We start from the raw sequence: 144179 nt of genomic DNA, 5'->3' as shown, positions 1-144179 counted from the left end.
CTGGGAGTCTACAAAGCTTATCTACTATAGGGGTGAAAGTGCACTTCACATGCCCATATGATTGAAGGTATGCCCTAAACTTTTTTCCCGGTTCGTTATTATTTGATCTTTGATAGTTTTTGCATTTGTAAGTGTTTGCATCAGGTCAACCTGCAATTCTAATTTATGGGACTGCCAGGTTAAGGCATTTGTAGCTGCAAGAAGGGTTGAGTTAATTGATAGCAAGGTGGCCTCGATGATCTCAATTGGTGTTTGTCCAGTTAATCCTGGTTCCTTCCAAAATTAGCCATTCTGTGTAAAGTTTGCTGAGAGTCTTGAAAGCACATCCAGTTAATTGGTTTGTGGTTCATGTTTGTGGTTCTTCTAACTCGTGCCTTGTGTGACTGCGTGTAGCTGGGCCCGGTACAAGCTTCAACCCTGGTAGGCCCAGGAGCGCGCTCGCCTAGTGTGCCGCCCAGTGCCGGTAAGAGTGGGGGTGCTGGCAAAAGGCCACGATGAACAGGCGACAGCGAGCGGGGGTCAGGGGACGTATAGCAACACCACCGAGGGAGAATAAAGATAGGACAAAATGTACCTTTCGCTTGCGGTTTAAAAAGTGACACGCGGGGCAACCCGTACCCTCCCCCGCTTCCTAGCTACGGCACTGGCTGTCACCTTCATTGAATGAGCTGGTAAAAATCAGTGAAAGATTGTTTGCTTTTATTAGGTCTCGCTTGAGACAGCGCATGCTGTCTCTTCGAGACATTTAGTTAGTGGAAAAGTGCCACCAGAGGCTTCTGATGGCCTAAAGCTTGCGTGCACGTAAGCATGCACTCGCACAGCCGCCATTTGCCTTTCTGTCATGGCTCATTAAGCCTTCCAGTGCCCTTGCACGCTTTATGGCCACCTTATCTTTTAGTATTGTATGCTGCGGCCAGACTTCAGTGTCAGAGCAAGCTTTAACCCTCTACACCCCAGCACAAAGTCATCGAGAGCGAGCAACAAATGACGCCAACACACAGTCCCTTGTTGTTAAAAGGCAACCATTAGTTGAGATGCCTAGGTTGACATGGAAGGGAAGGACTCTGATGCTGTGAATCCGATGGAGAGACAGACAGCCGAACTGTAAAACAAGCCTTCGTGCCAGAGTGCCCCTTCCTGGAAGAAATGTAAATGTTTGCAGTTGGTTAATCAGTCAATGTAAAGGTTGATTGGAAGCCAGCATTGGCTTTAATTTATGGAGTCTCTTGAAGCTTTGTAAGAGGAAGATGTTTTTCTTCTTGCAATTTATAGTAAGTGTGTTCCCAGCAGAGTTCTTTTAATGGACACCAATACAAAATGTTTGCACTCGGTACAGCCTGTTTGCATGTTACTAAATTCCATATTGTAAAACATGTTTTTGTCTTCAACTTAAATATTTCTGTACATTTTGTGGTAGCCTATCTTATACTGTGTTTAAAACAAGTTCAGAATAATGATGTACATATTCACAGTGCTTTTAGTCACTTTCTGGGACCTTGTAGCACTATTATTACACGTCACTATTTCCCATGGCAACAACTGGTAGCCATTACCAGCACAGGTTAGTTAAGGGCTCCTGGAGGTTTCTGCATTTCCCACTGATTAATTTAACTAGCATTTATTTTTCATTTGAGGTGGGTGTGTTATTTTATACACAGTTATCTGAAAGTGAAAGACCAAAAACTAGTTACCGAACATTTTGTTCTTTTTAGCCAATCCTCTGATCCCGCCCCCCACGATCACAGACCTGATCCTATTCCCTTCAGGATCACAGTTCCCATACTTTTTTATGCTCTTCGACTGCTGTCTTGTTAGCAGAGGAGAGTACAAGGTATAGTGTTAGATGGGAGTGGACGCCGATGGCCAGAAGTAGGAGATGAGGGACCTCACTAGATTTTTTTGCAACAGATATCCACAAAAAACAGTGTCTGCCTGCCTTCTGGTGGTTGTTTACAGTGTTTGCGTGAAGTATAGGAGTGGAGTTTGCCATTCTAAAAGCCACAGTGTACCCTGAAGAGCCGGGCAGCACAACCTAGAGAAAACACATCACACTTAAAGCTCCTGGACCCATTCAAGGACTCTAGGCCGAGTCCTGACCATGATCGGTCATAAGAGTTAAGCAAGGGTTTTTTTTTTTGTTGTTTTTTTTAAAAAACCTTTATTCGGAGAAATAAGGAGATACATGCGCAGGCCCACAACCATCATGGCCGGCCGCAAAGACAGTCAATTAAAAACAGGAGAAATGCAAACCAATCGGCAAATAGGATATGTTAAAGTACATCAGACGCGGTAGTGGGGACTGTAACAAAGGATATGAGGTTTTCATTTTTAAATTTTGAAGAAGAGTAGGGGCTGCCGCGACAAGGACATAGCACCTCACAGAAAGACCAGAAGAGACAAGGGGGACATACCCCATTGGCAAGCGGAGGCAGGCAATGACTGTCGCAACTAAATAATCAAGGCAACCATGGCGGTAATACTAAACAACAGGCCATAATACAATAAACAACATCCCTAAATAAAACCCCAGAAATCCCACCCCAAAGAAGTGAGAAACAGGGGCTTGTGGAGACGCCCGAAAAGGAAATAAGGTGCAAGACCAAGAGACAGCCAACCCCACTAAAGAGGGAGAACCCTCCCAAAGCTAGAAAAGAGCGATAGGGACCACAGAACAAAACAAACTAAAATAACAAACCCCCCCCCACACCCGCCACCCTGCACCCCTGTAATGGCTACGGCCTAACCCATTAACAGCGTGCCTGTCGCCCCGGAACTGCCCCAAAGAAGGGAAAAAGTACAAAAAGTACAAGAAATGGAGGAGGAGAGAAATAAACAACAAAGGTGGTAAGGATCAGCAGAGGAGGAGGACAATCAACAGATATATTCCCGGCCGCCCGCTCCCGGACCCCGCAACCGATATGATACCAATGGTCGATTCAGTCAATGTCCCGCTCATCCCACACAGTCACAGCAATGCAAGGAATAGTGATCCAAAAAACGGCCTCAACCTTGCCCCCTGCGATCAAGTTGGTAAATGGAGTCCAACAGTCCGGCCGGCGCCGTGGATGAGAGAGGCGCCCGGGACGGCCAACACAGAATGGGGGGTCGTCCACAAAAGTCCACGAAAACCACTGTTGCGAGTCCGAGAGTGATACAAAAAGGAGCAAGGCAGCGCAACAATCCATCGGAAGCAGCAGGCCAGAGCGACAACAACAGTTCCAGGAAGGGACGAAAAGTCACGCAACCAGAACACAAAGGAGATGGCAAACATGGCGCCCGGGGACGATACACCAACCAATGCATGAAACCACGAACTCCAGACCTCTTCCGAACCACTGCAATCAGCACCTCAGCAGAATCAGAACCGGGAGCCGCCAACACCTCCATAGGCACCTCGGCAAGGAGTTCACTGCGATCTGGTGTAGAGTGTGGCGCAGTGTGCAGCACTTGGGGGCAACCACGGCCCACAGGAGAAATAGCATCAAGCCGGCTCTCCAGATCTCGGGCGTTGACACGAAGAGCAACTTTTACAGCCCCCAGAGCGAACAAGACTGCACCGATCCCCAGCGGTGTCTCAGGAAGAGAGGATGCAGCAGTGTCCTCTACTCCAGGCTCACGGACATGTGGCCGCTCCGGAAGCCGGTCGCCATTGTCACTCGCCACCCACAGACCACTCCGCCGACGTTCCGCCAAGTACAACTGGGCCAGAGACAAGGGGGCAACTGATGGCATCGCAGTACCGGCCGATGCGCTTTCAACAAGCGTCTGGACCCCCAAGCGCTCTCCGAGGATTCCACCGCAGGTGCTGAAGTGCGGTGCATAAAATGGCTTCCGTTACAGGCAGGAGTAACAAAGAAACTGTTCAGACCACTTCCAAGCCGGGCAATGATACAGAATATTTCCAGCAGGCACAATGTATCCAGGCGTGCAAAATCGCTGGGCGGAATGAAGCGCTGCGCCGACGAGCACAACGCGACAGCCTCTCACCAGCCGATCGGCTCCTCCTCCTCCGCGATGGCCGCTGCTGTTGTGGCCGTACCCGGCCGACCCCCACAGACAAAGACCCGGTCCCACTGCCGCGTAGGGCCGGGAAAGGAGCGAGGACGGTTCACCACCGAAATTGCCCGGAATGCGCAGGGAGACACGCCGTTATGTTCAGGATCGTTTCCCCATTCCACTCGCTGGGTGTAAAAGCAGGATAAAAGACAGGATGATGGGGGAAAGCGCGAGGGTCGGCGGAGCCGAGAATCTAGGCGGCCATCAAGGTTGCAGGCTAGGCTCCTCCCCAAGCAAGGGTTTTTAAAACGTATTTTTATTATAGTACGGTGTTATTTGACGTAACAATTTGCACATTACACAGTTTACAATTCTCATGATCCACCCATTGTGTTGTCAACAGGGATACATTTCGACGTGCGTCATATTTGTGTGCTACATCCGTCGTTACCCTCAGAATTCGGGTATTGCAGAAAAATAGAACTATTTCAACAAAAAAGATTACTCAACAATAATTCGCAGCAGTGACAAGTGACTGTATTTGTCTGCAAAGTATGATTACCATGTCTTTAGCGCATTTATTGGGAGCCGGAGTTTGGGCACATTCCATAGTGAAGCAAGGTTTAGGTGGTCTAACACATACACATTTTCACCACAGCTGCAGAGAGGCCCCAATCTTTATATGCTGCCGCGCATTGCGTTAGTCAGACTGGTTCGGCCATCAGTCCTAAGACCCCCGGCTAATGCTTGGTGTAAAGGCCACCACCACTAGAGGGAGGTAGGAGCTGTAACTGGCTACCTCTAGCCGAGGGAGGTGATGGGAATCGCAGTTCCTAGCATCTGCATGACCTGGTCTAGAACCACCCTGGAAGCCAACCGCAGCAGTAATCCAGGCCAGCAGGTAGAGCATGAGGCCTGGTTGGGGTTGCCTGTTAGCTCTGAACTGGCCTCTGGTGTTAGATGGTCTTCACATCACCACATTTTTCCAACGCAGAGGGGGATCATCACAGTTTAGAGTCAGATTGTCTCCTAACCTCAATGTACATCACTAAATGACTATAATGTGCCTTTAGGGGGTTAGGCCTCTTATGCAGCACCTAACTAGGCCTGGGTGAAATTTAAAGTACACCGAAACAATTCACGTAATTTTGAGAATTTCATGTTACACTTGTTTAAAGGGTGGGTGGAATCCGTGGAGTGCTGTGAAATTCCACAAAGTTTCACCAACGGGCTGAAAATATGCAGCTCATGCTTCAATTTAGAGCTGTTAGCGTAAGTAGCACTGAAAAATCAGCACGAATGGCACCATGCATTGCAAGCAGCCATTCAAGTTGATTTTGATGCTGCTCAAGTAGAAAATCTACTAACGTAATCGCGCTTGGGGTGGCCAAATCTCAAACACACTTGCCAGCTCGCACTTTGTGGAGCCTCACGGGAAAAAATTCCACCATGCAGCGACTGGCGGAATTTGGTCATAACTGTGCGTTTAAGAGTAACTCTGGTAGAATTAAACATTCCACCAACCCCTACTTATTTGGCGAAATACAATAGTATTATGTTATTACTTATTTATTAATAACGCACCATTCACAGTAAAAATGTGCAGAGAACGTACCATTCGCAGTAAAAGTTACAACATACAAGCAGGCGAAACAGAATGTGCGCAGCTGTTACTTATGGTGCTTTTTTGCACATTATAGCACAAAACGCATCCTCGTATAAAAAAATACATACTACAATATAGTGCAAAATGACGGATTTGCATTTGGCATAATTAAGCATAATGCTGCCAACATTTCACTTAATGATGCAAAAGCAATTGACGTGAACTGCATGTACCAGCACACCCCTCTATGCCTGCAAAAGAGAGACAATAGAGTACCGATCACATTGAGTTCCGTCCACACTTTGAGGCACTGTGACATCCTCTCAAAAGCCTTCTGATACAACTTACTGGAGTAAGAGTTTTCTGCATTCCTTTCCACTAAAAGGGTGGGCCCAAGTGAACTAAGGGTGTGAGAAGTTATGACCTGAATGTCTCCAAGTTTCATATAATATTTATTTATAAGTCACAAGCCCAGGCCTCGTCATCTGTCAACCTCTCCCCCGCCCCGCCTCACCCGCTCTTACCTGTGCCGGCCGCGCCTGCAAAAGCCTCACACAGTGTGAAGCTACCAAAGTTTATAAAAACAATGGGGGTAGTGAATAATGGGCCATGCCCAATATTAGGAATGGTCACACTGCTGCTAAGATGCACAAACTTTTCACTCAGCAATCACTTTCTATCTACTTGAATCTTGATCCATGTGGATCTCATTCCACTATAATGGAAATCTAAGGGCGGGACTTCGAGCAACAGGGAAGGAAATTGGCACTGCTGCCGAGCAGGCATTATTGTGTTTTCCCATTGCTGCAGAGAGCTAAGAGCAGCTCTGAGTGTCATCAGAAAAGACGATTCCCTGCTTCCTGTAGCCCCATCCATGTTGGGCAAAGTATCCAGCTGCCATTGAAGCTAAAGTTTACATTAGGCAAAGTCAGCCGAAGTCAAGAAGCTGCCCACCTTCACAAAGAACAGAAGATTCTAATTTTGCCAACCGTTACAATGTGCTAAATTTAGCGGAACTCAAAGAGGGACCCTACTACCATATACTTCAACCCACAGGGATTTATCATTAATCTGGACAAGGCTCCCAGAAACATTCAGGGTGTGCCAGAGAGAACGTCCACATTGTTACACAGTAGCTAATGTGCTTACACTACACTATCCAGTAGCCCTTGCTGGTGGCTTATGGCTCCATCACACCCTTTGCTCTTTCATTCCTATTCAGACGTGGAATCCTGCTGGAGTAACCCTTCTACTGCATCTTCTTCCTCGCCTGCCAAGTCCTGCACACTTGAAACGTTTCTCTTTTCATCGCTGTGGTTTGATGGACCTTCTATCTGCAACATCTCTGTGTTCTCCCCTAGCCTCCTGGTTGTATCTTTGCTGGGCTGACAACTAGGCTGCTTCCCTGACCCTGCTAAATCATCCACAGACTCAAAACTGATGTTGTGAATTATACAAATTAGCTCAAATATTCTTAATTTCTCGCAATTCTTGCACACGTTACTTTACTGTAACATCTGCCCTTCCACAGCATGCATGATTTCTCCATTTCATTTAATCTGTTGTGTAATTCTGATTCTTTTGGCTTGCCCATACATGTGTACATTGTTATGACAGGTGTCTTCAAATTCCTTGCCTCAGCTATTCCATCTCGGTAAAGGAATATTTTCTTTAGTTTTACCTTGTGTCACTTTCAAGAAGCCTCAAGACAGAAGCCTTGAACTATGCTTATCTTCAGATATGTTGTAAGAATTGTCCAATTTGTCCCACTTCTATCATTGCAGGCCCAAGGGTGACCCCTATTTGCTAACCTAGTGAGGGATGGGCCATCAACCTTTGAGGACCTCTGTATTTCAAAGTTAGTTATGAATGGTGCTGTTGGAATTGTGACTAGAGAGGCTCCCCTCCTCTCCATGATTTAGGATAAACAAGCATTGGCATAGCCAATAGGTCTCGCTTTTGGGACCTTATAAGTATTTTTTTATGCAGCACAATATCCTTGGTGCAACAACATCAACTGTTGCACGGCTAAACACTTATAAGGTCCCAAGGCGAGACCTATGGGCTATACCAATGCTTGTTATTGGTTCCTAGGAGATGGGTGCAGATACGGCTGAGTTTGACAAAAGTGCAATAGTAGAGGTGTTGCAAATGTCCTGTCCAGAATGCTGGCCGCATACCCGGCACCAGATAGATAAGGAGGAGGAACTCGCTTTGAGTGCAGTGGAGCGTTCTACAGGATGGATTGGAGCAAGCGCTAATAGTTTATTGCTGTGTTGATAGTAATGCTTGATTGAAAATGGTCTTTCTTTGGTCTTCGCTTGGGTGTTAGTTGAAGTAGCTTCTTGTTGAGCTACCTCCTGTGTGCCCCTTCTGCCTTTGTTTGTTTCACTCCGTGCCTATCGCCTGCTGGCATTTGCTATTCTATCACCTTTGCATGCTTAATGTTTGTGCCTTATACTAAAGTTGCTGGTTGAAAGTCTGTATGACAGTCTCCACTCTTGTGAAAATGTATGAACGAGCTTGTGAGTGATCTTACGATGCCAGTAGGCCTGGGAAGATCTTGAGTGCCTTGTCTACATTGGGGCATAGCTGATTTTGGCATACATTGTTGAAAAATGAGGCGATTATACATTGTGTCAATACCTGACCTCAGTTGGAGTCGCTGCTGCCCAGCCTCTAGGCGCATTCCGGTATATTAGAGCTCACTACAGCAATGACTGTAGCAGATGGAGGCCAATGTAGGAGCAGGTGGGGCAGAGCAAGTAAAAGCACTATAGAGCGATGATGGACACAAAGAAGAAGGGTACGGCGTGGAGAGTTCAGTATTGGCTTAAGCATTTGCTCATGCCTGCTGGCGACCACGTGACCCAGGTGTATGCCACACCAGCCTGGCTGCCTCCGCCCTCTAGGGTCACGGCTGCCATGCCTAGTACCCTGCGGGTTTCTACTTGCTTACCTCGCATCCAACTACTGCTCCTGCTGCTACCACTGCACCCTCACCATCTAGATTGGTGCCACCTCCAGCACCTCTCCCCTCCCCCCATGTGACAGCTGCGCAGGAGCGGAGAATGTTGGATATTGAGAGTCCCTTCACCTTGCTGGTCTCTGGCTCCGCCTGGCAATAATCTAAAATGGGGGTCCCGGACTCTGTTCACACTTCTGCCCAACCTGCAAGTATTCTACAGGATCCCGGCTGCATCTGTTCTTTTACGTTTGCTGTAAAGTCAACAGATGTTTCCTTAACAAGTAAAAGAGGACACCCAGGTAAATCTTGTGGGTAACCAATTAAAACCAAGTTCAAGACTTTTTCAGCCCCATCCATCTGCCTCTCATGACCAACTTCAACAAAGAACACTTTGCGATCTGCATCAGGATTAACAATGTTTCAAACAGTTCTTTGCCTTGGGTCCCTGCTCAGACAATTGATTAACGCCACCAGCTATGCTTCTGCAACACAGAAAATGGCTACCAGCGAGACCACAGCAGAGCTTTATATTCAACATTTCTAGAAACGTTCTGTATGAGTAGGTGGGGAAACTAGCTGGTCTACAGTGCACCACACTTAGGTTGTAACCGGTCTCAGAATGCATTGGTCACAAAGGGTTCAAAGGACACTGATGATTAATTTTGAGAGCTGGCCTACAGACCACTTATGTTGTTTTACCAGCTTCATATAAAAAAGTTTTTTTAATCTAATAATGCGTATATCTGATAGACTACTAGCCGCAGATTCCTTCACGTAGAATTATCCACAGGCGTGAGACTGGATCCGGACACTTTTTGCCACAGCATTCCTGCAAGCTGGGACGGCACTACGTGACTCCGCCCAGGCGTCGTCCGCGTACGTGATGTCAGCGAGGTCACATAAGCCCCATCCCGGCGCCCTCACGTCAGTTTTTTCCTTTTCCGCGTGCAACGCAGATCCGGTCTTGCTGCGGGCCTGTTTTGGGCCCCCCTTTTTTTTCCATCATTGACTTTTCTCTTGGTGGTACAGTGTGCGAATGCCTTTGGGCTTCAAAACTTGCATGTCGTGTGGGCGTCTCATGTCGGCGACGGACCCTCACCTTATTTGTATGTGGTGTTTAGGGGAGGATCACGGCACCACTGATTGTGAGGCGTGCCAACAGCTGAAGCCGATGTCGTGGCGGGAGCGCTGGATGAAACTACTCTCGGCGCGTCTCTCCAGGTCGACTTCCTCCCCTCGATCAGCCTTTGCAGACGGCTTCAGATACGGCCATGGTCATCGTCTTCGCCCTTCTCCGATGTCGCGAGAGCGTCGCTCCCAGGTGGGTAAGTGTCGCAGTTTGTCCCTGGGGGGCGGTGTTCGGCCTACAGGAGGCGTGGACTCTCCGCAGGTGATGCAGCCCCGTGTGTCGGCCTCCTTTCCACCGTTTCCCGGTGCTGGGGCGTCGAGATTCCAGATCGAGACATACGCAGCGGCTTTGCAGGTCTCGCTGGCGTCTCCTCCTCCTTCCCCTCCTGGGGCATCAGCGCACCCCTCGCCTTGTGCGGGGCCCTCCGCGGCGCCGCAGGCGGCTCCGGCCCTGGAGCCGACTGGTTCGGAACCAGGCCTGGAGGATGTGGTGCTGTTGGGGTGCAGCCCCTCGAGGGTCCCCCCTTCAGGCCACGGCGCCTCTGCCTTGCCGCAAACTCTCGCAGGAGTCCCTGTGGTGTCGCAGGAGGTCGCCGGGGCTCGGGTCGCATCCCCGAGCCCTGTTTGGCCCTATGGGCAGGCAAATGCCTCATCCATGGCTGAGCTGATGCCGCCATGGCACCAGCACCTGCTGGTCCAGACGGCGCCACAGGGGTCGGTGGGCCCTCCTCGTCCAACTTTGGGTCGAGGTAGGGCAGGGACCCCACATCCCCCTTCAGGTCCCTCTCATCCCCCTTCAGGTCCCTCTCATCCCCCTTCAGGTCCCTCTCATCCCTCCCCGCGGGTGGCTGCCTTGTCAGAGGTCGAGTCGGAGGTTGGATCGTCCCTTGCGCCGCCGCATGGGTTGCCGGACCACCACTGCCACATTCTGAGCCAAGGCTGGGGTAGGGCTTCTTGTCACTCCCCTGGTACCTCTAGTTCCTCCACGTAGGCGGCTGCCTTGGCGGAGGTCGAGTAGGCGTTGTTCTGGCGCCACCCCTTGGCCACTTCGGTTCCGGCCCCACTCTGTTTCCCGGCGCGGTGTGACTTGGAGGAGCCCTATCCGGACTCTCCTTCGGCGCTGGATGGTGCTGGTGTCCTGCCTCAGGGTGCGGACTCTACGGCCCCACACAGAGGTCGTGCCGAGGATTAGTCTTCAGACGCTCCCTCTTCTCCGGAGGCTGGTTGCATCTTGGTGTCCTCTTCTCCGGAGACTGGCCACCGGGTGGTGTCTTTTTCACCGGCGTCGTCGGAAGGTGGCTTCCGGCCTTTGCTGTGGCCGAGGTGTTCGTTGGAGGAACGGCAAGTCCCCCATTCTTCGGTGCCTTCTGGCTTCCAGGTCTGGCCTTTGCCAGTCCCGCTTGGCTCCAGGGACGGCCGCCTTGGTTTGCAGCCTTTGCCCACGGAGGAGCTGCTTTCTTCTCCGGCTCTACAGAGGCGGGTGCGGCCTTCGCTCATGCAGTGTCCACGGCTGTGGGCATTCTGCATATGGATGACCCAATTGCTCATTTCCCGGCGGACCATCTCTTGGAGGTTCTCCACCAGGGCTCTGGTGGGAGGGAGATCTTGCTTCCCTTTGAGGGTTAGCTCCTTTCTTCCCTAAAGGGGGCTTGGAGGTGTCCTGCCTCAGGGGATCCGGTGCCTCAACACCTTCTGCACCGACACCTTCCTGCACCGTGTGACCCAGCATGCCTTTCCCTCCACCCCTCTGCTGCCAGTCCACTTTTGCGGACCGCTTTTCCCTCCCTGCTGCCACTCTTGACTCTGCCGTCCCGAGAGGTCCGCTGGCTGGACTCTTGGGGACACAACATGTTCGCCTCGACCAGCACTGCCCTGCGTGCCCTTAACACTTTGTGTGTATTGGTTAGGGCCTCCTCTTGTTTATGGGACTCAGCTGAGTCTCTGGGATCCGCAGATTCCCAGGAGACTGTTCAGGTGGACTTGCGGCATCATGCTTTGGATGGTGGGAAGCTAGCAGTGTTTATTCTCCGCTTCGCTCTGGACATCTCGGAGGTGCTGGGCCAGGCCATGGCTTCCTCAGTCTTTCTCCTTCCCCTCTTCAGTGACTGCTGAGTGGAGCTGGTTTTAGGCCTTTTTGGGCAGCTGCCCTCGCTATAGATTGTGTTTTCTGGCCATTGAGTCCTCCTTGCTGGGACTTTGGCATTGTTGGCTGCTGGACGGCCCTTTGTTGACTGTGTATGGTTTTGCTGGAATTGTTACACAGACTTGGCCCTGAGATTAGGCCTTCTGTGTTTCTTTGGGCTGGTGTAAAGCCTTACGCTGGGCTGTATTTGCCCCATGGCTCTTGTTTTCTTCTCTGCTGCAGAAGTTTTTCCAAAGAGGGTTCCCACATCTTGGGACTTACCGTACCCTATGTGGGGTAGTGACAGCTGTTATATAGCTAAGCTCTGCTGGGGAGTGCTGGTTCTCTTCAGGTGCCTGTCTCCATGGCGTTTCTGTATGCTGCTATTGCTTCTTGAGGTGGTGTGCGCGACCCTTAGTAGTCGTGGGTCCGGGTACTTCCTCTCCTTCCTGTTCTTGTCTGAGAGCTGGGATGCTTCTGTGTTCTTCTTGCTTATGGCAGCTTATGGCTATAGATGCCATTCTAGATGGCCTGTTGCCTTCCCTCTGGGTGGGCTTGCCTCTTTCCCTTGTTTCCTTGGGCCCTCTGGGCTTCTTCTTGTTCCTCAGCCTGTCCTGGCTTTGGATGGAAGTTCTGTGCCTAGGGGGTGGAGTGCTTCGGCGCCTCCGGCCTTGCCCTTGGTTCCTCTGTTGTGAGTGTACAGGCCTCTTCCCCCTTCCTTCTTCCTCCTACATCCCTCTTGGGGTTGCTGGTGTTCGACTTGTGGAGATCCTCTTGCCTGGAAGGGACGAGGTTACTTCCCTGGTCAGCAGGTCTGGTCCCCTGTGGGCCCTCTGTCCTGTCCTGGCTGGTGGGGTCCTTTTGCAGACCCTCCTTCCACGTGGGTATTGCTAGGGTATCTATTCTACGTGAAGGAATCTGCGGCTAGTAGTCTCTCTCAGATGTACGAGTTACTTACCTTCGGTAACGATGTATCTGGTAGAGACGATTCTAGCCTCAGATTCCTTCACGGCTCGCCCTTCCTTCCCGTTCTGCGAGGACCCCTGGGCTGGTCTTTGGTACTCGCCTCCCGGTGAGGGGCTCTGTCTCCTGTGAGTACCTCCTTCTGCTCTTGACGGTGGCTCCGTCTTGTTGCTGTTCGTTCCTCCTCTTTGGTTCTTTGGAAGATGGGGTTACGGTGCTCCTATGCCCCACTGCTCTGGCTGCTCCAGGTTGGGGGGGTTGCCTTACATCTCTGCCCTCCCTTCTCTTCCTCTTACTGCTAGGCGTCCTGGCCCCTCTGCCAGCTATGGGGGACCACACAGACCATCAGGCTACGGGTGTAGCCATGCCCTTGGAGGCGGAGCCTATTCATCAGGTGTGGTGCCGTTAAATCGCTGTGTTTCCCCCCCTTAATCTTCCTGCCTTTGAAGAAGTGGTATCAACCACGAAACGCGTCGGCCTTTGGACTTATACTTGGGGAGGCATGGCTGTTTTTCCTGACTCTTGAAAACCCCTATTAAAGAATGTTGGCAATTGAACATCCTGTTGTGAGGCTCCTCATTGAAAAGGCAACCGTGTTGGATGTATTTGCAGGGTGCCTTGGCCGCTGAGTGAGCCCCGGTGCTCGTGAGCACTCCTGCAATGACGCTATCAGGCGCCGCGGCGAATGGGACAGGAGCCTTTTGATGGGGGCAAAGTGTATCAGTGAGGACTGGAGCTGTGTCCCACCGCCCACTGTGGTATGTTATTGAACTGAGCTGGGGACATTTCACGGTAACTCACTTGAGTAATACTTGGGACCACAAAGACCATCAGGCTACGGGTGTAGCCACGCCCTTGGAGGCAGAGCCTATTCATCAGGTGTGGTGCCGTTAAATCGCCGTGTGTTTCCCCCTTAGTCTTCCTGCCTTTGAAGAAGTGGTATCAACTACGAAACGCATTGGCCTTTGGACTTTTTACTTGGGGAGGCATGGCTGTTTTTCCTCACTCTTGAAAACCCCCATTAAAGAATGTTGGCGATATATATATATATATATTGTATGCCATGTTGAAACTCGTCAGCCATTTTCTGAATGTTACTATTTAAAAGAGAATGAAATGAAACAAGTCGGCTTTAAAAATGTAATTATATTTATGATTGGAATCCTTATACTGCTGGTGGGAAGAATGTACCCTCTTTACAGGTATTGCTGTGTCAATCAATCAGTCAATCGGGGTTTGTGGAGCTCGGCTAATCACCTGTGAGGGTATCCAGGCACTAGATGTAGGTAAATGATATTTACCGATTCATAAATACCGAATTTTACCGATTCGGTATTTATGAATCAGTAAATATGAAGGGGGGAGATGTAGGTATTTCCAGATGTGGAAATACCGATTCGTTACAATTCGGTATTTACGGTAAATACCAAATCGGTATTTCATATTGATTCCTATGGGCTGTGAAGCCCATAGGAATCAATGGGAAATACTGATTCGGTAATTACCGAATCGGTAAATACGGATTCCAGCAAGGGTGCAGGGGGTGTCACTTTGACACCCTCTGGCACCCCAAAAATAGGCATGTGCGGCATGTGGCACACAGACATGCCCTAAGGGCATGTCTGTCTGTCACATGGCTAGGTGTGCATGCAAAGGGTTAAGTAGGGTGAACCTACTTGTAGTGTGCACTGTTCCTATGGGAAAAGAAGCCCTTTTCCAACAATTCTATTCCAATCAAATAATAATTAACATAAAACTATATGAAATTTCACTCAGTTTTTTTATTTTAATTCATGTGTTTGTTGTTCAACATATTGTATAACAATTCCTTATTGTTTTTACAGAAAAACATCAAAGATATGAGACATAACAGTGGTTTGTAATCTCAAATTTAAATAAGTTGCAAATCAGATATACTATTTGGTCATATCTTTGTTGGATAGAAAACCGTGATCCATAGTAACTATAGTTCCATAGACACAATTTTCTGAAGACATGGTGCCCAATGCATTTCGGGACCTGAAGGTACCCTTCTTCAGGGGCAAAATCCGATATATAAACTATAATATAAACAAATATAAATATATATAAACATGTAATCAGTACTTACAAATACAATATAATGTATACAGCATATTATCATTGAAATCACATAACAGACTAAAAACTATTGTTATAAGACACTTGAGGGGGAAAAAAACAGTACATATAATGGTGACATCATATTGTTTCAATCCAATCATACGTAAAAAAGACATACATAGCATAAATCCTCAAACAGAATGCTTCTGCGTGGTGTGTTCCTGATCATTCATGAGTGACAAGTGAAAACCCTGAATACACATAAGTACTAAACAGTGCTAACCAGCAGTTTTCTACGCATAAACACCAGTAACTTCAAACCATATCCCTGTAGTTTTCACTGATATCCCTAGTGCGATAAACACATACCTTGGCTACTGTGTATAACTTGTGAGGTGAAATCCTATACTTAGGTTTAGAAAACTTTACTTTCTCCAAGAAACGTGATGTCTACGTAACTGAAAAGGAAGCAAAACGATTCTATTAGCTAGATATTCCAGGTTACGGGAAAAGATACATATGGGAAAAAAGGTGAAGTGAAATTACCTAAGTCGTTGTGAATTCAAACGGTGGAGATAAACTTCTGAAATTTACCGATTCTGTAAAATTATGCCCCTACGTGCCGATTCTTAAATACCGGTCGGTAACGGCCGAAATCGGCCATTACCGACCGGTATTTAGGCTCCTACATCTGGCCCTAGGTCTTGAGTCCCTTTCTGAATTCCGTGAGATAAGGTGCTATTCATAGGGGGGGGAGTGGAATATCGTCCCAGGACTTGGCCTCGAAGAAGAAGAAAATTCCTCCACTGTCGCTTCAGCTGATGTGGGGAGTGAGGGCAAGGGAGGCGGTGGGCAGGTGTCTTGTGGGTTGGTGGAAGTTCAGGCGGTGGTTGGTGTATGCTGGTCCTAGGTCATGGAAAGTAGGTGTGTTTGCATCCTGAAGTGGAATCTATTCTGGATGGGGAGCCAGTGGAGGTATCTGAGGTGGGTGGGTGATGTGGGTCTGTTTGGGGAGGTTTACGATGAGTCTGGCAGCCGAGTTCTGTATCGTCTAGAGTCCCTTCAGTAGTTGGGTAATGATTACCGCATAGAGCACGTTTCCGTAGTCTAGTCAGCTTGTGTGCCAGGTTTCCTAGTGTTGGCAGGGTGACATCTGAAGCTCTTACGGAATATGCAAAGAGTGTGGAAGCAGGTGGAGGGGAGGGGAGTCCGAGCTCAGCGGGCCACCATGTGTCATTCCACAGGAAGGCGTTGTTTCCTAAAATCATCACTTTCATCTTGTCCGTGTTGCACTTCAGACAGTTGGTCTTCATCCAGTCGGCCAAGCTCATCAGGCAGTTGTGCAAGTTGGTCCTGGTGGTGTAGGGGTCTTCTGAGAGAATGAGCTGGGTGTCATTTGTGTAGGAAATGATGTTGAAACCATGTGTTCTGACGATGTCAGCCTGGTACATCTTGTAGATGTTGAACAGCTTAGGGCTGAACTTTGCGGGATGCCGCAGATGATGCTCTTGGGTTCTGGCGTGAAGGGAGGTAGGCAGATTCTCTGGGTTCATTCCATGTGAAAGGGTGTGATCTATTTGAGGGCATCCCCCTGGATCCTGATGTGGCAGAGTCTCTTGATGAGAGTGTGGTGGGATACGGTGTTGAACGCTGCTGAGAGGTCGAGGAGGATCAGGTCAGCTGTATCTCCACAGTCAGGAAGGATCCTGATGCCATTGGTGGCAGCGATCAGGACGGTCTCAGCACTATGGTTGACAATAAAACCAGTCTGGGAGGTATCCAGCAGGAGGTTGTTCTCCATGTGATTAGTAGGTTGTTGGCCTTCTCGCGGACTTTGGATGGGAAGGGGAGCAGTGAGAGGGGGTGGTAGTTCTTGAGTTTGCTGGGGTTAGCAGATGGTTTATTGAGGAGGGGTCTGACCTCTGCGTTTTTCCATTGATTGGGGAAAGTGGCCGTGGTTATGGATGCGTTAAAGATGGAAGTGAGTTTGCTGTTGATTTCCTTGCTCGCTAGGTCTATAAAGTGGTGGGGTCAGGGGTCTGTGGGTGCTCCGGGTGGATGGAGTTTATGATGGCCGTAGTATTCTGTGTGGTTAGCTGCTCCTAAGCGGTGAGTGGCAGATTGTGGGTGGCGTTCGTCGACTTGAGGAGGCTGTAGAAGTCTGTGGGTTGGGGTTCGAAGTTACTGTAGATGATGGAAATCTTGTGGTAATGGTCTGCCAGGTATAGCTGTGTGTATATGTCTCAGGGGTGTGTTCATCTCCCTGTTAAACACACTTTTAGTTTGCATGCTCGCTGCCTGCACACGAGATGTCGCTATGACGACGATCTATTGTTTAAGAATAAAAAATATACATATATATATTTTAGCCCACCTATTCGTTGGCATCAATATCACTCCTCTTTGCTGCCTTCTAATTCGGCAGCGTGTCCCAGAGTACAGAATGATTGCTCTTAATTTTTGTCCATTCGCTGATCCCGCTCTGATTCAGGTACTATTTCACTACCCACACCTGGCTTCATCTCCTTTCTCCTCAACCCACGTTGTGTGTTCTAATGCTTTGTTAACGTGTCAATGCTTTTTAAGAAAAACATTTTTATTGGCTCGTTGTTTTGAATATACAAATACAAGGAAATGTTTTAAATGTAATGATCACTGCGAACTCTACCCAAAAGTATTGGAGCGCTTTACAGGTACACTAGTTACATTACACAGACCCTCCAGAATTTCGCTGGTTGGCCGCGGAATCTGCACTTTTGTAAAAATGCCGCAATTTTTACAAAAATGCCGGCAAAATCACTTGTGTGAGGTGGCGGCAGAATCCGATTTACTGCTTTATGATCCTTTTTGAAAACAAAATGAAGCAGTCTCCTCTGTTCTTTTGAAATTGGTCCTCTCATTGCTCGCGCCTCTGTATGTATCCTTCTGCGATCTATGCTGAAAAGTCGTGTCACCTTCACTCATGCAGAAACTTGTTGGTGAATGTGCTCACTGTTTGATTTTTTGATCTGCAGTAGTGAATGCCATGATGCTTTTTTCTCAATCTGTTGCTGCTGCATCTGGTCTGATGTCTGACACCAGTTAACCGGACATAGAACTACAATGCATAGAAAACGAGGGCGGACAGGGCTGAGTAAATGGTAATTTGGGAGTGAACAAGGGGTATGAAGCCGAGCAGTGTATAGATATTAAGTGATTAAATGATGTAATAACCGCAGTCCTGATTGGTGAGTGATTGTAATAGCCTCTTGAGAATTTTGTGACCGCCCGTGGGCTCTAGCCATCCTTGGGGGACCCGGTTTAGTAAATCGAACTGGAAAGTTTTAGCAGAGTATATAGCCAATCCTTTGTTTGGTGCAATAAACTGAATATTGTTCCTGTTTCTTTGATGGGCTGCATTTGTGACCGAATATCTTTTTATTGACTGTATATGTCGCATGGGACACCCTGCAGGAGTTTTCTCATTTCATGACCGAGCAGAAAGTCAAGGAACACGATGACATTTTCGACAAACTGAAGCAAGCTGTCAAGGAAGAAAGCATAAAACGTCACAAGTGGAACGAACAAGCTGAAGACAGCCTGGTAAAGACAAGTTTGTGGGGTTTCTGACCTCTCCAGTTCCATGTCTTAAGTTAGAGCTAATTACTTGCTGGTGCCATCGGCGCTCTACGGTTAACGTTTGATACATGGCACTGAATCAGCCAGAACTTACCCTCCAATTAGAAGTTCAACCAACGTCAGAGTACCGTGTTCAGTAAGAGGTAGAGGTCGCCTAACTGTGTTACCCAGTTAGGCATGCGCAGTTCTGGAGTAGTGTGGGTAGTGCATGACTTTCCCCTTCCTGTGTATCATGTAAAGGTGTGATTTCTTGCTCACTGGGATTTATATACGAGCTCGACCTCAACCTCAACTTCATCTCGCAAGATCAGGTTGTATCTTGGCACATACTCGGACTCCCTCTCATTACCCTTTGTTTTTCTAGATGAGAATTCACAACACTTTCTTTGAATATTACTCTTGTTTTGCTTTCTTGGTGTCACATAAATGGACGTCTTTTTGTCGTCCCTTTATTTCTTGCTGCACGAAGTGCTATTTTTTTTTAAATGTATGTGTTTAGTCTTCAAATTTTAATTTTTAAAGAAAAATGTATAGCAAGATTTTACAATCTGTCTCATGTCTGAATAAGTTCCAAGTTTACTAAGTCCACTGTGTGGAAGATGTGCCTTTCATCGCCAGGCAAACAAAGAGTAAACAGAGAAGCCCTTGTACTGTAGATAGTTTCCTGGGAGGACGGATTCATACATGTAGCGAGACAAACCATTTCCGTTCAGACCTCATACAAGTGGTTTCTACTCCACTTTAACGCTTTGGAAGTTTTTTTTTGTCCCAGCAGTAAGTCAGGCTCCTTTACTCGAATCTTTGCAATTTACCCCTCCATGTATGAAGATTCAGGGGAGGCAGATAACTGTGTCTGATTTTCTAATTGAAGTGGTGGATATCGTCACTGCCACGTGCCCTTCCACGAACTCCACCTATGCAGGGTGAGGGGACACGTTTGTGGCTTGGTGTGGTGCCTGGAAGGCTGACCCTTTGCAAGCCAAGCTTTCATATGTTCTTTCTTTGTTTTGTCTTTGTCCCACTATAATCTTGCAGTGGGCACTATCAGGAGTTATTTGTCAGCCCTTTTGACCTTCATGTGCGTGCTGGACATCCAATTCTTTTTTAATCCACCTTTTGTGATGAAGTTCATAAAGGTTTGACACACGTTTCCTCTTAAACATTTTGTGATACTACAGTTGGATCTTAATTTGGTCTTCATGTGTGTCGTGCGTACCTTGAACTGACGCAGAGCAGCTTGCTGCATCTCTTAACTTTGGAGAGGTGCAGGGGCATTGCTGGTGAAAGCTTTCTGGACCCTGGGAGGTAATCTCACGTGAGGAATCTACGGTTAGATTGAGTATCCACCAGAAAAAGTGTTACCGTGGGTACGTTACTTGTTCATCTGGACTCTTGCTTCTCAGACTGAAAAAGGAGCAGCTCGTGCCAGTTTAGTATGGTAGGTTTTGTGAGCAGGAACCTACTATAGATTGAGAGAAAAGGTGCAGCTGCTGTCATCGGGGTGTTGGCATCCCCTGACTGACCAGACTGATGGTCATCATCATTCGGGCCATCAATGACTATTAATGAGGACATGCAAACCTCAGTCCATCTATTTAAAGGGCTAAACATAGCCCTGGTGCATCCGACAGGCTTGTGGTTGAAGCGTGTCTGATAGTCGCCCTCATCTCCAATCCCTCAGGGTGTAGTGGCCCTTTAGATTTTAGATTAGTCTGGAAAGGGTTGGCATAGGAATTTGAGTTTTTAGAACCCCCGCTAGATTTTTTTTTTATAATTTAGGAACTCATTTTTCACTTTGTTCTGTGTCTCCATACTTGGTCAAAAAGAACATGGGACTGGAATGTAGTGGGTGGCTTCTGAATCAATTTGGGGCAGTTTTCTTTCAAGTGTGCTTCTCAGACAAAACTGCAGGCACACTCTTTGTGTAGGGGACGTTTTATTCCCAGGAAAAAGCATGGTTTGCAATGCATCTTGGGATCCTCAGTCAAACAGCACCAAGCCAGAGCCAGGGGTTTGATGCAGGTACAGGAGCGAACTTTGCTTGCAATAACTGTAAGAAACTGAGGAAGTGCGCTCTCCTTGGGGCAGAGACGGTGATTGGCTGGGATGTAGAGTCAGGGAGTTCCAAGCCCTCGCAGCAAGGTAGCAGAAGGATCTTCCTCCAGCTGTGGTCTTGTGGACCCGTGGGGTGGGTTCAGGGCCAGTTGGGCAGAGCGGAAATGCCTGCTGGGTGTGTGGAAGGGGAGGCGGTGGTTAAGGAGCTTCCTCTGTTCCATATCCCAGGTTACCTATTCAAAGCGGAATACTCTGCTAAAACAGCTTCCATTGATTTAAGGCTGAAAATGAAGGATTATGAGTAAAATAAAGGGCCGCAAAAATGCCGCTAAATTTCCATATTTGTGCCGCTAAATTTGTTAATCCATGCCTCTATATCCTGGGGGGTCTTATTACACAAAGTTTCACCACATTTCCCCCACAATCACTGGGTGCTGAGCCGGCGCGGAGATTCGAGCCTGGTTCCCCAGTTTCAAAGTGGGCATTTGTGGTGTAATACTACCAGAGGCCTAGTGAGTGATGGGTGCTTGTGCAGAAACTGGTTTGCTTACCTTCGTTTGCAAAGGCACAACCACGTTTTAAATAGTTAATGCAGCTTATCAACCTGGTTTTGAAGTGATGTGGTCGCCAGCTCTGGCCACAGTGCCACATCCTCTCCCCATTAGCTGCATTCTCAGCCGCAAGCGTTTACATTCAGTGGCGGCCTTCACAGGTAAGGGTGGTAGGCAGTGGGGCAGGGTAGTCGACAGATGACTGGGTAGGTAAATTGAAACAAAATAAATAAAACCACTTACCTTGCTCTCGTGGCATCGCAGACTTCCCTCCACAACCCGCCACGCCTCACTGCTCTTACCTGTACCGGCCGCCACTACGTTTACTTCCTTCATCTTCCCTCACATAAAATGGCTTTCCAGTCACCACGGGTGGCGACAACACAAGGCTTTTGTTGCTTGGAAAGGAATATGCAACTGGCCAGACCCTAGCCAGCTTGCAAACCTCACCCCGCATTTGTACACTCCTGATCTATTTTATTGTTCTGCAACATTTGTGAAAACTTTGGCACAGCAAAATGATAGTAAAACACACGAAAGGTACTAAGAGTCTGAAGAAAAAAGAAAGAGATGTCCATATAAATCTCTCTGGAACCTAATAGTGTCCCATTTTTTTACCCAGACCACACAGTTGATCTAGAGAGTTAACATTGTTATACCCAAAGACATGAAAGGTAGAGAAGATACAGAGTCTGAGGAAAAAGTACCCATCAGCCCACTCATAAGTGGAATCTCGTCATCTGGGTATGTTTGTGTTGGCAAATGGTGTCCTGTAGGCTCTTCCTCGGAAGTGAATTTCGAGGCTGCCTAATGACGGACCCAAAACATTCCACCAACAGATGGCAGTGTATGAGCGGGAGGGGCTAGAAGTTTGCAGTGCTCAAAAGAAGAAAAGAAAGGAAAATGATCCAAGTGATTCTAAAAATACCTACAGTGATGTCATAGAAAACTTTATTGGGTCTGACCATCAAAGTGGTATGGTTAAAAAACAGTATAATGATAGCATGCAAGGAATTGCTACCCACCAGATATGTTATTCGGTCAACATGTTTCAGCCTAGAAACGGCTTTCGTCAGGACCTCTATGGTGCTACTGCAACACTTACTATTGTGATGTGATGTGTGATCTACACCCGCTTTCCAAAATGAAAATGGTGTATCTTCTCCTGTATATACAATGTGCAAAAAACAAACACAATAAACCAACAACAGAACAGGATTATTAGTATACAGTTTGTGTATCTCTTATCTCTGTAATGTAACCATATTCATTCATTGGTAGGACACTCACCCTAATTGCAGGGAGAGAGAACCTCACCTCACCTGGCCACTGCTCAGGATAGAAGGAGGCCACGCACTGGAAAATAAACAGGTACATTTTTTAAGGTGAATCCAGAAGCAATTGAAAAAAGAGAAAAAAGTTAAAACATCTGTATTGGTGATACACATGGGAGAACAAAATGGCAAGAGCAGATTTGCATTGCATCAGGAAAAAACGCCCAATTAGAAACTGGCATGCGCTGTCCTGCATAGTGAAATAGAGCAGCTATCTAACCAGAATGTCAGCGACAAAAGGCGCCTGCTCCTATGCTATCAAATGGTACTTTCAACAAGCAGAGTACATATAGCATCTATCTGAGTAGACCGCAGTCACTAACCTCTCCGTCGTTGCCTCGGGGTAGAAACTGAGCCGAGGGGGAGGCGATGATGAGAGGTTGTGATCGGTTTAAGTATGCATAGTGGCGGACCTGAAAGGAAGCTGTCGCCACAAACGGATGCGATTGGTTTTCAGCATCCTAGGGGGCCGACCAATGGCCGCCGACCTCGCATTGAGCCACACCATCAACACTGACGGGCCAATCAGAGCCTGCAGCTCGGGCGGTCAATGATGTTTGACAGCGCGTCCATGGCTGTCAAATATTACGAGCAGATCTCGAAGGAAAATGTTCCAAGCAGATCTCGAAGAAAAATGTTTGCGGGAACCATTCAGCATGACAAAAGGTTCTGTGACAATTCTAAAACCCATGTTTGAACTTGTGATTTCAGAAAAACGCAAAACCAGAAAATGTAAGCGGCTGACCTTAGTGAGAACTAATCTCAGGGACGTCACTGTCGGCTCACGCATTGGTTGCAGCGGAACCAATCAGCAGCGTCTTTTAGTTTCCAAACAAGTGTCCGCTTTTTAGAGAAAAACAAGTGTTTTCAGTCGCTGGTGTAGCCTGAAAAACTCGTATTGGGCTCGACAGAGTCTATCTTGGTCTGTCTATAAACCATCAAATGTTTTCGGAATTAACGAGTGATTTCAGAAAAAGCAACCCAAACAGGTGTCAGCGGCGGACCTTGGAAAGAAACCAAATCAGGGACGTCACTGTAGGCTCACACATTGGTTGCGGCGGAGCCAATCAGTCGCGTTTATTAATTTCCATACAAGTGTCCGCTTTTGGAGGAAAACGAGTGTTATTAGTCGCTGGTATAGACCAAGTAACAGCTTGTATTGGACTCAAATGTTTAACCAAAGTATGTCTAGGCGCTTGAACACTATAATGCTTATGGCAAATATGAGTTAACAAAATCTGCACCGTGACCAAATGGTTAAGGGGTAGAGCAGCCTCGGGCCAACAGGTCACACTGTGGTAACGTAATAATCATGCAGAATAAGTGCCACGCGCTCTGATATAACAGAGCCTCTAAAGTACCCAATTGGTCTCTTAGTTGTGGGCCTGAAATGGGGATTAAAGAAACCCGCGACACCCAATGGACTAAAGCAGCACACACTTCAGAAAACACCTGTTGAACAAGAAAAAAACTTTTCTTATCTATTCTTAATTCTCTCATTTGTTAGACAACTTCAGGAGAGAAAATATCACACATTCAGACTAATCGGTTGGCATTATTGATGAGAAGGTGGATTAACCTATTGTTGATGACATGAAATAGGATGTAGTGTAGTGTATACATATAGATATACTCAAGTATACACTCACAGCTGCATCCATGGAATGGCATCGTTCAATCCCTCCGTGTCACTGCAGAGTTTGTAGACCCATCTTTGCTCTTTCCTTAAGAGAAATAGTGAAACATCAGTGACGTGACTTGGTATATACGGTTGTTCCAAGACCAACCACCTAAGGTCGTCAGGATTGTGTCTTTTGTCAAGAAAGTGCGTGGTGAGCCGTGTTGCCTGTTTTTTGCGCCTCATGGTGCTCATATGTTCCTGAATGCGCAATTTCACTTTTCTTGTGGTCATACCTATATACCTTAAACCACAAGGGCAGGTAATCTGGTAAATCACTCTCTCACTATTGCAATTTGTGTGGCGTTTTAGTTGCCATGGTCGGGTAGTGCCAATGTCTACTGCAAGAGTCTTAGTGGTTAATGGACACACTGAGCAATTTCCGCAAGGATGGTGTCCCTGAACTGGTGGTAAATTCCAGAGGGTGAGTGTTGATTCCCCCACTTCTTGTCGAGGTCTTGTGTGAACCAGAGAGTCTCTCAAGTTGTTCCCTCTTTTAAATGAAAAGAGTGGAATGGGAATGTTCTCGCCCGAACTATTCAGGATGCGCCACCTCTTTCTGATCATCTTCTGAATTTTGGAAGATGATGTATTGTACGTGGTCACACATACCAGCCTGTCCATGGGTGGTTTTTTAACAGGGGGTTCCAACAAAGCTTCACGATGGTTGTTCGCAGCGCGTTTCAAAGAAGTGCGGACTAGAGTGTTCGGATAGCGCCGCATTCTCAGCTTAGTGGAGAGATCTTTCGCTTTGAGATGGAAATCTGTCATATTCGAACAATTCCTCCGGACCCTCAGGAACTGCCCGAAAGGGAGGTTCTCACGGAGGGAGCGGGGGTGATGACTGTCGAATCTCAGCAATGAGTTTCGAGCCATCGGTTTGCGATAAAGAGAACTTGCCAGATGTCCATCTTGTGGAAAAATAACAAGATCCAAAAAAGGGAGCTCTGTCCTGCTGTATTCTAGAGTGAACCTTAGGTAGGCATTCTGACCATTCAACCACTCCTGAAAAAGCAAGAGGGATGGTACATCACCGCGCCAGACGACAAGAATGTCGTCAATGTACCTCTTCCACATCATCAATTGATGATGATGTGGGTTGTTGTTACTCAGTACATGGTGGGTTTCAAAATGGTGGACATACAAATTCGCCAGGCTAGGCGCAAATTTGCTGCCCATCGATGTCCCCGATATTTGCAAATACAGGGATTCCTCAAATGCAAAGAAATTCTCGGTCATGGCAATCCGAGCCAGTTCCATGACAAAATGAATGGGTGTTGCCAAGTCAGAAGGAAAGTTCTCCCATAGTTCTTGTACAGTTTGTAATGTTTCAGTTTGAGGTATACAGGTGTACAATGATTCGACATCAAAGCTCGCTAGAATGTCAGTATTGATGTCGAAGAGAACCTCAGGTAGTGTACGAAGAACGTCTTTTGTGTCCTGAAGGTAGGTTGGCATTGTTTTGACAATGGGACTCAAAAAGACATCGACAAAAGAGGACAAGGGTTCGAGCAAAGATCCAATACCCGAAATGATCGGACGACCCGGCGGTGGTCTGGTCGGTTTATGAATCTTTGGAAGGATGTGAAAATAGGGAGTGATAGGACACTTGGTGACTAAAAAGGTTGCCTCTTGTGGAGTGATCCAGCCCTCTGTGCTGGCTTCTTCTACCAGATTTTTGATCTCATTCGTGAGTCTTGCGGTGGGATTTTCAGCTAAGGGGGTGTAGAACTGTGTGTTACCTAGTTGCCTAAGACACTCAGCCCGATAGTCAGTTGTATCTTGAATGACTATGGCACCACCCTTGTCCGCCGGTTTGATCACTATTCTCGTGTCTTTCGAGAGGGTATCAAGGGCTAATCTGTCTTTTTTTGATGTATTCTGATATTTTCCATCCTTGGAGAAATCGATCGATTGGAGATCTTGTAATACTGCTGCCTCGAAAGTACCAACTTTGGACGGTACTTGTTGGAGTAGAGGCATGAAAGTAGATCTAACTTTCAGGCCTGTGCTAGTATCTTCAATCGGTGTGTCTTCTTCTTTATTTTTGAAGAAATAGTGTAACCTGATCGTTCTAAAAAAACGTTCGATTTCCCCTCGTATCAAGAAAGGTTCACCGCTGTTGGTAGGGACAAAGCCCAGGCCTCTGTTCAAGACCTCCTGTTCAGTGGGGGTGATCACCCGACTACTTAGGTTCACTACCAAATCTTCATTATTCTGAGGTCCGGTAATCATTGACCTCGTTTGTTGTGAGTCATTGCGGGGTCCTGGTTGTCTGCCCACTGCACTTGCCCTTGGCTCTGACCTTTCCGTCTGCCTCTGTTCCAACCTCGGCCCTGTCCCAAAAAAGCCTGGTTGTCAAAGTACTGAGGCTGCATGGGGTAGTGAGACATGGGTGGGGGAAATTGGGGATAACCCCACGGGGCTGGTGGCCACCATGACCCTGTTTGATACATGTTACCACATCCATTGTATCTCCGATTTGGTCGATTACCACGGCCTCTACCTCTAGGCTGACTATTGTCTCCACTGTCTGAACCAGAGGAATCAGTGTCTGACGATGTAGCATATGAAGAACCTAGAGTGTGTTTAGGTTTATTGGAGTCGGTGGGAGTGTAATAATCACTGGTGTAAGGATACACCTTCTCATGTGAGAATTTCGCCAAGTCTTTTTTGAATTTTTCTATTTTGGCAAAAAAGATTGGTTCCTTATACTCCTTATTGGCTTTGTTGGAGTCCTCTTGTTGTTTATCAAATTTCTTAGTTGTTAAAGTGGTCTTAATTTGCCCTTCTAGGATTTGAATCTCAACTAGGATGGCATCTGCAATTCTTTTGGCTGTAGTGATGATCAAAATCAGCCAGTCTCTTGTACAGCGCCAGGCTATTAAGGACCAGTCTTTAATGAAGGCCTTATCAGTTAGAAAAAGCCTGGGCGCATTGGTCACTATAAGGCCTGTAGGTGAACATTTCCCATGCAGATATTCCGCCATTATCTGTCCGTGTATGATGGTGCGGGAATGACTCTTTTTAAGATTTAATACTGTTTCCCAGTCTCCCACAATCGCTGGAGCTGGGGTTGGAATCTGGTCTAGCATACTTGGATTCTCAGATAAAATGGATGAGAGAATCTCATCATCAAAACCCAAACCGCCAAAAGCGTCCTACCAATGAATGAATATGGTTACATTACAGAGATAAGAGATACACAAACTGTATACTAATAATCCTGTTCTGTTGTTGGTTTATTGTGTTTTGTGTTTGTTTTTCGCACATTGTATATACAGGAGAAGATACACCATTTTCATTTTGGAAAGCGGGTGTAGATCGCACATCACATCACAATAGTAAGTGTTGCAGTAGCACCATAGAGGTCCTGACGAAAGCCGTTTCTAGGCTGAAACATGTTGACCGAATAACATATCTGGTGGGTAGCAATTCCTTGCATGCTATCATTATACTGTTTTTTAACCATACCACTTTGATGGTCAGACCCAATAAAGTTTTCTATGACATCACTGTAGGTATTTTTAGAATCACTTGGATCATTTTCCTTTCTTTTCTTCTTTTGAGCACTGCAAACTTCTAGCCCCTCCCGCTCATACACTGCCATCTGTTGGTGGAATGTTTTGGGTCCGTCATTAGGCAGCCTCGAAATTCACTTCCGAGGAAGAGCCTACAGGACACCATTTGCCAACACAAACATACCCAGATGACGAGATTCCACTTATGAGTGGGCTGATGGGTACTTTTTCCTCAGACTCTGTATCTTCTCTACCTTTCATGTCTTTGGGTATAACAATGTTAACTCTCTAGATCAACTGTGTGGTCTGGGTAAAAAAATGGGACACTATTAGGTTCCAGAGAGATTTATATGGACATCTCTTTCTTTTTTCTTCAGACTCTTAGTACCTTTCGTGTGTTTTACTGACTAGTTGGGGGACTAGGTACTAGTGGGTCTATAAAAACATCTCCCCTTGGACCCTCCACCACCCTTTTGTCTTTTTGTACAGCAAAATGATACCCATTTCGCACACCAACACAGAATTATTTTTTTTAATCTGGGCCCATTTAAACCATGTTGTTATGCTGTGAAGACAGTAAGAATTAGATGTCTTATCACCTCTGCAGCCTATTGTTAATTTATTTTCTGTTGCTGTGTAAAAACGCTTTTGTTGTTCACCACTCGCTGTGCTGTGGAAATATCTACACAGCAGTGGTACATCATAGTACATTTCATTACTTTGTCATTTACATTCAAACGGATGCAACTTGCGCGTTCATTCACTGTAACAGACAACAAGGAGTTATTTTCTTGAATCAACTTTTCATGCCCTAAGCATCTGTCTTTGACACAGATCCACCCAAGAATTAGTGGACTGTCCTCTGCTCCATCGGTTTGTGAGTGTTTTCAGGGGGTAAATTACCCATCCTGAAATGGACATACCAGCTCTTGGCTAGTTGGGGGTGCAAAGGTATTTAAGAACGGTTCAAAATTAGGACTAATCCTAAACTCAAAGAATTTTGCCTATTCCCCTCATTCTTCATACATAGTTCACGGACATATGCTAAGTCACATGTTTTTAGACCAACAGCCTCGGCCTTACAGATGATCCCAGGGTCATCCTATAAACTCATTAGGACTTACTTTGTGAACAACTTAATGCAAACTTGAGCTAAGGAACTTTCTGAGCGTTAGTCAAGTTCAGCAATTCCCTGAGTATCCCTACTGTCAATCAGCTCTGGCGTGGACTACAAAAGTATCCAATAAGTTAAGGGCTTCAATTGAGTTACATCAGAAATTCTATTGATTCCTATATCAAAGAAAAAGGGAGTAAGGGGGTACTGACCGGAACAGAAATAAGGGATCTAGCAATGTTGTTCTCTGCTAAAGATTGCTTTTGCAGATCAGCATAGCCCCATATTTCAGCTCCAAAAAGAGCAGTGCCATGGCACGACAAAGTTCAAGAGCAAGGGAAACTGAGTGGAAGCGGGTTCTGTTGCTCAATCGTAAGATTGCTTTAGCTCTGTGTTGTACTAACTAACAGCTCGTTAAGTTGAGGCTCCCACTTGAACTTATTGGTTACTTCAACCCCTAAGTAATCAAATCATTGGACCCTTTCCAGGAGTTCCACTCCGACTAAAGAGCCAGGTTTTCAGGGACTTGCGGAATTCCTGTTCAGACTGTATCATGCGCAGATGAGGAGGTATGTTGTTCCAAAATTTGGTGGTGCCAACCTCGAATGCTCTGCCTACCATTCTAGCTTTTGCAAACTGGGGAGTGGAGAGGAAACGTTTGTTGTTAGACCTTAAAGATCTGGATTGTTGATAGGGTCGGAGTCTCCTCCTTAAATAGACTGGCCCTCTTCCTTTATCTGCCCGGTATGCAAATGTCAGGGCCTTGAATTCGATCCGTTTGGCTATTGGCAGCCAGTAAAGTTGTCGAAGGTATGGGGTGGATGCGGTGTTGAAGCGGGACACCGCAGACTAGACGGGCTGCGGCGTTTTTTAATAATCTGGAGTCTACAGATCAGGCCCATCGGAAGATCCATGTATAGGCCATTCGCATAATCAAGGCGAGAGGTGATCATAGCATGTACCACGGTTTTACGGGTTGCATTAGGAATAAAGTTGATCAATTACCTAATAGTTTTAGTTTTGCCAAAGCAGGCTGCCGAGACCGTTTGAACATGCGTCGAGAGGGACAGATCTTTGTTCTTTGTCCCATCTCACACCTACATTTTTGACCGAGTCCCTCGGAGTGGGAGCATTACCCAGTTCAAAAAGGCCACCATACATTAGGCGGGGGAGCGGAGGGTTGATTAAAAAACAAGACCTCGTTCTTATCCGCATTAAGTTTTAGAAAATTGCGATGTTCTTGAGGCATTCTTTTAGCGGGTCAAAGGTAAAGGCTGACACACCACTAAAAGGTGAACAGTAACGGAGTATCATCCGCGTATGTAGTTACTTTAATTCCAGTTTTGGAGATAAGCTTTGCCAGGGGGGTTAGATAGATATTGAAGAGGAGCGGGCTCAGGGCCGAGCCCTGGGGAACGCCCCATTTAAGAGGTTTGGCAGGTGAGGTGAAGGGGTGAGTCCGGATCTGTTGCTTACGGTCATGTAGAAAGGATGATAGGCATCCAGGGAACTGTGTTGAATTGGCCATGTCCTTTAGACAATCTAAAAGGATGGGGTGAGAGACTGAGTTGAATGCTGCAGATAAATCTAACAGCACCAACATAGCCTTAGAGCATCCATCCACAGACGCCTATCGTATGGAGTTAGCCATTTCTATCAAAACAGATTCTGTGCTGAAACCTGGGGGGACGTCAGACTGGGATTCATCGAGGAGGCTGTTAGTCTCAATAAACCCAGCTAGTTGCTGGTGCACTATTTTCTCTAAAATCCTCGCAGGGGCGGGGAGCAGAGAGATAGGTCTGTAGTTGCTAGTGATTTCAGGGTCAGCGTTGGCTTTTTTTTAGTATGGGTAGGAGAAAGGCATGTTTCCAGGCTACAGGCCTGTCTGAGTGAAGAATTCCAGATGGCATTTAGATAGGGGTTAAGACACTCCGCTAGGGCACTATATTGTTTAGCTGGCCAGGGGTCACCAGGGGACCCTGATTTGCACTTCTGCAGTTCCGTCAGGGAGGCTTTGACAGAAATCAGGAGAGTGAACCATCATCGATGCATGCGAGCACGGAACATTGATTTTTACTAGAATTAACAACCCACCAGCAGCCCGCCCAAAGTCCCCTGGGGGTTTGGCATTCGCACTATAAAACGTAAAGCCTTTCATAAGCACCTTGTTCACTGTCCAAATTTCTTGGAACATAAATATGTCAAGATCACCTGTTTAAGAAATCCATTCATCATCCATTAATTTTGATTTAATCTGTGCTAAATTCCAGGGTATAATGGAAACAGCAGCTTGTATACCACATAAGACTTTACACGGAGGGACTACTGCAGATTGCTACCAGGACAGCCTGGACTAAGTACAGTCAAAGTCCCTGGAGACATAGTTTTATCACTTACATTTTTGCCAAGAATACCAGCTTGAGCTGCAACATTGTTTCTAACGCAGTCAACCATCAAAGATGAACTAGCCAGCTTCCCAAGTCAATCGATTGAGTTTACCCACAATGCTTCCAATCCTGCAGTAATACTGTCACAATGAGGTTAGGTTTTTGAAAGGAGCCTCAGATTGTTAAAATTGTATTGGTTGGTCGGAGGATAGAGTCTTAGCCTCGTTTCAGAGTTGGAGGACCCAGCAAATGGGAAGTACGAAATTGATAAGGCCTTTGTTAGGATTGGTGTCTTCAGTTGGCAGTGTTTTGCACCCTGTCCAAGTAGGGACCGTCAGGTAAGGGGGTCAAAGCTAAAACAACCCCTGCTCCCTCCTTGGTAACTTGGCACTAGCAGTCAGGCTCATCTCAAAGGCAATGTGTAAAGCATTTGTGTACACACACACACACACACACTGAAAACACACACTGGAAACACTACAAAAGGAGTCCACACCAATTTAGAAAAATAGCCAATATTCATCTAAATAAACAAGAACAAAACGACAACTATCCAATATACCCAAGTCAAGATATCACTTTTCAAAGATTAGGCAATTTTGGCCTATAGAAATCAATCAATGCATTTCTTTTAACACAAAGTACCTTGGATGCGTCAAAAATCAAAGACGAAGCAGGTGCAGGGGAGGTGAAGTGCCAGAAAAGCAAAGTGATGTGCCGGTTCTTTACTCCACAGGGGAGCTGAGGCATTGGTTCCTTACTGACAAGGGAGGTGACGCGTCGGTTACTTACTGTCAGGGGACATGATGCGTCAGTTCCTTAAGATCACCAGGTTATACATTCAAGGGCCCTGGAACTGGATCTGACACCACTTGTCAAGGCAGGACTCTCAGCAGAAGAGCCCAGGCACTGGTAGGTGAATTATTTGATGGGCCTGAGACTTCAGGAGGCAAGCACGCACAAGCCCTTGGAGAAGCTTGGAAGCAGGATGTAGAAAGCAAAGACCAGTCCTTTCACTGCCAGGACAGAAGCAGAAGGCCAGCACAACAGCAGACTGGCAGTCCCTCCTACAGCACCCAGCTCGTTTTCCTGGAAGAATGTCCTCAGCCCAGAAGTGTTTTGATTCTGGGGTGTCGGAGGTTTAATACTTATACCCCTTTCTGCCTTTGAAGTCGGCAAACTTCAAAGGAAAGTCTTTGTAGTGCACAAAACCCTGCCTTTCTCCGACCTAGCTCCAGACACACGGGGGGTTGGAGACAGCTTTATGTAAGAACAGGCACACCTCAGCTCCCTCTGTGCAACTGTCTAGAGTGAATATAGGAGAGCCCAACTACCAGCCAACCCAGACGTGTATTCTACAGTCAGGCAGAGGGACAGAATGGTTAAGCAAGAAAATGCTCATGTTTTAAATGTGGCATTTTTAAACAAGCAATTTAAAAAACAACTTCACCAAAAGATGTGTTTTTAAATTGTGAATTCAGGGACCCCGAACTCCAAATCTCTATATACTACCAATGGGAAATTACACTTGAAAGATATTTCAAGGCAATCCCCATATTACCCTATGAGAAAGATAGTCTTTGCAATAGTGAAAAACTAAATTAGCGGTATTTCACTATTAGGACATATAAAACACATGACCCAAATACACTGCATCCTGCCCATTGGGCTGCCTTGGGCCTACCTTAGGGGTGACTTGGTGACCAAGGTTTGGGCCTGGCAAATGGGTGTACTTGCCAGGTCAAAATGGCAGTTTAAAACTGCACTCACAGACACTGCAGGGGCCGGCCTGAGACATGTTTGCAGAGCTACTCATGTGGGTGGCACAATCAGTACTGCAGACCCACTAGTAGTATTTTGATATACAGTCCCTGGGCACACCTAGTGCCCTTTACTAGGGACTTACTAGCAAATCATATATGCCAATATTGGATAAACCAATCACCAATACAATTTACATAGGGATTGATTGAACTGTAGCACTGGTTAGCAGTGGTATAGTGCCCATAGTACTAAAACCTGCAAAAATGAAATGCAGCACACAGTCAAAATACAGGTTAGAAGCAAAAAGACAGGGGACATCACATGAAAAGATGCCGGATCTAACAGCCTTTAACCAACATCTTATTGTTTAGTGACACAAGAATACAATCAGGACATGCAGAACCCATATTGCAACATCTGGCGTACTCAATATCAGACCTTACTATGGCTAAGCATTTACACTTGGTCATAAGTCAATGTGTGAGATTATTGATCAGGGACTCTATCTTCATATGCGCCAGAGACGAGTTTGGGTACCGGAGTCAAACAGACCACCCTTCCAGATTTAACACCAGGGAAACAGCCTGCCAATTTCTCCAGGATGGGTGGGTGGTACAGATCTAATTGCATAGTAGTATAGGTCTTTCTTGCCCAAAATAGGACTGGTCGATGTAATGAGCAGCAGAGGGTCTACGACTGTTGAGGCAGTCAATTGGCCTAACACGGATCATAGAAGTATGGACATTAACCAAATGCTTACATATGCACGGGGCTGTTCCCTGGGATTCCAGGGCCAGTGTTGGCTTAGTACCGCAGTGCATCACTTTGCTAGTAGTTGCAGGATTTATGCCATAGGCGTACAGATGTAACAGCATGGAAGGCAAAAGGGCAGTGGATTTACCATCAGTGAGAATTCTTAGGGATGGAAGCTCACCCTGCACCACCACATTCCCCAGCCTGTAGGTACATTCGCAGGAACAGTTGACAGTAATACTGCTTAACATGTTTGTAAGCTATTCACATCTTTCAGTTAGATTTGATATTTGGAACTTCAGATCATCTAGCTTGCGATGTACTGAGAATGGATCACCAGTGTTCGCAGGTGCCAGAGATATAATAGCAGTTGAATCAATAAATTCACTGTTAGCTTGAGTTAAAGGCTGATCTGGAACTGCAGGGGAGAGTCTGAGGAATTACCTCAATGGCAGCGAAAGAAGAGTACCTATTGCAACATGGAATATAGGGGCAAATGTTGATTTTGGGAGACAGAGGCAACCAATTGGGCGTTAGCGGTGAATCACTGATGGGGGCTGCCCTAGATCGAGCTTCTACTTCGGCTACAGCAGCGAGAATTTCAGAGGCAATTGAAGTCCCCAGAGCAGTTTTGCGCAAGCAACTCTCACTGTTGTACTTTTCTCTCTCATGAACGTTTAGGGCACTTCTACAGGACCGATTTTGACTTTGGGACAAAATTGTTTAAACCTCCTCAATTAAGTGATCAATATCATCCAAAGTACAGTTTCTCCTGGCATCGACATTACACATTAGAACCAGCACCAACAGGTTCCCTTGGTTTACTGGAGCTTTTATTGTTTCAGGTGCTTTCTGTTTCCCCATATTGGAAGCTTATTAAACAGCATCCATAAGATCGGGGTACACACGTAAAGGCCTTCCTGGGAAGGGTTAACTGGGTGTGGCATGAGGTATTTTGGCAACAAAAAGAAGAAAGTAGTAGACGCAAAGAAGAGGGGAGAAGAAAATTCACTTATGGGGTTCACACAACTAGTGGGGCTATAAAACCTCAAATATAAGTAGGCCCAACCAGGCCTCTTCTGGGCGGAGACAGGCCTGCTCTTCGCCCCGGGAGAGTCCGGCACTGTAGGAGGGAAGCGGGTCTCATCAAGCACCCGATGGGCCTAGCAATGCCTCTCTCCGCCTCCTCTCCACTCAGGGGCCTGCAGTATACCTCGGTCTCCAATGCTGAAAATGTGTCCCCTGCACTATGGGAGGGAAGCAAACCACTTCAAGCGCCCAATCGGTGCAGCAATGCTCTCCCCACTTCCTCTCAGGGCATTCTGAGGCTTGCAGTGTGTCCCAGTCTCCGATTCTGAAAATGCACAGCTGATTGGTATAAAGAGCACAAAAGGTGTATGTATGTATGTATGTATAACCCACGCTGTGTGGACCGGAACGATCCTCAGAGCGTGGGTAAACCCTGACAGAACCAGACAAATACTATATTTGTGAGGACCTGTGCCTTAGGAGGGCCGGTCCCAGCAGTCTGTTTAGGTACTTTTGAGAGAGTGTATCAAAAAACTAAATGGAGAGGAGGCGGAGGCGGTGTGTGCACAAACTCTATTACCCCCAGCAATTCCCAGCTAGAGCCAACGTTCTCTCAGTATTCCACAAGAAAAGAGACAGTCCAAATTGAATGGAGGGGTTATGTAAAAAGCCTCCAAAACTTCTAGCACAAGAGCTAATAACAGACTGTCTCTGCATAGGTGACAGAAAAAAACCTCTTGCATCCACAATTCAAATGTCATGCTATTAATTTCCTATTCATCAGCTGTCTGCATGATTTGTAATAGGAAATTTAGCAGAAACACCAATTCCTTGGAAGTTATTTTTTTACTCATAACTATACTTTACTTGCATGACAAAAATGACTGCCACACTTGGCATGTTGATTTTAATATTCAGCTAAAGTACCAATTTCTCAAAGCCACCTCCCCCCCCTCTCTGCAATTCGACTTTCAATTACCTCTAAGAAGGTGGCCTATATGCATATAAAGTTTGTCCAATTGCCATGCTGCCAAACATTTCCAACCCATAATCTCCCACATTGGCTTGCACTGAAATAAAAGTGCATTTTTATGGGAAAATGTCTACACTGAATCACCAACTTAGACTAACTACTCCCTATTACCACGAGGAAAAAAAACACCACTACCTGTCAGCAAAATGTTTCCTACCACACTGTTAAATCACTGTACCGAACCTACACCCACATTACAAACATAACCTTTCTGGAATCTCAATTGCATTGGTATTTGTGATTCATACAATATATACAAACCCACTATCAAGCCTTTAAAAAACTGACTCTTTAAGAATAGAGGAGGTTGGAGTACACCATATTTTTTATTTTATTACTTAGCATCAATATTGCAGTTTATTAAACCACTAATTATTGGCATAAAAGCACCAATTTATGATGCACATTTCCCCTCCATTTATGAATTTTCTTTAGGGTCAGAAGCTCGCGGCTGTTTTTTAAAAAATATCGAACCTAGTTACTTCAAGAAAGTTCAATTTAAGACTGTAATTGCAGCATATCGGGCATGGAAAATTATTAAGCGACATTTAGGGATCCCGAAAATTCTTAGATATACCCCCCTGGCATCTAAACATCTATTGCCTGAAATATTTAGAGACCAACCCATGGTAAAATGGAGTAAACAAGGAATTAACCCTATTTATGATCTATGGTATAATGATGAACTTATCCCTTTCTCGAAACTTCAAACTGAATTTAATATTCTCTCTTCAGATTATTTTAAATACTTTCAAATACACAGCTATTTTAATACCTTATCTGTAGAACGCCGCTTAGGGCTCCAGAAAGTACCTTTGATCGAAGCTTTAGATATTAAAAGGAAGATAGGTTGTCTGTATAATCTACTGATTTCATCTTATTCAGATGATCTATCTATAGTTCAGGATCGATGGGCAGAAAAACTTGGAGTGACAAATGTACTGATAGAAGATTCTATTGATCTGGCTAACTCTATCTTACTCACGGGTAGATCTCGTACTCAACATTATATGGTTCTTTATGACCTATATTATACCCCTGAGAAAATTTCTAAATGGGGAGCATCCATAGGCACTACATGCAAGAGATGTACATTAGAAGCTGCGGATGCAGCCCACAGGTTTTTCTCCTGCCCGATGCTCATGTCAGTATTAAATCAGATACAGACTTTCCTATCCTCTGTTTTCAAATGTAACATTATTCTCACAGCCGAGATTGTTATGCTAGGTACCTCTTCTATTAACATCTCTGAAGATCATAAAAAACTACTATTTATTTGTATGTCGGTTTATCGTGCCTGTATTACTCAGTCCAGATCCGTTACAATTTCATATTTGGAGAGCTCGGCTATTAGCAAAATATAATTTAGAACAGGCAATATATGCTGTGAAAGGACGTGCTAAAAAATTAATGGGGGAAAAAAATCTGGGATCCAATATATCAATGGATACAGAAAGAACTGTGAAAGTATCCTTTATATTTTTTTATATCTTCTGATTTTCATTTGATTATTGTATTTATTAAACAGGTTCTTTATTTTTTTCTTCTAAGATATGAGCATATGGTGAAATGTAATATACTTTGCTTTTTGTGTGCTTTAACCCTTATATCCTGATGGCTAAGTTACGATATCTCTTTTTTTTTTTTTTTTTGCAATGTGAAGTATGTATCTGATTTTGCTTGCAATAAAACTTTGAAAGTAAAAAAAAAACACTATCACAGTTTCTCCTTGCGGTCAGCAACATACATCTCTGCAAATAACCCTCACCACCCTTAAAATTCACCTCTACAAAAAGGTCTTTACCCCCCCCCCCCAAAAAAAATCCACCTGCTTCCACAAATGCAATATAAAGGATTTGATTATCATTACCCTCCACCATGGTATGTCTTAACTGCAACACTTCTGTAGCAAAAAAACACCTTTAAAAAAAAAAAAAAAAAAAAAAAAAAAAAAAGAACGCATTGATGGGCCATTCTCTAAACATGCAATCTTGTCACGATTCCACAATTTATGTATAATTGCTAAGGAAACTGCTCAGAAACATTCATTGTGTATGTCTACACTAAAGTTAGAATACAGGAGAAGTATCATCTTTCATAATGTTTATTTGGGAGCATTTTAAAATAAATACAGGTGGTGCGAAAAAAGACAGCAAACATGGTCCGCTTCACATCTGGTCATTGACGCCTCTGTGGTTGAACAGCCCCACTGGTTTCCGGTTTAGCTGGACTTGAAGCTAAAAATAAGAACACATACCAGCACTTAGTTTTTCAAGTTTAATCAGTTCAAAACAGAGTAATGTCTAAATACACATCTGTGTACATGTACAACTACAGAGAGGACACCTGTCTTTTTTTTTTTTACCGAACTAGTTATTAAACAAAACATTATTAACATGGGCTACGAGTGGGAGGAATGCATAATGAAACTGCTCATTCGAAGACAGACTTATGTTGAGGGCATTGCTGTGAAAAAAGAAATAAATGAAAACAAACTGCTAAATGTAACGTTGTCCTAATGGGTGTTGTGTCTCCTGATTGGATGGCCCCAATAACAACAGAACATCGGTGAGCGTGGAGTACCATTTATTCTTCTCCACTCTCTCACTCATACCGCTGCTTCAACAAGTTTCTCTTGCTTGGAGACTTCAACCACTACCCTTCCATTCTCCTCTCCTCCTCTTGCCCAGACTGCCCCATTTCGTCTCCTGGTTGGCAGCCCCTGGGTCTTCGAGAACGACCCACAAATGGTTCAACAGCATCTCTGAAGCCACAATGATCAGATCTTAGCGAAATAGAAGTCACCATTTTCTTTAATAATACCATGAATGCTGTGGCATATTGCTGCAGATTAAAGTCCGTAAAGCACCACAGTAGCCTAACAGTGTGCTGTAATTTAGGAATAAACAGCAGACTTTAGAAATTGGTGACCTGGGCAATAACCCCAGTCAAGGATGGCAATTGTGAGATTCTTTACAAATAATCTAACTATTCCCAAAATAAGTACAAATATTTGGAAACTAATGCAATGATAAATAAGTAAGACTGGACTGTTAATCAAATATGTAAATCCCAATTTTATGTACCCCCCAACCCAACCGTACTCTGTTCCTACCCAGCTAAATATGTGCTATAGAATTAACAATGTATAAATACATTAGTTACAGCAATATCTTAACAACTATTAATATGCATTGGAACATCTGCGCAAGAAAAAATCACTGCATCAATGAGCAGCACACTTGGCATTTAGGTATCACAATAGATGTACACTGGTAAACAGTTATATCGGTTTGACACAAATTTACTAAAGTTTATAAAGCACCTATACAATCAAGATCATAGCCAACTTTCTTTGCTCTTCTAACTCCTTTAAAAATGTATGTCGTATAGTAGAATTAAAATCAAAGAAATTCCTCTAAACTTAATGCAAGAAAGATTGCCTGTTAGCTTTTTACAGCTACATGTATGTGGGTTTCATTGTTATATAGGTCATTACTATTACAAAAGGTTTTATTATCAACCTCATACAAACGGTCCTACTTTTTTACCCATTGAACGCCTTGCCTGCCTGTTAGTGGGCGAGGCTGAAGCTTTTGTTTCTTAAAATTAGCATTTAACTCCTAGAAAATTGTAAACATCGGTTATTTTTGCAGTAATACAGCACCAACTTGAAAAGGTTTGTTCCTCCAGATGCAGAAGGGTTCCCCGTTTGAGTGATGCAGATCGTAAATGGTCAAATTCAACCTTCCTGCAGAATCACAGTTTTGAACCTCTTATTTTACACTAGAAGGATTTATCTTTTAAAAATTTGGGCTGAGTACCTTAATGAATATGTGCAGTGATATTTATCATACCTTTGACCTGTGGATGACCCTATTATGTTTGGAAATTATTGCCACCTGAATGAAGATTTCACTCCAGTCAATACTCAGACATACACTTGCTAGCCCTTCTGATAGCCACATCTGTGACTATCAATTGAATTTAGTCAATAACCAGTTCAGAAACTCAAGAGGAGCGGGTGTGTCACTTACCTTAGATCCTTCGATGATGTGAGACTCCTTCTGTAGAGCATTCTGTAGCCCTTCTTCTGAAGCAAATCGAATCCAGCCAATACCGCGATGGAATCCCGTCTCTTTGTCCTGCAAAAATTCGGACCATAAATAGAGATTATTTCAGAACACAGTGCAGCATTTTTATCCAATCACAGTAGCATGGGCCTTAACATGCCTATGCCGTCCAGTCAATATTGTATCACATTAATTGGCTTCATTTCAACTTCATAAAACGACTCTTCTCCCTCCTATCCACCAATCTCATAGATCTACTGTGGGGATTATTTGTTATCTCATGCTACATTAAAAACATTTTTATAAACATTACAACCAATGTATATGGTCCTGAAGAACTTTTAGATTCTAGGCACCCTTTGAGGTTCTGTTCAGCTTGTATTTAGTTATGTTTTCTCTTATCTGGACGTCAGTCATACTGGACAGTGGCAGGCAAATTTTGTAGTATCTGAAAGAATTGTTCTTTAGTGGAAAACATTGGATAATAACCAGCCAGATTGTTACTGATTTGCGTGGATTATGTGCATGCCTCACACAGAGACTTTTGTTTTAATGTGTATTTGGGACGAATGAATTACAGAAGTGTCTGGTATGACATATCTGTGTGTTTTTCTTTTCTTGTTTTGGCCACAACTGTCCTTTCCCCAGTGAACAACCTCTCCATCTCAATGTCGTGTATATAATCTGGAAAATGGACATCACTTTCTTCCTACTATTTAATTACAATAGGCCACACTCCACCACAGCTTAGTTAGAGTTCGCACCCCAGCTATAAACAGTGGTTAACATTTCCTTAGTTATACCTCGATTCCGCCTTAGTGCTAGTAGTCCTACATCCTCGTAGCAGAGCAGAGTCCTGTGTAAATGATAGGCCTCAGAATAATCTGATTTTGGTCACCTTGTTACCTTCATTTAGAAAAACTTTGGACCTGTACCACAGGCAGGGTGACTGAGAAGGTCAACTTATGTAGATGATATAAGCACAACTCTAACCAAAGAGGGACCCAGACTCTCCAATGCAACAGCAAAAGATGGGTGCTCGGGGGACCAACTCCTCAGAACAGCACGCTCTATAAGTTTGGCCACTGAGTGAAGTTATTCATTCATAAGCTGCTGCTACAAGTGTGGGTTACATTCTAACTTCATTTTTCCATCCATGTCACAATACAATTAGTGAAAATTTGTTTCAAATACTTCTCTTGCCACAGTCCTTCTTAGAAACACTTGAGGCACACAGGAATACAATATCCAGCGAGCGAACCAGGGTTCAACATTTCAAATCCTCAGCAGTGTTCTGAGAGCTGCTGTTCATGATGTGCTGCACGGTGTCAGACTGTAGACAGCTGGAGTCTCTCTAGGCCACCTGAGCACAAACACTAGTACATTCAAATTTCAGCCCCTTTAACCATACAAAATGCCATAAAATAGGCACAGATTAAATTAGAGGATGCTCAGTCTGTATCTACAACACTTCATTTAAGAAGGGTACATGGTATCTTGAATACTCACAAAAGGCAGGAGACATTTCTTTACAGTCCCAAACTGAGAAAAGTACTCCCGTAATTCTTCTGTTGAATGAAAAGGCAAACACAATCAATTAGAAGAGTTACAGCATACAATTTTGGCCGTAGAATGTTATTTTTGTCACAACGTTCACATAACCTATTTTTGAAATAAGCATTATATAGTGCAAGGAATTCTACGGTTACTGCAGTCAAACAGAGCCTGAAGCCAATTTTCGCTGGTCATGAACAGGAATCCTCCCTATTAAGAAACATGTTGAATGACATTTAATCTTGCTATTGCGCACCAAGGTGTGTCCGACATTTTGGTATGATGTGTATTGTGTGCTGCATGTAGTATGATTGTAGAGCGTGTTGGACACTGGCACTATGGTACAATGTTCTGTAGTAACGCATTTTGGAAGATATTATTTGATGTACATATAGTGTCCCATCATAAATTATAGAATGCTGCAACGTGCAGATCCTGCAAGTCATGTCAAGCACTGTGTGGATTTCAGGTTTGACATGGCATGAGATTTCAATATTCCTTGGATAAAAACTAGGGATCTCATTAGGAGTGCTCTGAATCAGTAACTAGTGAGTTAGCATTCCTAGAGTTTACATTACTGGAGTCATGTTAACTTCACTAAGCAGAGTTAGCGTGTATTTGAGCAGAACCCTAAGGTTCCATTTTTAAGTCGGGGACTACCAGGTGCAGACACAACTCTTGGTACAAATCACATGGGAGTTTCCAATTCCTTCCTGCGGTTTCTCATGGATGTTTAGGCTACTGAAAACCTTCTTTGGCGTACTACTGAGAGACTTCTTTCCATTGTTGACATCCAGAGGGGTGGTCATTTATACTTGCACCACTAGTGTCCACTTCACTGACGGGGGCAAGGGACACCCACTACCATATCTCTGCAGGCATAGGTCTTGTAACACTTTCCTGCTTATTTTCAACATAGCGGGGGATCGAAAACTCCTCAGCAGACAGCATGGGAACACCTCTCTGCTCGAGAGATAAATTCTGCAGGAAACGCTGCACTCAATCTTTGAAGCCCATGTCCCACAGAGACTTTGTCATTCAAACGACCAGTTGCTCTAGTGCGTGGGCCAAGGGATTGAATTCCCTCTAGAAAGGCCTGATATTAGAATATAAAGGGGAATTTTTGTATGCTGTTCCTTCATCTTCTCCAATTCAGAGGCTCCTTCAAAAGATCAGAAATAACCAATTGTGCCAGTCTATCCTGGCATATCCCGCTTGGTCTGGGTTTGTTGCCCATGCTTGATCTACTTTGGAAGGAGGATATACACTTTGCTCAGAGATAAGACTCCTGCCCAGGAAGGGAGAGAGCTGTATCACCATCTTCCAGCTTTAGAGAATGATTGGAAAGGAGATAAGCCTCTCTTTGCAGAATTTGCAGGTCCTTGCCCCGCCAAGATATCTTCCAGCAGAAACCAGTATTCTGAGTGCTGCTGGATAAGAAAACGGATTAGCAGAAAAATAATTACAACAAGGGCCATATATTCAGTTATGCAGCAGTGCTTTAATCTACTGCAATGTGGATTTAATAACGTGGTATTAACAGTTCTGTTCAGAATCATGTGTAACATCCATAATCAAAGGAGAGGGCGCTCTACTGGTTCTCCGGGGCCTGCGTACCACCAGTGTCGACACGAAACTCTCAACCAATCTCTACCACTGGTGATGTAAGTGATCACCACTATGGTGTCTTGTTCGGAGGTGTCATCATTGGGTTGCACACCTAGGTACTCGCCTCCCTTGGTGAGTACTGCCACCTTCCGAGGGAAAGTACTGGTGGGATCCATGTGGTGGTGCGTAAAATTATCTCCGGTTTCTAAAAATGTACACTTTAATATGGGTCAAATATACAGTGGTAAGATTAAAAAGTGAAATTGTGATGTTGTTCGAACGTGTTAATTGTCCTTAATATCACTTGTGAAACGTCAACATGTTTCGGCCTCTGGTGCCTATGAGGGTCAGGGCCTTCATCAGGACCAAATTAAATAAATGTAAATGTAAATGTCGGAATTTGTAAAGCGCACAGCTACCGCCACCGGAGGTGTCCCGGCGCTGTCCGTATACCGCTTAGGAACCCTTCCTGGCTTTCCTGGGAAATGTCCACTCCTGGGCACCCCCCAGGTGCAGCCAGGCATCCCAGCGCTTTTGGGGCCGTTGTGGAGACTAAGCAAGCTATTGCCCAGAGTTGCAGCGTGGGACCCATGATCAGAACAGGCACTGAGGCGAGAATATCCAGTCAGGGGAATTAATGAGCCGGAGACCCGCCGAGGCGGGAATCGAACCCTGGTCCCTGGCCAGACCTCTGCATCAAGGTCTGCCTGCTCTAACCATTGAGCCACACTTCTCCACTGAACTTCTACAAGTTCAACGGGTCCCTTATTGTTGAATTCTGTGGACTCATAAGTCTTTACTAACATGTCTTCATTCCGAATAGTTCTGTCAGAAAGACATGACTACTTTCATTGAGCATATGTCTTTTCATGTTCTTTCAATCTGCCTCATAGGTATCGGGAGAGGTGGGGGCGTCAATCCAACTTGTCATGGGTAGGCAGGGTGTTTCCCCTGTGGGCCGCCAGGGTGGGGGCCGGTTTTGGACCCCAGGAGGGCCGTTATTGTAGCATGTCAGCCCCCTGTAACAAAAGTAGCTGCAGCGTTTTCCACGCGTACCCTCCCCATCATCCCCGCCCCCTTGACGGCTGGCCCAAGTCAATTGCCGGGGCCGGTTTGCTGTCCCAGTCTGGCCCTGCTGGTAGGTCCCAGGCCTCTCAACCTACATCGTCCTCATCCGTCCTGATCATGTGTAATACTGTAAGAGGTGTGGATGCACATGCATCACAAGGACACAACAGAGTCTTGAGTTTTCAAGAATATCACTGTGTCTTGGAAAAGCTACACTGTACTTTCTCTTGTCCTCAGATTTGTTCTTTCATTCCTGCAAGGTAGAATAGGGCATTGACAGCAGTGCAACATTCCAGAGGAACAGCGGTCGTGCATGTTCCTCTATCACAAAGGAGAGGTATGTAATGACAGAAACAGTGCAATGTACCAGGTGGTGTGATGCCAGCAGTAGCTTTGCAAGCTTTCCTCATGCAATCCAGATGTATAGCATGGCCAATAAAACTGCAATTCTTTCCACACGAATACAGGTCAAGTACAGCGGACATGTTATATGCCGGAATTTGAAAAACAGTATCAGGGGTAAAGGAATCCCTGCACAGGCATGTTGTATCAAATGCTTCATATAGACTAACATTTCAGAGACCCTATTTGCAAAAGGATTCTTGAGAAGATGGTATATGTGACTACAAGAGTCCCAGTCAGAAAAAAAAACTTGCCAGCTAAATCGCTGGTTCATTGCTCTGCTTCTTTGCATTACATGTGTATGGACTTCTACAGGGTTTTAGTAAGCAGGCATTGTCACATTTATAACAACATAACTTACATGGATTCTCAATATTATTAATTTTAATATTGGAGTTATGTAATTTGAGAACCATTCCCATAACAGCAGATCACCAGGGATGTATCCTGGACACTGCCCTTTTTTCTAAATGAATTATTTTTATTGAGAAACACATACCAAGTATAGTAGGTCCCTGCACTTTTTAATCAAGGTCTTAAATCCACAAAGTGGTTCGTTCGAACTTTAGGCCATAACAAGATCCTTATGCTTAATCATTCTGATGACTATCATTTTCAGTACATTCACTTAGAGGTGAAGGGTACACGGGGGCAACCAGCTGAAAATTGCAGCCTCCATGGAAAATGTTTCAACTTCATAATGCCTCCATGTGGCTGCAAAAATGATGCCTTTGAAATATTTGTGTAGTGCCCTCTTTAGGTTTGATTTGCAATATAGAGGTTTCTTCTTAGACCCTTTATTATGGCAGTAGCATTTTAAGAAATATCCATTCATAGTATGAAGCTATTGTTTGTAAATAATTTGTTCCTGTCACGTAGATACATTTAACGATTTGGATTGGTACTAACTGCTGGGCATCAGGTAAATTATGCCTTTGTAACAAAGATTGCAACTAGGGGCAAAGGCAAGGTGGGTGGCCTCTCTCAGTTCGGTATGGAGTGGTATTTCTGGGAGGTGGGTCTCTCCTATTCAGGATATGGAGAGCATTTACAACCAACCTGTGGCACGTCATGTGCCACAACTGTTTCTCAGTTCGCATGAAACACGTGTCCATGGGTGAACAATCCTCTCTATGGGGCTCAGTCTAATACCCAGCTTGTTTACTGCCTGCCTGCCTGGCCTAACAGCAAGTGCGAAGATGGCAGGCCTCAAGGAGAGCGAGGAGCCAATCTCAGATATCTGGGACCCATCAGCTCTACAGGGAAGAGCCAAACAGAGGTGCAGGGTTAGGAGACAGCAAAGAGGTGGTGGATGAAAGGAAGAGATTGCACAGCATAGAAGGCCGCAAGGAGGGGCAGGCTGAAAGCTAAGGAGAAAGAGGAGGAGAGGATGATCAGAGGGAAGGCAGAAATGGCTAGGTAGTCTGGGTTAAATTCATTTGGTTTCTAATTCCCTAATTGTGTTTCGCAATTTGTATTCAAAAAAACAGTTTAACATCAGTGGAAGCTGTTTTAAGTATATTGAGATCTAAACTAGCCAATGACATGTACTCCAGCTATTTATGAACAAATTCAGACGGCGATTCAAAAGGGAAATTATGAAACATCCTTTAAAATGGAAAATACATGTATAATGTTTGCCATCTTAAAAAAATCACTGCATGGGCCTATATTTTTTGTTTTCTAGACTTTGAAGCATTTTATGACTGGGCAAGAATATGATATATCTAGCAGAGCTTTAAGGTAAAACTATTATTTTATAGATTAGGATCAAAAAGACCTTTATAGTCGCCTTATTAGACCGTTGAATTTCAACCAGAAAAGCATAAATAATAGCTCAAAATGAAGGAGTTAAACTATTTTTATATGAGTTTATTAACTGTAAACTCATGGATCTGCTCAATATCTTTCCTCATTTAACGGTTGTTTTTTTTAACAAAGAATGAACGTCTATGAAATGAAAATATACAGTTGCCCACTATCAATCTGGATTCAGATTCACGCACAGCTTCATCAGTGGCTGTTTCTAAATTCCCAATGACCTTTGCTAACTTACAACATCATAATATTGTCCATAAAAGAGCAGACACTGAAATAACTGCGCTGGAATGGTTTGATTCCTCTGAAAACTGCACAGTCCAGAATGCTGAAATGACTCACGTCCTGTAATCATCAGATATTTACTTTCCAATGGCTTTGTTCAATGTATTACAGTATTTGTGAAAAACAACAGTTCAATGATACACAGATATTAATCGAGCTCATTGCTGGGGTGAAAGAAAACACATAAGATGCTAGCATTACCAGATTAAATCAGTGAGACATTTTCTATGCCTGAGCCTATGACAATAAATATTGGACTTTAGATGACGTTGCTTTGATTCCCAAAGTGATCCCTTGCAAGCAAAATTGGTGAAAAAAGTCAAAAAGGGTTATACAAATATCTTCAAGCCATTTAAAACACTATAGGGGACATGAATCAATTTCTATAAAGCTCAACCCAAAAATATTTACTTGACATCTATGTGTGTTATTTGAAACACCTAATCGAAATTGCAAGCCCGATCATACTATCACAGTTTTCTTTTGCCAATCTACTTACAATGTCAACATGTCTATTTTAATTGGCATGATTTACTCACGAAATACTCACATTCTGACTTTCCTTGCAGGTGCTCTATGAATGTTATACATTGCTCATCAGAAGACTACTTGACAGTGCTGGAGATAGAGTCCCCCCCTAAAGTGGAACTTGGCCTGATTTTACCATCATGACAGAAACAACTGTTGGCATCATAGTAATACTATTTGTGGCAGTTTAACCTTTTTACCTGCACACCCCAATAGGGGTGGCCTACATACTGGCTTCTATCTAGTAAATCTGAGTAGTCTGTCATGAGTTGGAGCCCACATTTTTGCCAGTGTGTTTGTGGCAGCAGGTGGGTTAGCAGTTATACTGGGAACAAAATAACTGGGATTCTTCATAACCGCCTCTGCTCAAATAACAACATAAACGCTAGCATGGGGGTCCTGTATAGTTAAGAAACCACTCGATGAGCAAAGGATTTACAACAACGAGGCCAAAAGAAGGTGTGTGGCCTTTCTCCCCTCCTACCCAATCTAAATACCACTGGCCCTTTTGGGTATAATAGCTAAGAACATATTTAACTCCTTAACTCGGCTTAGGCTACAATCTCAATTCTCCAGTATGCATACAACAGTGTGCTCCTGGACATCATTAGAGCAGGCCTACAAAGAGCTCTTACTACTAAGAATAATTACAACATCCGGAACAAGCCATCACTGTCAATATATCACAGACCTCGATGGTGGTATCTAAATATCAGGGCAACTGAGAGATCAGCATCTTAGAACTACATTGAAGTATGATTTGATGAGTGTGTATGAAAAGTTAACTGTATAGATTTAAAACGATCAATTACTATATATATCATGAACAAAAACAGAACCACAGTAGCAAATGAACAGGTTTGAAACATACACGGGATGGTCCTATGTACATAAATTAAGAAAAAAGTTAGTCACAGCCCAATATAAAAACTCAAAACAGAAGCACGTTAGAACTGTGTATAAAAGGTCTCACTTTGCATAAGAACTTAAAATTAACCGTTTGCCAATTTCCAAAATCTAGAACACAATCCAAAATATTTTAGAGTAGACTTAACTGATTTACTGTTGATGCCTTTTAAACAAGACACAATAGCTTCTCTGTACTGTTTTACTAAAGAGTGATTGTAAAATATATTAAATATATCATAGCGGACACATTATATGCTTGACTGTTCCTTCTGCACTGGAAAATAGACAATCTTTTGCTACTGGGCAAGTTGAAAAATGTCACTTCCATGTTTAATGTCAAATTATTTAATATTTTAATTGTAAAAAGGTCGATGTTGTTCTTGCTTCTAAATAAGGCTCTCTATCCTATAATATAGATCATTATAAGTCGTTACAGAAGAAGGTATTTTTTATTTTGGCTTTCAAAATTTGCTAACATTAAGCAATATTCACAGTCGATAATATTTCTAGACATGGTAAATCGGTAGTAGAGGATAGTTTTATTAATGTGTTTCACTGATAGGGATTGAGTACTATCGTTTTTATAAAAGTCTTACTTATTTTTGAGTCCTTTTAACCAGTTACCTTTCTTTCTAGTACAACAACAGATTATAGTTAACCTGAATAATTTCAAGAGATGATAAAGATGTAATCCCCAATTCATGCGAGTTCTTCAAAGCAGCATAGAGGGTCTTAGATTAAAAACACAACAGAGAATCAGAGACTAGAAAGCGTGGGTGAGAAGGTACTGGATTCTGGACAAGGTACACTGTATGTACTCCTAACACTCCAGATAAATGTAGGAGTGGTGAAACAAAAATCAGCACCATATTTCATATATGGTGGAAATAACTGTTTAAAATTCAAATTATTTGGAAGGAGGCGTTAAGCCAAGTTGATGACGTTATGATGTTCTCCCTAACATAAACCAGAGTTTGTTTTTTGGTGCTAGGCCCTGTGAAGATTTCGGATATTAATAAAAAATGTCAAACTGATTTTCCATATGTTGGGGTAAGTAATGCAGTTAATCGCCAGATTTTGGAAAAGGAGGGAACCTGCAAGAGGGGGCAATGTGGGTTATTCAATTAGGTCTCTGCAAAAGTAGTCCCATGATATATAACAATCGCATAAGGCCTTTGTGGTCATCTGGAAGTCGCTTATACAATAATTTACATTACTGCCTTTACTACGCGCCTATCCACCAAAGTTGAAGGCATTGAGATTGTTTGAGGCCTGATCAATAGAATTAGATATAGTAGTCACAACGATGGTTGGTGAGTGGGAAACATGCTTTGCTAAAAGAACTAGCGGTGTAGATGTAGTTACTTAGGGGGGTGGGGAGGCGAAAGGGATGTAGTCTAGATATATTGTGAAGTGAGTGGATCCTTTTATTGTTTACAGTTTGTTATCTTGTCTTTCCTACATGCCTTATGTAGTCAAGATATATTGTGAACGGAATGAAGCATGTTATTGTTCACAGTTTTTTATCTGGTCTTTCCTACTTGTCTTAACTTTCTGGTGTAGACATTTAGCCAGATTTTGGGAAGTATATTCACAGAGATAAAATAGAACTATGATCATTTGTGGAACGTTTCTAGTCACAGACTGATAACCACTGAAAATGAAACACTTACATTAAATATATCTTTTAAAACATTGATGAAATGTTTTTGACAAAAAAGAAAAAACACAAAAGACGCATTTAATAAAGATTTTGGCTACTAGTGCAATTATTTTTGTAGGGAAAACAAACAAGCATTACAGGGACTAATTTAGAATTTGCAGCCATGATAGTGCGACCTACTGCACATCTTCCCATACCTATTTGAGAATGCAAGTGTGTTATAGACACCCAAACATTTAGCTACTACTTAAGAAACACTGGCATTCCAATTTAATGTATGATTTTAACACGTAGATAAGGATAACTAATGACATTCAATAGGGAAAGAATTAATAAGCCAATTAAATGCTTGTTTGAGAAGTGATGTAGTCATACATGTCAGCTAGCTAAAATTAAAAATAAAGTTGCCTTCTAGATCAGAAGCTATATGCCATTTTCATTAATTTCTCTTTGTGTCCCAAACTGTCTACGGTTAGAACTGATTATTTCCCTTCACTAAATTATGGCTTAGTTTCCACACAGGTAAATGTGCTGCTTGGTTAGACCTGTAGTTACTTTGTGTAAAGCTTCCACCTCTGCATCGTGGTGTGCAAAAAGGGCTCGAAGCCGAGTGAAAATTGACATCAGGAACAACAGTAAAGTATGTATGGAAAATAATTTTAAGGACGGAAAGAAGGGATCCACTATCGATTGTTCGTGCAGGACAAAAGGATACGCAAATTCACATTCCCAAAAATAAGGAGACAATGTTTGAAGTCTAAATGAGGTGTAAAAGTAGGTCACTGATCCATCACCACAGGGAAACAGACATGCAGGGTTGATTAAAGTACACCCGCCAATTGAGGAATGTAAGATAAAGAATAAAGTATTCTTTTTTAAATCTTTTTATTAAATGGCGCACTCTAACTTGTGGGAAACACACCGCTGTTGGGCGGGTCCGCTTCCCGGCATAGCTCCACGCAGTAGCGCCATCTTGGAAGTAGATGGTGCCGCTTCTCGGCGCTAGCAGGTAGGCTTGACGCTCTAGTCGTCGGTAGGACGCTGGGCGGGTACATAAGTGAGTCATGCTGACGCGCAGCGGTTACGCGCAGCGGGGACGCCGTACTGACGCCGGAGTTACGCCAGAGTTCAGCCGTCTGCGCCCGTCCGCGCTGAGGACGGGCTGGACCCCGGAACTCCCGCTGTGTACGCTTTTCCTTTTAGGGACGATTTATTACGCGATCTGCTGTCTCTTAGACCCCTTGTACATCTGTGCCATCATCGGCTTTCCCCGGAGGTCTTATGTCAGGCGCGGGCATGCCCTTCGTGTAAATCCTCCCTTAATTTTTCTACTCAGGCTATTAGGAATCCTGCTCTCCCTCTTCCTGGTCGGTCCCTCTCTCAACCCAAACAAGGTTTTCTGATTAATGCGCGGTCTCTCATTAAACATGGCATAGCGTTCCACGACTTCGTAAGCATGAGGCAACCTGATTGGGTCTTTGTTACTGAGACATGGGCGTCGGACTCCTCTGGTCACGACCTCCTTTTGACTATACCGGAAGGATATGCACTCCAGAGGTTGGATAGAGTGCGTTGTAGAGGTGGCGGACTGGCCATCTTTTTTATGTGCACACTCTCTTGCACTGTAAAACCTCTATCTACTCCCTCGGACCCATTTGAGGCCCTATACTTCTGTATTGCGAGTGCCTCGTCGAGTTCCTTTTCTGGAATTCTTCTATACAGACCTCCAGGTTCCAGAACCAATTTCTGTACTGAGCTTTTTAGAATTTTGGAACCATACTTTGGTAGATCTCATTTTACCATCCTGGGTGATATGAATTTTCACCTTGAGGACATGGCGTCTAAAGACACATCCTCCTTGGTTAATTCCTTGGAGGCATGTGACTTTGTCCAAAGGGTACTCCATCCGACCCACAAAGCGGGGCACACCCTGGATGGGATATTTTCCAACGACCCCAGACTAACTGTCTCCATGCCTGTACCGATAATTTGGTCCGACCATCTAGCAGTCCCACTTTCCCTGGACATTCCTTGTCTGAAGGATAATTTGGGTACTAACAAGAAATATCTTAAAAGAAGCTTTAGGAATTTTACGAATGAGGCTCTGGCCCCTTTCATCCAAAATATCAATATCACTTCACAGCGGATGGTGGATGAGGCGGCTCAAGAACTCACCGACTATTACCAAGGCTGTAGATGAGTTAGCCCCCTCCTCACTCAAAGCTGTGGCGCGACTTAAGCCAACTGCCCCTTGGTTTACGGATGCACTGAGGCTTCTTAGACAAAAATGCAGAAAGAAGGAACGGGGATGGCGCAAATCGTGGGATCCTAAAGATCGAGAAGTTTACAAGGGTCTGTTACGAGAATACAAAAACAGAGTTATTAAGGAGAAACAGGTCTACTTTACAAACTTAACCTGTTCTCTTACATCATCTAAAGAGCTCTTTAAGATCGTAGACTCTTTATGCTCTCTCCAGGCACCCGATCCCGTGGTTGTTTCTCAGGACCTATGTAATAATATCTCAGACTTCTTCTATAAAAAAATAGATGATATCTACCTAGCTCTACAATCACAGAGGATCTCTTTGAGTGAGGAGAGCTCCTCTAGAATTAAACTTCTCGAATCTTGGGATCTGGATGCCCCTCAGGCCTTTAATCGTTTCCCTGTGCTCTCCCTGGAGGGTCTCAATCTCCTCCTAGATACAACGAAATCAGCTTCTCCTCTGGACCCGGTCCCTCTGAAAATACTAAAGGACTGTAGGGATATCATTCTTCCTCCAATGTTAGAAATAATGAATGGAGCCATGGAACAGGGTATTTTCCCGGTAGCATGGAAGAAAGCTACTGTAAAACCTCTCCTCAAAAAGTCCACTCTAGATCCTGGAATATTGAAGAACTTTAGACCAATATCCCTTCTCCCGGCCCCTGCTAAGATGTTGGAGGCCCATCTGAATTGTCATCTCTCCAACTTCCTTGATTCTTCAGGGTTTCTGGATGGGTCCCAACACGGTTTCAGAAAGCTTCACAGCACGGAGTCTGCTTTGACCAAGGTCACGGATAATATCCGCCGGAAAGTAGATCTTGGTCAATCCACCGTGCTAGTACTGCTGGACCTTACAGCAGCTTTTGATACCCTGTCTCCCTCTACTTTAACATCTAGGTTAAGGGAGGCAGGGGTAGCAGGACCGGCCCTTAGTCTCCTGAGCTCTTTTCTCCATCAACGAGAGCAGCGTGTAATGCTTGGAGACTACCTCTCCCCTGCTAAGTCTTTGCAATGTGGGGTGCCACAGGGGTCGGCTTTGAGTCCGACCCTGTTCAATATCTACGTGGCCCCCCTTGCAAGACTAGTAAGATCTCAGGGGATGGAGGTTGTGTCGTATGCCGACGACACGCAGATTATGGTGTCCCTGACCCACCCTGTGAATGTCGCAGCGTCCAACTTTAGGTCCTGCATGCAACTTGTTGCAGAGTGGATGATTCTCAACTCCCTAAAGTTGAACGGCGACAAGACAGAAGTCCTGGTCTTTGGCAAAGACCAGGGCCTGTGGTCAGGTGAGTGGTGGCCTTCATCCTTGGGCATCTGCCCCACTCCTACACAATCTGCTAGGAATCTTGGCGTCATTTTTGACACCCGGCTTTCCATGGAACTCCAGGTCAATAGGACGGTGGCCACCTGTTGGGGTGTCATTAGGACTCTGAAAAGAATTGTCCATTATCTTTCCCCACAGGCACGTAAGCAGGTTGTGATCGCTCTTGTTGGTTCACGGCTCGATTACTGTAATTCACTCTACGCCGGGGCCAACAAGGGCCTCCTGCAGCAATTGCAGGTCGTACAGAATGCGGCGGCGCGTTTTGTACTGGCCCTGCCTTGGCTGACATCTGTGACCTTGGCCAGGAAGAGTCTCCATTGGCTCCCCATCCCTTCCAGAGTTTCGTTCAAACTTCTTTGCCTCACGTACCGTGCCTTGATGGCCGGTTCGGCTGATGCTCTGGGATCCTTGCTCACGAGGTATGTCCCGAACAGATGTCTACGCTCTCTAGAGCTAAAACAACTGGTAGTCCCACGCGCTAAGAAGGCTAGATGGGGGAGCAAGGCCTTTTCCATTCTTGCACCCCAATTATGGAACACACTTCCCCTGGAGATCAAACTACAGCCTTCACTTGATCTCTTCAGGAAAGCGTTGAAAACTTGGTGTTTCATTAAAGCATATCAGTAAGCTCTTGTATCTGACTACCCCTAGCTAGTTGTTTGAGTTAGGCGCCTTGACGCCCATTGGGCATAGTTGCGCGTTATAAAAGCCATTTCATTCATTCATTCATTCAAACGTTGTTAGTTGCAACGTATAGTGTTCCATACACAGGAGATTGATTTCATGCAGAAAACTTTACATTTCGAGTCTACTTTCATGTATTTCAGCATTTATTCCAGATCGTACCCTAGTTAGGCAAGTGGTAGTTGGTAATCATCTCACTTCACCTGTTAACATTGGTCCCCCCCACCACCCCTGCCATATTTCCGAGGCCTCTGTATTTCACCCAGCTGTTACATATTTTTCCCCATTTTTGTGGGCAGCCTCTCTCTCTCTCTCTCTCTCTCTCTCTCTCTCTCTCTCATCGACAACCTTTTCAGCTGTACTGCTGTCCAGGTCAGTCTTACATTAACCTACCAAAGGGGAGGTTGGGCCCTCACGCTCTGGCGATATTTCTTTTGGCTATTATTGCTGCCACCATTAACCAAATGTTTTGATATATTTTCCAAGCCTGTTCACCCACCACACACAGGATATGCCATCTGGCCTCCGTGGGAATTTTTTGCCCCTGGACATCTGACATGATTCGTATCACCTTTCCCCAGTATTGCTGTATAACTGGGCATCTCCAAATGATTGGGGAAAATTTGCTTTTTGGTTGCAGCCTCTGTGACACAGGTTTGTAGGGATACGCCCTAACTTATACATCAGCATTCCCATAGAGTAAGATCTATACAGGATCCTTAGTTGGACGAGTCGAAATCTCACTCCGACTGCTACCTCCCTCTGGCTTTTTATTGCTTCGGTCCAGACCTAGTCTTCCCAGGCTTCTTGCAAATCCCTCATTGGATCGGGTGCATTGAGGACATAGCCTTTTCAAGGATCGGATCCAGAAGAATAAAGTATTCTTGAAAGCTGCAGAATATACAATGGTGTTTCCATGTAAGAAAATAAAAGGGTCTTCTCTATTTCATAGATACCTAGGTGAACTGGATATACAATGTGGCCGCTTTATGCAGAGATGACATGCTCGGCCAGCAAGCTTCTGTCTTATAAAGTTATCTTTGAAATACTATAAGATCATGTGCCCAAATGTGCCATACTTATGGTGGAATATGTAGAGCCATTCATGGGCCAACTAAAAAAAAGTGTTTTTGTGATATACCTCATATAAATATAAACTATTGCATGGTCTCGAAATCATGTCAAGTAATACGGAGCAATTAAGAAATCATAAGTATTATTTGTCCTTCAACTGAGACCAGGGACTCTCATCATTCAGGCGGTGTTCTTAACGCATATACCCACTGTTGCTCCTTTATCCACAGCTGTTGGTATCCAGGTCTTATAGTCATTCAAAATTTTCAAGCATCACTCATTCTAGGTACTCTTCATCATGTCCCTGTCCAAGAAAATGGCAGCTCATTTGGGCATTAGTGTGACAACATCTAATGTTACTTCTATGTTCTCAATTTTTATTTTGCCTTCTTTATGGTTATGCTTCTATATCAGAGGTCAAAGGGGCAAGTGATCATGTAGATGGCATTCTCTGTATCACAATAAGCATATTTACTGTGTTGCCATAGGTACATGGATCCTAAGTCCATTTCATTAGTTGCAACTGTAAAAGGACACACTGCACCTCCAACAAGGTTAGAGGCAGACTACCAGAGGCAGGCTCTAAATCGCTTGTTACGGTTGAGTTCTAAGCTTTGTCCTAAATCAAATGAGTACCAATGAATACCAGTGGTGTTTACCCTGATTAAAAGAAAAGGGGGGTTTGGTAGGTCTGCTGGGCCCGTGTTCAGACAACACCAATATGTGTTACTAATTTTCTTATAATATCATTAGATTTACATGAATATGTTGTCACACAGGTAATATCACTAGGTATCTGGATGTTATTTTTAAAAATGGCCTTGAGTGTTACCTAGTCCTTGTTTCTTTGCCCCGTTGGTAATTCTTACAGGACAATTTCTATCCTGCAGTTTACAGACAGTTCGTTGTATCTAGTCATTTTCATATAATGCTGATGAAGCTGGGAAAACAGACCATAGAGAAGATTCCCCCACAGAGAACATGAATGTGAACTACTGATTCCTAGCAGCAGATTACAATCGGTTGGTTTGTTAAAGACCTCTAAGGCAAGGCTGACGTTCTTGAGCTTAATGCTATAGAATAAGACTGACAGTTGGTGACTACTTAATGAGAGGGTGAGTTTAAGATGTGTGTCCTGAGTGTTGATCCATTTTATAAACTAAAGCGCTTCATCTTCGTTAGCTGTCAAGAAGATAAAATGTTGTCTATGTAATGACACCATTGCCTCTGATTTTCTCATAATTGTGGACATAGGAGCAAAGCCAAACTTGGTGAAAAGGTACTGCCCTACATGTTATTGCACAACTGGACAGCTAGCTGTTCCTCACCTTTTTAATTGGTTCCAAAAAGCTCCACTATTCACACCATTGAAGACAGCACTAGAATTCACAAAATAGGCACATACGTAATCCCCAGTGATGTGGATAATGCAACCATAGTAGGATCAAAACTGTTAAAGTATTAGCTAATGGGTAGCACTTTCCCCTAAGGCCTGTTTCATATAAAGGCAAAAGTGGGTTAGCCGCTGCACAGAATTCTAATTCCAGTCAATCAACTTATATCCTGGTTGTGAAGACTTAATATGGAAAATTGTTAAATACATATAGGTGGTTTCCTTAAAATAATAAATGTTTAAAAACGGTCCAATGGCTAAGGTGTATCTTTAGTAGATGGTTGTATCTTGATCCACGTAAATAAGTAGCAGAATTTATAAACTACTTTGTCATTGATTAACGAATTGTAGATCTGAGATTTTAATTTGTCCACCTATATTAAATGTTGAATTTTCGCTATCACATAATTAGAGCCAGCAGACAAAGAAATGGTTATTTCTTGATCAGTTTATAAATATTGTAATTGTATAAATTAGTCACACAAATTTGATGAGAAACTGGAATATGGAATGATAGGAGTCCCTCAGTTTATGTGTAGCCCAAGCATGTAGGTGAGGATGCAGGACAGCGGACTTTAAGATGGCCACTTCCATGCCCCTTCTGAATGAAGCTGCATTGCTCATTCCACTCTCTCTCACTTACTATATGGGTTTTGTGACTGATCTTGAACACGCGACTCTCAATTGAACATGCAGAGACGTGCTCACCTCACTGAATCAAAACTAGTTTCAAAATGTCAGCATCAGGCTAGCAAAGATGCATCACCTTGACAAAGCTTGTTGCCAAGGGCATAGCCAGTAGAACAAACGTAATGTACTTATGACCCATGTTCTTTTGCAGCTGTGGCCAAAGAAAATGGAATTCCAGCAACAAGCACCAGCATGATAATTCACCATTGAACATGATAAGGACCCACGCCCCCACACCTAGCCCTCACTAACAAAAATGCAGGCACTGCATGAGTTGCAAGTTGCCCAGGGCTAGAATAATCATAAAAATACCTGCAGGTCTAGTAACTTGAATATTCTACTCGACCTAACTGTAAAGTACTTGACCCATGAACTAGCCTCAAATCGTGTGATCCTAGGGATCTTATGGATCTGCCTTTTTCTTTATTATCACATTAGAGAGCACCTTCAAATACCAAAGTTCACTGTTTCTGCTGTACAAAAAAACTCTTTATTTACTAGACTAAATGTTTGCTCCATGTATGACAAGAATCAAGCCCATATAAAGGGTACACATGATCCCTGGCTAGCCTCTTAGTTCACTAATAGCATGGTTATCTGCGCAGGAGCAGTATTAATTCCCAGTTCATGATTAGAAACTAAATGTTCATAAATGTATTACTAAAGCATGATGTGGTAGTGCGCTGTCATTTACAGATGGAATATTTTCCATTGAAACGGCCACAAAACTTTCCCACTAACATAGTTTTACTGATATTAGCGCATAAACAACGTTTGGAAATTGGGTTTCAGCAAAAATATTTAAAATTTGCACATCACCAAGTAAAGCGTTCCAATTTGTTTTGCTCCCATAAAAATATTTTTTTCACCACAGAATTACAAAAATATGTCTTCATAACTAGTAAAATATTTGAACAGTTACCTTATTAGCTATGTCAGTGTTGTGTTAGAAAATAAGCTTGACATCTTGGAGCCTTTCATTTCACATGCTTTGCACAGTTCAACAGTCACACAGTTCACGTTACAAAACGCTCTAACTTCAGTCACAGAAAGAAAAATAAATGTAGAAGGAGAAACTGACTTTTGACTGGTCTCTGAAAGGCAGCAAATGTGACAAGATAACAAGATTTAAAGTCATCTTTATTGCTCTTTCACTTTGTGAGCAAGCAGAACACCGGTTGTCAGCTCGCCAGAATGGGCGAATAGTTCCTAAAAATAGCTTGTCCTGAATAAATCTTGCTTCACATTCCGAGTAGATTTTTCGAGCCCGGTAGCCGATTTCTTAACCGTGATAAAACTGCAGCTGTACTGATCTCTAGGATTGTATTGCGAGACAGATAGGGCATAAACCTTTCAGTTTTAGGTGAAGTTCTATTCTCACCCATTCAAAGTGTTATATAAGGGGTGTGGAACTTGTCTGCTCTTCCACAAGTCAGGGATAGACTCAAAGGACACTGACACGACTGAGGGTGCGGCGAAAAAAGCAGTTTTAAAAAACAGTGTTCAGGGTAGTTTTATTTTAATCTTTATGCTTCAACTTCCGCATTCCTTCCCGTGATCCCACTGCGAGATGCTGTTTTGCACATTTCGTTTAATTTTCTGAATCTGTTTTAACATCTTGATGCTCCGATTATTGGCACATGAGTAAAAATACTGTATTTTTATTGACTGGGCGTGCTGCGAAAAAAACAGCTTTTATAAAAATAAAAAATAAAGTGTTTCGGGCAGTATTTATTTTTAATTTTTGTATTTGGTTGTACATGCTGCTCCCACTTCCACGATCACATTGGGCGACACCATTTTTGTTGATTTGTGCTCCAAGCCTTTCTGCTTCCGGATCTCGGCCATCCCCAGCCATGCTACCAGTAAGCCTAGCCACAAGTGCCCAGCTAGAGAATATACTATGGGTGTGCTTCTTGAATCTTAATCCTACTTCCTGCAATCATAATATTGAGCCTGCGAGGGCTGTTGAGAACGGGGGGAACCTTCGGCAATTTAAAATCTGGCCTCTGATGTGTTCAACCCCACCCTCAACATGTTGATGAATAACTCTCTGGAATTGGAGTTTGTTCCTGCAAGCGGGAAACACGTGCTACTGCTCCCTGCTGTAAAAAAACATTGGCTGATCCTAAAGTCCTTAGCATCTTTAGACCTATTACTTTTCTTCATACAGTTGCTAAACTTTTGGAGAAAATAGTCAACAAGCAGTTGTCACATTTCTTAGAGTCCAAACTACTCCTGCATAACTCCCAATTGGGATTTTGTGCGGGTTACAGTACTGAGATTGCCCTGCTCAAAGTATCTGAATTCATTAAGAAAAAGATTGATCAGAGCTCCTGTGTGATGGTCATGCTTTTGGATCTGTCCTCAGCCATCAATACTGATTCCCATGCTATTTTACTAGATAGAATTGAGAGAATTGGTATCAGAGACCAGGATCTAATTTGGCTAAAATCTTTTCTGTCTGATCGCTCTCAAGCAGTCTTCCTTCCACCTTCATCCAAACTTCGGACTTGCGGCGTGTCCCAGGGTTCAGCACTCAGACTTATCCCTTTTAATATATACCTTGAGACTCTGGCAAAACTGGTGGAAACCTTGGGGATGCGGGTGGTCTCTTACGAGGATGACACCTAGCTCCTCTCGGCCTTACATTAAAATGTACCAGCAACCCTGAGCTTCCACAAGCTCTGCTTGAAGGCAGTGGTAGAATGGATGGAGGGAAGCTGCATCAAACTAAACAAAAAAGAACTGTGATACTTTACTTTGGCACCAAGTCCATCACTGCGGGCTAGCTTATAGTGGCCACCTAAACTGAGTGCTACCCCCCCCACCCCCCAAATCCCCAGCACTGATGGCCAGAAACCTCAAAGTAAAATGTTATTCTATTCTCACATTTAAGCACCTATTCAAGACTGTATCTGCTTTGCTACCTTTAGAGCTCCCAGCCGGATGCTCCACCTTATTCCTGTGGACTTACGAAAAACAGTTATCCACACACTGGTTAGGGCCAAACTACATTATGCTAACAGTTTGTATTTAGGCCTACCAGCTCTTTTCAACCCGGCTCCAAATTATCCAGAACTCTGCCGCACAACTTTTCTTGAGGATCCCCGCACTCACCAGACTCTCTTTACCTTCGGCATCTCCACTTGCTCCCTGTCATGAAATGGATCCAATTTTAAGGCACTCACCTTCAGAGCCTTCACTCATAAAGGTTCTCTTTACATGAGAAGATTCAAGCCCTACCTTCAGTCCAGAGCTCTGAGATCTAACAATCTCACATTGCTATTAGTTCCCTGCATACACAAATCCAGAAGCAGCAGGCGTTCCTTCACCTACCTTGCCACCACATTGTGGAATGCACTCCCGCTCAGCTTGCAGACCCCATTTCAAAACCCTACTTTTTGACCCCAATATAATTGGCGTGTAGACAGACAGTTTCTCCCCTTTACTTACGAGCTTTCCACTAGCGCTGGGATGCCTCTTAGGAGGCAGCTATGCGCTCTATGTGTACTGTAGCCCTATGTTCCTCACATTATAAATAGATATGCAACTGAATGATATGTAAAACACAGTGAGATCATAGGTAATGTAGAGAAAAACGGCACGGAGTGCACTGTGGATACTGCTTTAAATAGGCAGGTACTGAGGGGCAGATTTTCAAGCCCTTGCGCCTCCCTGCGTCACTTTTTTTGACGCAGCGGTGGCGCAAACAATGCAGTCAGTTTACAACGTGATGCATCTAGGGAGTTGTGTCACGTTGTACAGCCCAGCGTCACATTATACCTGCATCAGGTATAATGTGTGCAGGGTGGGCGTTCTCCACACAAAAAGCCATGTACTGGACTTGTGTCACTTTTATGAGCAACTCCAGCAATGCGTCACTTTTGGGCCAACAGATGAGTCAGAATGTTAATCCTTGCACCATGGAGCACTATGTTGTAAATACAACGTATCCATGGTGTCGCAAGGACATTTGCCGCTGGCGCAAGGAAACTGAAGCATCTATGCAGATGCGTCACTTCCTTGTAAATGTGCCCCCTAGTACCTTCACTTTTTTTTATTGGGTTTGCAAGGGAGTATAGCAGCACTTTTCAGCAGGAGTAACACACTTTGGGGCAGACTTACAAGGCCCTTGCGACAACTTTATGCCTCTGTTGCGTCACTTCTGTGATGCAGCGGCACCATAAACAATGCGCCATGATGCAACATATTTAAACTGTGACGCATCTAGGGAGATGCGTCACGTTGTAAAGCCCCGCGCTACATTATACTTGCGTCAAGTATAATGTATGCAGGGTGGGCGTTCCGTCGCAAGGAAGCCTTGTAAAAGTGACGCAGCGAAATCTACAAGATTTCACTGAGTTACTTTTACGACGCCACTGCGTCAAAACCTTGCGCCTGCTTGAAGCAGGCGTAAGGAGTGACGCAGCATCAATCAATCAATCAAGAACATTTGTAAAGCGCGCTACTCACCCGCTAGGGTCTCAAGGCGCTGGGGGAGGTGGGGGCTGCTACTGCTCGAAAATCCAGGTTGCTTCCTGAAGGAGAGATGGTCTTGGGTGCGTCGTAGGTGGGTGGGGAGGGTGTTCCAGGTCTTGGCCGCCAGGTAGGTGAAGGATCTTCCTCCGGTGGTGGTTCTGCGGATCCGTGGGACGGTGGCGAGGGCAAGGCTGGCAGAGCGGGGTTGGCGTGTAGAACGTGAGGCGGTTGTCGAGGTATACGGGGCCCAAGTCGTGGAGAGCCTTGTGTGCGTGGGTGAGGAGTCTGAACGTGATCCTCTTGCTGACGGGGAGCCAGTGCAGGTCCCTCAGGTGGGCGGAGATGTGGCTGTGTCGGGGGATGTCCAAGATGAGTCGTGCTGAGGCATTCTGGATGTGCTGGAGTTTTTTCTGAAGTTTGGCGGTGGTCCCAGCGTAGAGGGCGTTCCCGTAGTCCAGACGGCTGGTGACGAGGGCCTGGGTGACCGTTTTCCTGGTTGATGAGATTAGGCATTCCAGACCATTGCTGGAGTTGCGTCGTGCTTACGACACGACTCTAGCAATGCGCTGCCTTTCTGCCAACAGATGCTTCACACATTTGTCTATCCTTGCGCCACGGTGCGCTGCATTGTATATGCAACACATCCATGGTGGCGCAAGGCTATTTTTCCATCACGCAATTCATCTGACGCATCTCTGCTGATATGCGCCAGTGCTTGTAAATCTGCCCCTTTGTTACTGAGAAGTGTGGATAATCCCAAATTTAAACCATGTGGATGCGAGCACAGGCTCTTTCAGACACACAGCCACACACATGTGGTTACTAGCAATTAGGATTTAACACCCACACAATCCCGGGGAAATGTTTGAGAGGCTCCCGTTATTTAAAGATTTAATAGCTTATTGGGGGTAGGGTGACGTTATTACCATCAGCTTGGTTCCTATGGTTGTCTCACGCACCACTAATATTTAATTTCAAATGCAGATATTGGAGGGCAATACTACACGAGGTTCTTTTCAGTATCGCACGCTGTACACAGCACAGAATTAGGAATTGTATGCACGATCTCTATCCAAGACTCCTATTTTACAATGAGAAAATATATGTAATCCTTTTCTCCAGCCCCCAACTAAATTATCCCAATCTAAAAAACGCATAATTCCACTTGACGCACCCAAATGTTGGGATTTACAGTTGGGTCACTCGTGGTGGCCTACCCTCGTCTTTTTGGACTTCTCAACTGAGCCCTCTCAAGGACGATCTACTGCCTGATAAACGTATTACGGCAACGTACCCCTCGCCGGCACTTACTGCTAGCCAAGCTCCACGGTACCCGGGACACAAACGCCTCGAAAACCTTCTTGGAAGCCGCCATCTTTGACAGGACACAATTCGTGCGGCTCTGACCTTCCGCACAAACATAGAAAAGAGACTACACTTGAAACGGGCGGCAGTCATCTTCGAATCTGCTCTAATAATTCAAAGTCTCCCTATGAGCGGCCATATTTAAATAGAAATAAAAACTTTGTTATGCAGGCCATACACAGTGTGCTTTACTGAAACTTAAGCAAGACTAGCAAAACAGCAAAAATTATGGAATACTGTTAGCCGAGACTCACGTGCGTAAACATTCTTATCATAACATCTGTAGCAAAACAAAGCTAAGTGAAAATGGGAGAAGTTTACCGTCTTCAACAAAGTTAAGGAAATATCACATTTAAAATGATTCACGGTTAATAATATCTTGCAACAACTTCTGTCCCAACGACATGGGTCATCTATACAGGTCTGTCTTTTGTTTCCATCCGGTGTGTCACGTTCATTCACTGCTGTTCTATGCGGCATTGAGGTACTACGAGTCACGTAGAACAAATCTATCCTTGACAGTTGTGGCAATTTAGGGTGTCGACTCCGATTGGTTCGCGAATCGCGACACTGAGGTTAGGCTATTTTAATTAAACATGGCAGCCGGATTGTCGGCACGTGAATCGGGGGAGGACGCCTTCAGGAAACTTTTTAAATTTTACCGGCGCCGAAATCCGGCACCAGACTTTTCTGCAGTCACCGACTTCTCACCTAATAGAGGTACTGACAGCAAGGTAAGAACCTGATCATCTGTGATTAAACGTTAAAAAAAAAGTCCGATATAGATATTAGAGAAGGGACTAGATTTTGAGAAACAGTGGACATAGAAAATGGACTGCGACAGTCAACCCTGCAATAGACACAAACCTAATGCTAAAGTTGAGTTTTGTTTAAGAGTTGAAAAGTATTTAATAATTGTAATCAATATTTTAGTTCATTGGATGCAAGTTAGTTCGATTTGCATATTACAAAGATTTTTGTGAAGCTTTTATCTTTTACACAATACCATATAATTGCTGACACGGTCTAGTGTTCCAGCATAAAACCCTATGTAACCACCCACTCCCCAAGGGATGGCCTCTACGCCCACCCCACACCCATCCTTCACAGCTGTCACTGGTCATGTGACCTTTCTAATAAAAAGGGTCCGGGTTCATGTGCTGTTAGTACCGTATTCTTGGTGTCTGTGTGGTCATGCAGCCTGCATGAGGGCTTAGGGTCCCAACCCCTACAATGGTGCTGAGTAGGTCAGTCCCCACGTGGGAGCTGTCAGCTGTTTGATGTATGTTGTTATGGGGGGTAATGGCCTGAGCTTGAGGCACCCCGTCCCTGCTGCCTGAACGATGGCACCTGAAGCAGGGCAGGGATGAGGCTACTTGGAGGACAAGTCCGACGGCTTCCGCCAACTATACCACACAGCCGCCCACTGTACTGATCGGCCCTGCGGAGAGAGAGAGAGAAGAGACTAAGCTCCCCCGCAGTCTGATGACCCAACTGCCACCCGCCTGCCTAGTGGCGCATGGACAGGAGGACAGCATGACATGGTGGGGGCCCTGCCGACTAGCAAACGAGCCCAGGTCAATCCTCAAGGTACGACAGAGACTGGGACTGTGCATGCACTTTCCCAGTTTGCTGAGGCACCCGCAAGGTGCTCCACCGGCCGTCCCGGGGCGAAAGGAGGGTGAAGAGCCTTCTGGTGTAGGACTGTTGCCTGAGCGGAGGAAACGTTTGTCTCCATAAGCACCGGGGATATCCTGGGAAAGCGCAGAGCGGCTGCCCCCTCAGCCGTCATCCCCACACGTCTGTGTCCCGCCTAACTTGCGTGCGGTGCATCATGCGGCTCCCTCAGGGAAGTCTCCTTCCCGTAGCCATTTACAAGTTCTTGCAAGTAGAAGAAGGGAGCATGCTGTGGCCAGCAAAACACTCCAGCCACAGAGTGGAGCACCAAGAAGATCCTTGAAGGAAGGGACAGGACTTGGGAGCAGTCCGTGAGGAGAAAGAAGACCTGTGAGAGGTCTACGAGGAACGAGTCATGTCCTACCAACAGGACAAGAGTCAGGTCCTATAGAGAGGACCGTACACGACCATGGAGGTCCCTGTGAAGAGAAAGTCACACTCAGAAGCCCAGTCAGGAGACAAAAGAGAAGAGAATCAGTCCTAGGAGTAGGATGTGACCAGGGACGTCTATGTGAAGTGCACCTCACATCAAGAGGCCTGGTCAAAAGGGAGATGAGCCTGGCACAATGCCATGTTGTGTAATAGCATAGGGAAGAAGAGTGTGGCAAGATGTCATAATGCTACATCACAAAGAAGAAGGAGAAAAAGGAGAAGAGTGACATGATGCCACGTCACATGTAATAGTGATGAGCAGAAGAGTGTGGCACAAGGCCACAGAAGGCATATTACAAAGAAAAACAGGAAAGAAGAGGAGAGAAAAGAGTGTGATAGACCAGTCACAGAAGATCCCTGACACTTATGAAAAATTGTTAATGTTGTCAAGTGCATCACTAGATCCAGCATCGAGCACTATGCAAAACACCTTGAGAGTAACAAGGCGTCCCTGGCGTCATGGGAGGCTTGCCACCCTGAAACCCTCTGTTATACCCAGTGAACCTGAAGCCTGCTGAAGAGAGCATACTAAACTATTTGTAGCATCCACTTCTGGGGTTGCACGAGAGACTTGGTCGTGGTCCTGTTCAGACTTCCTCAGTGACCTCTATTGGGTTTATAAGAGGCTCAGAACAAACCACACGGGCCCATGTCAATCCAGGCGCAAGGAATCCGGAAATTCCGGTGAGAGGGAATCCTGACACAAGAGGTGCTTATGCAGCAGCTCCACAACAGGCACCAGGATGCACTGAGGTCGCGGACGGAGACTGGTTATCCAAAGACTATCTAGGAGATGCCGGTGCTCCGAAGTCCGATGGCCAGAGCACACAGATCCTTAGGCAACAGCCCTTTGTGGCTGCACAAGCAACTTGGATGTGGTCCTGATGGCAGTTCCTCTGTGACTCCTTCATGCAGCCCATGAGAGGCCCCACACAGTCCTGTGGCAGCCCGGAAGAAAGAACCTCAGGGAAATTCCTGTGAGAGATGAGTCCTGGCACAAGAGAGTAGTCTGAAACTCATTCCCCAGAAGGTACCGGGAAGCACCACGGTGGTTGAGGAAGACTCAACCACCGCACTGTCTTGCTCCGTTTTTGCAGGTTGGCCATCAATGGAGACAGGGCGTTTTCAAAGATATCTCTGCAGCGGACTCCACCACTGCTCCTGATGCACCACATCCCAATGAACTGTGTAAATAGACGCCAACATCGTGAGACCAGGCAGGACAGAGCAACAGTGCCCATGCAGACTGCCTGAAGAGGCTCAGTGGTGTTTTGTTTTGCTGTTTGTTCTTTCCCACAGGTTGGACTTTGTTTATTTATTTTTCAATAACATTTGGGAGGGATGTAGTGATCTGCTGGACACAGTCTAGAGTTCAAGCATATATCCTATGTAACCAGCCACTCCCTGAGGGCTGGCCTTTACACCCACCCCACACCCATTCATCACAGGTGTCACCGGTCAGGTGACCCTGCTAATAAAAGGGGCAGGGTGCATGTGCCCTGAGCCAGTTCCAGTACCATACTCTTGATGTCTGTGTGGTCATTCGTCCTGCATGAGGGCATAGGGCCCTAACCCTCACATCATACATGTCAACCCTCCCGATTCAGGCGGGAGACTACTGAATTCTAGGCTAGTCTCCCGCCTCCCTATTCCTGCTTGCAAAAATCTGATTCCTCGGGGGGCTTCAGATGGCAGGGGCTGGGCTTGTGTTACTCGGATTATGCACTGCCCGCAATCTGGTCCTGCAAGCAAGCGCACAACATTTTTCTCACACTTTCTCTGCCTTCCATAGTGATGTCTCTTTGCTTCTGACAGGGATGGAAACAACATTATTTGCATTTCTCATATCCAGTCCTGATTCAGCACACTTGCAAGTTCCATACATGCCAGTAGTTCTGATGCAGGCCGCAATAGAAGTCAGTGGGAGAAATAAATTTTCCAGATTCTTTTTTTTTTTTTTAAAAATCCCACATTCCTCTTCAAAAATATTGGCATGTATGCAATACTGAGTGCAGTGATGCTGAGCTGAGGCATGCAAAATTTGCTAGCTTTCGAGTGTGACATTTTTAATTCTTTGACAGACACAAAGGCAAGTATTGTAGTTCACTTTTTTGATGAAAAACATAACTGCCAATAGAAACAGGTTGTGCTTAAGTGATAATATTTTAGAACAGAAAAGTGGGATATTTTGAGAACAGAAAAGTGGGATATTTTGAAAACAAATAGGAAGAATAGATTTTCCCCATTGACTTTTATTGAAGCCGAGTTAATTTCAGGTGGGAGATAGCAAAAATGAAGCTTCGAAAATTGGGAGTGTCCCGCCTGAATCCAGTCTATTGACATGTTTGGCCATGCAAGAAAGGCAACATGTCACACGTCTTTAACTTAACAAAAAAACAATGTCCTTGTCATGTCATATACCTTCAAAAAGCAAGAATGACCATCCATATTTTGACATAACACAGTCTTTTTATCCTCTTTCTTTGTGTCTTAGCTGCCTCCTTTGATCCGTCCTTTTGATATCACTTGTGCTTTTGATCACTTCTGAAAGAGAAAAAAATAATACAAATAAACATTCAATTGTTGGACGTACTTATTCATCACTAAATAGGAAACATTATTAGAACCTAAGGAGGAGGGATGATATGACCACCATAGCACTGGGAATCTCCTCACTGAAGGTTAATATTCCCAAGAAAAATGTTGAAATATGAGACTAATTCTGATTTATGAAATGCTCTATACATTCCTACAGGAAAGTGTTATTGTTTTGCAGGAAATGATGGACTATGTCCTATCTGATTTTGGGAACTTTTGGTTAAGGGATTTCCACGAACAACCATTGGAATGATGGATACTGATCAGAGTTCTTAAGCATTAGATCACATTTTCCACCATGCCTACCTTCAGAATCACCTATAAGAATCCTTAATGTGGTGGGAGAAAGTGCTCTATGATATGCTGTGAGGTGTCTGTCAGGCAAGTCTCAGTAAAAACAAGTAGATAAAGCTCAAAGGCAATTAAGTTGTCAGTCAGCTCGTGTCTATGCTTCAGTGCTGACTGACAGTTGTATAACCCATCGTAATGAGGGGTCAACAGCTTGGGAGAACAGTGTAACTGAAGTACCAATAGAGATCTTAGCAATGTTATTAAGATCAACCTTCTCAGGCAGGTACTTGGTTCAACGTGGTCTGTCGTCATAGGAAGGAAAATTTAGACAGGGCCTCGTTGACGCAAAAGTTCAGGACGAGTAGCTGGTGATCATATCTCTAAAAGAGTTCACAAGTTTCAGAATCAGTAAAAAAGTGTATTTTCTTACAAGAAGAGGGGAGTGATTATTCCAGAGTCTCGTGGCTAAATAGCTGATTAAACATATAAGTGAGAATATAAAATATAATGGAAAGATGAACCAGTCAATTTCGGATGTCGAGACATGAGTTAGATTTTGGAACCGTAAGACCTTTGGATACTTTAGGATTTAGGTTTCAGTCATGAATATGCTTGTCTCGTCAATCTTTGTGCGAGGGGCTGAGGAAAGGAGGGCCCCTTTCCAGTCTCCTATCTTGATACCCCTTATTACCAGGTATGAGACCAGGATGATACAACACATTATCTGGTGCAGCAAAAACTGGAAGATTATCTTAAGCATGAGATAGAGAGCAAATGGATGGAGGGGAAGAAGGTGACAGACAGGCAAAGGAGGAGGGGGATGTTTTTGGACCTAGGTTGTGAGATGAGACTATGGAAGAAAGAATGGCAGTAAGGTAATGGAAAGTAGGGATTCCAGTGGAATCGTATATTGTTGTAAGATTGCACTATGAACAACATGAGAGAACGGGAGTAGATGTGAAAGGAGCTGTAGGATGAGTTGGGTGAAACCAAAGAGGCTGTAGTGAGAACTGTTCGCTTCCCACACTGCATTACTTACCCTAACTGGGGGAAACAACCTTTTCAACGCAGTCATTACATCCCACTACCTTTACATAGCAGTCATTACATCGCAACATCCTTTACATAGCATGTCATTACAATGCAGCCATTACATTGCATGTCACTACAACGCATGTCATTACAACACACGTCACTACAACACAGGCATTACATTGCAAGTCATTACAACGCATACCATTACAAAACATAGTATCCTTACACTATCCGACACTTACCCTACTGTTGCTCTCACTGGAGTTAAAATAGTAATTTTTATCCCTACACTATCCAACACTTACCCTACTCTTGCACTCACTGGAGTTAGAATAGTAATTATTACCCCTATACTATCCAACACTTACCTTAAATTAGATGTAATGGTATGCATTGTGATGGTATGCGTTGTAAAGATATAATGCGATGTAATGGAATGCGTTGTAAAGGTAGTTTCTGAAAATGTGATGTAATGGCATGCGGTGTAAAATAATGTGTATTAAAAAGGGAAATGGAAAGGTTAACCATCGAAAGTAGTTAAGAAGAATCAGTTTTCATCTTTGAGGAATATCAAAGAGAACAGAGACATTTAGTTATTTGGAGAGGGTTTCAATCCACTGTTTTCTGTTGTTTGTGAAAAAGAGTAAATCAGTTTTGAGGCTGCACTTCCATGCACAGTGATATTGACATCCAATAAGCGTCTCAAAATCTTATGTTTATATTTTTTGACAGTATATTTAGATAGGTGGAAGCAAGATGGGGTAGAATATTTTTGAAAGAATTTGTGCCTGCCTTAGTCAGTCACATGAAGTGAGGTTAAATGGCAGAATGAACCGTGATCACATTTAAAGCTGGAAGGAAGGTTAGTTAGACTGGTCAAAGAAAATTAAGGCGAGAAGGGGGAAATCGGAGTGGAGTGTGCAAAAAAGAGCCAACTCGAAGCAGCCTAGAAAATGGGATTGGATTTTGGTATAGATCATTTTGATTTGTTAGTTCGTCCTTTATAGGATTTGCATAAACAGTGTGCATGCGACGCCAGCAAAATCTATTGTTAATAAAAAAGAAAAAAAAGATTTAAAAGGGGCTAAGAGCCCACCCATTACTTATCATTGTTTGGCTTCCACGACACACTCATTTTCCTTGCTTGTTATTAGTCATACCTTCTGCTTCCTCGTGGCGGCTCTCATCCTACTACTTTCTTCCTAGTGCTTCTGTCCCTGCACTGGAGCATGTATCTATCACAGCTTTCAATTTGTGGCCAGTGGCCTTCCATTCTTGCTACCTCCTGCGCAACTAGCAGGTGTTGCTTCTTCTCACCCTCTATCTGTTTTTTCGATTCCCTCCCACCCCAAGTTCTTTCTTTAGACATATTGCACAGCAGCGTGGGATGCTGTGTAACATGGTTTGAAGGAAAAAAAACGAAATTACGCAGTCAATGCTGGCCGCGTCATTTAGCTATTTTTTTTACTTTAGGCCATGTTGCACAGCAGCCCGCGCTGCTGTGCAACATGTCTAAAAAAAATATGTTGACAACTCCAATAAATTGATCTCGCAACGAAGATGGATCCAGTGGCCATAAGCAGATGTCGATAATGTGTGGGCACTTAGAAAAAATTGTACCAAAGCATTTGAAAAGAAAGTCAAGTTTAGGAGTCTTGTAGCAAATCAAATTCATTGGCAACTTAACTAAATGAATGAAGAGAACAACAGTCTTGTAACAAGAAAAGCAGTGAAGAGAAGAGGACTTGTTCCTTGACAACTTTACTTAATAAACCTTATTTTTGTGAATCTATGCAGCATGCATTAGGATATCTGACGCCCTTTTACAATATAAATTATGTGTTGGATCATAATCAGAAATTTAGCAGAAAAGTAAAAATATTTTCTATAGATTACCTTCATTATCTGTTGGAGTTCTGGTTGATGTTACAGGCAGAGTAGAACTGACATGGTTGCCTCTCACTAACATGGATGATTCCTGAGAGGGCTAGGGAAGACAGCCTATGAGTAAAAGGCTTCTATGGTTAATTTAAAATCTCTACGTGTTGGTCACAAATTTAGTAATCTAAGGACCCCCTTAGTCTACAGAAACAAAAGCCTGAAATACTTCCCTGTTCACCCCCTCCGGTAGTATGAACAGTTCCTTTTCAAAGTCATTATATTTTCTAGGAAAGGGAAAGCAAATGTGGCCGCTTCTGTACTTGCTCCCGGTGCTTGGAATTATTTTACTTCCCATTTTTCTAAGACTTATGATGACCCAAGGTTCAGAAAACACTTTAAAAATCCATATTGTACTCGCAGCTTTTCTTAAATTCTTTGAGATCTGTTGCACTGGCTACACCTTTCCTTCTATATATCCATACATCTGTAAAGGTGTATAAATAATAAGTAACAATGTTATAAAGGTCAATCAATGCACAGAAAACCCAATAAGTGGAAGCGTACAAAACTAAAAATGTAAGGTTTCTTAAAAAAAAAAATGAAATATGGAAGCAGGTGTACTAAGTGAGAAAAGATAAAGTTCGAGACCTTCAGAAATCAGCTTCATGAGAATGTAGAACACTGGCAGACTGAAGGGGAACAAGCTTGTATGCTGTCAACGTTTATCTACCTTTTGCTTTCTACTGATAGCACTCTTACACTGGCAGTGAGGGGATGGCCGCATACATGAACATCACCTGCAGCTACTACTTAGAAAAGAGTGCTACAAATGTTTCATATAGTTCTGACCGACCAGTTTCACTTTCCACCCCTCTAGGTGCTGGATGCTCAGCTGAGCGTGTCTGCTGTCAGTAGCCAGGATGCTCGCAAGGCTGGTCTGCAGCCGGTCAGTGAATGGAAGGCCTATGGCCTGGAAGGCTACCCAGGTAATGTGCTACCTTCTTCATATCCATAGTGAGAGCGCCCTCTTGCAATAATGTCCTACGAGCACTCTCTTTGCATGTTGGGCTATATGGTGCATACACCCACAGTATTTAGGTTTTTAGGTATCGCCTTGTGTTGCAGCGCAAAGCGCTGTTCGCTAGGCGAGAGCTTTTGTAGGAGAGTAGATTTGAGAAGGGAACTTGAAGCCCCCCACCTCATTTTCATTGGCTGGCATCACCGTTTATGCTAAACGGTGACCTGCCATTGGAAATGAGAGATTTTGTTGACGCCCTTTCGCCTCCGATCCGGACTGTGTCGCCTGCTTTGCTACTGTCCAAAGCACTTTCTTATCTTTATGGGGCCATGTGTTTCTAATTAGCGTGGAGGAGCGCACTGCCCCCGACCTCTTAAAGGAAAAAAAAATTGTGGTTTCGTCAAGATTTCTTTCCTTTGAGAGGTCGGGGCCAGTGCGCGCCTCCACGCTAATTAGAAACACATGGCCGCATAAAGCTAAGGGATCGATGGGGCTGGCCATGCTTGGGGACTGAGGTCAGTTCATGGACTGTGTGCCCAGAGGCGACGCACGCCATGCTCAAGCTCATCCAATGGTGCTTTGGGGTGCAGGTGATGTCCCTTGCTGGCCGTCGGAGCGAGTCCCTGGAGGAGATCCGAGGTTTGAAAACACAGTATTTACTTCAGACTTTGGCCTTTGTGGGGAAACAATTGAGTGGAAAAAGAGGGTGTGTTTGGGTGGACTGCACAGTATCGAGATAATTGATGCTTGGAGCTGCCAATGCTTGGTGCCAGGTACCCCGTCTGTGCTCGCGGACAGTTCTTGGGCTCCAAGGAGCGGGTTCCAGAAAACAAATCCGCACCCGTGCCCCACGGTAATATCGCGTCTGTTTCTTTAAGCGTTGACACTTCGAGGCGCTGCACCTTCGGATTTCACTAGGCCCCCCTGCTGCTGGAAGGCCAGGCGCCAACTATTGATCCTTTCACACGCCTGTACCATTTCAGATCCTGTGTAAACTCACATGATCCGTGTGCATTCCATCTAGTGCTTTCCACGTGCCTCGAGGAGCTGCGTTTACCCGTGAGCTGTCACAGGGGTGTCCGGGCATCAGACTAGGCTAATTTTGTGTCCAGGTACTCAGTGGGGGGCTGGGAGTCAGGATTCCTGACTCCGGGACAGGCTGGGGCGCGGTTATAGGTGGGCAGGAGTCTTACGTCCATGCTGCCCTGTAGACCACATTCACTGACTGACTTTCACTCTCACTGACTGACTGACTCTCACTGACTCTGACTGACTGACTCACTCACTCTCCCTCTCACTTACTGACTGACTCACTTTTTCACTGACTCTCTCAATCGCTCTCACTGACTGACTCTCACCCTCTCACTGACTGACTCTAACTGACTGACTCTCTCACTCTCACTCTCACTGACTGGCTCTCTTATTGACTGACTCACTGACTGACTGACACTGACTGACTGACTGACTCACTGTCTCATTCACTGACTGACTTTCACTCTCACTGACTGACTGACTCTCACTGACTGACTGACTGAGTGACTGACTCACTCACTCTCCCTCTCACTTACTGACTGACTCACTTTTTCACTGACTGACTCTCTCAATCTCTCTCACTTACTGACTCTTACCCTCTCACTGACTGACTCTCACTGACTCTAACTGACTGACTCTCTCACTCTCACTCTCACTGACTGACTGACTGGCTCTCTGATTGACTGACTCACTGACTGACTGTCTCATTCACTGACTGGCTTTCACTCTCACTGACTGACTGACACTGACTGACTGAGTGACTGACTCTCACTCACTCTCCCTCTCACTTACTGACTCACTCACTGTTTCACTGACTGACTCTCACTCTCTCTCTCTCACTGACTGACTCTCACTGACTGACTAACTCACTCTCTCACTGACTGACTCTCACTGACTGAGTAACTGACTAAATGACTGACTCTCTCTCTCTCTCTCTCTCTCTCACTGACTGACTGATTCATTCTCTCTTTCACTGACTGACTCTCTCACTGACTGACTGACTCTCACTGACTCTGACTGACTGACTCTCTCTCACTTTCTGACTGACTCTCAATAACTCTCTCACTGACTGACTAACTCTCTCACTCTCACCGATTGACTAACTGACTGACTCAGTCTCTCTCACTGACTGACTCTCTCATTCTTTCTGACTGACTGAGTCACTGACTGACTCTCTCTGACTGACTGACTGACTCTTTCACTGACCGACTCTTTCACTGACTGACTGACTCTTTCACTGACTGACTGACTCTTTCACTGACTGACTGACTCTTTCACTGACTGACTGACTCTTTCACTGACGGACTGACTCTTTCACTGAATGACTGACTCTTTCACTGACTGACTCTCTCACTGACTGACTCACTCTCACTCACTGAATGACTGAATGACTGACTCCCTCACTGACTGAACTGACTGAATCTTTCTCTCTCTCTCACTGACTGACTCTTTCTCTGACTGACTGACTCTCTCACTGACTGACTCATTGACTGACTGATTCTCTCACTCTCTCCCACAGACTGACTGTCTCTCACACTGACTGACTGACACTGTCTCACTGACAGACTCTTTCTCTCTCACTGACTACTCTCTCACTGACTCTCTGATTGACTGACTGATTCTCTCACTCTCTCTCACTGACTGACTAACTAACTGACTCTCTCACTGACTGTTATACAGATACTATTTCCCAACCTTTACCCTCCTGTTATTTATGCCCCCCCCCCATAACAAAAATAACATAACAAGCATTGAAAGGACAAAAAAACCTCAAGACATTATGTATTGTTCATACTTTTTTAACATGGCCGTTCAGTTGTACATAATGCTTTCTTGATCATATATAAGGTAACAAAAATGCTTCTGACACTTCTTTATTATAACTTTTCAGCATGCTGCAGACTTCCGTACAGCACAGCTTAAAGACATAGGCAAAGTCAATATCTCTGGCTAAACAATTATAAGGTCCCAAAGGCGAGACCTATTGGCTCTGCCAATGCTTGTTTGTCATTGTCGTTAATCAACGTTTAAACATTAGGCAGTGTGACTGCTGTTGGTTTTTGCAGTCTCTGCGCTTTCATCAATTCCCATATATTTTGGAATTCTAAAATATGTTACGTTTTTGTAATTCATAAACCAAAGACCACTAGTTAAATGCTTATTTGCAGTACAACTGAAGCCAAAAAGAGCACTTAATACGATTGTAAATATAAGCCTTTAGTGGTTTTCCAGTAATCAGCCTTGGACCTTCTGGATCGTTACATTCTGTTTGGTGGATGGTGGCAAACGTCCAGGATGTTCCAGCAAGGCCTTATGAGTTTTAAATACTTCAAGCTTTGTAGTCAATCGCTGTGCTTTAAATATTAGAACATTACTATGTTACTATGTTAAAACAACTGTGGAGAGGAGTTGGCCTAATAGGGGGTTCGACCTTGAATCTGGTGAACTGGGTTCTAGTCTCGGCAATGACGCTGAACATCCTGTGACTCTGGGCAAATCACTTAATCTCCCATACCTAGCAAAAATGAATGTGTGTCCTCATGTAACATAACTGGTGCTATGTAAAGCGCTCAGAGACCCGATTCGGGTCAAGTTCGCACTATATAAAACTCTGGGGGAAAAAAGTGCCCATTTTGGGTTAACTTTCAAAATGCATACATTTTGATTGTAATTCTGCCAACTAAATTAACCAGGCTTTTGGATTACTAGTGCTCTGCATGTGTGCTTCATTAACTGATCTAGGGCTCATTTTATGTGAGCTGTAAAATGTGATGGAAGGCTGTGCATGCCCTCCTTGAATTGCAGACTATTGGTGTAACTCTTTAAGGCACAGTGCCTGTTCTTTCTTTCCTTTACTCTGGTGTTGGGTTTTATCACAGCGGTTGATTTGAGCTTTAACTCTCTTCTTCCTGGGGCATAGGATGGCCCAGACCAGCGCGCAGAATTGTTACAGAGGCAATCCCCTTCTTGTGTTTTTCACCAATTCAAACTATATTCTTAGTGGAAGACACCCTTGAGACTGATGTGCTAAAACAGTAGTGCAGTGCTTCACAGAACATTGCGACAAGGTACTTCAAATTAATTACTATTAATGGTTTCAACAACAGATGAAAAGATGGCAACTAATTTTCCTTTTGGCAGATTCAGGTTTCTCAGCACTAGAAATAATCCTGCTGAACTATAAAGATCTTCCACGCAGAATTGATTTCCGTTCTCTCATCTGTACAACCTATCTCACTGTTTTTTAATTTCTCCTCTTAGGGTTCATCTTTATCTCAAACCCTTTTCTTCCTGGGGGTCAGTGTCACTGGGTGAAGCAGTGTTTGAAGACCTACACACAGAAGCCCAATGTATGTAACCTGGACCTGCATATGGGTGCTGGGGAGACCACCGACCTCTGGGGGAGAAGCAAGGAGCAGCTCAGGTAGGAGATCCAGCTATGTACGTCTATAAATGAGATCACTGTTTGGACAACATTTTCACTCTTGTCCAGTCTCAAAGGCCCCGTTGACTTTATTGAAGTTTCGCACTTGTGTATTATCTTATATTGTCTGAAAACATTGGGCCCTATTCACAAATAAAAGTTTTAAATCTGAACCCATAATGGTAGTCCTACAAACATTTGCAGACTTACTACTTTTACGAGTGCACAGACATTCCCCGTAGTATGCCTGGAAAGGTGTGCCAGATTCATATTTGTAGGCTCACTACTGGTAATATAAATTGACCTGTTTTCATTTCCCCAAAGTATTTTTCCTCATCAGGAAACAAAATTGCCTTTTGGAGAAACTCCTCCCCCCACATCGTCTCCATGTTTGGAGATGATCCATTCCCCTAAATTCAATGGAATTACTTTTAGTACAGGCCTCTGCTGGAATAACCCTCTTACTATTCCCAAGGTAGGCTGTTGTCAGATTCGAGTTTGTGAATGGCACAAATTCAGGAGTTATTTTTTTTAATAAACTATTAAGGCAATCCATGCAAAATGCGTTGTTGGGTTAAAATTTACTGCCTGATGTACAAATGTATTTTGCAGGCAGAAAGTCAGCAATAGAAAAAATCCAAAGGTTTACAACCACAAAATACTTATTTACTAATAACAAAAGCCCTTTTATGGGTCGAAAAAGTCGTGGTGTATCCCTCTCCTATTTGTGATTCAAAGAAGTATGTAACAATGGTTTGAGACCAAAATTACAGTCGCAAACCATTGATCAGATACCAACAAAAGGAAATGCCATGTGATTTGAAAAGGTGTATTAATCCCTGTGAGACATCTTTCCATTTGGAAGTCGTGACAGTGGTCTCAAGGTAGCAGTACCCCACTAACTTTAATTGACAAAGGCTCCTTTTAAAAAAAAGTTTCCTGTTTGGGAATGCAAATGCAGGGACATATGTCTGCTATCCCTTGCAAGCCTCCACCCCTGCATTTGCATTCAGTCACGGGTTTCAAACTTCTTAATTAACCTTCTAGTTAATACTCATGAAGCAGGTTGATTTGCAGCCCCCATCCTGAACATACAATTTACCATGAGATCTATTAGTACATAAATCACATCACAACTTGCATTCTCATTCATACAGCCTTGGTTTGCAAATGGAAATAGTGCATCATGATTTAAAGGAATATAAACATAATTTAATAAATCGACAAAACAGCCTTATTGACAGTGTGGAAAATGAAACTGCCAAAGCCATTGATGCTCATTTGGAACATGCCTAAAATGCTATTAATGGGCAATTTGTTTTCCTCTTCTCCTGTGTTTTCATTTTAATATAGCAATTAGATTGGTGTTTAACATGTTTCTACGGGCAGCATATTTGAGGCACCAATAAAGCCAACAACAAATTAACCCAAGATCCAACATTTTGATCAAATAGGGAATCTGGTGTTTGAACACAGATTTTATGGCCTCTAATTTAGTAACTTGCTGTCTAGGCCACATGTCTTTACTTTATCCAGTTCCACCCTTTCCCTCAATTTCACCCTTCTTCCTTTCCTTGCCCCCTTTCATTTGCTTCATTCCCTTTAATTTGTATTCAGTTACCTCACACCCTTTCTTTTTTCTTTCTTTAATTTACATTAGCCGCTCAACCATTCGGTTATCTATCTGTCCATTTTTCATTACTGCATTACCCCCTTTTCCTTATTTTCTCGCCCCATCTGTGCATTACCCTAACCTCACTAAATGTCTTCACTAATTTCTACCTTCCTCTCTTCCATCACACCTTCTTTCTGTCCCTTATTATGTCTTTCTTTAGGCAAGTTTTATTGTTTTAGAAAAAAACAGAAACCCCCCAAAAACGTTGTTGGATTGCATACCAAATTCACAACCAGCAGCAACCAAGGTTACTGATTACATTTACAAACCAGTTTGAAGGATATGCCACATTTTTTGAGCTCAAGATAATACAAACATGCCCATTGTCAGTTTCAGCTGCCCTCCTAAGAGGAGTACACCATAATGTGGCGTTGCGGGGTTGGCTGTCTAAAGGATACAGTAGTGCATGCATCAGAGTCTTCCATTCATTCACATCTTCCATCACTTTTTCATAAATTCTGACCCAGTGCATGTGTAGCTCCTCGGTCTCCAACCACTCCCCCACTTCACTCTTCCATTTATCTTGCATATACCAAAAAGTCGGTCCTCTGTACCTCAAAATTCTTCTGAGCCTCTTCCAAATTTAAGAAAAGCATAGTTTTTATACAAGTAACAATTCCATTGCCTTATATATATATATATATATATATATATATCAAGTCAACACTGCATCATTTAATAGACTCTGAAAACAATGTAACCTGCTACGGGTGCATCGGGACTATACACTATATTCCCATATAGTATTTGCTCATACCTATACCATATGTGTGGCATCAGCTCTAGCAGAGGAGGGGTAGAAGATTCAGATCTTATCCACACCAAACAATTTTGTTTCAAATCACCACACCCATTTATGCCAGCAGGAAGCAACTTGTCCACGCTCATATAATCAGCCCACCATTAAGCTAGATAGCATAGCTTGGATGTTAAATAATAACATTCTAGGTCAGGGTCAGCTAGTCGCTCCGATTATAGGAATATTTCAACTTTGCAAGGTTGACTCAATAAGACGCGTGCCAGCCATACAACAGTAGTCATCGTGATGTCCATTTTTGTGAATATTCGATTGGGTACTATTGTCATCCTCCCCTGTAAAACATACAAGCATTTACAAAGCATAGTCATTTTAACTAATACCACTTACCCCTTTGTAAAAAGTGGCAACATCACCCACAAGGTGCAGAGTTCCATATTCCATCCATTACACAATCAGTATTGAGATCAACGAGATCCACTTAGGAGTGGGTGAACAGGATCCCCAGATACTTCAGTACCTCTGGCTACTGTATTAATCCCAACTCTGAAAGTGTTGCAGGCTTTCTGTCTACCACTCTACCAAGAGGGAAGAGTTTTGATTCCTGACAATGTGTATCATGACCAGAAAACATCTCGCATCTTTTTAAGTGCTCAGCTGTACAGAAGTCTCTCATTTTTGTTCTGTGTGAAATCATCTTCATACATGAATGCTCTGTGATTCATACTTCCGACTTGAACACTGTTTTTGTAATTTACTCCCTTTTGATCACTCCTTTGCCTCTTTTATTCATTCAGTTATCACACACTTTTCTTTTTTCATTTCCTTTGATTCTATTTTCCTTTTTACAAGTATTCAGCATTTTATTATTACTTCCCTTTTTATCACTTATCTTCAATTATGCATCTATTCCTAAATGTCCTCACTTCCTTCCTTCTTTATTTTCATTTCAGTCTTCTACTTCGCTTATTCTCTTTATCCCATTGATTTTTGTCCTCCTTCAGCCCTGCCTTCCTTTGTCAATCCCCTATTCAGCCCTACATTTCTCCATCTCTTTTTCAGCACTTCTATTATCACTTTCAATGTTTCTCCTTTCTTTCCTTTTTATATTTCCTTTATATAATTCCTTTAGTGTCGCCTTCTTTTAGGCCTTCTTTCTTTTTGTTTATCTCTTCCTTACCTCATTTCATCCCTTTGTGCCTCCCTATTATATTTCCCCTAACTACTTTTTCCTCCTCCTGCTCATCTGTTCCTTTTCTTTACCTTTGACAGCACCCACACAACAAGACATATTGGCAATACACAGGACATTGTGCGGGGCTAGCACCTTGAAAACATTTTTGACTAATTAGAGAAATCGCTCACTGCTAATGCACCAGCTGCAGACTTGTTCATGTAGTGACTGAATAAATGAACAGTGATTTATAAAGCTCTAACATGCACTGTAGAATTTCATGGCAAATGAATGACGGGGAAATAAGCTCTTCGCTTTCCGTCTACCTAACAAATAAGTGGATTCTCAGTTCTTTTCTCTTTGCCAGAGAGACAGAGGTAGGACATTTTATAGCGAGGAAGCCTCCACCGAAAAGCCCCACCCCCCCAATCCTCCAACTCTTTCCTTTGAAGTTCGAGGAATCTTTAACAATAGTGACATAGTGACTTTTCAGATCTCAACGAACTATAACAGATCGATCTTTTGATCTTGTATCAAATGCGACTGTTAGATCAAGCAGAATGCGACCGGTGGCTGGTCGCTTGTAATAATAGCGTCTAATGGGCTTGAATCCTAGTCGGGTGGCTCAGTATTCAGTTCTTTCAGGTACAATAAAATGTCCATGTTAAACTTAATTTAAAGATAGTATCATCTGTTATTCTCACCTTGAAGTAATAAGATTTTGCAGTATGCACCAATCAAGTGCCCCGTTTTTCTTTTATACCAACTACACCACAACTTGCTGAAACATAGCTTTCCAGATACACTCTCTGCGGCAGCTGCCTTAGCAGCACAATTCGAATTAAACTTACTGCTGTTACTATAAAGAGTGGCTCATTGATAGCAAAAGTGCCTCGTTAGGCGTGGCAGAGCCAACTGTGAGGGCTCGCTAGCACCAAACAATCTAAGGTAGATACCTACACAAACATTACAAATTCATGAGCCTGTTGCTATGTAGTCCATTTTGGTGAAATAGTTGCTTTGTCTAAAACTTTCAAAGAAGTTATTTTACGACAAGAAATATTTAATTGCAATAAGAGGAAAGCAAATGATATTAACTTTGGCAGAAAACCTGCCAGGCCGCTGGATTAGCGAAGGTCCTGCCTTCTGCCTGTGGACCACCATCAATAGCTGGAGATCCCTGTTATAGAGGGGCGGATTTTTGCCAAACCTTCGTCCACAGACATAGCAGAAGCCCTTTTGGCAAAATTGCTATTGCCAATAGACATCTCTTTATTTGTTTCCTACAAATCAAGAAAGCAATGTCCATGAGACACAATCACTTTTCTTTCTTAACGTCAGGGAAATGTTTGTATTTGTTTACAGCAGTTGTTCGGCCAACCCGTAAATGAGACCCAAAGTCTTTGAACCTTACTTCTTGCATAATTGTGTATTTTCGTCAATTACTGTAGTGGAGTAATGTATTCTCAAAAAAAGTAAAGTTTCTCCTATTTGGACTGTGGCCTAGCTGGAAGACGTCAGGTTGAACCCTACTGTGGCAAAAGTAAACCGGTTGAGGAAAAAAGGCAAGACCGAAATGAAATGAAAACCCATAGAATTGGAAGACAAATGAATTCTCATTCAATAGACGTTATGTTGGCAGGGCCTCAACCTGTCCAAGGTTAATCCTGTGTGTTTCAAAGAGTACTTAACAATGAGGAGGCAGGAGGACTGTTGGACCAACCCAGCGAAACCTGAACAATCATTAATGTATTACATATACAGATGAATATCTTCTCTGTTTACTGGTTATGTTATTTCAACATCTTTTTCAGACATAAAGGAAGCAGCCGGCAGGAGCCGAAAACCTTGCTGGAGAAGTTGCGATGGGTGACTCTTGGCTTCCATTACAATTGGGACACAAAGGTAGGAAGGACTGCCTTGACACCTGCGTGCATCCATTGCAAGTGGGCCTCTGAGGCACGCTGGTTCCTTTGTTCTTCTCACTATCTCGCAGGCTCTTACACACGCTGAGGTTCCAGATATTCTCGGAGCATAACAATTGGACCCAATTGGCTCATCACCTTCTTGGGCATGCATAAAGAATACCCCATATTTGCCATCTTCAAGTGCACTGTGGAAGTTTCAAAATTTTACTGAAACCAAATGTTGACAATCGTGGCATGACGAAACAAGTGGCGTATAAGCAATTGCAATGTGCTGAATGACATAAACATTCCCTATTGTCTCCCTAACACTTAGGTCTTCAAACTGTGGGGCGCGCCCCCCTGGGGGGCGCAGCATCCCTTCAAGGGGGGGCGCGCACTTCAGCCCACCACTTCACCTTCTATTGTAGCTTCCAGGCGCGAGTTGTGTGTCTCAGTCCGGGCTGCTGCAGCTCCAGCTGCTGGGGGCTCTGCTGAGAGTGTCTGGAGTTACAGGTCTTTAAAGGCAATAGGCGCAACAATTTCAGGGGGGGGGGGCTAATTCTTTCAGCAATATGAAGATTGGAAATGCAGGGGCTCTAAGAAAGGGTGATAAAACAACAAAGCCTCGTTAGCGCATAAATGGTCTTTTAAAGACCTGTGAAGTACTCCGGTGCGGCTGGCAGCTCCAAAACTGTCTGTGTGTGTGCCTGGGAAGCTGTGGCAGACCGGGCTGAAACACACGACGGGACGGGGACGGGGGGGGCTTGAAGCTCCTTGAGCCCTATGGGCGTTGTGCGCCTGTTAATATTTACATACCTTTGTAAACTGATTACAGAGCCTGTTTGTTTTCTGGTTCAAGTACCCCCTGTGCCCCCACTCTGCCTATTCCTTACATTTTACTTTTTACTGCCTTGATGTGAGAATGCATTTCATGAAAAGTAATATAAAGTAGGGTTACCAAAATAAAAATGCCAGCCATGTGTTGTTTAAAGAGCCTGCAAAGGCCTTGTCTGGGCACTAAATAGGGTTATACATAAATTAGTATGTACTCATTTGTAATGTGACGTTTCAATCTTTGGTCCCTTTAATCATAAGTCATAGATCATTCAGGCAACCTTAGAACACAATTAAAAATGCTATCTATTTATTTTTGCTGTTCCAAGTATGCACAGATAAGTGCTGAAAATAGGCTTTTGGGGACTGCTTATCTTTGTACTGTCTGGGACATCAAGCTGGCAACTCTAATCGCAAGATTGGAAGTTTGTTGCAGGATGAGCACAATATTTATTTCCTCCACCCTCGATCCCTGGACCCTGAATAATGCCAACAAAGCAATAGTTTAACTTATATCTGAAACCCTATGCCAAGCCTCAATATCATGCTGAGTAACTTCAACTGTGTCTGGGAATGCACCCTGCATTCAGACAACTCACTCCTCATTCACACCCTTCACTTTCACACTCACCCTGCACTCACAGGGATCACAATGTGCTCAAACTGATCACTATGCACTCAACCCACCGCTCACCCTGCACTCACAGTGACCACACTGCACTTATGCCACTCACCATGAATTTATACCGTTATCCCTCCACTTAACCTGCGGTCACATGAGCGCACCGCGCACCCTGCACTCACAGTGATCACTCTGCACTCACAATGCTCTTGCGCTGTTTACCCTGTACCTCACCCTGCAGTCACACGAGTTCACCCTGTACCTCACCCAGCAGTCACACGAGCACACTACTCAGCCTGCTCATGCAACACTTCACTCACCTGTCCCTCTCATGTATGCGATCGGAGTTAGGGCCAGCCCTGGCTGGGAGTCTTAGTCCTACCCCCCGGCCCCCCGAAGTTCGGGTCTAGTTGCGCCTCATGTTGCTTCCCACGTCGGATGTACGTTTCACTGCAAGGAATTTACATTGGTTGTATCCTTCCTGAAGATTCCATTTTCTGGCAAGCAAGAGTGAAGAGCTTTTTGTATTATGTTTTTAAAGCCTCGCTCCTTTCCCTTCGTCCCACTACTAGTGGGAACGCTGGATGTTTCAAGGAGGAGCGTATTTGGCATTAATGCCATAGATGCTAACTTTGGTTCTGGGGACCCGGGTTCGAGTCCTGGTATCGGCTCAACATTTTGTGATCCTGGGCAAAATCACTTATGTTCGAGGCATGTGGGCTGCTGAATTTATATCTATGCATAGATCGCCGCCTAGTGTTGGGTCCGGATGATTGCACATTGTTGTCCTGGAAGAGTCTTCGAAGTATCACGAGATAGGTGGCTCCCCCCCTGGACTACAGTGCGCATGGGCATCCCCTCCATGCTCAGATTGTTTTTTTCCGCCATTGGGTACGGATGTACTTTCTTAGCTTAAGTTAGGAATATATATATAAACTCTTTCTCAAGGCCAAAAGGCCTTCGGGGAGTCGGTATTGTCTTTCGTTCGGTGCCTTACGCTTGTTTTCACAAGTCATCGACGAGATTGCGTTTCGACGACAGAGGCCCCATCGACGATCGACGATGGAACGAAGTCCGTTCAAGCGCTGCCCCGTTTGCAACTCGAAATACCCTCACATCGACGTGCACCCGGTGTGCAATAAATGTCTCTCACCGGACCACGACGAGGCCAGCTGCATGGCCTGTTCGAAGTTCAGATCGAAGAAAACTCTTCGTCTTCGACGCGCTGCACGACAGTCGGCGCGGGACTCGGCACCCGATCCAGAAAATATCTTCGGGGGTGACGGCGAGGAGGGTGTACAAGAAGAGGATCCTGCTCAGCACTCTGATCCCGCATCGGAGCAAGACTCACCATACCATGAGGACGAGGAAGAACTCTACGTCCATGATGAAGACATCGTCGAGGTAGGTGACGACGTACCACCTCTCGGAGCCGTCGACGACGACTCAAGCGAGGAGCTAGGCCCAACCGCAGTAGCGGGGCCTCATACAGACTCTTCCACGGCTCAGGTCGAGGCATCGCCGGAAGGCCTTAGCCAAGATCTTCATACAAGTTCTCTAGTCCCGCTTCGAGGCCCGACTAAGAACATTTCCAAAGAGCCATCGGTCGAGCGGCCACAATCAGTGGAGCAATCGAAACAGAAGCATAAAGACACAAAAACGAAACCGAAAGTGTTACCCACAACCATCGGCTCGAAGACTTCGGAGCCTAACAAGTCAAAACGTGTGCTCGACCCCTCGGGGACGACAGGGGGCGTCGACCCGAAGATCGGAGCGACAAAGCCTGTGTCTACTGTTAAACACGTCACGCTCACGTCGACGTCGAAGCCCGGCTCCAAAGATGGCACCTCTTCCGAAGGACTCAAGGCCCAAAAGGCCGTCGAGCCGAAGATCCAGAAGCCGCAACTGGTCAAGGCCTTCGAGCCGAAAACCACCCTCGGCACAAAGGAACAAACCTCAAAGACCGCAAGCGTCCCTGCTGCGCAGCAATGGATCGAGTCGACAAAAACCCACAAGCACACTGACCAGTCGGAGTCGGTCGGATCGAAGTCGAAGTCTTCAAAGCAAGTCGGTCCGTCACCGATGCTTTCGGCGCCGATCAAATACGGCCTGCGCCCAACGGCAAGACCTAAGGCTGTCCAACTTCAAAAAGCTACAGACTCATCCAAGTCAACATCAGTAGCTGCACCCGCCCAGCCTCGAACCGAAGACGTTCAGTTCCAGCCACTGGCCTACGACGAACAGTCGAAATTATACATCGACTCCGAATCAGGCAGGCTCACCGTTTACAAACGGACAATCAGGCCCGAAACACCTATGGAGCCTTACAAAATACCACTAAAGAAAAAGAGAGACTCTACTACATCTCCTATCCTTTTTGAACCCATACACCCATATGGGCAAGACAATACCTACTCACCCACACCAGTCACTGAGGATGTGGAGGAAGGGGACAATGAGGAGCAGTTTAACTATCCCATTGACGCAGATCAGGATGAGTCCCAGCCATGGGCTGACACTGTTGACCCTGATGAACCACACACCACCCCTGACACTCAGTCATATGCAGTCAAAACGTCGCCTACTGAAGACACTGCTGCGTTTAACGCACTCATTGAAAGGGCAGCCCTTAACCACGATGTCGACATGCACGCTGACCCTGTGGAGGAAGACTTTCTTTTTGATACGTTCTCGACGTCAGAAAGATCTGTAAAGACTCCGTCTATGCTCAAGGGTGTGCTCAAACATGCCAGCGACATTTTCAAAGAGCCCACTAAAGCGAGGGTGGTGAACCCCAGAATTGAAAAGAAGTACCGGCCTGCGCCAGTGGACCCTACGTATATCAAGGGCCAACTCCCCTTGGACTCCTTAGTGGTGGCTAATGCTCGCAAAAGAGCGAACTCTCAAACAACTGGTGATGCTCCTCCTCCGGACAAAGAGTCCAAGATCTTTGAGGCTTCTGGGAAACGTGTGGCGGCTCAGGCAGCTAATATTTGGAGGATCTCCAACACACAAGCCCTGTTAGCAAGATATGACAGGGCCCATTATGACACGTTAGAGCAGCTACTGCAACACCTGCCAGATGCTTATAAGGAGGGAGCAGAAATGCTTATACAAGAAGGGAAGTTGATCTCCAACGCGTCCATTAAGTGTGCGTTGGATGCAGCTGATACTGCAGCTAGGGCCATAAACACTAGCGTAATGCTTAGGCGGCATGCCTGGCTCCGCATCTCTGGTTTCAAGTCGGAAATCCAAACCACTCTACTCAATCAGCCAGTTAACCCTAACTTCCTGTTTGATCCTGAGGTAGACACCACTCTAGAAAATATTAAAAAGGACACTGACACTGCAAAATTCATGGGTGCTTTGCAGTCTCAACCATTCAGAGGCAGTTCCTTTCGTCGCTCCGGTAACAGGGGAGCTTCTAGAGGCCAAGCATCGCATCAAGCTCAATACACCAAAGGAGCCACACAATCCACCTACAACAAGAACAATAGGGGTGGATACCGTGGGAACAGCACCAAAGGCAGAGGACGTGGAAATAATAATACCAGATCCTCCGCCACTAACAAACAGTGACGTCTTGTCACTGCCCCCCGACCATACCACACCAGTCGGGGGGAGACTTCAGCAGTTCCTGCCAGTCTTGGAAAGCATTACCACAGACAGGTGGGTGAGACAACTTATACGTCACGGCTATTGTCTAGAGTTAACGTCCACTCCACCCAACATACCCCCAAGGCACCGTCCTATGTCCGCAGAGCACATGCACTTATTGCAGCAAGAAGTCATCTCCATGCTGCAAAAAGGGGCCATAGAACTCGTGCCTTTAGACCAGCAATGTACAGGGGTGTATTCACTGTACTTCCTAATCCCCAAAAAAGACGGGTCTCAGCGGCCCATTCTGGACCTCCGACCCTTAAACCAATACATCCTATCAGAACACTTTCACATGATCACTTTACAGCAAGTTCTGCCACTGCTCAGTCAGGGAGATTTTCTAGTGACCCTAGATCTGAAGGATGCCTACTTCCACATTCCCATGCACCCCAGTCACAGGAAGTATCTCAAGTTCACCATCAACAACCAGCATTACCAGTTCAAGGTCCTGCCTTTCGGGGTCACTACTGCCCCCAGGGTGTTTACCAAATGCTTAGCGACAGTGGCCGCGCATCTTCGGAGACAACACATCCATGTCTATCCGTATCTAGACGACTGGCTGGTCCAAGCAAAATCGGCCCAGCAGTGTGCCAGCTACATGTCCCGCACGATTCACCTCCTGCACAGTCTAGGATTTTCCCTCAATTACCCAAAGTCGCATCTTCAACCCGCCCCTGTACAACAGTACTTAGGCGCGGAAATAAACACTCTCACTGCCACAGCGCAACCAAACTCAGCGACAGCATGCAGGCACTGATTCGGAAATTCAGGCCGCAACACTCACTCCCAGCGCAGGTGTTCATGCAACTGATAGGCATGATGGCCTCCTGCATCTTTATAGTCCCTCATGCGAGGCTACACATGCGTCCGCTTCAGGTATGCTTAGCACGCCAGTGGAACCAGGCTCACGGACAGCTAAAAGACCTAGTGTTGGTGACCGGTCGTGCATACAACTCTCTGCATTGGTGGAACACACAAAACCTTTGCAAGGGACGACAGTTCCAGGAGCCTCTACCACAGGTGGTGCTAACAGCGGACGCATATCTCCAGGGCTCGGGAGATCATGTCCTCCATTATACTGTGCAGGGACTGTGGACCACACAGCAGAAACGGTTGCACATCAACCTCCTAGAATTGATGGCAATCTTCATGGCGATAAAGGCATTCAAGTTGCATCTCTGCAACAAGGTCGTGCTTATCCGGACGGACAACATGACTGCAATGTATTACATTCAAAAGCAGGGGGGGGACACACTCCCCACAATTATCACACCTAGCACAGAGCATATGGAAGTGGGCCATTCAGAGGAACATGTTCCTCATGGCGGAACACCTCCCAGGCAGGGACAACCAAATGGCGGACCTGCTCAGCAGGCACAGCCATCAGATGCACGAGTGGGAGATACATCCCTCGGTGCTCCAACCATATTTCCAGCAGTGGGGTCATCCAGAGATAGACCTCTTCGCCACGCCAGAAAACGCAAAATGCCACACCTTCGCCGCCAGGTTCCCACACCCGCAGTCTCAGGGCAATGCGATATGGATGAACTGGTCAAACAGATTTGCGTACGCTTTTCCTCCAGCACCACTCATACCGCTAGTGGCTCGCAAACTGAGGCAGCACTCCATGACACTCATCCTAGTTGCTCCAACGTGGGCAAGGCAAGCCTGGTACACCACGTTCCTGGAACTTTCAGTGGTGCCCCACCAGCGACTAAAACTCACACCCAGGCTCCTCACTCAGAGCCATGGAGACATTCAGCACCCAGATCCGCAACAGTTAAGCCTTGCAATCTGGCTCCTGAGGTCATAGAGTTTGGCTACCTAAACCTGCCCCCTGACTGTATGGACATCATCAAAGAGGCTAGAAGACCTACCACCAGGGCATGCTATGCAGCAAAATGGAAGCGTTTTGTCATCTATTGTTCCAATAATGGCATTAATCCACTGGATGCTTCCACGCAAAACATCATATGTTACTTGCTGCACCTATACAGATGCAATCTTGCGTATAGTTCCATCAGGATACATTTAGCTGCAATGGCCGCTTATCTTCAAAATAGACAGCACCTCTCCCTTTTCAAAGTGCCGGCCATTAAAGCTTTTATGGAGGGACTCAAAAGAGTAATTCCTCAGACACCCGCCTTCGCCTGTCTGGAACCTCAACATAGTCCTCACCAGGCTCATGGGTCCACCATTTGAACCTCTTCACTCTTGTGAGATTCAATTTCTCACATGGAAAGTTGCTTTTCTGGTGGCAATCACGTCGCTCAGATGGGTTAGTGAGCTGCAAGCCCTCACTATTCAAGAGCCTTTCATTCAAAGTAATGCTAATAGTGTCGTGCTGCGTACCAACCCTAAATGTATGCCCAAGGTGGTGTCACAGTTCCACATTAACCAAACTATTGAACTATTTTTCTGAAATCCTGATTCAGTGGCAGACAGAGCACTACACACACTAGATGTTAAAAAGGCTCTCCTGTATTACATAGACAGGACTAAAGACTTCAGGAAAACTAAACAACTGTTTGTTGCCTTCTCTCCACAACACAAGGGCAACCCAATTTCAAAGTCCGGTATAGCCAGATGGATTGTTAAGTGCATACAAATCTGTTATTAAAAGGCAAAACGCACATTAACAGTTCCCCCACAAGCGCTTTCCACACGCAAGTTAGGGGCATCCATGGCTTTCCTGGGTAACATTCCTCTAGAGGACATTTGTAGAGCAGCCACATGGACCACCATCCACACATTCACCAAACACTACTGTGTGGATGTACACTCAAAACAGCAAGCTGCTGTAGGTCAAGCTGTTCTAAAAACTATTTTTCAGACTGCTGCAGCTGGCTCGGGCAACCGCCGCTAAGGAGGGTACTACTATTTATTCTATGCATAGATATAAATTCAGCAGCCCACATGCCTCAAACGGAATATGCTACTTACCAGTATGCATCTGTTCTTGGCATGTAGGGCTGCTGACATTTATATCGCCCACTCTCCTCCCCGGTGCCTGTCGCAGCTGTAGCACTCAGTTTTATTCTCAGGCATGGTCATTACTTACTGTATCATACTCCATCTCTGCCACAATGGCGAAAAACAATCTGTGCATGGAGGGGATGCCCATGCGCACTGTAGTCCAGGGGAGGAGCCACCTATCTCGTGATACTTCGAAGACTCTTCCAGGACAACAATGTGCAATCATCCGGACCCAACACTAGGCGGCGATCTATGCATAGATATAAATGTCAGCAGCCCTACATGCCAAGAACAGATGCATACTGGTAAGTAGCATATTCCTTACTAGTTACCTACGGAAAATAAATTTGACCTTGATTAAAGTCGCTGGTGCTTGTTTAACATGTTACAATCCCTAGAGCTGAATCCACAAGCCTAATATAACAAATATTGTGGAGAAAAACATGCACTCCCACACCTGTGTTTTGGGAGTTGTTTTGCTAATCTTTCCTAAATTTTGTGTTTTATGTGAAAAATAAAGCAGCAATGTAATTTTTTGTGTTCATTTTTTTCTTGGAGACTTTTCATTTGAACTTTAGAATAAGCATGTGCACTACAAAAACTTCAGTTTACTAAACACTCTTTCTTTATTTATATTATTTGCCCTTAACGACCTGGGCTCTGCAGGAGGGAATGGCCATCAATGATGCAGAGTACCAGCTTCCAGAACTTTTTTGTCAGGTGGTGGTGGCGGTGGGGGGCTCAACGTGTAAAAAGGTTTAGATGGGGGGGGGGGGGGGGGGGGGGGGGGTCGACCGACAAAAGTTTGAAGACCTCTGCCCTAACACAATATTGACAATTTCAGCCTGTAATTTTGTGTTTGTGAATGGACAAATCAATGAGCATCTAGTATCGATTGATCATACTACGAGGTTCCCCACAGACCAAAGTGTATCCCAGGAAGTGTAACACCTTGTACTGAAGGTATATACAATACACAATAGATTATCCAGTTGTCTGGGCACTATTTGTAATAAACTATGAAACTTTACTAATTAGCAGCGTGTAGCCCAATAGATTGTCAGCTGCATGCGTCAACGCTAAATTATTTGTAACTCTGAATTTAACACGTTTTTTGTCTATTATTCCTTCTTTCATCCCACCCTTCCCTTTCATCCCACCCTTTTATGCATTCACTTATCCCACCCTATTCTATTTTAATATATTTTGATTCCACTTTCCTTCATTTTTACAAGCATTCAGCACCTTCTTTTTTGTTTTCCCTTTTGTCCCATCTGTGAACCATTAATCTATTCCTGAATGCTGTCTTTTTATCCCCACTTCCTACTATATTATCTCTATTATTTGCTTTCTTCACTCCTCTTCTTATTCCCTCTTTTTTCACACTGTTGCTTTATCCCATTTGCCCCCTTTCAACACTGCCTTTTTTACTCAAACTCCCCTTCAAACTTCTATTGTCCATCTTTTTTCAACCCTGTAATTATTACTTTCATTATTTCCCCCTTCACTTTTTACAATTCTCAAATGACTCCTTTCTTTTGTATCTCTCTTCCTTACTTCCTTTTGTGCCTACCCTTTCTATTTTCCCCTTACCTCTTCCGCCTCCTGCTAATCTATTTCTTTCCTTTTCCACTGATATGGCACACATAGCATGATGTTTCGGCAATATACAGGACATTGGTAGGGGTTAGCTTCTTTAGAATTTTTTTGACTAGCTATAGAGAATCGCTCACTACTAATGCACATGCTGCAGACATTTGCACATAATCCGAGCATCTCATGGTCTTAAACTATAGCTGGGCGACTACGCAATTAGTCCATATAAGTTGCACTGCTCTAGGTAACCTCTAAAAAGAGTGTGAGCAGGTCTCTTCTGTAGAGGTGCTCTGACCTTAGCCATTAACATGCAGGTAGTACTGGTCGCACATTATATTTCTCAGACGCATACTGGTCTTTAGTTTCAGATTTGCCATTTATCTACTCCTTGTCATTTCCAGGCAGTTTTCAGCTATGTTGCTTATTTTCATATCCTCTTTCATCCCCTGGTACATGAAACACAATGTTGGGTTTCTTTTGAGCCTTACCCTGACCCCTTGACTTGCCAATTCTCACCTGCCACAGCTTGTGACGGAGTTTATGGTTATCACATGAGGACATTACAAGACTAAACAGTGGAGAAGAGGGGCGGCAATAAGTATCTACATAATTTAATAGCAAAAGCATGATGCAGCAGAAGGTCTCCAGTATTCCACGTGAAAATGCATTGATTACATGTATTAACACAATAACACTGATGAATCATGGTCTGAAGTTCGCTAGGTAAAAGAAATCTGTTAAACATGATGTTCGAGGCATGTGGGCTGCTAAATTCATATCTTAGCATTAGATCGCCGCCTAGTGTTGGGCTCGGATGATTGCACATTGTTGTCCTGGAAGAGTCTTCGAAGTATCCTGAGATAGGTGGCTCCTCCCCTGGACTACAGTGCGCATGGGCATCGGCTCCATCCCCAGATTGTTTTTTTCCGCCATTGGGTTCGGATGTGGTCTCGACGTCTTACTGTCGGAACCAAGTAAAACTACCTTTTAGCGGCCAAAAGGCCTCGATTTTCTTGCGTCGGTATTGTCTGCGCACGGTCTCGAGTCTTCCGTCTCTTGGAGCCGGAAAAAGCGGAGTTTTCTTCGCTCTCTGAACTTTGAGGCCTTCTCATCGCGACACGACTGCAAGCCTTTACGGACATGGAGCGGAGCCCGTTTAAGTACTGCCCGCTCTGTGGGTCCAAGTACCCACACATCGATCTACACCCCGTGTGTAACAAGTGCCTTTCGCCGGACCACGACGACGGCAAGTGCAAGGCCTGTGCACAGTTCCGCTCCAAGAAAACTCTCAAGCTTCGGCGCGCGGTGCGCTTGGAAGCTAGGCAAGCGGCCCCGGATCCGGAGAACATCTTCGGCGACCAGGAAGAAGAGGTCCAGGGTCACCATCTACAAATCTCCCCATCACAGACGGAGGTCGAGGCGGATCCGGGAGACGACGACGGAGTCGCGGGTCAGGTCCTCGAATTCGTCGAAGAGGTAGGAGACGACGATGAGATTTATGGGGCCGCGGCAGACAGCTCGGGGGACGAGCTCTGCCCTGAAGGTTACGAAGATACCGACCGGGACACGGGATCGCCTGTCGGCCTTACCCAGGACCCGTTGCCGCAAGCCACAGCCCCGCCTTCAGGCCCGGCTACGGACTCACTTGCTGGGCACGCTGTTTCGAAACCGAAACTGAAACCATCGGGGTCGTCGACACCTAAAATGGCCGACCCGAAATCGAAACTGAAACCTAAGGACTCGAGTGTCCCTAAGATGGCTGCCGTGCCGGTGAAGAAATCGGTGCCCGTCGCCCCATCGGCTCCGTCGACCTCCGGTCCGCAGAAGCCGAGGAAGTCTGTCGATTCCGATGCTCCAAAATCGAAACCGACGCCCGAGGAAGGGGCCTCCAAGAAAGACGGTCGGCACGGATCAGCGGCTACGGCGCCGTCTAAGCCCGCCAAGGTCGGCTCCAAAGAGGCTACGCACAAGAAGTCTGCGCCCCGGCCTCAAGTATCGGAGGTGCCGAAGACGGTTTCCGCGCCCAAACCGCACAAGGCCCACGAAGAAGTCGGATCCGAGGAACCGCTCCATGCATCCTTGTCGGCGTCGAAACCTACTGACAGTGTACCGTCCCCCATTGCGGAGTCACTGCAGTGGATCAGGGAGAAAGCCTTTGCTCCTTCGGCTCCAAAACCATCACCGCAGCCGCAAAAGGACACTCCGGCAAAGCCTTCTGGAAAACTCCTCTTTCTCTTGCCACCTAAGGAGGCGCCGAGAGCGTTTTCGACGAAATCGGCTCCGAAACAGGGTTCCTCGCTGGCTGACCCTCTTCCACGTCGTGTACTCGATTCGGAAGAAGATTCAGAGCGTGTCATCGATGCTGCCACCGGCAAGCTGACACTCTATAAAAGGAAGATCACTTCTGAGCCGGTGGACTCCTACATCATCCCACTGAAGAAAAAGAGGGTGCCCCTTGACGCCTCGGGCCTCACGGAACCGATCCAGCCTCATCCAAGACGGAGCCCCACTCCCTCCCCAGAACACTCTGTGGGTGAGGGGTATGATGAGGATGAGCAGTACAATTTCCCTATCGATGAACCTGATGTACAACCGGATTCATACGATGACACTGGTGACCAGACCACCCAAGGTGTGGGCCAAGACCCGCAGACCTTTAATGCACGTGCATCCCCGACTGAGGACTCAGCAGGATTTCATGCACTAATTGAAAGGGCGGCGGCCAATCATGATGTGGACATGCATGCCGACCCGGTTGAGGAAGACTTCCTTTTCGACACATTTGCAATATCTGAAAGGACAGTAAAAACACTTCCTATGCTGAAAGGTGTCCTCAAACATGCTGGGGACATTTTTAAGGAGCCTACGAGGGCGAGAGTGGTCAACCCTCGCATTGAAAAGAAGTACAGGCCTGCTCCTGCGGACCCCGCCTACATCCGGGGACAACTGCCACTGGACTCTCTTGTGGTTGCCAATGCCAGGAAACGTGCCAACTCACAGACGACGGGTGAAGCTCCTCCCCCGGATAAGGAGTCCAAAGTGCTAGAGGCAGGGGGCAAAAGAGTGGCTGCGCAGGCAGCGAACTTTTGGCGCATCGCCAATACACAGGCGCTCCTGGCGCGTTACGATAGGGCGCACTACGACACCCTAGAACAGGTTATACAACACCTGCCCCCACAGTTCCAAGAAGGCACAAAAATGCTTATTGAGGAAGGAAAGCTAATATCAAACGCAGCCATCAAGTGTGCACTTGACGCTGCGGACACAGCTGCTAGGGCTATCAACACTAGCGTTATGCTGAGAAGACAAGCGTGGCTCCGCATCTCAGGGTTTAAGCAGGATATTCAGACTACAATTCTTAATCAGCCAGTCAATCCTGATAGTCTGTTTGGTCCGGATGTTGACACCACCCTAGAGAAAATAAAGAAAGACACAGAAACTGCTAAGTCTATGGGGGCCCTACAGTCCCAACAGTTTCGTGGCAGCAATTTTCGTCGCTCAGGTGCACGTGGCGTCACCAGAGGACAGATGGGCCAACAATCCCAGTTCTCCAAAAGTGGGGCGCAATCCTCGTTCACTAAACAGAACAAGGGAGGTTACAGGAATAACAGCAACAGAGGTCGCGGCAGAGGAAACAACAGCTCCCGCACCTCTACTCCAGGCAAACAGTGACTCTCTGTCACTGCCCCCCGACCACCTAACACCTGTCGGGGGGAGACTGCAGCAGTTCCTGCCCGTCTGGAGACACATCACCACAGACAGGTGGGTGCGACAACTAGTTCAGTATGGTTATTGCCTAGAGTTGAAATCCACTCCACCCAACATCCCACCAAGGCAAAGGCCTATGTCCGCAGAGCACTTGCACTTATTGCAGCAGGAAGTAGTGGCGATGCTGCAAAAAGGCGCAATCGAGCTCGTGCCGGTGGGGGAGGAAGGCACAGGGGTATATTCCCTGTACTTCCTTATTCCAAAGAAGGACGGTTCTCTCAGGCCCATTCTCGATCTACGTCCCCTCAACCTGTACATACTTTCGGAACATTTCCACATGCTTACACTGCAGCAGATTCTTCCCTTGCTAAACCAGGGAGACTTCTTAGCAACCTTAGATCTCAAGGATGCTTATTTCCATATTCCACTACACCCGTCACACAGGAAATACCTCAGGTTCACTATTCAAGGCAGGCACTACCAGTTCAAGGTCCTACCCTTCGGAGTCACAACAGCCCCGAGGGTGTTCACCAAGTGTCTAGCGACAGTGGCGGCGCACCTCAGGAGGCAGAATATCCATGTCTACCCCTACCTAGACGACTGGCTCGTACAAGCCAAGTCGGAGCAACAGTGCGCTGCAGACATGTCGACTACAATTCGCCAGCTTCACGATCTGGGTTTCTCCCTGAACTACCCAAAATCGCATCTTCAGCCGGCACATGTCCGGCAGTTCCTGGGTGCTACGATCAACACCCTGACAGCCATGGCTCAGCCAAACCAAGTCAGAATCGACAGCATTCAGTCGCTGATCCAACGATTCAGACCACGACACTCCCTGCCAGCGAGAGTGTTCATGCAGTTGATAGGCATGATGGCCTCCTGCATCTTCATAGTCCCTCACGCACGGTTGCATATGCGCCCGCTCCAGGAGTGCTTAGCGAATCAGTGGACACAGGCTCGTGGGCAATTGACAGACCTAGTGTTGGTTACCAGTCGGGCATACGACTCTCTGCATTGGTGGACTCCACACAACCTTTGCAAGGCCGACTGTTCCAAGAGCCTGTGCCGCAGATTATCCTGACAACGGACGCGTCTCTCCAGGGATGGGGAGCTCATGTGCTCACTTACACAGTGCAGGGACTATGGACGACGCAGCAACAAAAGATGCACATCAACTATCTGGAACTGATGGCAATCTTCATGGCGCTCAAGTCCTTCATTGTACATCTGAGCAACAAGGTCGTGCTAGTCCGGACGGACAACATGACCGCAATGTACTACATTCAAAAGCAGGGAGGCACCCACTCGCCACAGCTGTCTCATCTGGCTCAGAGCATGTGGAAGTGGGCCATTCAGAGGAACATTTTCCTCATGGCAGAACACCTCCCAGGAAAGGACAATCAGATGGCGGATCTGCTCAGCAGATACAGCCATCAAATGCACGAGTGGGAGATACACCCTTCTGTTCTCCACCCGTACTTCCAGCAGTGGGGTCATCCGGAGATAGACCTGTTTGCCACAAAGGAGAACGCAAAATGCCGACTCTTTGCCGCCAGGTTCCCTCACCCACAGTCGCAGGGGAATGCGATATGGATGAACTGGTCAGGCAAATTTGCGTACGCTTTTCCGCCAGCCCCTCTAATACCGCTGGTCGCAAGAAAGCTAAGGCAGCACTCCATGACTCTCATCCTGGTTGCTCCAACGTGGGCACGCCAGGCTTGGTACACCACGTTCCTCGAACTCTCAGTGGTGCCGCATCAAAGACTGCGCCTCACGCCCAGTCTTTTGACGCAGAACCATGGAGACATTCAGCATCCAGATCCTCGACAGCTCAACCTGGCGATCTGGCTCCTGAAGTCCTAGAGTTTGGATACCTTAACCTGCCTCCGGAATGCATGAGTATCATCAAGGAGGCGAGGAAACCAACTACTAGAGCATGCTATGCTGCTAAATGGAAGCGTTTTGTCATCTACTGTACGTCCAATGACATCAACCCACTAGATGCATCTATCCCCAACATCATCTGCTATCTGCTACATCTCTACAAGTGCAATCTGGCGTACACTTCCATTAGGATACATCTATCAGCCATAGCGGCTTATCTTCAAAACAGGCAGCACCTCTCTGTCTTCAGAGTGCCCGCCATTAAAGCCTTCCTTGAAGGTCTGAAGAGAGTCATTCCCCCAAGGACGCCACCAGCTCCGGTGTGGAACCTCAACGTCGTTCTCACCAGACTGATGGGACCACCATTTGAGCCACTACACTCGTGTGAGCTCCAATTCCTTACGTGGAAGGTGGCTTTTCTTATAGCTATTACGTCTCTGAGGCGTGTCAGTGAGCTGCAAGCGCTCACAATACAAGAGCCATTCATTCAGATTCACCCGAATAGGGTAGTGCTACGCACTAACCCTAAATTCCTTCCTAAGGTGGTGTCACAGTTTCATCTAAATCAGACCATTGACTTACCAGCATTCTTTCAAAACCCGCAAACGGTGGCGGAAAGGATGCTCCATACCTTAGATGTACGAAGGGCGTTGATGTACTACATAGACAGGACACAACACTTTCGAAAGACAAAGCAACTCTTTGTTGCCTTCGCACCACAACACAAAGGCAACCCAATCTCCAAGGCAGGGATAGCCAGGTGGATTGTTAAGTGCATCCAGATATGTTATCAGAAAGCGAAGCGCACATTAACAATACCCCCCAGGGCGCACTCCACGCGCAAACTGGGGGCATCCATGGCTTTCCTGGGAAACATTCCTTTGGAGGACATTTGCAGAGCAGCCACGTGGGTCACACCACACACCTTCACAAAACACTACTGTGTTGATGTGCATTCCAAACAGCAAGCTGCTGTAGGACAGGCTGTTCTCAAAACACTTTTTCAGGTTTCTGCAGCTGGCACGGGCAACCGCCGCTGATGGAGGGACTGCTATGTATTCTATGCTAAGATATGAATTTAGCAGCCCACATGCCTCGAACTGAATATGCTACTTACCAGTATGCATCTGTTCTTGGCATGTAGGGCTGCTAACATTCATATCGCCCGCCCTCCTCCCCGGTGCCTGTCGCAGCTGCAGATATACTATTGTATTTATTCATTAGCATGGACATCCTTTACACTTTCACTCCATCTTCTGCCACAATGGCGAAAAACAATCTGGGGATGGAGCCGATGCCCATGCGCACTGTAGTCCAGGGGAGGAGCCACCTATCTCAGGATACTTCGAAGACTCTTCCAGGACAACAATGTGCAATCATCCGAGCCCAACACTAGGCGGCGATCTAATGCTAAGATATGAATGTTAGCAGCCCTACATGCCAAGAACAGATGCATACTGGTAAGTAGCATATTCAATATACCTATTGGTTTCTGGTCTGCATGCATGTGCTCAGAGTTTAAGCCATCTCCTTACCTTGCAGAAATATTCTCCTGACCACCATACTGCTTTCCCCACTGACCTTGCCTTCCTGTCCAGACAAGTTGCTGCAGCATGCGGGTTCCCTCAATTCGAGGCTGAGGCTGGCATCCTAAACTACTATCACCTGGACTCTTCGCTGGGAATTCATGTGGATGAGTCAGAGTTGGATCATTCCCGTCCTCTACTGTCCTTCAGGTATGCAGATTATGGTGCATGAGGCTCAGAGCTACTAGAATGAGATGGAGAAGCAATGGGGGAGGGGCTGAAATAGGAGGTGAGATCGTGTGGTAAGCATACTGTCCCGGGTACACCGGGAGGGGGGGGGGGGCCTCGACCACTGGCTCTGTACTAGCTAAGGGAGTCTGGGTGAACAGAAAGACAGGTGCCTTCAATAGGGGTTTCAACGATGGTTTTATTGGGATATAGGTCTTTTTCATCGGGACTGGGACTCAGTCTCTCAAAAAGGGATGTCCGGTTCAAAACCACAAGAGCGTCCTCCAGCGTAGTCGGGAACCATGTGATCTGTGTCCTGGATGGGTGGTCTCTCAGCTCCCGCTTCTCTCCGGTACCCAAAATATAAAGGAAACTCGGGTCAGCCTTCAGAGCCACACAAGATACCGTAGAAAGGGCCAGGGGTGAGGGAAAAACCACTAGTGTGAAGTGCTCGGGTCAAAAACGGGAGTGCGAGAAGTGCTCGTGCTCAGGCAGTCTTTAACAACTAGGACTGTACACTATTTACAACGGGGGCTGCCTCCACCTCCCAATCCACCCCGTGACCCGGCCCCGTACCTCTTGAAGCCACGCCCCTCCCGTGGGTGCGTGGCGGGGCGAAGCGTCCAACCGCGGGCCTCCTGGCTTGTCGTCCTCGATCTCTCGGGTCTCTCTATACTGCCTTCAGTCCTCCTCGTTCACCACCGCTACCAGGGAATCGCCGTCCGTCGTCGTTCCGCTACTTCCTCCTTTTGACGTCACGACGCTTGTAAGGGGCGGGGTCTCGTCCCTCGAAGACGTTTCCTTAAAGGAGCCGAACGTTGTGTAATCGTCCGGCAATCCGGACTCCGGTTCCTCGGTCCAGGCATCCGGTGGAAGCTGTGGGGAGAACGTGGAAGGTGAGAGGGGGGCAGCGGACCACCAGTCCAAGGGGGGAGTCCCTACCTGGCCGCCCGCCCCGTCACACATACGTTTGACCAGTGGCGTAACAATAGGCCCAGCAGTGCGGGGACCCTCAAGGTCCAGGTGGCCCCCTCCTGCGTTCTACATTCCACCCATCAATTGTTCTTTGGGTCTCGCTGGAAATGCATCCGTAAGGATGCATCCAGCTGGAGACCAATAGCGATCACTCTGGGGGGAAGGACGGACCGTAGGGTGTGCGAGCTTTTCTAGCTGGATTCGTGTGCGCGAACGCGCACTTCGCGTCCCGCGCCGTACACATCGCAGACAGACACTCGCTCACACACCCCCTCCCACACAGTCACACACACGCACTCCAAGACACATACACACACACACACGCACGCACGCACACACACACACACACACACACACACACACACACACACACACACACACATACACAGGCCGCCCCCCCCCTGCCCGCAGCTCAGCAACGCACTCACCGGCTTCCTCTCCTCAGCTGCAAGGCCTGGCAGCAGGACTCTTCTTCCCTCCTTCGGCACCGGGGCGCGGGGTAGGCTCCTGCCTGCTCCGGTGCTCCAAACACGGCTCCAATCGCGGCTCTTCCGTGGGAGGCGGGGTAGGCTCCCGCCCTCCTACTTCCTGTTTCCTGTTGTCGCGCCGGCCTGCCTGACTTCCTGGTCGCAGGCCGGCAGAGTAACGAGGATGTTTTGCGGTATTTATTTATTTATTTAATTATGCATTTTTATATAGCGCAGACTTTACCCGAAGGCGGTATTTATTTATTTATGTATTTATGCATTTTTATATAGCGCGGACTTTACCCGAAGGCGGTATTTATTTATTCATATATTTATGCATTTTTATATAGCGCGGACTTTACCCGAAGGCGGTATTTATTTATTGATGTATTTATGCATTTTTATATAGCGCGGACTTTACACTTTTGGTGCTTTGCCCCTTTGGGTAATTAATTTGAGTATTTTAGCCAAAGATGGCACATAAATCTTTTCTTCGTGCCAAGTATTAGTTAAAAACTCTGTCTTGAAAGCTTCCAGGCCCTTCTACATACTTGTTAGTATTATTGGAACTAATAGTTCTGTTTTATCTAACAGTTTAAGATCACCCCTAACCCTTTATGTTGAATGGCTACACAGCTGCAGTATTGTTCAGTATTGTTTCTCTCATCTTCTTTGTGTCTTTCTCTAAAAGCAGAGGCTGCAAATCATCTTGCTATTTCATGTACTGCTTTCAATTGAATGCCACCTGATAAACTAGGGCATTACTATTGCAGTTCTGTGTGAGTTGTGTGTACGTAAACACTTTACTTAAACGGTTTTAATAAGAACAATTAAGTGTTGACCTATTTCTGTTATGTGTTTGTTTTTGTGAAAACGTGTTAGTCTGGGACTGTCTTCATATCTTGTGTTTCTAGTAAATGTTTTCCTTATAGACCAGCGTGAGTACCTGACCTTGACCACTGTGATCACAAAATTCTTAAGCACCCTGCAACACTGGGGATTTACAGGAATCCAAACACCAGCGTAAAGTACTCGAACAACAATAACGTCTGTCTTATAAATGTCACAAAAAAATGTTAATATTTCACTTCTGTTCTTGGATTTTCGTGAAAATACAACACATATTGCATTACAAATGCTATAGGTGTCACATTTGTGAAAGTTAAAACTATTGGCATTGTAAATGACAAAGCTATTACTATAGCTATTTTCACAACCAACACATAAATAAAAAAAATGTAATTCACAATACCAATGGCTCAAACTTTCCTAATGCGAGACCTATTGCATTGCAAATGCTTGTTTTGCATTTGTTGCCCTAAGTGGGAAGGGTATGCGTGGACGTGGGTCCCATGTTCGCCATGCCACTGGTGTTGAGCTATCCTGCCTGATTTGGGGTGGTACCCCTAAACCGGTCCTAGGATGCTTGTTTTCGGTCCGGGGAGGACCAGGCTTGGCAGTTTGGGCTGGACTGTTCCCATAAGGAGCAGGGACAGACTGATTTGGATTTGGCTGGGTCCAAACTGGAATGGCATGGCGAGCAAAAGAACGATGGATTTTGGCTCATATCACTGTAGGGGGATGAATGTTTGACTTTGTTCAGCATTCAGTCCATCAATTGTTCTTTGTGCACGTGCCCCTGGCTGTATAGCTTCTGACTGGGTCTGGAGTGTGGGGGCCCGCCCTCTATAACATTTGCTGGAGGGCCCACTCAAGTTTCTTTACTCAACTGCTTCCAGGTCTTTCTAACCTTAGGCACAGGGCTCCGCCTACCTTCCTATGACTATGCAAAGCTGCTCAAGTGGCTCACAGTCTCTTTCCATTCAAACTGTCTTCACTTAAGTCAAAAGAATTAAAATTGATTCGCCAAACTGAACATTAGCCTTTGATCAACAAGTCTGCAGACATTTGAAGCTTAACGATTGTTGTTTCTTATTTAATGGTTTTACAATGAATTACATAAGAGAAGGACAGATATAACATTTAAGTCTGTACAGCTGGAGACAAACACTGGAGAATTCTTAATTGCTGAGCTCCTTCAAAGTGACGCATGATTCTCTCTTTTTTAATAGCTGTGATTGGATAGTTGATTACTGATTGCTAAGAGATAAGGAACAGAACCTGTAGAGCCATTTTATGTGCTTGAAGTTATCAGAAAGTTCTTTAATAAGTTATGTACATGGTGCCTGTGAACTTAAGACTCCTGTCTTCCAGAGGTATGAGTTAACCTAGACCTACCTCGCTCTCTGATTCGCATATTTGTTTCCCTCTATTTTCTTGTCAATTCCCTTTTTCAGGAATCATGATGGAGTGGCTCAGTGAAGAGTGTGTGCAGGTTTCTGTCGCTATTACTACCCATACCAGTTGGGCTAGTTGGTGCTGAAATATTAAGCCCCTCCACCCACTGATCATTCGACTGTCAACACAATCATAGACTCTTGTAGTCCTGCCATCAGACATGGCTGACACAGATGAGGTTTAAATATAGAGTTCAAGACACTTCCCTTCCGACCCCCAATAACCACCCAGTAAGCCTCTCCAAGAAACCAAGTCACAACATGCTTTAGCAGTTGATATAAAGCCATACCTCTTTAAAGAACACTGCATCACAATGCTTTAACCACCCACAGCCCAGCTTCCTCTACTTTTACTCATTGACCTTATGCTTGTTTTTGACCACGTAGAGTGATTCCTTGCCTTATGGCTGGGTTTGTGCTGTAGAAATACCCTATATGTACACACACACATATACAATACAGACCTAAAACATAGTGCAAAATTGTTGGCCATTTAACAAAAAGTTTCCCTTGAAAAAGCTACAATTGATTAGTTATGTTACTGCAATTAATAAAGCACATGTTCATCTACCCACGACCCCCAGTACCCCTCCCCCTCCCACCCACCAACACTCCTAGGGTCAGATGGACAGAGCATTTTTCTGGTTGCAATCAGACCGCTTGGGACCGCAAAAATGCCTTTTCAGATGTACAAAAAGCAAAATACGATTCAATAACTTGTTACCGAATCGAATTTTGCATTTGTGATTCAGTATTTGGAAGGAGCGTTCCTTACAGATACCGAATCGGTATGGTGTGATTTGCTGTTTTGCAACCACATTCCGGCTGCAAAACAGTAATACTTTAACACCATTTTGAAAGTGATGGTAACCCATTCGCAAATGGGTAGGGCTCTTGGGAGCAGCCAGTGGTCCCACAAACCACTGCCTTCTCTTAAAAAATGAAACATCAAGGTTTCATTTTTAAATGCATCTCGTTTTACTTTAAGGAAAACGGGCTGCATTAAAAAAAATTAGAAAATGAAAAGATTGCTTTACTAAAAAGCAATCACAGACATAGTGGTTTGCTGATCTCAGCAGGTCACCATTCCTGTGATGGTGTGGTTCCAAATGGGTTGTAAATTGCAACCTACCTCCTCAATATTCATGAGGCAGGTCGATTTGCGACCTATTCGGAATCGCTGTTTGGGGAAAAAATCATACTTAGGAATACCGATTCCTTAATTGCGATTCAGAGATGATTGCAATTAGGAAATCGATATTCCTGATTTCTGTACATTTCGTCTCTAGTATTTTCTTGGCCCTAACCAGAGGTAATTCGTGCCTCGTTGGGTATAGTAGTTGGAGAACAGCCCTTTCGTAACTAATTTCTTTAATTTAAAATGGCATCTTGTTTCTTGATTTTATTGAGGCAATTTATTCAGGCTGACGGGGACACAACTAAAAAGGCACATCTACCTTAATGTGTCCTACATAAAACAAAGACGTTGCAAGCAAATTTGGAAAGCAAGGAGTGTTCAAAACAGACTTATAATGGTCATACTGGCGAGATGGGTAGCTTCTTTAAGCATCTCAAGAAGGGGATAATGAGTTGAATTTCTGCTGGCCTCTTAAGTGGTTTCTGCCACGTTTTGAATGGCCTGCATATGGCAGAGGGATCCTTTTGGAAACCCCAGATACACAGTGTTGCTGTAGCCCAGTCTGGAATGGTGAAGTGTTTTAATGGCAGTCTCCTTGCTCACAAGATTAAGACCCCCCCAAAGAACTTTTCAGAGCGTTGTAATCCAAAATAAGAAGACTGAAATTGAAACGGCAGATGAGAGATCCACATATAATATAGAGTCAAGTTTTTTTGCAGTTTTAACTGGAAAATTGTAACCAATTTTATCTTTAGCCAAAGTGAGATTGATGGAGGAGCAAGAGATCAAAGGGGAAGTAAATGATGATGTATCACTGAAGGAGCTAGAAGGGCTTCGCCAGACTTAGAAAAGAAAGCTGGACAAGGAAAGGACACAGTGGGGGATGCGACTGACAAGAGAAGAAGGAAGATCTCTATAAAATGTGTCTGATTGGAAAGGGGGGTGACTTATTCAGAGCGAGAGAACAGGCAGCTATCTGTGGGTGCACACTGTGGCAAAGGTGGGAGCGACACATGGGTGAAGCTCTTAAAGACCCGGTGTCTGTTATGGGTAACAAGGAGGCAAGAAGACACTATATTATCACTGTCTGTTGAAGAGAGGGACAGAAATGGAATATAAATATGATGCATGTGATAGAAATGGGAACGAGAAAGTGCCAATGATTGAATGTTTTTTCAGAGCGAGAGGCATACTTGCTGGGCAAAGAAGGACCTAATGGGTTGGTAAAGGAACAAGGGACTGAACCATTAGTTGGGACATAAATACTTGGATGTCTATGTGATGTGGAAGGAGAGAAGGTTAAATAGTGATGAATGGGGAATAATAACCGGTCCTATTTACATAGATTGCACCAGTGTTGCTCCAACATAGCAGTGCTGAAATGTGTACCGGCGGACCTGTTCAAAATAATTGCTGCCAACTGTATAATCAGGCACCAAATTTGGGAAGGGGGGTGTTTTTAGACCGGAAAGAACTGCATGATGGGGTGCATTCTCAAAGGTAAATATACATTTGTAAACGCTCAAATCAGTGTGGAGCCTCTAATAACAGAAGTTACTAGTGAGTGTAAAGTTACTACATTGCACGGATAGGTGGAGATCAAGACCACAGTGGTGGAGATCTCCCTATAGGAAAGTAGCTGGAAAAAAATGAAAGTATGTTTGTTCAAATTTTTTTTTAAAAATCATGTAAAATAAAGCTGTAAATTAGTTTTAAATATTTCATTTTGAGCTAGAGGTGATAATATTTTCACAAGCTAACAAAGTGAATTAAATTAAAGGTGTTCTAAATAGATAATTGAAATATACCAATTTATACAAAATAATGTTTTAAAATAATGTAAAATATCCTGCACTCACTTTTTTTGTTTTGTTTGTACTCAATGTTGTTAACAGTTGTTTAACTTGGTTTATTTTTAGTTTTTAAATAACATTTTGCATTTTTTATATATTACTTTTAAATACATATTTAATTGTTCAATCTATAAGCACACAAACATAAATATACGCTTATAATATATTACCAGGTATGTCAGTTTGTTTCAAAATATATATATAGCTTGGTCCCTCCAGAGCGATGAATCTGTTAATAGATGAACTGGTCTTGGGCAGCCGAGAAGTGAATGGTGTTATATTGTTATTGTGCTTTGGATAGGATTACAGAATATACAGTGATTGTTTTTTTTCTCTCTTGGTGGTACTGGACTGTTGCTTCCATACATCCTAATACATACATATGTTTACATGACTATTTTTTAACATGCCCATGTGTCGTTCTAGAGCAGTTGTTTTGTGATGCTTCCTTGAATAATCTATTTTGCTGATCATGTGATTTGATTTCTCTTTCTCTCAGCTTCGGACAGTCTTCTGTGTTCCTGCTGGGTGGGCTAAGGAGAGATGAGGCCCCTACCCCCATGTTCATGCACAGCGGTGACATTATGGTCATGTCTGGTATCAGCCGTCTCCTCTACCATGCAGTACCTCGCATAGTACCGTGCCCTGGTGGTACCGCTCTACCCACATGCCTTTCTCAATTGGCCTTCCAAAACTCAGCTACAAGTTCTTTTTCCCCTGATCTATGTACACCTGAGGACTGGGAGGTATGCTCCAAATACCTGTTAAACTCCCGTATAAACATGACCGTTAGGCAGGTGTTAGGCCCAGGCCTTACCTTTCCAGCAGAGTCTGAAGAAGGACATGGGGCAGTGAGGGGTTATGAAGGATCATACCACACGGACAGTGATGAGGAGCACAGCGATGGAATAGTGAAGAGGCCGAGAAGGAATGGAGGTAACTTGGAAACTTCTGAATCAGACGCGTCCAATATCACACATTGAGAGTGAGTCTCATAACCTTGAGCTTAATCTCACATTGGGATAGTCTGTGGACTCACTGAATGGAATGAGTTTCACATGAAAGTAATTTTCTGGTAACCTTTTGTCTAGAACCTTGAAACTACGAAACCACAAGATATTTTGAAACATTGTGACTTATTGAAAGCAGCACCGATTGAACTTATTTCTCTCTCAACCAAAATTGTGGGTGTCTGTATATTGAAAAGTGGTTCTTTAGCATATGCATGTGGGCAGAGGTGTGCTCTTGAGCTCCCGAAGCTAACTGACATGAGAACAGTTTCCTGAGACAACATCATTCAGATGCTTCCTCATACATCTTTTCATCAAAGGCAGGCATCAATCATAACTGTGATTTTAATGTATGGATAATAGTTGACAATTGCTTTTAATTGAAAAGAGCCTACAAACGTTTGTGAGGCGAGGAAGAGTAAGAAACACGAAATGTACTTTGCAATGCCTTTCCTTAAATGTTTAGCAACTTTGTGGAAAACCCAACATCCAATACAACACCACTCACTATTTTGGGCATGGTCTGTTCTATGGAAGCTGAATGAGCGACTCTTATTGGTCTACCCTATAACTATAGACCTTTATTGCCTGCATTGGTTCTAAGATATCTCTGTAGATGGACAGGGAGGGCTTAGCCTTTCTTCTTCTCAGGCTGATAAAACTGCAACTATAGCGCTTCTAATAAAGCGTAAATAAATTGTGGTATGGGCTATATAATTGGTTGGTTTTATATTGCCTTCTATGTAAGAAGACAGCTCTGTCTGCAGAGTACTGATACCCTAATGGATGAGGTAAATTAAGAAACACAAAAGGAGGAGGAGTCCGATATTGACTCAGTTGTAAATATGTGGCCGTAAAATCAATTTCCGTGTAGGTGCCAGTGTGCTTTTGTACCAAACAGGATATATTTCTGGGTGTTATAGAATTTGACTTAAAATTTGTCACACTTTGTGACAAGAGAGTGGGTAAAGGGTTGGTGGAATTTACAGTGAGAAGTCTGAACAGCAGAGGAATGAGGCTTGTTGCCAATATAAAGTGCCTTGCTCTAGAGTAGAGGCCCGACTCCCCGCGGTGCTGTGTAATCATGGGAAATAGGGCGCTCATTGCACAGCAAGATTTCCCCTTCCTTAGTCCTGTATTCCAAAAGTGTGTTTGCTTTGTTTTTTATGGGGCTCTTTGACTGAAGGAGGCATAAAACTAGCCAATCCATTGTGTAGGAGCATCATCGTTGACTTCTCCACTCACAGACAATGCAATATGATAGCAGGAAATGCCCACAAATTGTATCTCTATGGATGCACCTCTGGAATGCAGGCTGTACTTATTGAGACTGTTCCCTTTCTCTCCATTCTGCTGACGTTCTCTGTCCTCGCTTTTGCTGTCTTTTGTTCTGCATCGCTGAAGCTTATCTTTATGCTTCAACCATGTTGTGTTTTTTTAACTAGGAGCTTCTTGCAGTTTTCCCTGTTGGTTTCTAAGGCAGCCAAAGCTAAACATAACTAGTAGATAGGCTTCCTCCTCGCCTCTTCCCCGCCTCCCACCACATCTGTTTGTTAGCCAACACCACCCTGCCCAGGCTTTTCACCTTGCAACTGGACAGCACACGCTCACTCGCACACTCACACTCAAATTGTCATAAATGCAAAAACCCAGACGGATACACAGACACACTCCGCCAGCTCTACTTTTTGGGCCTTAGTTTCCTAAAGGGAATTTTATTTTTCATTTGTTTAGCTGGATATTCAGTTAAAGAAATGGCCCATAACGGAGATTGGAGCAATTGCGCCCTTTCATGTAACTAACTTGGAATGTAGTCTGTTGCAAGCTGGATTTTTTGAAGCAGCGATTTCAGATTCTGTTTCTCAGGAGTGAAACACTGATACAACAAAGCGTGTGACTACAGGCCGACCCTTTTTTCCTCTCACTCCCGAGAAACAAAGTTCAACACCAACTGGTGAGTGAAAGCCTGGTTAATGTTCAATTTGCGCAACCTAAGCAATATAATATGCATATCTTATGCACGAGGTATGCTGCTGAAAATGAAGGATTCTACTGCTCTCAGATTGAGATTGGATGGGTGTTTGTATCACTGAACAGGCACTAGCCCCTAAGGCTATTATGATTGATATTAAACTAAACATGAGTAATACACCAATATTTCTCACAGAATTAGCGGGCACTTGATGTGTGTGTTACTATAGGAGACCTGATAATAAAGGTTCACAGTCAGGTACTCCACGAATGACAACTGGGTGGACAACATGGTACTCCCACTGTTACCACCACTATAGCGTGCTCTGGGTGATGCATGCCACAAGTTAGAATCTCACATTGGCATTCTAGATAATGCACTGGCCTTTCATAATTTGAAGGACTATTCATATCGGTACCAATATGGCAATTTTTAATGACAGGTTGGACTCTAAAACGAAAAAATAAAATAAAAGGGAATGCACAGAGGTACATGCATTAAACCTATCAAAACTAGATAGCTGAAAGAGCTTACACACCAGGAAGGTGAGCCAAATCACCCTGATGAAAGCACCGGACCTATTTGGGCCTTAGAGTAGGGCTGAAACATGTCGGTATAGGGTGATTATATTACATATATTTTTAGTTTTAACATCCCCGACCACTCCACTAATAAAAGGATACCTTAGGGTAAGCCAAATAATTTTTTATCTTTATGCCCTCTAGTCTTTTCTTTTAAGTGCTCCTTGGAAGAGGGTCAAGCCCACCCTGACATGTAGGAGTCAGGGTGAACCCGATGATGAAGCATGCCACTACTTGAGTGTGTAAGGGTTATTTAAAGAAAAGGATTCCTTTCCTTCCCCACTTCTAGTAAGGCGGTGCCCCACTAAAGACTATCATTGCCCAGCACTCAAAATAGAATTTCTTAGGTGGGATACTCTTTGTGTGTTTGAATCAATTAGGGAGGACATATCCCTTCTATTTTTTCGTTCCATAAGGTGAAAGGGCCTCCCTGCCCTCTGGACCTGAAAGAAGGATTACCCCTCCCTCTCTCAGATCCTAATATATAAGTTATTGAGCAGCTTACTCCTGTAGGGTTTAATATGAGAAATGTCTTCCAAATTCATTGATACATATTGCCCAAGCAATGTCACATGCATTGCTTAGGCTTGCCTACAAACATCCTTCTATCCAAAATGACAGAGCTACTAAGACTGGCATACACTGATGAAATGCCGTCTGCATTACTATCAGCCCCATCACTCCTACCAGACAAAAACATCATACAGAGCCTAAGCCAGTCACAGAATTGGGACGAATTAAAGGAACTTAAGAGGGACCAAATGAAAGTACTATTGCACGGAGCTATAATGACAGAATATTTACGAGGAAACACTGCACCAGCAGGGCTACTAGTCACCTATGAACCCAGAATATTCCTGGAAGATCCAATCTTCAAAAAAAGAGTGGTCACTCATAGCATGGTTATGCTCACAAGACTGGCTTATCCTGATCATAAACACAGCGAAGCGGCTTTCGGAAGAAATGCTGGTCAAGATCAAGACGAAGGAAGATGTACTCAACACCCAAATAAAGATCACAATCTTCAAGAAAAGATTGGAGAAAATAAATAAAGAGCTCAGTGAACATGAGGACTACCTCATGCAGAGCAAGATCAGCAAATTACAAAAAGAATTGAAGAAATATTCCTATGAGAAAGTATATCCTTACATCAAAGACGAATACAAGAAACAATATGATTCAGAGGCAGAATCGTCAAATAGGATTTATTCAGGATCATCCTACTTTGAACAAGAGGACTGGTCTAGCGACAACTCGGCCAAGAGCTGGCGAAGAAGAGGTACGTACTACAATCCCATATACCCACAACCACAGATCGTGGCCAGGGCAATATGCCCCACAAAATTTTCAAGGGCCTCCACAATTCCAGAACATGCTGTATTTCCAGCCAAACCAAAACCAGCAGCATTTTTTAGGGCGAGGTGGCAGGAGAGGGAGACGAGGTGGAAGGAGAATCCAGTGGGACGACAGGGAAAGGGAAGGAGTGAATACCGGGAGTCGAACAAAGAGCCAGCAACCAGTCCTGAGCGGCCTGTAGACCTGGTAGTTAACCTCACTGAGGAAGTAATCACACCCACTGAACAAGGGCCTCAGTTTTGTCCCCACAACTAATATGGACAAGTTTAAGCCTAGATGTGAATTGAATGAATTTGTCAGGAAAATACAAGTGAAAACCTTTTCCCAAGGAACCCCCATGGTAGAGACAGACAACGGATAAACTAGTATCTGGAGAAAATCCATATTCAACCCACCGGCCTCCACTATGCCTCCAGAGGTAGTTCCTTTTGAAGAGGCACTGGTAAAGGAAGTGGTAAAACTGAACGGAAGGAAAGGCACCTTCCACAACCTTAGCAAAAAGGAACAAGAGGCTTTAAAGTCCATCAGTAAGAAGACCAACCTAGTGATAAAACCAACAGATAAGGGCGGTGCCATTTTCATCCAAGACCAGAAAGGATATAGAGAAGCCAGTCTAAACCTCCTGTCAGATACTAGACATTATATTGCTTTACAGAGAGACCCCACCAGGGGCTACAACAAATTATAAAGACCATCATAGGAGAAACTTTAGAAAGAGGATGGATATCAAAAAAAGAACACACATTTCTAAATACCCCTGGCCAACAACTCCTCAGTTCTATAGAGTACCTAAAATCCATAAAGGAAGACTACCTCCGCCGGGCAGACCCATTGTACCTGGGATAGACTCTCTTCTTGAACCACTCTCCCAGTACACTGACTGGTTTCTTCGCCCACTGGTCACTAACATCAAATCTTACATTAAAGACAGTAAATATCTAAACATCCTGGCTAAAGTCGAGTACGACCCCTCACAAGAAACCATGATATGCCTTGTATGTGGAGGCCCTATACACGAGTATCCCACAGGATGAAAGACTCCAACATACTACAGGCCCAAGATTGGCCATGTCAAGCACGGATCCAATGGATTATGACATTAGCACACCTAGCCCTATCAGAAAACTTCTTCAAATTTGAAGATCAGATCTATTCAGAGCAACAAAGAACGTATATGTGCAGTACATTCGCCCCAAGCATACCCTGCCTCTACATGAGCTGGTTCAAGGATGAAAACATCTGGCTGAACAACCTCTACCAGAATGAGATACGTCTTTGGCGCTGCTACATAGATGATATCCTGGTAATATGGAACGGGGATGAGAGAAGTACAGAAGGATTCAAAGGATGGCTAATTCAACTTAAACCCTACCTATGCTTCACTATGACCACTAATACTAACATGGTCTCTTTTCTGGACGTAAACATTATAAAAATGGCAAACTTGAGAGCACACTGTACACGAAACCAACGGACCTCAACACTTTGCTCCAGTTTAACAGTGCCCACCCGTGATCGTTTCGAGAAAATCTATCAGTGGGACAATTCCTCAGGATCAGAAGAAACTGCTCGGACCTACGCAGTTTTAAAGAGGAATCGGAAAAACTAACAAAAAAGGAGAAGGCATACCCTAAGAGGATTATTGAACAAGCACAGAAAACAGCCTGCAATACCCCACGTTCAGCATTGCTGGTAACTATTGACAAAGAAGAAACTAATTCACTAATATGTGTCACTACACATAACTCCTCCTCAAATGCCATAAATAGGGTAATAAACAAGAAATAGCATATCCTCACTTCGAACCAATTGTCCTTAAAAAAAAAAACCTGTTCTCATTCAAACGGAATAGGAGCATTAGGGGTGTACTGATACACAGCAACCCCTGGAGAGGCATGTTTGAAAGGCAAATTACCCTGTGAGACCAACCGCGAGTTAAAGGACATTTTCCATGTGGCTCCTGCACAATATGCCAATTTACTACACAATCCAATCAAATCAGACTTGGCCTAACCACTCCTTGGGAACAGAGGCATCACACTAATTGCAACAGCAACAATGTTATCTATATGATCACATGCCCTTGCAGTCATCGCTACGTAGGGATGAACACCAGAAAGGTCGAACTACGAATAAGCGAGCATAGGAATACTATACAATGTAAGAGAACATCCACAAAATGTACTGCACATTACGTAGGGAAAGGACACACTGATTAAGAAATAAAAGAGACAATGATAGAAAAAGTAAACTACAGCACAGGAATAACACAGAAACTACTGGAAAAAGAGCAATGGTGGGTCTACAGACTCAGCACGCATAGTTCTGGACTCAACGATGACATCCCATGAAGTCAGGTGACTCAACTAAAGGTATAATTCTGTGACTACTGCAATGAACATCATACGCTTATACAAGTGATAGAATAGTAAATAACACCACCTAGATGCATGGAGGATTAGCATTATAAAGTATGCGCTCAAACATTACTAGTATTTATGCACTATATTTACATATACAGATGAGCACAACATTACTATGTTAAACTGTCACTATTTCATTTCACAACGAACATATAGTAGAAAACAGCGGAACACTTGAAAGATTTGTTTCCCCTCTTATAACAATTGATGCTGAATAATACAGCACTCCTGACACCTGAGCACAAATCCGTGACACATGTAACTTGGGGTACTAGATATTAAAAATCTGCTTCCTTTCATGTGACTAACTGATACCCCAAAAACCAGTACTGGTAACATTGCCAACATCGACAAAAAAATAAAAAACTACAATCCCCATGAGCACTTGGGCCCACTGTACTTCCATTGAAACCAGGCGGTTGCATGGTGGCAACCTCGCAGAACGTCTGTGTCTCTTTTATTATACATTACGGAAGGAATCCCTCGTCCGATGAGGACGGGGCACGAGAGCTGATCAACTACAGCTGTGGCATAATCGCGCATAAATACACGCGCTCCGCGGTGTTTGGTAATCACAAGCCGGGAGACTTTGAACTAAATAGGCATGGAAGTAGGGTAGGACCCTTGATGAAGTAAGTCTCTGAATGAATGCGCTCTTGTAACACGATATGTTGTGTGCTGCACTATTAGAATCCATCTACTCGCTCTTATGTTTGGTCTTTTTACCCTTAATCTGAGGTTGATACAACATAGAGTGCGACTACAGGGCAACTCTTTTTACCTCCCATGAAATTAAGTTCAGCACCAACTGTTGAGTGAAAGCTTGTCGTATGTGTTATGATTAACGCTCAATTTGCACAATCACTGAAGAGACACTAACCCCTAAATCTATTAAGATTGATATGAAATTAAACATGAGTGATACACCAATATTTCTTGCTAAATTAGCGGACACAATGTGTGAGTTACTATAAGAGACCTGATGAGAAAGGTTCACACTCTGGTACTCCACGGATGACAATTAGGTGGACAACATGGTACTCCCACAATACTAATATGGCCATTTTTAATTACAGGTTGAACTTGAAAAAAAGAAAAGATATAAAAGGGCAAGTAAACACATTGCCCCGGTATGCACTGAAGTACATGCATTAAATCTATAAAAACTCGATAGCTCGAAGAGCTTAAGCACCAGGGTGGTGAGCCAAATCACCCTGATGAAATCCAGGGCCTATTTGGGCCAGAGAGTAGGGCTGAAACATGTTGGTGTAGGGTCATAGGACCATTACATCCTAATACCCTACATATATATTTTTAGTTTTAACATCCCGACTACTCCACTAATAAAGGGATACCTTGGAGTAAGCAGAAGAATTTTAATCTTTATGCCCCCTTGTATTTTATTTTAAGTGCTCCCTGGAAGATGGTCGAGCCCACCCTGACATGTAGGAGTTGGGGTGAACCCGATGACGAAGCATCTAGTAAGGTGGTGCCCCACTAAAGACTATTATTGTTCAGCACTCCACATAAAATGTCTTGGGTGGGATACTTTTTGTGTGTTTGTATTAATTAGGGAGGATGTATCCCTCCTGTTTTTTCCTACTATAAGGTGGAAGGGCCTCTCTATCTTCAGGACCTGAGAGAAGGATTACCCCTCCCTCTCTCAGATCCTAATATATAAATTAACAGGGGGGAAACTTTTCGACCCCCAAAGTCACATTCTGATAGGCTTTCCATGTCGGAAAGCCCGGCATGGAAAGCCTGTTGGAAACCGGTATCATAATCCCGACGGCGTAAACGTCGCCCATAGGGATCACGGTGGGGCCTCTGACTGACCGACGGGCTCCTTGAGCCTGTCGGAATACATCTGGAATGACCGGCGGATTCACTTTCGACCGCCTGCATTGTAAAGCGGCAGTCTGAAATGAAACGTACGATGTGACTCGGAAAGCCTCCGACCTGTGGTCCGAGACTTTCCGAATTACATTGTAATGAGGCCCATATTGTCAGATCAAGGCAGATGGATACTATAGTTTGCCATAGATCAAAGAATTTGCTGAAGTTTGAGACCTGAGATTTTAATGCAGTTCTGCTTGTTCTAAAGACCATTCCTATGCGAGTGGGCACTGTGTACCAACCATCCCCTGAGATAAAACCCAGTCCATGTTTGTCTATCAACCACAAACTTTCTAACAGATTTTAGCAAGGGCGGCTCCTCCAATAGTGCGGAGGAGCATCTCCCTAGTGTGAGAAGCAGAAACATAAAATGGTATGGTGCAGAGTTGAGATTGGCTTAGGGGAGGGGGAGGGGACGGAGGATGCATGCTTCCTGTTACTGCTACTGCGCAATGCGGGACCCGGGCAGGAGCGGAGGCGGCGCGGGACCCGGTAAGGTAAGCTTTTTTTTAACTGCCCACTGCAACCCCTGCGAGTCGTCCCCCGCCTTAACCCCCCCCCCACCCGCGAGTCATGCAAGCCCCAACTGGATTTTAGGATGATTCTAAATACTCCCTATTGTAAACAAAAAATTGGGACAAAGGCATAAGTTCAAAAGGTGATCCCCCCAAGAGCACACACTTTAGCCGAATGGTGAGGGGGGTGGGATAGATCTCATTTAGAGTTTATTGGGCAGAAGTACTTAATACTTCCTTGGGGCCTAGAGGAGAAAAGTGGTGGTCCTGATTAGGAAAAAAAATCGATCCTGAAAGTTTTTTTTTTTTAAACAAAAATGTGCGGAGCCGCCACAATGTAGGCCTTGCAGAGATATATCACTTGTGTTTATTATCAGCATATTTAGGTAAAGGTAGAAAACCAGGATTAGCTATCGAGTCCAGAGGTACTATGTACCCACTCCAGTGAACTACTCATCTTGGCAATGTCCTGTCAAGGAGTTTTGTTTATAGCACTTGCTACCTGTTAGACCTGGCAGCCTTGGCATGGGTTTCCCCTGTATTTTTGCCTTTGCCGCCTGTGGTTTTACTGTGTGTTAAACTTAGTTTTTGCTGGTCTAGATGCTTTTGGGCACTTTGCCACTGCTGTTCAGTGCCAAAGTGCAAGTGCTCCCTCTGTAAATTGTTGTCATGGATTAGTGTTTCCATATTTGGCTGTTTGGTTTACTGTTAAGTCCCTAGCACAGTGTACATCACCTCCCCTGCGTGGTAGTAAGGAACCAATGCATTACCTCCCTTGAAGGAAGGAACCGACGCATCGCTTTCCCTGGGCGTAAGAAACCAACATGTCACCTTCCCTGCAGCTGTTTTTGTTTGTGATTGTGACGCATCCAAGTTACTTTGTTTCGAAAGTGATGTAACTATAGTTTGCTATGGCCAGAACTGTTTCTACCTTTTAAAAGTCATATTTTGATTACTGTATTGTGGATGTTTGTAGTCTTGGTCTTGTTTGTTTTAGATAAAGATTACATATTTTTCTAAACTGGTGTGGTGTCCGTTTTGTAGTGATTTCACTGTTTTACTGTATATGTTCACACATGCCTTACTCACTGCCCCTGAGAAAAGCCTGCCCGCTCGTGCCATGCTACCAAGTGGGTGAGCAGGGGTTATTTTAGATTATACCCTGACAAAGAAGAAGGGTTCCTACTTGGACAAAGGTGCAAACCATTGCCAACTAGTGACCCCCATTTCTAGCTACCTATATTGTGCCTGTTTCCAAGCCCTCCCCAACCCCAATACTTTTCACAGAGAGGTGGAGCCCCTACCATGTACTTTTGTTCTGACATTAACAAAGGCAGACCATTTTTTCTTAAACTATGCTTTTTTGCCAAAGAAGTAGGAGGAGAAATTATGCACAGTAGTACTGTGTGGGGAATCCATGTTAATTCAGTGCTTTGCACTATTTACAGGTACATTTATAATAACTTTTTTTTAAATAATGCTTCACTCTGTGGTTCTGCTTTTTCAAATTGCTGCAAATACCAAAGGTTAATATTATTCGGTTCACAGTCCTTAGAAAGATGGCAATCTAAGATGCTCATGGCTGAATTTCAACTAGTGTTTGGGAGATCAGTGCTAGCAAAAGGTGTGAAGAGTACTACATAAATATCAGTCCACTGCAATTTCTCATCATCAGGTGGATTCTAAGCATTTCATCCACCCATGTTACCTATCATTGTGAATGTGGGCTCAGAGCAGGGGCTGGTCCTCCACTAGGGCGGAGGAGCGTTGCCCCACTGCTTTCTCGCAGTGCGAGAAGCAAAAACATAAAATGGTAATAACTACCATTTTATGTTTCTGCTTCTTGCACTGCGAGAAAGCGGAAGGGTTTGGTTGGGGGGGCTTCTGCTCTAGGGCAGGGGAGGAGGGGTTTGCCCACTGCTGAGGGCACTGACTGTTTGTTTGGCCCTCTGGGGCCACCCAAACCAATCATGCGCACGCTACAGATCTCCATGCAGGCTGCAATGCAGCCTACATGGAGCACATGTCCTCCCTGTAAACCCCTTCCTGGGCGGCGGCCCGACCAATCACAACGCTCCACTGGAGCTTAGTGATTGGCTTAGGGGAGGGGAGGGAGGGAGGCTGCCTACTTCCTGAAGACGCAGAACCCGGCCGGTGAAAAAGTAGGTTTAAACATTATGTTTTTATTATTAATTAAACTAACACCCCACATGCGACTCCCCCGCACTACCTCACCCCGCAAAACATGCCAGCCGCGACTGACTCAGAGGGAGTAGAATCTTGTTAATGGTTTATGAGATAAGTCTTTTTAAACCAGGAGCAGCTGGAATTTCTCATGTTTTATCCATCCAACATAAGATATTGTAAAGACATTTTTGGGTACTGAAAATAGTTACGAAAAGAACAGCTACATCTAATGCAGTAGCAACTCTTATGCTGTTCATTAATATGGAATTCTAGAATTTGTATCCTAGCTCAACACACCTTTTTTATTTTTATTGTTTTTATTTAATTTTTATACAACAAAAAAGAAATAGACAATTGCAGGATATCAACCGTACACACTACTGGATCACATGTAATAATCAGCAGTACATAGTATTCCAATCATCCGTTATAGTATCAATATGTTCCGACTAAGAAGATTTGTACCTGAACCATAGGGGGCTTAAACTGCAGGGTGTTGCACATGGTCTGGGGGCTCCAAAGTGTGAGAATCATCAGCAGGCTGTTGTTTGAGATTGTGAAGGTACACTTGGAAGGGTGCCCAGATATCCAAGGGGCGTGATGTAAGGGTTTGTAAATTAGCATATTCCCCTCCCCTCCTTTCACAACTGCCCATTCTTTCCAGCCACTCCGTGGGTGTGGGTGACCTGCCTCTTCCCCAACGCAGCGCCACCTCCCTCTTACCCAGTAAAAGAGCTATTGAGCCTAAGGATCGAGATGTGTGAGGCAGATTATGAGTATATCCCAGTAGGGCCACTAAGGGGTCTAGAGTTATGTCAAGGCGGATATGTGTGTGAAAATGGCCTCCCAAAAGGGGGAAATTCTCGGACAGGTCCACGACGGAATGCAGAACACATTAAAACACTCACCCCCAGTCAAGAGATCTGGGTTAAATCCATCATTCTTTTGCTCACCAAGCCACACCAGTCTGGACCTGGCCATGTGCAAATCAGTCTTGACCCTGTGCCTCATGGAAACAGTCCAGCCGAACTGCCAAGCCAGGTCCTCCCTGGACCGGAAACAAGCATCCTAGGACCGGTTTCGGTGTTTCACCCCTCTTCAGCCAGGATAGCGTTATTCCAGTGGCACGGCATCTCAGGCAGTTATCTGGTCTAGAATGGTCAAATCTGGTAATATCTACTCGGGAGAGATAGTAACGATGCACAAACTTAAAATGTAATACTCTATGCCTTTGGTTAACAGAGAGTTTCCTGATCTGTAAGCAGCAATAACTCCAAGCTCAAGCACACCTTTGACATGAATTGTTTCCTGTTATCCAATGATGTTAGGGTGCTCAAACGAAAAACCAAAAGCGATGATGAAGAAAGCTGCAAAAATAATGAAGTATTATGCATCATACTTAGACTTTGGTTTCACTTTCATCCCCACTACGATCAAAATTAGGCCACAGTGTGCGCTTAGAAGCTTCACCTTGGCTAACAGAAACCTGAAACCAACCAAATCAATGTGTCACTTGAAAATGAAATACAAGTTGCCGTCATTAACAATAGAGATGTTTTTTCAAGTAATCTGGAAGACCTCACCTGCCAGAAAGACACGGTTTCCAGCCACCAAATGCCATAAAAGCACCCTAACAAGTGGCATCACACATTACCAAAAATAAAAAAGCTTTTCCCAGATAGCAAAAAAATATTGATCCTCTCCACAAATCCCAACGTGAGTAGGACATTACTTAGAGAAAAAGCATCAGAAACATTTAAAATGATGCCCCTCTCAGACACCACAGTTTGCTGTCACATTTGTGACATGCAAGAAAGTATCAGCGGATAATTCAAAACCTGCTTGAAATTACGTTTGTTTGCTTTGTAGTTGAATGAGGCAACTAACTTATTGAAAAAAGCTCATTTAATTGCTAATGTCAGATATTGCCACAAAACCCTAATATTGGAGGAGTTTGTATTCTGCAGTATTCTGCAAGCCAGTCATGGGACATGCAACTGCATCAGCCATGTTTGATATTCTCAGTGACTGCCTGTGCTTCCGTGGCTTAAATTGGGATGGCTGTGTTGGAATCTGCACTAATGCTGCTCTTTCCAAGTGGGTTGATAGGCGAGGCATAAAAGCTAAAGTGAAGAAAGTGGCTCCTCATATTGTCTGAACCCACTGTATGAAACACTGGGAAGTCCTTGCTGTCCGAAATACGGATAGAGTAATTTGGGATATTTCTGTAAAAATTGTTAATTTAATAAAGGCTCACCCAGAAAGAGTTCGTCTGATTGCAATTTTATGTGCTGGAATGGAACATGATGGTTTGTTTTTTCACACAGAAGTCCAGTGGTTATCCCAAGGGAAGGTGCTAAATCACATGTTTGGATTGTGATGCTAACGTGGCAATTCCTTCTGCATTTGGACCCCCCACAAAACAGAACAGCTTTATAATGGTTACTAGCTTCTGCTTTTAGCATACCTTGCTGACATATCTTTGAAAATTACATTTCCTAATCTACCTTTCCAAGGAGCTGAAAAGCACATCCTTTTACATATATTGCCTTCAGGAAGAAGCTGGGCGTGTAGAAAGACTAATTCAAGCTGTCTAGGCATTTAGGAGATGTTCCTGAGGAATCAGACTGTGACCTTCAAAGTGTTGCTGAGGTCATAAAATATCCCCTGACTTTTTCCAGGGTCAGATTACAAAAGTACTTTTCTGAGGGCAATGATGATGTCCGTAAATGGATCTGACAACCTTTTTTGGTGGGGTTCTCTCCCCAATTCACTTTTCGAAATGACTAGTTGAGGTCCACAGTGACCACGCACTGCAAATACAATTCAGCAAACTCGCTGAAAATATCTGTAGAACATGGGATTATTCTTTCCTTCAGCTAAAATTGGAGATGGCATAATCAGAAATAGGATTACGGGTAAACTATATATATATATATATATATATATATATATATATATATATATATATATATATATACATATATATATATATATATACACTTATTTTTCTTTTAACAGTTAGGTTTGGACTATTATCACTGGTATCGATCGCCTATGTGACACGGAGGAATGGTTTAGAAGATCAAATTTTATATATCAAGATACATATGATTGAGCAGGTAAAGTGTTCTGCACTTTAAAATGAAAGGAGGGGTACCCAAACGTGACGAAGAAAACCCATTAATTTTAATTTCATCCCCTCCTCTCTCTCCTTCTGTGTGTGTGTACTAGATACCACTAATGAGGAGTGTGTCAGCTGCAAAGGAGTATTAGCGATTGGATGGTACCAACGGCAAAGATTTAATGTCTTATTCATGTTTAACCAACAGGTGAGACTGTCTCCGCGGGCAATTGTTCGTGCAGCATAACATTGAGAAAATATAAAAGTGGGCCTTTTGAAGGGAAGGTTCTGACCTTCGGGTCATCATTATATGGATCATTTTGGAGTTACTGGCCTGGGTGAGAGTATACACATGCAGTGTTTGTCTTCTTGGGCATTTGATTTGATGCGAGGTGTGTGATTGGTCATCCAGAGTGTTATTTGGCCCTTTCAGTGGAACATGGTATGTGTTTAGTATGAAATTATTGGCAAACCAACAAATGTAAGTATGAATTGTGTTTTGACATATGAAAAATATAGATTTTGACTGCAATGTATTTGTTTCAATACAGGATTGCACCTTGGAAAACATGTATAGATATACGTTTTTAATTGCCAAAGAGAGTTATATGATGGTCACGAGAAAGATGGTATAAAGTGAATTAACACCATCGAAAAACGTTGATGCATTATCTGCACAATTTGTAATGCTGACTGGATGAGCTGATACTTAACAGGAGTTGATGTACTGGGTCTCAGTTGGCTTTCTCTTTACGAATGTGCCAATTTGAATGACAAAATATACTGTCACTTTTTAATTATCTCTCTTTTTTTAGCTGTAACGTTATTGTTATGTATATCTTTTTGATGTTTTTAACAATAGAGAAAATATAAAGGTTCCTGATATTTTGCATTGCATTGAGGTACATGAATTTTATTGGCAAGTTTGCAGTATTGGGTTATTGTTTCTTGCCTTGTTTTTAAACTAATGCACAAATATATCAAGTGACAAACACAGCTTTAAATAAATTTTGTACTAATTTCTACTCTTGACGTATTGTGGGTTTACTGTTTGGGCCTTGTTAACAGTCCCAAAAATTGCTTTCAAAACTCTTCTGCTTGTCAGCTCATCATATTTTTTTTTTTTTGGTGTAAGATGTTTATTGCACTTTTCATCACATAAAGAAAAACGTACATTGTATTCGCCTACAACCGCGTGGGGCCGGCTATAGGTGCCCACCTCAGAGAAAATTGGTGGTAGTTATACACAGCCCATCAGCTGACATCCAGCGGACCGGTGGCGTGTTATCTGATAGTCCACAGATTGACGTCAGTGCTTCACTCGCTCATAATTCGTCAGTATTCTTACACTTTCACATTTTCTGTATAACGGAATTTAAACATAACAATATACTACCCAACTTGTAATTCTTCTCATACTACAAACACTCTGCATCACAGCATTCTCCCTCCTCAGTACCAATATTATACAGTCTTTCACTCCACGTCCCCACCCTCAGATGTATACATTACTCGGTGTCTGCTTCCGATTCTGACGTACCATGTTCTAGTAAATAGGCACGCAGGTACCTCCAATAGTCTTTCGGCCTAGATCTGACTGGCAACTCCTCCTCATATGTGTTGAGCGTGTCTCGACAATAGACCATATCCTCAATCCAGTGCTTTGCCTCCGGGGCTCTCTTGCTGTTCCAGTGGAGAGACACCCTTCTCTTGGCTAGCAGAAGTGCCACAGCGCAGAATTTTCGTTTCAAGGCTCTAAGCTGCGGGACAATACCTAACAGACAGACTTTAGCCTCACACTGCATGGAGACTCCGAGCATTTCATTCAAAATGTGCATGACCTGTTCCCAGTATCCCGCCACTTTACGACAGTGCCATGCTAGATGCATGAAGTCCGCATCCTCTTGGTTACACCTGCAACATTGTGAATCTTCCCTCAAGCCATATTTATACAGTCGCTGAGGCGTATGGTACACCTGGTGTAAATACTTATAATGAATGATTTTCAAGTTACCGTTTGGTGTCAACATGCCAGTAAGCATGCAGGAGGAATCCCATTCTTCGTCGGTTAGGGGTTCTAACAGCCCCGCGCTCCATTTGTCCCTAGCCTTGTGTGTAGTGCCCCCTACCGCCCCCTGTATACTTGCATATAGTTTGGATACTAGGTGAGATGCTGTGGGCGTAGTGAGGAGCAGTCGTAGGGGTTCAAGTGTTTTTGGCTCTGCAGGGTGTGTAGGGTAGTGTTCCTGGAGTGCCCTCTGTAGTAGTTAAATCTGAAAAGTGGGGACGGGTTGCTGATGTATTGTAACTTGTCCAGAGTCTGGAATTCACCATCTATATACAAGTCCCCCAGTGTATCTATGCCAACCCGCTTAAACAGATCCATGCCAACCTGCTCCTGTGTTACCGAAATGGCCGGGTGATGCTCTAGTGGAAGCGTGGGTGCATATAGTGGTAGGCTATCTGCTGCTTTCCCCATCAGTCTCCATGCCTCCGTGGTGGTGTTGACCGGATTGATGGCGTGGTCGTGTAGCCTAGGGCGTTTATGCGTCATTATGCTGGTGAGCGGGATCGGGTCAGCGTCGCCCGCTTCCACAGCCACATGTGTCATGAAGGGTATGTCGTGGTACCAGAAGTGTGCAAATTGCGCCTGAGCGCACAAGTAATATAAGTAGAAGTCTGGAACTTTGAAACCCCCCCTAGCATACGGCAGTGTCATGGTGCGCAGTTCCATCCTCGCCTGTTTCCCCGCCCAAAGCAAACTAAGTACCAGCGTGTTGATGCTACGGAATACTGCAGCTGGAGGTTTTATCGGAATATTGTTAAATAAATACAGGAACTTCGGCAGAAGCACCATTTTGGTGATCGCTGCCCTGTCCGCCAAGGATAGAGGAAGTCTGTTCCACCTTTTAATTTTGTCCTCAAGGGACGCTATGGTTCGCCCGTAATTTGTCCGAATGACCAATTCAGGGTCTCTGTGAAACCATATGCCTAAATATTTTGTTGGTTCCTCCTGCCATTCCAGCGGGTAGTCCAATTGTGTCGGTCGTGTGCTGTCCGTCAGTGTTAGGACAAGGGATTTATTCCAATTTATCTGCAATCCGGATTGTTGACCAAACTTTATGTATTCTCTTAGAAGCGGATTCAAGTGCTGCTCAGGATTCTTAACATACAACACCATGTCATCCGCATAGAGCGAGATGTGTATTGGCCGGGAGGGCATTTGAAGCGCCGAGCAGTGATGGTGTTGTCGGATTTTACAGGCCAGTGGCTCCAAGATTAACGCGAAGAGCATCGGTGAGAGTGGGCACCCCTGCCGAGTACCCCTGCATATTTGAATGGGTTCCGAGATGTACCTACTTACTCTGATGCGTGCAGTTAAATTCGTGTATAGCATCGATATCCAACCCAGAAAGATCTGCGGAAATCCCATACGCACCAGTACTGCGTGGATAAAGGGCCAGCCAATAGTGTCAAACGCCTTAGCAGCGTCTAGCAACACTGCCACAGCCTTCGTCTCCGGGGCCAAGTAGTGCGCTAATGCGAACAAAGTGCGGGTGTTGTGTGTGGTGGCCCTGTCAGGGATGAATCCGGATTGATCAGGTCTTACTAACAACGGCATAAGTGGTTTCAGCCTATCCGCCAGCAGACTAGCAATGATTTTGGTATCTACATTTAATAGCGAAAGGGGGCGGTACGAATCACATTTATCTTCCTCTTTTCCCGGTTTTAGCAATGCGATGAGCAAGGCTTCCCTCAAAGACGCCGGCAGCGTCTGGGCTTCATGTGCCTCCCCGTACAGTTGCACCAAGTGTGGGGCGAGTAAGTCAGCATATGTTTTATAAAATTCAGTTACGAAGCCATCTGGCCCCGGCGCCTTGTTATTAGTTAGACGACTTATGGTGTCTGTAACTTCCTCTACCGTTATAGGGCGCTCTAAGTATTTCCTATGCCCATCGGCTAGCCACGCTATTTCTATATCCTCCATATACTTCAGTAAATCAGCTTGTGATGGTGACGGGCGCGCCTTATAGAGTGTGCCATACGAGTTAATAAATTCCTTCAGTATCCCTTTGACGTCCGTAATCACCTCTCCGGTGTCAGTACAAATTGACGCTACATTTTGTGGAGTTTTACCTGAGCATATTTTAGCTGCCAGTTCCCTGCCTGGCCTGCCCCCCTCGCCATAACGCCTAGCAGTAGCCCGCTTAGTCACATATGTAAGCTCGTCTGTTGCAAATTTGGCATGCTCCGTCAGCAGCGTTTGAATGTCCCCCAGTATTTTAGTGTCTCCCGTCTGGGTGTATGTCTGTTCCAGCGCTTGAATGGCTGTCTCTCGTGTGTTCAGTTGCCGTCGGATGTCCTTGAGGATGCCTGAGGTTGTACTGATACAGACTCCCCTAATCGTGGCCTTAAAGGCCTCCCACAGTAAATCCTGGTCCTCAGTTGTCGGGCCGTTCAGGTCAAAGTAATCTACTATTGCCTTATGTATGGTGGTAGTGTACACAGGATCTCGCAACGCAGCTGCATTGAAGCGCCAAGTGAAGGGTGGTGGGTCATATTGTGGGATAAGAACCTCCAGCATCACCGGGTTGTGGTCTGACAGTGTTCGTGGTAAGTGTGTGATATCTACAACCCAAGTAAGTACCTCTTGTGTACCCAGCCAGTAGTCCAGCCTGGACCAACTGTTGTTCGCCGCGTTAATGTGTGTTGCTGTTGTCACCCCTGGGTTTCGCACCCTCCACAAATCTACCATGTGTAGGTCTTCCATGGCGTCCTGGCATTCCCATGTTGTTCCAAAGTGTGTGTTGCCCTATCTAAAGTGTCGCACAGCGTAACATTGAAGTCACCCCCCCAAATTACGTGATTCGTCTGTAGGTCTGCGATGTTGTGCCACACCTTACCGAAAAACCCCGGGTCATCTACGTTAGGGCCATATGTGTTCACTAACAGTAGCCTCTGTCGCCTAATCGTGCCTGCTACAACAACGCTCCTCCCATCAGTGTCCCTGTGTATGCCCGTAATCTCAAAGTTTGTCCCCTTACGTATTAAGATGCTCACCCCCCTAGAGTAAGACGAGTAGCTAGAGTTGGTTACAGATTCTGCCCATTTAGCACCTAATGTGGATGTGCCGTCGCGTGCCAAGTGTGTTTCCTGTAAGAAAACAATGTTAACATTTAAGCGGTCAAAATATGCAAACAATCGCCTAATCTTTTTCGGGTTGCCTAGCCCCCGCACATTCCAAGTGAGAAATTTCAGCGTACTATTACGTGTCATGAGCATGTGTGTGGATGATTAGTATACCCGTTAGGCATTGCGCCTGCTTCCTGCAGTGTGCGTGCGTGATGACATATTGTAGCACAGCTGACAGCGACAGTGGTACACGTAGAATGAAAGCATTTTTCACTTGATAATATACAACTAAGGGGTTCGCCATGCTTCTCAGACACAGAGGTTGTAGTTGACTAGTTCCTAACTTCCCTGCCCTCCCCCCACCCACTTTAGCACCCAAACTTTGCCAAAGCCATCCCTGAACAACCTTTAACTTAGGTAGCAAACATGACTCGGGGCACACCCTCAGGGGGGTGTCACCAGGTTCACACATCTCCATCCACATGGTGGATGTGGACAGACGCTTGCGTACTTATCACTATGTAACATACGTGTAATCTCCTCCAACCCCCCAACCCCCTTAAAGTAACTTGTAGCGTTGTGATGACGCAAATACAGTCCTTCATATCCACCACTAAACAGTGTCTTAGGCCATCGGATATGTGGAACTATTCTACGGACATTGTCTCACATGCTAGAGAAGCTGCACGATGACAGGTCCAGGCAAAGTGTCTGCTAGGGGCATTCGGCCCAACTCTCCCATCAGCTGGTCTACACATCGCCCCACCACATTGTCTGCACATCCGATACTCACATCTTGATTGTCTCTGCGGCGGCTTATCATTAGCAAGGTCCGTACACTCAGTAAGTTCGTAAGAGCATCGCCAAGCCATCGTTTAATATGTCCGCAGTTGCCGTGCCACGTAGCAGTTCCCGCAGTCGGTTTCAGCCTCTGCCAGCTTGCGTCCGTCGTGCGAGTCTCGTAGCTCAGTTTAGTCCCGCATCAAACAGATTCAATCATTCCACATCGCTCGTCGGTTCATTCCGTTCATGAGATTTCCTTCGCCTTCCTTGTTGTTTAATAAACTCCTGTGCCGCCTGCACCGTCTGGAGTATGACTGGTTTCCCGCCATTCGTGATTTTGAGTTTCGCTGGATATAACATGGCGTATTCCAGACCCAGCTCCCTCAGCTTCTTTTTCACCGGGGCGAATTCCTTCCGAGCCAGTTGCACCGCCATGGTGTGATCGGGATAGAACTCCAGAGTGTTTCCCTGATGAGTGATCTTGCCTAGTTCTCTGGCCAGTCTTAAGATTGTGTCTCTATCCCTGTAATTTAGCATGCGAGCAATGACCATGCGTGGGGCAGCGCCCGGCTTTGGGACGGGTGCCAGCGAACGATGAGCACGTTCCACCAGGAACACCGTGGATAGTTTTTCGGAGCCAAAGATCTCCCTCACCAGTGCTTCGATGTAGGTCTCCATCTTTCCTGTGTTTGTGGATTCTGGCAGGCCCGAAATCCGGACGTTATTGCGCCTGGACGTGGCTTCCTGGTCCTCCACCCTGGCAGGTAGGCTCTCCACCGTTTTCTCTAGGCCACCGCAGGTCTTCGACGTGGTTCTTTGGCCATCCTCTACTGCTGAGATTCGCTGCTCGGCTTCCACAATGCGTTCATCATGTTTTTCAATTTTCGCCGCCATATTGTCCACCCTCTGCACCACGTTATCCAGTTTACCGTTCATCTCCTGTAGGCTCTGTTGGATCGCCCGCAGTACCGCCTCCATGCCCGTGCCTTCCGACAGCTCTTGGCCACCATTCGCCTCTGGGTCCGTCCCGGTATTTTTGCCCTGTTTCCGAGTTTCAAACTGGAGCTTAGTCTGTTGCCTGTCTGGTTTCCCCATTTCGGTGCGTGGCTTTGGAGAACCGTGCCCAGTCGTCCCAGGGCTGCTAGTCTTCGTCGCACAGACCGTGGAGCTAGCGTGGTGTGTCGCTGCTGCGGCCCCCTACCTTGCTGTACATGTAGTCATCGGCTGGTAGACGCAGGTGTGGGTATTGTTGGGCTCCTGATGGTTTGGCGCCTTATAGTCTCATTGGGTGTCGCTGTTTGGGGACCATATGGGGCACAGCAGGAACAGAACCCTGCACCTCCTCACCCCCTCGCTGGAGATAGAGGCTCACTTGGACCAGCGGGGCCGGTGTGCTCCTCAGGGCCCGATTTCGTGTGTTTGCGGCGCGGCTTCGGGCGTTTCTTGCAGCTTGCTTTCCCTTTGCCCCGTGTGAGTCACAGCCCTCCTCGCTCACCTCATGGTGTCCGCCATCTGATCGCCGTCCAGGGGTCCGCTGCGCAGCACAGTCAGCCGCAAGGGCATGAAGCCCTCCGTTCTTTCACACCTCCAGAGCCCCTCGCAATCTCCAGGTGATAAGGGGAAGCATTACTGTGCCTGTCTCGGTCGTCCGTTGCCGCCGGTCATTTGCGTTCCAAGGGCGCCGCCATCTTGCATCTGGTGGAACGCATGGCAAAGCACAGCGCCTCCGCTCCCATCTGTGGTCCCCGTTTATCTCGCAGCCTCGTATGGAGGTCAGCGCCCTTAATCCTTGCGGCGCCGGGTCAGCACACAGCCCCAATTCACCTGCGTGCCACTTTAGCGCAGATCTTCCGATCTTCTCGAGCGGCCATTTTGGATCGCCGCGGTCGGCTCCTCGACATTTGGGTCAGACCTCTTACAAGCAGCCCATTTGGAGTCACCTACTTGCCATGGCGACGTGGGACCCGAGCTCCGATGCCTAATTCTCGGTTTATATCAGCGTTAGCAGGGGTTTTAAGGGGTCAAAGGCCGCTAGGTTCGCGACCGTCCGGCGGAGCTGACTCTCTAGTCAGCCATTCCGCAGTGCGCCCTCTAGCGCCCCCCAGCTCATCATATTTATGTGAGATTTGGTTCTCAGCACTGGCTGTTTTGAGGACAAGGTAAAATGCAAGGCCGGAAGTGGAGCATAATGGGAGAATAACAGTAGCAAGAATCCATCCACAGATTGACATTCTGTCTGAAGAAAAACAGGAAGTTTAGAAAGGTTTTATCATCCAAATACATTATTCCAAGTTATGTTTAGTTTGTGGAAAATAAAGGGCCAATGTATATTTTGGGCAATTTTCTTGGACACTTTTCTTTTGAACTGTGTACTAAGCCTCTGTCGCCTTACCACAGCCACTCACAAAACTTTGATTTATTAAACACGTATTGCATGTAATAATATTTCCCTAGTGTGAAAATAATTTGCCAAATACAACATGGGACCTGGGTGATAGCAATGATTGTTGGTGATACTGAGTTCCAACTTCTAGAAATTATAGTCGGCCAGGCGGCCTCTTAACAAAATGTAAACCGGAATAACGCAGCTATAGAGTCAGTTGTGTAGTTGTAACTGCAGATTTGTCAAGTTTCTAAAGCTCCATCTCTGTGATGGACAAGAGATGTGGCTACCAAGGTGGTGCACCTGCGATGAGAGACATCAAATATTTATACCCCAGGGATGCTGCTATGTGCATGGTAGATATGAACTCGTTGGAAAAAACTATCCTATGCCAGATATGAGCTCAGAAAAAGATTCCCTCAAGAGGGCTTATATGTTCGTCCTGGGGCGCTGCGGAGTGACCCTGGATTGTGTTCATGTTTAGAGCTACACTTTGAAACCCAGGTGTGTAAGTGGCTAATAAACATTCAAAATAAATCTAAAAGATCATAGAGATTCTAGGACTCTTTTTTTTTTTTGAAAACCTTTATTAGACAATATAAGTAAACAAATACGGGCCTACAACCCACGGGCCGGCCTCGACAACATTTAAAGCATAGTAGCAAGCAGTTAGGCGACTCAGCAGCACAGCAAGCAAACACAATTAATCCGAGTTACACTATAAGTAATTGCGCTGCCGAGAAGTAGGATAAGTGAAGGTTTAATTTTAAAGTTTTTTTAAGCGTGTCCAAAGCAATAGAAGTCAAGAAGGATCAGAGTCCAAACAATACGTCCAGGACAGAAGTGGGCAACGATCATCAGAGAAATCAGCAAACATTATCCATAAAACAAATGGCTGGAGGCGAGTATGTCAGGATAAATGAGAAACACACAGTACAATACACCCCAGCCACTACCCACATCTCCCAATCCACCCCATGACCCAAGGAAATAGGAGAAGAAAAGAGTAAAAGAGGAAGAAGAAAAATTGAGGCCCATAGAAACTGAAACGAACAAAGAAAACCCCCCCCCGCCCACCCCCCACCCTACACGCATGCAGAGGCTACGGTCTACCCCCCCCTAGCAGTGTGTCTGTCGCCCCAAAGGAGTACCCGAAATTCAGAAGAAAGGAAAAGAAGGAAAAAAGAGAATCACATAAGACCGGAGGAGGGCCAGAGAAACAACCAAAACAATCAGCACTTTAACCCGCGGCCACCCAACCCCGGACCCCGCCCCAGTACCTAACCAACATTTACCTCCAACAATTGTCCATTACAGCCCCAGCAATACACACAGCAGGTTGAAACAAAAAGGAGGAACATCCTCAGCCCTGTCCCCTTCGATCCAGCATGACAGCGGAGTCCAGGTCTAAAACAGCCAACGTGGACGGAGAAGGCAACCGTGAAATCCACTGCAGAAGTCGAAGGCACTTGGGATGAGTCACACTGGCTGGAAGGTCGGTCACAAAAGTCAATAGAAGCCACTGCTGCTTGCCCGAAGATAGTACAGTGGGAAGCAAGACAAAGCAAAAGTTCAACCGTAGCAGCAGGCCGAGGCAAGAGCATCAAATCCAGGAAGAAGCAAAGAGGCACGCCACCAGAAGACAAAGGAAATGGAAAACATGGCGTCCGAAGCAGATGCACCAGCCATCGAGAAAGATCATTATCGCCAGACCTCTTCAAATCAACTACGGTGAGTACTGCAGCGGAAACTGAGGCCTGACCAGCTATCGCCTCCACACGCTCCAGGGTAAACAATCCACCGTAAACCGGGTGAGGATGTGGCATAGTGTGCAGCACTGAAAGGCAATCACGGCCAGCCGGTGAAATCGCATCGAGCCGGTCCCCCAATCCTTGGGCAGTGTCACGAAAGGCAATCCTTAGATCCTCCAAAGCATCCAAAACATCACGAGGCCCCAGCGGTGTATCCGGACTGGAGGATGCAGCATTGTCCCCCGTCCAGGGCGAACGGCAGCAGAGCATTTCCGAAAGCAAGTCGCCATTTTCAATCATTGACTTACAACAATGCTGCAGAGGATCTGCGAGGCCCCGCTGGGACAGAAACATGAGGACAGCTGATCATGAAGCAGCTCCAACTGTGGTAATGCCGGCAAACAATTAGCTCCCGAAACGAGCAGATGACTCCGCTTGCAGGCGCTGGGTGCCCGATGCGGAAAATGGCGTCCGCTACGGGGGAGAGCAACAAAGAAGCAGACCCGTCACCTCCAAGCTGTTCAAGGATACAATGTGTGAGCGCCGGTACAAAGTGTCCAGGCGCGTAGGGTCGCCGAGTGGAGGGAAGCGCTGCGGCGATAAGCCCAGCGCAGCAATGCAATTCCAGCCGACCGGCTCCTCCTCCACCACGGCGGCCGCTGTTGTTGTGGCCGCTTCCGGCCGTACCCCACAGGCTATAGCCCGGCTGCGATCCCTCGATGGGCCGGGAAGAGAGCAGGGACGCCTCACCACCGGTAGCGCTCGGATTGCACCGGGAAGCACATCGACGTGATCAGGAGCACTTCTCGAGTTCACTTGTTGTGTGGAGGCACAGGATATGCGGCAGGATAGTGAAGAAAGGCACAAGGGTCGGCAGAGCCGAGAGACTAGGCGGCCATCTCGGCTGCAGGCTAGGCTCCTCCTCTAGGACTCTTAATTGGTAAATCAAATATCTGATATTTTCATTAGCGGCCTATGTTCATAGAAATAATTGTGTTTGGACATTTGCAATAATAGGTTGTGTAATAATTGCTGCATGGTCACATTGAAAAAAGTCATTAATTTCTAAGCAGCTCAGCAGCACTTTTCCAGAGTGATTTATTGTATAGAACTCTTGTTCTCTGAAGTGAAATATAAGAAAAGGTAGAAAATGATTTACTGTGCCAAGTGTGCTTCCTACGTCTCTGCTTTTGCAAAATGCAAACACAGGAAATAATATTAATTTCTTAGAAAGGAAGCTGATAAAAATATAACATGACCAAACCCAAAAATGGAAAATTATTTCTTTCAGACAGTAGTATATCTAAAGTTGACATATCTCTCCTATCTAACCAAACAGCATGTTTCTACTGCTGCTAATATGAAAGCCCACAGTTGGCTGCTTGGTCCAAAAGTGCCATCTCGTAACATTTGAATATTATTGTACCGGAGAGCTGCAACCAGCGAATTGCAATGCCTCCAGGAAGGCAAGGATGGAGACGACATGAATATTTCATTGTATTGTCCCCATATTGATGCACTTTACCAAACCCAACTTCCCTACCTTTATAATTGTTGACCTTGTCCCTCAATGACCTTGTACGTTGATGTATTTGTCATTCAGCACCTTGCTATTCTATTCATGCTCCGATAACATTTCCATAATCAAATCAAATCTACTGCGTCACCACTGTCGTGACCAGCTTCTGCCATATTACCTTTACTTATCTCCTGAACGAAACATCCAACCAAAACCAACCTATAACAGTGAATCACCCACCGCACGGACCCTTTCACTGTACTTATGTAATACTGAATGAATTTTTGATAAGATAAAAAACGTAAGACCAGAGTCACGAAGCAAAATTGCGATCGCAATAGCTGCGAATTAGCTATTGCGATCGCAATTTACAGAAAAGCAATTCATCATCTAAAAAACACTGATTTTGCGAATTCGCAAAAATAAATTTGCGAATTCGCAAAAAAAAACGCAGAATCTAGGAGGAACCCCAATAGCGAATCAGAATTTGCGAGAATCCATGGATTCTGCGATTTGTTTTGCGAATTCGCTTAATAATCGCAAACGCCATTCATGAAAACTCGCAATTAGCGAAAAAGCTGAAAATCGCTATTTCGAGGCGCAATTTAAGGAGAACCAAAATCAGGTGGTAACCATTAAGGGAAAAAAAAATTTTCTAACGAGCCACAGGTGCAGTCCTGAACAAACACACTTAAGGAAACACAGTAGTAGCATGAGGACTCTCACAATGCCAGGACTCTACATGGTGATCAGGCGGCGCAGGCTCCAGGCTGCAGCACGGAACAGACGCAGGATCCAGGAGAGAATATTCCGCTTGCGGGTCACCCTGCTGGGTCAAACAGCGGAGCAAATTTACTCAAAGTACCGCCTGAATGGGCCAATGATCCTAAAGCTGATCCGGGACCTAGACCCCCTGATGCAGCACCCAACAAGGAGGACCAATGCCGTGCCCACACATGTCCAGGTCTTGTGCTGCCTGCACCTACTGGCCTCCGGAAGCTTCCAGGGGATAGTCGCTGTTGCAGGGGGGATATCCCAGAGCACCATATCCCGCTGCCTAAAGAGTTTCCTGGAGGCAATGCTGAGCCGGCTTCACCACTACATCTCATTCCCGACAACCCAACAGGACTTGAATGAGACCAAGCTACATTTCTACAACGTTGCCCAATTCCCACATGTCATCGGATGCATTGACTGTACCCACATCCACATCTGCCCACCAGCACAAATGGAGTACATGTACCGCAACTGCAAAAACTACCACTCCCTCAATATCCAGATGGTGTGCAACGCAAAGACTTACATCACGGACATAGTTGCACAATACCCGGGGAGCACACATGACTCCTTCATATTCCGGCATAGCGGCATTGACACACGACTGGCCAGGGGAGACTTTGGCGAAGGACACCTACTAGGTAAGTACACATGCCTCCATATAATACACTGTGATCATGTAGCTGCGCAGAACATGCACTCACCCTCTGCTCCTTTCATTCAGGTGACAGCGCCTACGGTCTCCGTGAGTACCTCCTCACCCCTTACCTCAACCCTGCAACACCACAGCAACAGTGTTACAATGCAGCACACATCCGCACTAGGAATTGCATTGAGAGGACATTTGGGCTTTTGAAGAGCCGCTTCCGCATACTGCATAAGACTGGTGGGGCCCTCAAATACGAGCCTGAGGTCTGCTGCCGAATTGTTGCCGTGTGTGCAATACTCCACAACATTGCTACCAAGCGCAGGATACCTGTTGAGATATCTGGCAGTGAGTCGGAAGGGGACAACCGCCCACCTCCACATGCGCGTCATGCACTCGGGGAAAATCCAGCTGAAGGACACAGACGCCGCAACCAAATCACAAATAACTGTTTCTAGTCCACCCACTCCCCTCACCCAATACTTCACTCATGCATGACAATTGAAATAATGACATGAGTCTGATGTACTGTTATTGAATAAATATTATTGTTGTTTTCACAATAATATTGCATTATTTTCAAAAGATATATTTGAGGTGTATTGCGTCATACATCTCCTGATTTGTTAGAGGGCATGCTTTTCTCATCAGCATGTCCCTGCATGATGAGCAAAAATGTCAATGGCGCCTCCGGCCCGAGGCTCCGATTCGCCTCTCCACATCTTCATCCGGATTCACCCGTGATGCTGCAGTGGGCCTGCTGCTGCGGCGGGGAACTCTAACCGGTGGCAAAGACAGGCTGCTGTGGCTAGATGTTCCCTCACTAGCGTCCTCCCCTCCTGCCTGGCCGGGGCCAGTTGCCTGCAGAGCCTGAACTGCAGTGGTTGCCTGCTCAAGTGCCCGTGCCACGTCCTGGCAGCATTGGACCATCTGAATTTGCATGGCCAATTATCTTCGGGACATCTGGGATGTTGCGTTGCCAGTTATATAATTGGAGCGCGTGTACGCCGAGAGGCGTGTTAGGAGCTGGCGGTGGCAGCGCCGGGTGAGGTCCTGCTGGGTCAGCATGGCCTCAGTGTTTGCCTCCACTGCTGTGGTCATTCGCTCCATCCGGTCGGACAGCTGGCCAACATTCCTGGCTGTATTGTGCAGCTGCAGATGTATTGCTGCAAGGTGTCGTGCCTGTTGTTGGTGGACGCGCAGCATGCAGCGCTCTTTTGAAAGACCTGCCACACGCACAGTCACACCCCTCCTGCCGGCGCATGGTGTAGTTTGGCGCCGATCCCTGACCTGTCCGCTGGACTGGGTGGGCACAGTAGGTGTGCGTTGTGTTGGTGGCCTGGCGGCTGCTAGTGTTGCCGATGCCACTGGCATGGGTCTCACAGTTGGCGGTTGTGGTGCGCCTGTTGTCGCTGGCATTGCAGGTGGTGGTAAGGCTGCTGGTGCTCACCCTGATGGACCTGGTTGTCTGAATGGATGTGCGTCACCCTCAGAATCCTTAGGATTCTCGTCAATTTACAGCCCCTCACTGTCGCTGCTGATATCTTCAGCGCCACCTGTGATGTAAAGTGGACGTTGATTAATTACATGTATCTTGCACATGGAAGGTTGCTACATGCATGCAGGCTAGCATTCCCTGACTGGCTGTTGGATTGACTCTATTAGGACATATCTGGCTGTATGGGGCTGAATGTAAATTGTGGTCAGACTACATGTCCCACAATGCAATAGGGATTTTCTGGTGTGCATGGGCTGCATGACTGGGGTTCCTAATGGGTAGCTCTAGGGTCATGGCCATTGTTAGGGGACAGGGTCGCAGTCGCATGCCACTTACCTTGGCTTTCTTGGGTGAGTCGGGAGGAGTCCATCCGGGTTACCCCCACGCATGCCTCAGGTTGCAAGATGTCCTGAACGAGGTCCTTCAATGGGGTGTTGGGAGGGACTGTTGGATCTCCCCCTCCTGTTGCAACACGCTCACCCAGCCTCTCGGCGATCCTCTCCGTGGCACGACCTCGGAGGTCGTACCACCTCTGCTTGAGATCTCGATTGATCGCTGGGTGACTCCAACTGAATTGACTTTTGCGCGGATGCGCAACCAAATTCGCCGTTTGTCGGCCTCTGGCACCCTCCTGGAGTCCTTCCCGAACAGTCTGTCATGATCTCTACTGACTCCCTCGATCAGATGTTCAAGCTCCTGTTCGGAGAATTTAATTTTTCTCTTTCTCCCTGTGGAACTGGTCCCTTCTGCTTCCTGTGACATTGCTGCAGTGGGGTGTATCCTGATTCAAAGCTGGAGGTGGTTTAGAGTGGAGCTCTGGGCAGTGCTGCTTCCAAATCAGCCTCAGTATTCAGAATGAGGGAGGCAACTGCCTGCTTCCTGGTTGTGATGTCATCACTGTGCTCGAAATGCGACTTCCCATTTTTGCTAATAGCGAGATCGCAATTTCAACACGGAAATTGTCCGATTTAGCGATTATTCTGCAATTTAGGGAAAATCGTAATCGGCTTTTGCGGCCGAATGCGAATCGCTATTTTTTATCGCAGAATTTCATGAATCCCATTATGCAAATTCTAAATTGCGATTCGGTATTTCTCGCAATTTAGAATTCGCAGAACATGGGTTTCATGAATCTGGGGGCATATGTTTAACAGTAGTTTACACCCGGAAGATGATAGAAATTCAAATGCTTTCTACGCTGCTGCCATCTAATGGTTGATTTGAAAAGTGCATCTTAAAGTTTTCAGTAAGAATGTTGATGAGGGTGTATCTGTAATGCAGGGGCGGCTGGGACATTTACAAGTGTTGGGGTGTCATCTTCTAAATCTGACTTCTTAGTGGGTACAGGGAGTGGGTCTCACTCATTCCCATTGTCTCACTGAGTCTCATTCTGACTCACTAAATAGGTTTCACTCATTCATTCCCATGGAGGAGACCCACTCTTTCACAGTCAATCTCACCTTGACTCCCCAAGACGCACTCTGACTCCCCTACTCTCAATAATTTAGTCCCACTCATTCTCCGACTCGCTCAATTGAACTAATTCTCTGTCTCACTTAGTCTTACTCTTTCTATGACTCATTCATACTGTGACTCACTCAATCTCCCTCACCAAGTTGGTCTCACTCATTATTAGTCTCTCACTTAGTCCCACTCATTTTCACTCTTTCTCAGCCTTACTCAGTCTCACTCACTCACCCAGTCCCACCCATTATCACTCATTCCTGCCCAGTCCCACTCATTCAGACTCACTCTGACTGATTCACTCAGTCTTAGAAACAGTAACACGGTCTTTCTTACAGTAACTCTCACTGTCATTCTTCTTCACTTGCTAGCATTCCTCCTTGCTCATACTCACTCTTCCTATCACACATTCTTAATAATTGACTCCCTCCACTGATTCTCGCTTTCACTCGCACACACATCCCACATGCACATGCTCTGTCTCACAGGCACATTCTTACCCGCAAACAAATATTCATATGCACAGCATACAACATTTAGAAGCTTTAAAGTGTTTTTTTGTACTTACCTTGTTGTTGCAGGTCAAGTGTAGCATCTTTCTACTTTCAGCTTCAGGTGCTGGGGCATGAAACTGAAACCTCGAACCTGAGCGGTGCACCCAACGTTGTCTCTTCTTTTTCCACAACACTCTTCCCCAACTCGTCACAAAGGGTGGGGTGGCAGGCTGATTGGTGGTAGCCACAGGCACTACAGGATTTAAGCCTGCAGTGCCCATGTCTCCCTTTAGATGTGATGCTTAGCACATCACAAATGGGGGAGGCACGGAGGTGTGCCAGGGATGGGACTTGAAAACTTGTCCGGGTGCCTTTGTGCGCTTACACCGGCCTGCAGACAGAGACTGTTGCCGGATCGAAGGAGTCTGACATTTTTATTATACCAAGAGTGAATAATAGAATATATTCACTCTTATTATAAAAAGAAACGGGCCAGAACACCGTAGTGAACAGTGTAGCCCCTGAGCCTATTAAGAGGAGCTGCCACTGCTGTACTGGGATGTCCTGCATAATGCTATTTCCTTCTGTCATTGTTTCACTTCCGTGGGACTGCCACAAAGTATCCCTGGTATGGCTGAAGATTGGAGACCACACCTCATCAACAAAGTACCTTCAACAACACAATTCAAGACAGGTTTTGCTCAGACATCCACAATAAATAAGGATCTATGAGCGTTTATTCATTATAAAAATGTGTATGTTCAAGTAGATAAGTTGATTTAAGGCTGCATAGACATCTTCACCAGTTTTCATAGATGTGCCCACTGTTAGACCAGCATCTTGGGTGTCTGTCTCGGTAACGATGTAAGGACAGAGTACATTCATACCCAAAACACTTGTGATTCAGAAGCAAAAGAATTGGACACAGTAGGCTTTGACCTCTACTATGGCTTCAGGTTTGCTGACATAGAGTGTCAGGTTTTGCCGTTGTTTATCCTCGGGATTGTATTGATGCTCAAAAGGGGGCCCACCTCTAGATCATCCCTAGTCTGGCTATAGTTCACAGACTTTAAAGGAGATCAAGCGGGGGAAAAAAAAAAGGATGTCCGGAGGGGAACAGCTGGGCTGGTGAAACTGGAGACCTGCAATACATACAAAGCACGAAATAAGTGGTATATCCCCTGAGTTACCAACTCACTATGCTATGTACATTATGAGCAACACCTCACCTGTAAGGCAAACAGGAAAGACCGTAGTGAGAGTGAATTAGAACAGGCTTCTTCTCATTCCCTAGGTATGCCTATAATAACAGAGAAAAAGAGAATATAATTATCGGCTTCCCTTCTGCTCTTAGCCGTTACGGAGGGTATGCTAGATCAACCTACCCCAAATCAGGACTGAGGAAGACCATGAAGCCCATAGAACCAGAAAGACCTCTAATTCACTCTTCTCCAAAATTAATAGACGAAAGTAAAAGATGAACCCACTGGTTAATTCACCAATAGTTCTGGATATCCCCTCCGAGGTGTGGATCGATAATTGGGAATCAGGAGTCCAGAGTATGGCATACCAATATTACACACACCCTTCACGGCTCATGCACACCTACGTACATAGATCTGTGAAAATGTTATACTCAGATGACCAAGTAAAAAGCAGCCCAGAGCAGTACAAAAGAAAACCAATGTTAGTTGCAGATTCTTCTCTGCAACCGTAACTCAGAGAAAAACGCTATCCTTGTCGGTGAAAATGTCAAGAACCCCTATGTGTCCCGAACAGTCGGAAAACAACCCCCACAATGAAGACCTGAAACGAGGGTTCCGATTACCAGTTGCGGGCGCTTCCTAAGCCCCACCGTGTAATCCAACGAGGTTCACAGGTACCGGAGACTGAAGGACAGCGGGTGTTTTCAGGATCACACCCGGAAGAAAACAAGCGGCGGTAACCCCGCACACCACCTCGGGCGCTTCCAAAGCCCCGCCAAGTAATCCACAGGTTAGCAGCACAAGAACATGGAACGATACCGTCAAGCCAAGTACAATGAATAATCGGCACCGCGTCCTCTGTTGGTGCCGTATTATCCGGTTTCCTGTTGCCCGGCGTCATACTGCAGCGCCACCTCAGGCATCATGGGAATTGTAGTTTTTCGACCCGGCGAAGTCCGTTTTCCGCAGGCAGTGATCTACCAGCGGCCGGGGAATCCTGACATAGAGGAGCTGCTGGATTCTCATCCAGGTATTAAAACTGTACCTTACCTTGCACCATTTTACGTCTACATCATTTCTCTTGGCTTCACCAATGTCTCTGAAACATTGATTGATGGCAACATTTGCTGCCTTTACACAAATCATGCAGTTTCATCTCAGTGAAATTGCCATGTAGGTTGAGTTAGCAACCTAATTCATAAATGTACCACCGACCTCATCCCCACTCAGAACAGTAGGGAGTGTTTTAAAGATATTGCTACCAATAATCTCCGCACTCATTATGCTTGGTGACGAGCATCAAAAATAACTCCGCACCAGCTGAATAACTCTTTGCTCAACTTCTATCTGATCAGTCCCTGGTTAATACATACACACACCAATACGACCTGCTCTAGTTGGAAACTCCTAGGCCGCCTCCTCGCTTTCTTTGAGCGGACATATTTGCACCACCTCTGCCCTCTTTTTCTCCTCACTCATCTGTTGATGTTCCACATGACCACCACTTGCCCTCTTACCCTGCCCCCTACCACAATAGCATTCACATCTAAACTCACTTGCCGGTAGTGTGAAAGAAATCCTTCATGCTACTCCACTCTACATATGCAATTCTGGGGGTTGCCACTAAATCCCCGTTCTCCAACAGTAAGCAGTTCAGTTTCAGGGAACCTGATCCGGCAGAGAACCTCCTTGTAAGTTCACCCTAAAAGTGTATTGCTCCAAGGACAGAAAAGTGGAGGCAACCATGAAATCCCCCACCCCTCCAGCCTTTACCACTGGGGAAGTGGATATGAAGTCAATCTGGGAAAACATAGAGACATCAGTTCGATTCTATGAATAATTCCTGCCATTTTCCCCCTGGCCGCATCCTACAGGGATTGCAAAAAACACAGTTGATGGACAGAATGTAGAACAATGTCATACATTCACCCCAGTACAATGATCTGGGCCTAAATCCATCGTTTTTTGCACTCCACACCACCCTGGGTTAGACACTGGCTATATGCAAATCAGCTCTGACCCTGTGCCTCATGGGAACAGTCCAGTCCGAACTACCAAGCCATATCTTTCCCAGACCGGAATCAAGCATCCATGGACCGGTTTCTGGCTATCAGCCTATTAGCCATGTCTGAACTGGGGTGGCTGAGTGGGCTAAAGAATGGTGATGGATTAAACCCAGATCAGTTGACTGGGGGTGAGTGTTTGATTTGCTCAAACGCTCCGTCCATCATCCCCTTTTGTATTGCTTTGTTCGCCCTAAGTGTGGCAGGGTATGCTCAGACGTGAGTCCCTTGCTCACTTGGCCACTGGATTCAAGATAGCCTGGCTGATGAGGATTATGAATCCGAAACCGGTCCCAGGATGCTTGTTTCCGGTCCAGGGAAGACATGGCTTGGCAGTTCGGGCTGGACTGTTCCCATGAGGCACAGGGTCAGACTGATTTGCATATAGCCATGTCTGAACTGGGGTGGCTGAGTGGGCTAAAGAATGGTGATGGATTAAACCCAGATCAGTTGACATGGGGTGAGTGTTTGATTTGCTCAAACGCTCCGTCCATCATCCCCTTTTGTATCGCTTTGTTCGCCCTAAGTGTGGCAGGGTATGCTCAGACGTGAGTCCCTTGCTCACTTGGCCACTGGATTCAAGATAGCCTGGCTGATGAGGATTACGAATCCGAAACCGGTCCCAGGATGCTTGTTTCCGGTCCAGGGAAGACATGGCTTGGCAGTTCGGGCTGGACTGTTCCCATGAGGCACAGGGTCAGACTGATTTGCATATAGCCATGTCTGAACTGGGGTGGCTGAGTGGGCTAAAGAATGGTGATGGATTAAACCCAGATCAGTTGACTGGGGGTGAGTGTTTGATTTGCTCAAACGCTCCGTCCATCATCCCCTTTTGTATCGCTTTGTTCGCCCTAAGTGTGGCAGGGTATGCTCAGACGTGAGTCCCTTGCTCACTTGGCCACTGGATTCAAGATAGCCTGGCTGATGAGGATTATGAATCCGAAACCGGTCCCAGGATGCTTGTTTCCGGTCCAGGGAAGACATGGCTTGGCAGTTCGGGCTAGACTGTTCCCATGAGGCACAGGGTCAGACTGATTTGCATATAGCCATGTCTGAACTGGGGTGGCTGAGTGGGCTAAAGAATGGTGATGGATTAAACCCAGATCAGTTGACTGGGGGTGAGTGTTTGATTTGCTCAAACGCTCCGTCCATCATTCCCTTTTTTATCGCTTTGTTCGCCCTAAGTGTGGCAGGGTATGGTCAGACGTGAGTCCCTTGCTCACTTGGCCACTGGATTCAAGATAGCCTGGCTGATGAGGATTATGAATCCGAAACCGGTCCCAGGATGCTTGTTTCCGGTCCAGGGAAGACATGGCTTGGCAGTTCGGGCTGGACTGTTCCCATGAGGCACAGGGTCAGACTGATTTGCATATAGCCATGTCTGAACTGGGGTGGCTGAGTGGGCTAAAGAATGGTGATGGATTAAACCCAGATCAGTTGACTGGGGGTGAGTGTTTGATTTGCTCAAACGCTCCGTCCATCATCCCCTTTTGTATCGCATCCTACAGGGATGCCTCGCTTACTGGTACACCAGACCACCAGCCACCCATGACCAGAGCTCTTCCACTAATTTGCCTGAAATACTTCCCCCTGATAACAATGGTGACTCCTGCGGACTTGTAGTAATTTTTCTGTACCAAAAAGATGGGCCATGTGTTCACTGGCCTTTGAGTAGACTGTATGACTGGGGGTAGGGAATACCACATTCATGTAGAACAAATATGTCTTTATTCTGCGCCACTAAAGAGCGCAATGTACTAACATGTCTAACTCATTCTGCAAACTTCTGACGTGCAAGATGATCAACACTAGTTATCATTGTCCAGGTATGAAACTACTACAAGGCAAAAGGCCTGAACTAATCTACTGGGAGATTTGAGCTGCCTGCAGATCCTGGCTTCCTGATTCTTCCTCTTGTTGAAAGCCTCCACCTCTGCATCTGGCATCTCTTGCTACATGGTTTCCTTCTACTCTGCCGGTTCTGTGTCCAGTATCTTGATGGTCTCCAGTTGCACTCCCCGCATTTCTTCCTGAAGTTCCCAATCTATTTATGCTCAGATGTCCTTGTGTCTTCCAGGTCACCTTCTCTGAAGTTGATTGCAATGCAAGTGTTGCCAACTTGGAATGTGTAGAGCTTCTTCTGGGTGTAGAAGTCTTCCTGCCTTTGCCTTGTCCTCTTCCTATTGTTTCTTGGATGTCCTTATTTTCTCCCCTTCTCCTTTTCGCCTTTCTTTGGTCTGGTCTTGCTCCAGTCGATGGTATGCATCCCTATGAATTTTTTTTTTAAATGCAGGGCTTCGGGGGATGGGGCTCCTGGGGCCAAAATCGGCTGGGGAGGGGAGCCACGCGGGCCCCCTCAACTAGTTAAAAAAGGCCTGGCCCTGGAGAATGGGGTCCCCAGGGCAGAAAATGGCACAGGAAAGAGGGACCACAAGGCTCCCTCCCTAACAAAATATATCTCTGGCAAGTCACCAGAGGCCACGCCCCCCTCACCACCACTCTGTAAATGTGCCTCCTGGCTCACTGCTGGTTGGGGGATTAAGTCCCCTTGGATGCTGAGGGTCCTTGGGGTCCAGGAACCCCTTCTGTTCGCTCTAGTAAGTCCCAGCCAGCTGGATTATTGAGAGGAATTGGAGGCTACGCCCCCTTTCTCCACCACTCTGCAAACACCCTTCCTGGTGCGCTGCTGGTTGGGAGCCAACTAGTGTAGTGTGATACTTACTCATCTGTGGCATTCCTACAGTGAAGCGTGCTACTCACTCTCCTCTATGGCATTCCTACAGTGTAGCGTGCTACTCCCTCTTCTCTACGGGCAGTCTCACAGGGTAGCATGCTACTCACTCCTCTCTATGGCATTCCCATGGTGTAGCTTGCTAATCACTCTCCTCGATGCCATTTCCACGGTGTACCATGCTACTCACTCATTTATGACATTCCTATTCAACTGAGTGGCTGTGGGCTGTAAGACGGTTCTGGGGCTGCATCTGCTTTGCGGCTTCTAGCTCGCCAGATTCTTGACGCATTTGGTGATTCTGGGACCACCCTTTAAGTCCTGGCAGCGCCTTGTAATTGCTCTTCTAATTTCAAGGGGCATACCACCCTGCATATGCTGAAGTCATCATCTGACTTCTGGGGCCAACTTTGAACTTCCGGCACCTGTGTAAACATCCGGGTACTGAGCCCATCCTCTGATTCCTGGAGCCAGTCTTTGATGTCCGAGCCAATCGCTAATTCACAAAGCCAGTTTCTGATTGCATGGCCAAACTCTTAGCACCGAGGCCACAGGTAGGGCCACCGTCCGAATCTTAGGGCCCTGGCCCCACCTTCTTAGGGTGACCAACCATCTGTAAATTTCACTGACAGTCTGTAATTTCGGCAGTCTGTCCGTTGTCCGTGAAGGAATCTTTAACGGACGCCATTTGTCTGTAATTTTAACCCGGCACCTCTCTTCTTGACTCCAATGCTGTTGAGGTCAAGTGTAACAGACTCGGATGCAGTACCAAGGCTCAGATACCCAGCTGTATTGGACTATTACTGCTCACATAACAGACGTTATTGTTACTCTATTATTTTCAAATGGACCAACCTCCGGGAGGATGGAGGGTAGAGACGACTTTTCCATGATTCGAACTCCTAACCTGCCAAAACCACTTTGAACAGGTGATAAACATTCAATATCTTGACCCATGCCTCTGACTTTAAACAGCAAACTTCTATGCTTCCCTTTCAGATATGGCCCTTGGACTTGTTTATCTTTAAATCGTACACGGCATGTACTCCTCCTACTATAGTGTGGCCCTTCACCCTAACAGACAGGCCTACTTTGGGAATATGAAAAGTAATATT

General features: G+C 45.3%; 2 protein-coding genes across 4 annotated transcripts; one reads left to right on the top strand and one right to left on the bottom strand.

Moving 5' to 3' along the window:
• Positions 1–37790: 37790 nt before the first annotated feature.
• SLIRP (SRA stem-loop interacting RNA binding protein) lies at positions 37791–67549 on the bottom strand. Of its 2 annotated transcripts, none has more exons than XM_078659977.1 (4): positions 67419–67549; positions 41285–41343; positions 39740–39847; positions 37791–37939 (listed from the first exon to the last, which is right to left on the bottom strand). In XM_078659977.1, exons 1-4 carry the CDS (start codon positions 67453–67455, stop codon positions 37871–37873), a joined length of 273 nt encoding a protein of 90 aa, XP_078516103.1. In that variant the 5' UTR covers positions 67456–67549; the 3' UTR covers positions 37791–37870. The 2 variants fall into 2 exon arrangements, with proteins under 2 accessions (XP_078516103.1, XP_078516102.1); XM_078659976.1 differs by lacking the exon at positions 67419–67549 and adding an exon at positions 62835–62975.
• ALKBH1 (alkB homolog 1, histone H2A dioxygenase) lies at positions 63216–116327 on the top strand. 2 transcript variants are annotated; one of them, XM_078659974.1, is made up of 6 exons: positions 63216–63622; positions 71680–71788; positions 76114–76276; positions 81697–81787; positions 98612–98805; positions 106053–116327. In XM_078659974.1, exons 1-6 carry the CDS (start codon positions 63485–63487, stop codon positions 106534–106536), a joined length of 1179 nt encoding a protein of 392 aa, XP_078516100.1. In that variant the 5' UTR covers positions 63216–63484; the 3' UTR covers positions 106537–116327. The 2 variants fall into 2 exon arrangements, with proteins under 2 accessions (XP_078516100.1, XP_078516101.1); XM_078659975.1 differs by lacking the exon at positions 63216–63622 and adding an exon at positions 64038–64478.
• Positions 116328–144179: the final 27852 nt, after the last annotated feature.

Source organism: Lissotriton helveticus, chromosome 9, assembly GCF_964261635.1.
Source record: "Lissotriton helveticus chromosome 9, aLisHel1.1, whole genome shotgun sequence".
NCBI classification, from domain to species: Eukaryota; Metazoa; Chordata; class Amphibia; order Caudata; family Salamandridae; genus Lissotriton; species Lissotriton helveticus.
Note: the sequence above shows the minus strand (reverse complement) of the source record. Positions and strands in the feature narration are given on the sequence as shown.

Coding starts and splice junctions, on each gene's coding strand:
- SLIRP (XM_078659976.1), bottom strand. CDS start 62,898: ATGGCGGCTTCCAAGAAGGTTTTCGAGGCGTTTGTGTCCCGGGTACCG. Junction 41,344..62,834: donor ACCGTGGAGCTTGGCTAGCA/GTAAGTGCCGGC, acceptor TTCATTCAACAG/AAGAATTACGGGAGTACTTT. Junction 37,940..39,739: donor ACATCATCGAAGGATCTAAG/GTAAGTGACACA, acceptor TCTTATTTTTAG/CTTCAAGTCCAGCTAAACCG.
- ALKBH1 (XM_078659974.1), top strand. CDS start 63,485: ATGGCAGCCGGATTGTCGGCACGTGAATCGGGGGAGGACGCCTTCAGG. Junction 76,277..81,696: donor AGAAGCAAGGAGCAGCTCAG/GTAGGAGATCCA, acceptor CATCTTTTTCAG/ACATAAAGGAAGCAGCCGGC. Junction 81,788..98,611: donor ATTACAATTGGGACACAAAG/GTAGGAAGGACT, acceptor CTTACCTTGCAG/AAATATTCTCCTGACCACCA.